The sequence below is a fragment of the Marmota flaviventris genome, chromosome 17 (assembly GCF_047511675.1).
Source record: "Marmota flaviventris isolate mMarFla1 chromosome 17, mMarFla1.hap1, whole genome shotgun sequence".
NCBI classification, from domain to species: Eukaryota; Metazoa; Chordata; class Mammalia; order Rodentia; family Sciuridae; genus Marmota; species Marmota flaviventris.
The window spans coordinates 62,881,244-62,995,092 of record NC_092514.1 but is presented as its reverse complement, the minus strand read 5'-3'; the positions used below and the strand labels follow the sequence as shown (position 1 = coordinate 62,995,092).

Genomic DNA, 113,849 nt, shown 5'->3' with positions numbered 1-113,849 from the left:
CGCTCCTCCCCAAGTGGGACGGAGCTGTGCATTCAGTAAACTGACTTTATTCTCCCGTCCTGTTTCATACTTATTTTCCTCCATGGATAAAGACTGAAGTTCTCTAGGGAGAAGGTGAAGGAGAGGGAGAGGGGAAGCACATCTCTCACCCCACCTGACTTTCACTTCTGCTTGCTGGCTGCCACCGTGGGGGATGACACATCCCGGGCCTCCTTGGGCTGGGGCAGGCTAGTGCACCCTTGGAAGCTGCTGGGTGGGTGGACTCCATGCTTCTCTCCTAATTGCATCTAGGGGCACAAAGACTAAGTCAAGAGGGGGTCAGTGAGGAAATTGTGTCTGTCTGTGTAAGAGAAAAGATAGGTCAAAAAAATATTTAAAATGGAGGAAACATAAGTATAACCCATACAAACATGTTATGCTAAGTGAAAGAAGCTAGGCACAAAGGACCACATCTTCTATGATTCCATTTACGTGCAATTTCTAGAAAAGTCTCTGGGGACTAGGAAAGAAAAAGGGATTGACAGTAGATGGGCCAGCCAGGACTTTGGGATGATAAAAGTGTCACAAAGCTGGTTTGTGGTGATGTTTACACAGCTGGACAAATTTGTTCAAGCTCATTGAACTGCACACGTACGATGGGAGGACTTGATGGCATAATTGTGTGTCTATAAATTTTCTGAAAAATAGAGGAAAAGCCAGAAAAGGAGTCCAGAGGGAGGAGGCTGAGATAGGAGGACTGCAAGTTCAAGACCAGCCTCCACAAATTAGTGAGATCCCATTTCAAAATAAAAAGGGAGGGTGATGTAGCTCTGTGGTTGAGTGTCCCTGGGTCAACCCCCAGTACTTTGGGAAAGAAAAGGGGTAGAGGAAAGACTACATGTTTAAAACTTAAGTTTTATAGCCAAGAGGGGGGGCAGGTTCCAGTAGTCCCAGTTACTCAGGAGACTGGTGAGAGAGGATCACTTCAGCCCAGGAGTTCAGGTCCAGCCAGGCAACATGAGGAGACCCCATCTCAAAAAACATATAGAATAAAGTTTTACAGAAAGCTATATGGAATCCCAAGTGGCTGTGTAAACATCCTGAACTGTCAGGATGTTTACACAGCTATTTGAAAACCTGATGAGGGTTTCATTAGAAAACCATTGCATTTTTGAAAACTGTACTCTTTCTACAGAAAACTTTGGGGGATTTACCCAAACCACTAGGACTGCCTCCGATGAGATTGAGGGTAGGAGAGAACATATCCCAGCCCCTTCCATCCACTCAGTGAGGCAGTGCTCCATGGTTGTGCCATGTGGAGCTTTTCACCATCTGGACAAAGGCCCATTGATCAAAAAGAAGTGCTGAGGGCTGGGGTTGTGGCTCAGTTGTGAACCGCTTTCCCAGCATGTGTGAGGCACTGGGTTTGATTCTCAGAACCACATCAATGAAAAGTCAGTTCATCAACAACTAAAAAATATTTTTAAAATGTGTTAAAATATTAAAAAAATGAGTTAAAATATTATTTTAAAAAATAGGGCTGGGGTTGTGGCTCAGCAGTAGAGCATTCACCTAGCTCGTGCAGGGTCCTATGTTCGATCCTCAGCACCACATAAAAACAAATAAAATAAAGACATTAAAAAAGAAGTGCTGAAAGGGTGTCCTTCCCAAAAATCTAGTGGGTTCTAGTGATTACTGCCCAAATCCACTAGAGGTTGAGGCATAGCAGGTGGATTACCGGGGTCTTTCCAAGCCTTGGCTCTTCAGGTATCCAGCATGGTGACCTTCCCATGTTTATCCACCATCAGATAAGTGTGTGTCACACTTAACAGAAAAAAAGCATGATGCTTACGACATGGAGCTCAGTCTCATGGGGACAGTGGAACATATACCAGAAAAGTCCCATCAAGGTATATGAGCCTTCAGATCCTACTATAGAGCCAGGCCCGGGGTAAGCACACAGCTGACACTTGCCTGGAATGGTCACAATAAACTGTGAGGCCCGTGTTGTTAACCCCATGTCACCTGGGAGCAAACCCAACCTCAGGGAGGTTAAGCAACGTACCCAGGTCCACAGAGTGAAAGTCGGCTTGTCAGCCACGTGCACACACCTGAAGCCTGTGTTCTGCTGCCCAAGACAGACAGCACCTTCTTAACCAGCCTCAAAGTCAGGGGAATAGGGGTCCCCAAAGTCAAGGGGTGCAGCAAATCACCTGCAGGAGAGAAAAGGGCCTTAAGGGATGGTGAAGCCCAGGGTCATGGAGAAGGGGGGGGCAGGAGGGTGTGCACACAGATGTGGGGTGTGAGGGTGCCGTTGGCCACCATACGGTCAATGGGCAGGTTGCTGGGAGGGCCCCAAGATCAGGCTAGGGATCTGAGAGTCCATACATAGGCAGCAGGGAGCTTTCAAACACGGCCACCCAGGCTGCCAATGGCAGGGGAGGCATCCTATGGCTTCAGAGCTTGGGGGTAAGCCAGCTCCTGGGGGGCTTTGGGTGTGTGCTTTCAGACCCGGGTGATTGTTGGTATAAACATCTAATTAGTCAACTCAGCCCCACCTCATTTCTGTGCACTGTGCCCCAGGGTCCCGGTGTCCCTCCTCCACTGCCTTAGGAAAGGAGGCCACGGAGAAACAAGAGGAAAGAGGTCACTCAGCCTTTAAATCTCAAAATAGGCTCTGGAACCCTCAGCAGGGATGATAGGTTGAGACAATGTTCTCGGTCTCCCAGCCTGACTGCCGGAGAGCAGGGCCTGGCTCCATCCTCACTGCAGGGCCCAGCAGTTTTATAACGCAGGGAGGGCAGCGGAGAGGGAGCATGGGAAGCTCATGTTCTTGTGCCTTGGTTTCCTAATCTGTAAAGGAGGACAAAAGCACCTACCTCATGGTGTGCTGGGAGTGAGCAGCTAGCCCGGGGCCCAGGCATGGTCAGTGCAGCTGGCCCCCTATCCTCAGGTTCTGCTCCCCCATTCCACCAACCACGGATCAAAAATATTGGAAAAAGGGCTGGGGATACAGCTCAGTTGGTAGAGAGCCTGCCTCGCATGCACAAGGCCCTGGGTTCAATCCTCAGTACCACAAAAAAAAAAAAAAAAAGAAAGAAAAAGAAAAAGAAAAAAAAGTGTGTCGTACTAAACAGATACAGGCTCTTGTCATTCCCTAAACAATGTAGTATAACTGTTTACATCCTACTTATGTTGGGTTAGGTATTATAAGTAACCTAGAGATCATTTAAAGTATGAGGAGGATGTGTACAGGTTATATGCACAAATACTACACCATTTATATAAATGACTTGGGCATCCTCAGATTTGGATATCTGTAGGGGAAAAAATCTACCTTGGATACTGAGGGGAACAAATCCTCCTCAGATATCAAAGGATAGCTATAACTTAATAAATATTTTATTATCATTATCATGGAGAATAATATGTCCGAGGCAATGCCCCAAGCCCTGCAGCCCCAGTGTAGGAAAAGACAACACTCAAGTCCCAGAGAGAGACGTGGAAGGGCGGCCCACCTCTGCATAAGCTGTTGGAATATACAGTGACAGAGGAGGACCAGGTAACTCCCCCACTGCGTACCCTAACACCCCCAAAGTCTTCAGAGCTCAGAATGCCTTGAAACAAAGGAGTAAATACTCTGGAAAAGCTGCCCTGGCTGAGATTTCCCTGAAAAGGCTAAAACGAAGGTTCTGCCATCAGCCCGTTTGCCCCTGCTAAATATGTGGCCTCCAATCTGGATGCCAGCCGCAAGGCCACCTGGAGCAGGAAAGGCTCTCTCCGGCACAGCATCCGATTTGCTTTCTGGACAAGAAAGGGTTGAAATCTACTCCTCAACTGGTGCTGGTTCTGGTGGGAGTGAAGATTTGAGCCTATTGGCAGCCCCCATCTCTGAGATACAGAAAGTCGGGCCCTGCTGGAACGTCTGAGACCTTCGATCTCATGTAGGTCCCCTCTCATGTCCTCCTCATTTCCTTGGTCTCCTTCCCCCTTTCCTCCCCTTTCCTGCTTGCCTTCTTGGGCTCCTCCCCCAAGATGCAATTCTTCACCTCGTTCCTGCAACCGACTCACGCCCTGGAGCTCCCGGGCATCTTGGCCAGGCTCAGGCAGTGCCGTTCCAGGAAAACCACATGGTGTGACTGGCCAGCTCCTTGCCTCTGCGGCCCCACAGTGCTGCCCACTGGGCCAGGCCAGCTCTGCCAGGACACCTGGGAGAAGGCCCTAGTTGACGTGACAGAAAGAGATTGGGAAAATGCTGTTCTCTGGAGAGCTGCCCTAATCTCCCATTCATGGATTCATTGAGCTGTCACTGAATGTCCAGGTGGCCCAGAGTTGGGCAGGTTTAGACCTGCAAGTGATGGCTGGGCTCAGTGCCTGGCAGACAGTGCCCTTTGCCCAGGCCCACTGAGATGGGCCTCAGGGCATCTGCCACCCAGCAAAGTGCCTGGCACATAGAGGCGGCGCTTCATTTTTACTGAATTGAAAGGAACAGGAAGAAAGAAGGCGCTGCTGTGTGTTCCAGCAGAACCAGTACTGTCCTGGTGCCAGAGGCAAATGGCCGGGCCTAGAGCCTTCCTCCCACCCCTTTAGAGACCTTAGCTGCCACAGGGCAGATGGGAGCCCCCAACAGGGGGCTTCCAACAAGGTCTCTGGGAACTCCCAGTGCCTGTGAAGCTCGCAGGCGGGTGCAGGGCTCTGGGGAGACTCCAGTCATCCAGAAAGGCAGAGAGAAGTCAAGACAGTAGACACCAAGTGCCGCCCCCAGTTGCAGTCCCCCAGCTGCTCCTATGGCCCCCGAGACCCCATGCTGGACTTCAGCCCTCTGCTTTCTTCTCTTCCCAGCAAGGGTCGGTAGGCATCCAAGGGGGCCTCTGCCCCAGATTGGCTCCCAGCAGCTGTCGAGTGATCCTTGAGTCGTGGACAATGACAGGGCACTTAATTCACAAAGGAAGCTGTTCTGGCCACAGGTTTGGAGAGCGAATCATTTCAGGGTGAAGTGGATTAGTTATTAAGGACCTCTGTTACATTTTGGATCTGAGTGTCCCTCAGAAGAGCTCATGTGACAGTGCAGGAATGTTCAGAAGTGAAATGACTATAGATTATGCAAGCTGCAAGTTAAACCGCGTGTTAATAATTTGAATGGGTTACTAAGTGGTAACTGTAGGCAGGTGGGGCATGACTGGAGGAAGTAGGTCACGCGGCCCTTGGAGATTATATTTTATCCCTGTCGCTTCACATGCACTTGCTCACTCTCTCTTTCTCCACCCCCACCCTCTCTTACCTGGCTAACATGAACTGACAGCTTTCCTCTGCCAAGTTCTTCCAGCATAATGTTCTTGCTCACCTCAAGTCCAGAGAAATGGAGTCGGCTGACCATGGCCTGAATGTCTGAAACCTTGAGCCCCAAATAAAGATTTCCTCCTCTAGGTTGTCCTTGTCAGGTATTTTAGTCGCAGTGATGAAAAACTGACTAACAACATCCCAGTGGATTGAGACTCCTTCCCCAAGTGACCAGGCCCCCGCCATGGGTCCTGTTGTTGCTGAGGCTGCAGAAAGGAGACAGCCACAGGAGGGTCTCATGCACTTGGCCACAGCTTTGGCCTCAGGAATGCAGCTCACAAGCCCTCCCTAGGGTCCCATCTTGGGTGATGCCTCTCCCTCACCCTGCAGTCTGAGTGCTTCAGGATGCCCTGCCTCTCCAGCAGCTTATCTAAACCCTAGCAAGTGCAAGGGCATCCATGACCCCTCAGGCAAATCCTGTGCTCCTGTGTGCTCTTGTTTTCTTAAAGAAACACTAGAAATAAATGCAGGAAACCAGCAGGGCAGGAGACTGTGGGCTGAATGGGGATGGGGTAGGAGGAAACTGCTTAATGTGTGTCTTTGTGGTTTTAGTTTTTTTGTTGTTTTTTTTTTGTACCAGGGATTGAACTCAGGGGCACTCAATCACTAAACTGCATCCCCAGCCCTATTTTGTATTTTATTTAGAGACAGGCTCTTACTGAGTTGCTTAGTGCCTCGCTTTTGCTAAGGCTGGCTTTAAACTCCTGACCCTCCTGTCTCAGCCTCCCAAACTGCTGCTAGAATTACAGGCATGTGCCACAGTGCCCGGCATCCTTTAGATTTTGAACCATGTGACCACTGCCTATTCAGAAGAACAGAAACATGTTTAAGGAGTCATGAACAGAGTGCTGTTGCTCTCTCTCTCTCTCTCTCTCTCACACACACACACACACACACACACACACTCTGCATTGGACCACTGTTATAGTCCTGAGCCAAACAAACCACCATCTCCATCTTCTGGTGCTTGGATTATTACAAGAACTTCCTCATGTCTTCCTGCTTTCACTACCCCCCACCACCACCCCATTTCCTATTCATTGTCTAGTTCCCACATCCTCTCCAGACAGATTAGCCATTTGCACTGATTTCCCACCATACTTAAGAATGTCCACACTCTGGACCCCACCGGCCCAAGCTCCCTTGGGCCTAGCTGTCCTGCTGGTCCTCTATGGCACCAGGGATCCCTGGCTCTGGGCCAGGCCACATGTTTGCCTTGCTCACTCCCCCACCTTGTTCAGGATCCTGAGTCTCACTCCCTCTGGGGGCTCCTCCTGCATACCAGGGCAAACCAGCTCCCCGCCCTTAGCTGCCTTTGCTGTTGCTCCTCACGGCTCTCCTTCTCTTGCTTCACTGCAGAATCTCCAGCTCATCCTCTGAATAAAAGCGTGGATGAGCGAAGGTCCTGCCAATCCACTCCCTGGCCTCCGGGTAGCTTTAGAGTCCAAAGTTCCTGAAGACAAAAAGGAAGTTTCTAGCAGCTAGAAGGCAGGTATAGTGGCTGCCCTGGAAGGATGATGATGTGGAGGCCCCACCCAGGGCTGACCTGGGCACCTTGAGTGCTCCTCTCAGAGCCTCAGTCCAAAAATAACAGCAGCAGCTAGCAGCTATGAAGCACTTACTGCATGTGCTCAAAGGCACTGCTCTGTTTGCAAGGATGATCTCACTTCATTCATAAGAATCCTTCCAACAGCCCTAGGAGGGCTCCCCTTACACAGGGGAAACTATAAGCTATGTCGCCTGAGCTCGTGTGCTACTGGGCAGGGGTGGCCTAAATTGTCACCCTCTCGTGCGCTGGAACAGAGAGGTTGAGCAGAAAGGTGATAGGAGTGAGTGTCCCCACGAGCCCAGAGACAAAAACAAAATGACAGGCTGCAGAAATGACACATGATTCAGGCTCCAAAAACTGACATTTATCTCTAAAGGGATGTGAGGAACCAGGCTCGGCATGGGACAAGGCAGGGACCCTTATCTCTCAGGCTCCTGGAAGGTGTTGTGTTTGCTTTTCTTTTTTTTTTCCTTTTTTAAAAACAATAATGGCACATTTAAAAAATCAAGGACTACAGAAAAGGGACCATGTCTTCAAGTCCACATTCACATTGTCCCTCACTGTGGCAGTGGACTGACTGCACATTCCATCCTGGCTGAATTCCAAACTCTCAAAAAACCGTGCAAGGTCACTCCAGGAGCCAGGGTGCTGTTCTCTTGGGGCCCACTAGAGGGAAGCACCTGGCATCGTCCCAGGTCTCCTGCTACTCCCAGGCCCCTAGGTCTCTAGCAATTCCCTCTTCTCTCTCCCAATCAGAGCCAGGAACAGGAGATGTTAGGGAACTTATTTTGGTCCCCACAGGGGACTCCTTCAGGGACCGAGCCCTCCCCCGACCGGCAGGAGATGACACCCCAACCTATCCCAGCTCCCCTTTGGGAGGATGGGGTGTCTCTCCCAGTCCTGTCTCCAGCCTCACAGACACCACACTGGTGCCCTGGTTCTCAGGCCCGACCTACCCAGGACCCTCCTGCCACACCACGTGGCCATTCCAGCAGACACAAGAGTGACAGATATGCAACCTCCTCAACTGACCCCCACCAAGAGCAAGTGGGCTCCCAAACTGGTCCCTGGCTCAGAAGGAGGAGCTGGGTGAGAAGAGGAGAGAGAGCAGGGCGAAGGGTAAGGATAGCTCCAGGTGGCCAGGTGGGAGGAGAGAAGCAACCGGGAGCTGCCTGAGGGGACAGGGCAGGCTCCCCAGGTCTGCAACAGGGAGGGGGGTCTGGGGTGTGGATCAGCAGGCCTGGGCTGGGGAGTGTGGGGAGAAAGGCAGAAAGAGGCTCCTGTTGGCCCTCCCATCCTGCCTCTGGCTACTGTGGGGGCACAGCCCAGGTGACAAGACCACAGGCCCCCCAGAGAGGAAAACAGCACTCTGCACTCAGCTGGGTCTCAGTCCGGTCTTCACAGGAGGGTAGGACCCCACCCCCTGCCCAGGTCTTGCCCAGTCCTGGCTCCCAACAGCAACTCCCAAGGGCCCCCTCCAGAGGCTAGCTGGACTGGTGACTAGTGGGGGCCTGCTGACCTGCGGCCCCAGGCTCCCCAGATCCAGCCTCTGGCCCTGCCCACGCCCTTGGCTCTAGTCTTGCTGCTCGTTCATTTCCATGTCAGACACCAGGATGTTCTTCTCTGTGGCCTCTCCTGGGCCCGAGCTGCTGCGGCTGTAGCGGGCACCCTCGAAGGACCCACGTTCAACGCTCTGTCGCCGTCGGTAGAGGATGAGGGCTGCGGTCAGCAGGGCCAGGAGCAGCAGCACTGCCATAAGCACCACCACCAGGGCCGCCGGGTTCTCGGGGAGCGCTGCTGGGGTGGCATGGACATCAGGCCGGCAGCCCCGCCCGTCCTGGCCGCACGGGCCAGGGGAAGAGCCCTGGGGAGGACGCGTCCCAGCACTGCTGTCCACTCACCTGATGGGGAGAAGCTGCGCTCCTCCGCTGTGGCAAGAGGGGGTCTGGTTAATGCCGTCATCGTGAGAGTTATAACAATAGTTTCAGCAAACATTTTTGTAGAGTGCTTCCTAAGAGCTACACACTTCACTAAGTCACTTCATCCTCGCCGGGACTGAAGTGAGGTAGGTACTGTTACCATTCTCATTCTATGTCTCAGGAAGTGGAGGCCACAGATCTCACTTCATTCAAAGAACTGGTCCCCCATCACAGAGCTGATAAGGGATGTGCCCTTAACCTCTACAAAGTGACAGGGGCTTGCTGTCTAATTTGGAACGTAAGTCCTACAGCTAGTCCTTCCTGCAGACTAATGTACTCCAAAGGAAGGTCCCAGCTGCCCCTGGTCTGTTCATGCCCTCCCACCCACAGTGTTCCCTGAAAACTCAGGAGGGGCCCCTGGCCCCACCCCAAGACCAGCTTCATAGGGTTGCAAGGGACAGAACATGAGCCTGCTAGGAAGCTCACTCACCTCGAGGGAGCTTGCAGACAACACCCATGGTGATGTTGGTGCAGGCGCCAGGGCGCCACAGCCCACTGCTGCTCTGAATCCAGTAGCAGCTATTGTGGCTCAGCATGCTGGGACCCAGGCCCGGGGACCCCCAGTTGGAGTAGTTCACAGCCGTGTTGTCCTGCCAGACCAGCATGCCACCTATGGGAAAGAGGGCACTGAGGGGATGCGGGGGCAGGGAGGTAGGTGGCAAGGAAGTCGTGCGTGGGAGATAGCAGGGGTGCTCCAACCACCCCTCCCCTCCCTCACCAGGGCTCTTGCAGAGCAGGGCCTCTCCCTACACACCTTGAGCCCTGGTCCTCCCCAGCCCACACACAGCCCACCCACCTTTGGGGTTGAAGTTCATGCCCAGCCAGGCACCCCGACTCTGGCCCTCGGAGCTCTGTAGGTGCTCCCAGACAAACACATTCTCCATCTCATCCAGAATGGACAGGACTGACCCGCCCGCTGTGCACAAGGGAGGCAAGCGTCAGAGCAGAAGGTCTCCCTAGGGTGGCAAAGTCCCCAGACCGGCTTCTCTGGCAGCCTGAGTAAGGATGGTGTGAATTCCAGACTTTCAGGCGTTTGTGTGTGTCTGTCTGTCTGTCTCTGCCTCAGGAGACCATACTGTACATATGAGGTCACACAAGGTCTCTGTGTGTTAGAACTTGAGGGGGACCCTGGGGTTTGTGCTGCCTACAGGTAGAGCGCAGCGAGGGGGCTCCACCGCAGAAGGTCTCTGCCGCTCGGCCCGCGGGCGCGGCTGCCGTCCCTACCTCTCTGGCAGCGCTGCAGCGCCTCCTTGTGGCCCAGCAGCAGCTCCATGTGGAAGGAGTAGCAGTGCTCCCTGAAGGGAATCCAGGCCGAGTCGGCCAGCCCCTGCGGGCAGCTGCCATGGTAGTTTATTCTTCGGGGCCGAGCGGGGCCTGCGGGGTGCAGGATTGAGGAAGTGGCCCAGCGTCCTCCCGGGGTCCTCCCATAACTTGCCCACGCACCTAGCCCAGCGGGTGGCACTCACCCCTGCTAACCCCACACACGGCCCCCTGCAGCTTGGTGTCGCAGTTGGTGGTGCGCCAGGCCCCATCCACATCCACGTAGGCGCAGCCGCCAGGCTGCTGGGGCTCCCCCTCCTGCCAGCCCACAAAGCTCAGAGGCTCCTCTGAGACCCAGGAGTACCTCCGGGAGCCCTGGGCACAGGCAGCCATGGGTGGAAAGAAGGGGACAGTCAGGATGGGGCAGACAGGGCGGGGTGAGCAGGGACGGGGAGGGGAGGTCCAGGCGGCCGGTAGGTGGGCGGCCAGGGCGGGAGCGAGCGCTGGGAGCCCACCTCCTCACTGGCCAGCCCGATCCAGAGTGGGGTGCGCAGCCCTCGGGCAGCCTGCGTGAGGAAGGCCTGCGTGTAGGGGTCAGGTACGCGGGCCAGGCTGGCGTTGCGGCTCTCACACAGCAGGAGGGCGTCATGCCAGCGCAGCGGCTTCTGCAGCAGCCGGAAGGTGCCATTGAGGTAGGAGAGCTCAGCGCCCGGGGCAGGGGGCGACGCTGCTGGGGATGGGCTCAGGGAGAGGTCTACAGGGAGGGGGGCAGTGCTCAGGCTGGGCCCTGCCTCCCAAACCCCATTCCCAGGCATGAGGCTGGTGTCACAGACGTCAGGCAAAGGCCATGTCTCTACCAAGCATGGGGCTTGGCACAGATTGACCCTAGTAGGTGTCAGCCACTGTTATTAGTAACACATGTTTTCTAACAAGTAGAGGAGAAAGCTAAGGTCTTCACCTCCCCCGATCAAGAAACCCATGGCAGAGGGAACCCATGCTGGGAGCTGGCAAGTTCTGGAACATAAGTCCCTGACACCAGGCATGCTGGCACATCACACAGCCTAGTGTCTGCCTGTCTCTAGTAGTCCTTCCATGCCCCCAAACCTTCCTCCTGAGTTCCCCAGCGCACCCCGCCTCTCTGCCCATCTGCCTCCCAAGCACATATATGACTCTGGGGTCCCCTCCTGAGGTAGGGGACCATGTTTCATTCCTCCTGCCATGGCCCAAAGCAGTCAGACCAGTCCTGGAGTTTCCTAGTTCTCTGGTGACACATACCTGTGCCCTTCTGGCAGATGAAGCCATGTGTCTCCTCCGTGCAGCTCCGATCATCCCAGCGGCCAGTGAAATGGGCTGACGGGCTGTGCAGGACTACCGCACAGCTGGTCTGGGGGAAAGGAGCTGCTCAGAGGAGTCCCAGCAGCTGCCCCGTCTAGTGCCACAGTCCCCAAAGGAATAGCAAAAGGCTGAGGAAGGTAGACCCCATGGCAAAGGCACCCCACGGATGAAGGCTGTGGGTACAAGAAGAGTGGAGGGGCCCCCTCACCGGTTTGTTGCCACTGGGAGCAGGACTGGGGCCAGAGGGCTCCCCTGGTGCCCAGTTGGCATACAGCAGGGGCTCCTGCTCCACCCATTGGAAGTCCCTCTGCGAGGCATGAAGGCCAATCCAAAGGTCAAAGTTCACTTCGGGCAGGCTGGCTGTGATGAATGCTACAGTCCCCAGAAGAGAGTTGTGAGTGACAGCGGCAGCTCCTGCTTGCTCCCTCTAGCCACTTGGGAGGACTGTATTTGAAGACACCAATGCCTCCCTGTGGGCTGGCCCTACCTTGCTCTAAGGGGTTTGCAATGGTGACCAGCTGGGCTTCTTGCTGTTCACAGGAGAACTGCGCCTCTGACCACTTCACCTGGTCCTGGGGGTCCTGGCCCTGGATTCGGAAACACTGTGGAGCAGAGCGGGGCTGTGATGTCCAGCTCCACCTTCCTGTACCCAAAACCCAGAAACCCCCACTGTGCACCCATCAGTAGCAGGTCCTGGGGAGCTTTAAAGCTGTGAGACAACAATGTCAGACCAGGACCTCTGGGTCTCCAGGAGCAAGGACCCCACGCTCCAACCTGGCAAAGGAGATTCACACATGTGTGCCCGTCCTTCGGGGGATTTTTTAAATGGGAGGACTTCTTTGGGCCACCAAGCGCTCTCCTGCCCTGATGTCAGAGAATGGGCCAAGCACCCGGAGACAAGATCCATCTTGCTTTCTGCTAAACAGCTTTCTGAATGCTGTCTGATATCCATTATCTTTCTCTTTGATCTTAAATGATCATCCCCAGAATATTTTCATCTGTGTTTTTGAATGGTCTTTGCTAAGTCTGTTGACTTTACATGTTTTTCCCACCTTTATTAGTTCCATAAGGTCAAAAGAACCCCCTATGGAAAATCTTTATATTGAGTGAAGAAATGGATGATTTTCAGTAATTTCCTGCTCTGAGATGGTGTGATGGGGGAAGAATGGGTATAAAGAAGCTTTGGAGAAACAAAGACAGGGATGGGGATGGGGTGAGAGGAGGTGAAAGTCAGAGGCCAGCTCTGACTTTACCTTTCTGGCTTCGATGTACTCTTCTGTATAGTAGGAATGAAAGTCCATCTTTTGGGGTCATCTGTAGGATTAACAATAGCTGAGCATGACAGAGTAGGCCAGTGAGTTCCCTCACCGATACCAATTAGCTCTAGCACCAACTTATTGATGTGGATGATGGATTTGGGATAGAAAATTGTGAAGCCCCCTGGGGATATAGGGCAGTGGTAGAGTGCTTGCTCCCAGCACTGAAAAAAGATTAGAAATTATACACCCAGAAATATTGCAAGAGGTTTGTTGTTGTTATTGTTTAGGTTTGTCACCAAGTTTGTGGATTTTTATTTCACAGAAGTAGTTTAGAGTTGTGCTCAGGCCCTACTTAAATTACAAGTAGAATTAATTATAATATTAGAAGCAGCAAGGTCACAACAGCATAAGCAAGAAGTAACAGGGCAGGGGCTGGGGCTGTAGCTCAGTGGCAGAGCACTTGCCTAGCATGTTTGAGGCCCTGGGTTCAATCCTCAGCACCACATAAAGATAAATAAATAAAATAAAGGTATTGTGTCCATCTACAACTAAAAAAGAAAAGAAAAGAAGTAACAGGGCAAGTATATTAATTAGGATATCAGTACATTAAATAGTAGAGTCCCATCCCAGCAGCCCTGCAGCCCTGCTCCCCAGGAGCTGAGAGCTAGTGGGAAAAGCAGACTCAAAAGGCTTTATATACCCAGATGCTAAGGAGATACAAAGGCACACAACTAGGAAGGAGCCTGGGGGTATAGTGAAGGAACCAATAAGCTTGCATACTTGGAAAGTTTCCTATGAGGTAGGAGAGTGACTGGCTTTAATATAATGATGCTGACAAATTAAGAAAGGGACTGATTACAAATATAAAATATATTCATTTTAATTATTAGGTGGAAGAAGCCATCGAGAATAAGTTTCCAGAAAAATCTAATGACGTTGAGAGAATGCCCAAAATATGATACTCAGAATTAAAAGTAAGATATGAAATTGCATTATTTACTATGATCTTAATTCCATGGGAAAAGACAAGAAGGAGAGTAATAAATACTGATAGTGGTGACCTCTGGAGAGCATGGGTGAGTTTGGTTTTATTTTTTCTGCATTTTCCAAAGTTTTAATAATACATGTCTTATTTTTTTTTTCTTTTTTTGTACAGATTAAATAGGGTTGGTAGTCTCTTAAATCTTCTAAGGAGGGTAAGGACTAAGGACACTAAGGCTGGCTGCATTCTAACGTGTAACAAGGATTTAGGGATTTTATTATCTAAAATTAGCTAATCTAATCCTCACAATAGGGCTAAGTGGTCTTAAAATGTCCTGCAAAGAAGCCATGGCCAGAAGTTAATTCTGATACAATGATGCCCACATACAACAAAGAGATGATGATGGTATAAACTCTTGCGTGGGAGGGGAATACTAGGGATTGAATCCAGAGACACTCTACCACTGAACTACATCCCCAGCCCTTTTTTATTTGTTATTTTGAGACAAGGTCTTACTAAGTTGCCCAGGATGACTTCAAACTTGAGATCTTCCTGCCTCAGCCTCCCAAGTCACTGGGATAAGAGGCATACACCACTGCACCCAGCTTCCTGGTATAAATATTTTGTCAATTAAAAAAAAATTGAAGATCAAATCAGGTCTAATAAATCAGCCCATGGATGCAAAAGGAACCACTTTGAGGAAGATACACCTTGGAGGGAGCATTTTGAAAATATGGTTAGAAACACACTCCTTTTGATTACTTTTATTGCCCCAAACTGTTGTAACTGCACACTCGAAACACTCAGGAAGAAGAAACTTCCAAAAATGTTATTTTTCAAAAAAATCTTCCGACATTTTTTAACCCTCTTGATCAGGTCTTCTGATTCATTTTTGAGGCAAATGGGAAGAGAAAAATTTAGTATGTAACTTTAAAACAAAACCTTTGTTTAGTGGGTAGACATCACAAAGGATCAAATCAAGATTCTTAAAAAATAATGAAATAACAGAAAGACAAGTACCACATGTTTTATTCACATGTGGAATGTAAAAAAGTTGTTCTCATAGAAATTAAGAGGAGGAAGGGGGTTACCAGAGGCTGAGGGAATAGGAAGGAGGGAGGGATGGGGAAAGGCTGCCCAGTGGGTAGTAGTTATAATTGAAAAGAAGCTACAAGTTCTGGGGTGCTATTGCACTGTAGGGTGACTGTAGCTATAATATGCTGCATATTCCAAAAAGCTAGAAGAAAGGATTTTGAATGTTCTCACCACAAAGAAATAATGTTTGAGGAGACAGATATGTTTACCCTGATTTAAACATTACATATTGTATAATGTACTAAAACATCACATGGTACCCCATAAATATGGATCATTTTTGTTCTTATATATCAGTTAAAAAGTAAAGTTAAATTTAAAAATTATGATATCGATTTTCTGTTGCAGAGAAAAAATAATGAAATATATGCAATCACATGGTTCTTATTAAAATACTTTTAACTATTTTAAAAAAATTTTTTTAGATGTAGATGGACACAATATCTTTTTTTTTTGTGGTGCTGAGAATTGAACCCAGCACCACATCACATGTGCTAGGCAAGTGCTCTACCATTGAGCTACAATCCCAGCCCCAGATTATTTAACTTAATAATTATTATATTTGACCATTTGTGTGAGTTCAATTCATACCATTAATCATTTTTAATTTTAAAATATTATTTTTAAAATTTTTAGCTGATGCTTCAAATTCTTTTGTTCTTTTACCACATATAACATTAGTCACATCGGTGTAGAAGTAAATACGTATTTTATGGACACCCATGCACCTATGCACAAATAAAATGTTTGGGTATGTATGTTCAATATTTTGTTTTACTAATAAAAGTGTTTATTATCAAAAAGTATGGCAATCACTGATCTAGAAAATTCACTGAAGACTTTGGACAACTTCAGTTCCTGGTAGAATGACTACACTATCATTTTCCAAGGAGGCTAGCCCTGGCACTGGGGACAAGTAAAAGACAAGAAGGTGGGTATAAGCAAACGCTATGATTCCCATGGGTGCCCTCTCCCCACCTCCTACCTTGTTGAGGAACTGGTTCCAGCCAGAGGGGCAGCCCCCCTGGGCTGCAGGGAGGAGGTCAGGGGGCTGTGTCTCTCTGGTGCTGTTGCTGCGCTTGCAGATGTAGGGCAAGGCTGTCAAGCACTTCTGGTCCCCCCAGTCCTCTGGGAAGGGGAGAAAAGGCAGTCACCCCCAGGGCAGGGCACATCATGGCTGGCAGTACTCTCTGCCTCATGCCATGAGAGGACTGATGCTGGGCTGGGGCTCAGGGGCTATGTCCAGCTCTGAACTCAAGTCCTCTGGCATGAGGGTCATGGAGATGGGACCAACCCTCTCTGGGTCTAGCCCTTCTTGGATTTGGGTACAAAGAGAATAAGAAGAGACTGATGGCCTCTGCTCACCTTACCACCCCCAACATTGACCCTCTCCACGCTGATGGCACCCTCTGTGTCCCCCACCCCCGTCACCCTCACCTCGGCTGGCTGTCATGTACACGCACTTCTTGTCCTTGCCAATGGGCCGAGGTTTGCCTGGTGCCCAGGAGATGAAGTTTATAATGGAGCCATCTATCCACCTGCAACAGCACAGAATGGAGTGACTCCAGCATTGACCAGGGCTCAACCTCCCTTGTGTGCAGCACATGGCAGTAAGAGAAAGGGGAGTGGGCTCAGAGCTACAGAGCTCGGTGCAGCCATGGATCCACCAGGTAAGGTCCAGCCCTCCCCAGCAATCCTTTCTCTAAGAAGCCTGAAAACCTGGGCATGGGGAATCCAAGAGCAAAGATGTGCTCAGATTCTCATGGACTCCCGGTCCTTCTGCTTCAAGCCACTGATGCATGGTGGGCACTGAATATACTGTCCCTTCTGAACCATCATATGTTCTGCCCACGTCCTAAGAGGCTTCGTTCATGATGAACAACCTCAGACATAATAGGAGCTGCCATTATTTAGACCCAATATGTGCTAACTGCTGTTACAATGACTTCCCTTTATTATTTCAAATTCTCACAAGAATCCTAGAAGGCAGGCCTCATTATTCCCCACTTGCAAGATGAGAGAAACAAGGCCGGAGAAAGGCCACACAGCCAGCAAGGAGCGCTGGATTCTAACGCAGGTCTGTTTCTGTGTGCGGGCAGCCTCCCAACCTCTAGCCTGGAGATGCGGCTGTTCATCCACGCATGCGCCCCTTCTCCCACCTGAAGCGCCCGTCGCCCTCGGAGGTGTGCAGGCCGATCCACCAGTGCTGCTCCTGGCCCCGGGAGAACTGGGGGAGCGGGAAGGGCGGGTGAGGGCTGGCCGCCTCCCTGCCCTCAATCCCCGACCTGCCTTCTCCCGGCCCACAGCCCGCGCACCCGCGGCCTCTCAAACCCACCTTCTGCAGGGTGTGTCCCAGGAAGTCCAGCTCAGCCTGGCTATGCACCGAGGTCAGCTCGGCCTGGAACCAAGTGCAGATGCGCTGCGCCTGCGCCCACGTGGAGTGATGCTCGAAGAACTTGTACTCGGCGTCCTGGAAGCGCAGCCATTCCCGCCGGCCTGCGGAGCAGCGCAGGGGGTGGAAGTCAGGCTATGACAGCCTCCCAAGCCCCGGATGTGCACCGCGGGGTGGGCAGAGCCAGGGCAGGCCGCCCCCCACCTCCCCAGGCACAGTGGCTGAGCACAATGGGCCCGGCTCCAGACCCTGCGCTTTCCTTCCCTCCCTCCCTTCCTTCTGAGGCTACAGGGCTGCGGCGTCCAACCCCAGTCAACTCAGTCCCCTTTCCACTGGAACCCTGCATCCCCTTGGTTTTGTTCCTGGTCGCGGTGGGCTGGGGTAGACTGGGGCCTCACCTTGAGGGCTGATGTCCGGATCTCGCACGTCCACGCCTACAGAACAAGGACAAAAAGGCTGCAGGGGAAGGAGACCCTCCCCAGCATCCCGGCCCCGCGCCCCTCCCTCTGTTCTGCGTCCCACAGTGCCACCCGACCCAACCTCTGGGGATCTTGCAGATCCAGTCGAGCTGTGTCTCGCACTGCATGGCCACCCACTGCAGGGAGGCCAGGTCCAGCACTGCACAGCCCCGGATGTCATCGTCGTCGTGCCGGCTCCGGTCGAAATTGTGGTAAGAAAACTGGAGGGAAGCAGGATGAGGGAAGAGGGATGTAAGGCAGGAGGCGCAGGCCGCCCCATCCCCAGGACAGGGGACACCTAAGGCCTGGCCTGAGTTAGGAACTCCCAACCTGGCCTGGGTGTCCCCTCTCAAACCATTTTTGTTGTTGTTGTTGTTGTTTGTTTGTTTTTGTTTCCTTTTTGTTTCCTGGGGATTGAACTGAGGGGCACTTACCCACTGAGCCACCTCCCCAGGCTTTTTTTTTTTTTTTTTTTAAACTAAATTGCTTAGGGCCTCGCTAAATTACAGAGGCTGGCTTTGAATTCACGATCCTCCTGCCTCAGCCTCCTGAGCCGCTGAGAGTAAAGGCGGATGCCACCCTATCCAGCTTGCTTCCCTTTTTACCTGACAGCTCTCAGCTCTCTGGAAGCTCTACTTCTAGGAGACCCCATCCATTCCAGGCTTGGCCCTGCCCCACCAGACTCCACCCACAAACCAGCCCCACCCACCTTCTGGTCCAGCGCCTCTGCCAGTCCACCTTACCCCTAGGCCATCGCTCCAGCGCCAACTCTGACCCCCTCCAGGGTCCCGACGGTTCAGGCCAATCCAGAACCAGTGCTGCTCATGGATCTCAGGCTCTGACTCACTTCAGCAGAACCCAGGGCGCGGCAGAAGAGAGGAGAGGTGAGGGAGGTGAGAGCTGCAGGCATCTCAACATAACACTTGACCACTCTCATCTGTGACCTGGGCAGTCCCCAATGCCTGATGCCTTTCCACCTGAACTTCACACTGGCCCACCAAAGCACTCTTTTGGAAGGGTCATGGGGGTGGGGGGGTGGGGGGGGAAAGGGGTGTTCTTGTTTTGTTTTAGAAAAGTCTCTCCTTGGAGATAAGGATAGCTGGACCAGGCTACCAGCTCAAGGCTCAGTGGCCTGGCTCCCCTTCCCTTGCTTTCCCTACTCATCGAAGTTCTGGGTGTTTTACTTTAGGCAGGTTAGGAAGCTGTCCCGCATGTAGCAGCAACCTGAGACTCTGGAACTAAATAAACCTGGACTCAAGTCCTAATTTACCCATGGACCAGCTCTGTGACCTTGGCAAATAACCTCACCTCTCTCCCAGGGTCAGTGGAAAACGTGAGCTATTAAAATTACTAGTCAAATTCTTGATGATTGATGAGAGAAAATATCCCTGGAATTAAGACTCATTGGGATTTTTCCTGATCTAAGGGATGACAAGTTCTATGTGACAGAATATAGTAGTTGGAGCCCACAGACCAGAGATGGAGTCCTGGAGGGATCCCCAAGGGCAGAGCTGCAGCCTCTCTTCTCCCACGGGGATGGTTTTGTGTTTTGTGTTTTGTTTTATTTTGACCAGGGATGCTTAACCAATGGGCCACATCCCCAGACCTTTTTTTAAACGTTTTTATTTTGAGATAGGGACTCACTAAGTTTCTTAGGGCCTCTCTTAAGTTGCTGAGGCTGGCTTCAAACTTGCAGTCTTCCTGCCTCAGCCTCCTGAGTTGCTGGGATTACAGGCGTGTGACACAGTGCCCCAGCTCAGGATGGTTTATCATGGAGTGGGTTATTAAGGGATGGTGTAAGGTAGAGGTGAAATGCTTAACTTGAGTCAGGTTGTAGGCTTATAATGGAAAGTCTGCATTTGAGAGGGTGTTGCTTGCTCCATGAGGTTTGTGAGCACATGGAGTCTCCTATGAATGAATGGATCACACCAGTGTGTTTGCCCAGGTCTCCAGGGGACCATGACTACTTCAGAGGGACAGGATGGTCCTGGCACTAGTGGAAGATACACAGTTATTCCAACCCCTCAGACAGGCTGGGGCCACCTTCACTCTGTCCATCCTGCCTCTTGCCCCACACAGCCTAGAGTCAGCAGCCATGGCTGCTCCCGTGCATATACAGGCAGCCCCCTGTCCCAGGCTCATTACCCAAAGATTTTGTTGAGCATGTTGGCTACAAAGTGCTCTTCCTCATAGCTGGCCAGGCTCAGCAGCTGGGCCCCCAACTCCTGGCAGGCCCCTTGGGCCTGGATCCAGCTCTTCTTGTCCTGCAGCCGCTCTGAGCTGAACACCTGCAAGAGCAGAGGCCAGCTGTCTAATGGGTCTCCACTGGCACCTCTCCAGGTGACAACTGCCACCCTCCACGTGGCAGCAAGAACGCAAAGTGCTGTGGCTTCGCTGGACCAACGACAATCCTGCCCATCAGAGAACAAGCCCCAGGGGAAGGTGTCCAGCTCAGTCAGCTCCTGGAGAGAGCAGCTGTGCCCTGTCCCCTGACCAGTGGGACAACCTGGGCTCTAATCCCAGCAGAGCCACAGCTTGCTGTAAGCAAGTCCCTTCCTCTCTCTGGACTTCAGTTTCTGCATGTAATAAAAGACTCCCAGACTTGGCATATTACCATGCCCCAGCCAGACCTACTCAATCCAAATCTCCATGGTGACAGCCTGGATTTTATTTTATTGTTTTGTAGTGCTAGGGCTCAAACTCAAGCCCACGCATGCGAGCTTAGATTTTTCTCAGGTTCTTCAGGTAATTCTGAAGTACATTCTGTCCCCACATGTGGGAACCTCTGACACTGATGATCTCTATGGTTCCTTCAATTCCTCAAATGTTTACTGTTCATCTACTATTTGCCAGGCCTCAGATTCCACTGGTGAGAGTTTCATCAGAAACTACTGCTATCTGCAGTGTGGTGGCTGCTCCCCCAGGCTCCCCACATAAGCTGCCCCTTTGCTTTTTTCTATACCCCACCATGCCAACAAGCTGCCCTACCTTATAGCAGTACCGGAGTTTGGGGTCCGAGGCCCAACCCTGGGGACAGGAGCCAGTAAGGCTGGGTGTGGGGTCTGGCCCTGGCAGCTCTGGTGTCACTGGTGTGCCCAGACTCTGTCGGCAGATGTAGCGAGCCCGGAACGTAGTGCAGTTCTTCACCTCCCATAGCCCCATGGCGCTGCCTGTGGCCAAGGCCACGCAACCCCCACGGCTGTACCCTGATGAAGGGAGAGAGGAGAACCACAGACTGAGGAGGACTCACTTTCTTGCAGGGTACCACTGCAGTCCCGACTGGGAGCACGCTTGGCCATCTCTGCAGAGACAAGCTCTGTAGAGTCCGAGCCCAGGTGGGAGGAAGGAATGAGGTAGAGTCCTAGTTCTTTGCTTATTTACTGTGAGATCTTAGGTATGTTGTTTAACCTTTCTGAGCCTCTCTCATTATCTACCTCATTAGGTTATGGAAAGGGTTCAAAAAGCTAATGTGAGCCATGTGCGGTGGCCCACGCCTGTAATCCCAGCAGCTCGGGAAGCTGAGACAGGAGGATCGAGAGTTCAGAACCAGCCTTCGCAATGGTGAGGCCCTAAGCAATTAGAGACCCTGTCTCTAATAAAATACAAAATTGGGCTGGGGATGTGGCTCAGTGGTTGAGTGTCCCTGAGTTCAGTCCCCAGTATGCGCCCCCCCCAAAAAAAAAATCTAATGTGCAATGGTAATGATACTAATGTCTATCCAGTGCACTGTATTGTGCTCACTATTCTGTGCACTTTACATATATCATCCCTTTCCATGTGTTAGCACTTTACATATATTTAAGGCTCATGCAGCCTCTTATGAGGAAGGCATCCCATTTGACAGGTGAGCACATTGGGACTCAGAGGATGCAAAACCAGTAAACAGATTGCCTCCAGGGCCTGCCTGACCAACAGGCCACACTGGACAAATGGTCATTACCCTGAGAAGCCCTTGAGCACAGACCTAGCAGGGCAAGTCCACCACGGCCTCCCAGCTCCCCCAAGGCCAGTCAAAGAAGGAGGCTGTCAGTACCATGGGGTGGGGCTCACCAGGCTGGTCCCTGTTCCAGTGGGTGTACATGACTTCATCCCCACTGAGCCAGCGGAAGGAGCCGGTGCTGTTGAGGTCCTGCAGGGCTGTCCAGAAGTACTCGCCCTCCCAGTTGTAGATGAGGCTGCTGACGAAGGCCTGCTCGAACCTTTGGGGGGCAGACTGGTCATGGTAAGGAGTCACTATCCCCACTCCCTGGCCACAGGCCAGTCACCCTGCTCTAGGAGCTCGGGGGATGTGCCTGGCCAGTAACTTGCTCAGGGAAGTGAGAAACCTGGGGGCTTGCGGAGTAACCCAGCTCCCTCTTCTACCATCCACACCCCTTGCCTTGCTGAGAAGGAAGGAGAGAAAATCAGACACAGCCAAGGTCTGTCTTCCTTGGGCATCCTGCCCATGCTTGTGCCTGCCCCTGCCCTGCCCACGCTGAGGTTGCCTAACAAATGACTCTTTCTTGTGATAAGATTTCAAAAAGAACTAGGAGCCTATTGAGTCTCAAAGGACTCCAAGTCCCTCTGGGCATGGTGGCAGGACACTACTCCGTTTGTGGGAGGGGCTACATTACACAGGACATGGGCAAGAGTGGGTCTTGACCCCTCCTGTACCTGTTAGTGATGGTGACCAGCTGAGAGCCATGGTCAGTGCACAGGCGCCGGGCCTCACTGTAGGTCACTTGGTCCTCTCCCAGCCAGTAGCAGGATGGGCTGTGCCATGTCCAACCCTGGCTCAAGAGAGAGGACAGAAGAGGGCCGTCTTTGGAGAGGATAATGTTCCATCTTTGCCAAAAAATCCTGGGGCAGGGGATGCCATCAGGGGCATTGCTGGATGTGCACAGGATAGAGGTGACAGATTTGACCCCCGTGCCTATGCTGTGTTTTGCACCTGGTCACTCTCCCCTCTCCCTTCTCCCACCGCTACTCACAACTGTCAGAACAGGCTAGAAGCAAGGTCCCAGTGTGGCTGTGGCTGATGGACCCGACCCACGGCCTGGCTCAGAGAGATGAGAGGCATCTAAACCAAGAGGCACGGGGTGGGGGTGGGGGGTGCAGGGGGGAAACTGCCGATTGGCTAGGAAACCAGAGAAGAAAAGCTGGGAGAGATGCCAGCTTGCAGAGAAAGTTGAGCAGTCGTCAGGGCCTACAGATGGGGAGGATGCGCCTGGCAGGAGGAGACCCTTAGAGACCAGCAGAGCCAAGGCAGAAGAGAAGCAGGTGTGGTGTGTCTAAGTGTCCATCAGAGGGGTTACAAAGACCCCTGGCCAGGCTGAGTGTTAATCACGGCCACTCAGCACCCTCCACACACATACCAGGCGGGCCTTGGTGCCAGGCGGTTAGCAATTCCTCACCATCCCCTACCTCCACTCCACCCAACCCAGGACAAAGCCCCTGTCCCCACGCTGAGCACACTGACCCCAGGCTCCTTGGCTGGCCCCTGTCTGCTCTCTCCTTTCTCCCCATCTGATCATGCCCACTGGCATTTCCTGCTCCTCTCCTGGGGGAGGGTCTGGATTGGGTAGGGGGGACTGTGGTAAGGGGCTTAACCCAAAGGAAAACAGGAGCCAGACCAGCAGGGAGGGGCTGCTGGGAGGAGCCAAAGGCCACAAAGTATCCTTTATAACCAACATCCCCTGCCAGGTTGGGGGGATAGGGGTGGGGGAGCTGGGAGGCCTGGAGGAGAGAAATGGGTGGTGACTCACTCTCCCTCTGTGGCCAGCTCACTGCTCTGTCCCTCACTCGCCTTTTATTCCTTAATCCTCTCCTTCCCTCTCTGAACTTCTGGAAGCCCAATAGGGCTGGGAGCACAGGAGGGAAAGGCACATCCCACTCCTCCAGAGGAGACAGAGAGGCACTCGCTGTGCCAGACAGAGGCCTGTGCCAGTGAGGCAGAGGGGGAGGAGGCCTGGGCCACTGAACCTCTCCCCACCACGACTGGGCCAGGCTTGGGGGGTCACCCACCCCCACTTCTTTGTTCTCTGCTGCCCTAGGAAGTGGCTTCCCCAAGGAGAGGGGCTGAGGGCTGGGGCTGGGGACTTCTGCTTCCTCCTCGCCGCCTCTCTACCCTGTCTCACCCCATCCGGCTCCTTCAGGAGGAGGCCCAGGAAAGGGACACCAAGGAGGCGGGGTGCTGGGTGAGGCTGCAGGACTCCCGCCACCCGGCCTCTCCTGGGAGCCCCTCTGGCTGGCCCCACCCAGGGCAACTCCAGAAACACCCTCACCTTCCGGCAGCCATGATCCTCCTCAGCAGCCCCCTGGCTCAGCTGACCTGCCTTCTTGCAGATGGATGGCAAGGACTGGTTACAGGGACTGTCGTTCCAGCGACCTTCCTGGGGACACACAGTGAGAGAGAGTCTCAGTCCCCTCCCCCTAAGTCTCCCTAAACCTTCTGGAAACCTGGTTTCTAGAAGTGGCCCTGCCTCTGACTTGCTGATTCTCAGCAGTTGGCCTGACTTCTCTTTGTCTGGCTAAGATTGTTAGAGCAACTAACAGCAAGGTAGACAGGACTCCCAAGGTATACAGTAGTCCCCCTTATCCCCAGGGATAAGCTCCAAGACCTTCCCAGTGGGTGCTATATATCCTCTGTTTTTATACCTATGATAAAGTTTAACCTACGAAATAGGCACAGAAAGAGACTATCAGCAACAACCAAGAGTGGAACAATTATAAAACACACTGTAATAAACGTTATTTAAAGTTCATGAAGTAGTTCTGAAATTTTCCACTTCTTTTTGGACTATGGATGACTTCAAGTCATGGAAATCCTGAAAAGTGACCCCGCTGCTGAGGGAGTGACTGCTGGAGAACCAGGCAGATCAGGGGCCATGTGTCCAGAACCAAGCCTCAGCTGAGGAAGCTGGAGAAGCCTCTACAAATGTCTGAGCCCTGCCCGGTTCCCACAGCCTCTCAGGCAGCAGCATGTCTGCTGTTAAGCCCCATCCCAAGGGCACAAGTGACTGTGTGTCCTAGCATCCAGATAATGCCCGGCACAAAGGAGACACTCAATAAATGTTTTTAAATTTTTTAAACAGCATCCCCCAAGGACAATGGCTCTGCTGTTGCAGTCCCTGGCACTGTTAGCAGTATCTGAAACAGAGTGTCCTGTCAGTCCCAGGGATGGGTAACCTGTCCCTGTGGCTTTGTTCCCTTTTAAAGGGTCTCTGCTTAATACTTTACATCAATTCCTTCACCTACGCACACCCTGCCTAATTCAAAACCACAGCAGACAGTCACAACCCCATAATTTCTTGAGAAGACAGGACCCTGGGCTGGGGTCAAGGGTTGGCAGATAGCAGCCCTGCTTGTGAAGCCTTCACATCATGTGGAACAGCTGGCAGGAGACCAAGAGTGGGCCAGGCAGCAGTGCCTAAGGCTACAGGAGAATTAACTCCTCTAATCCTCCAAATGACCAGTGAGTAACTTGCCCTAGGTGACATGACTAGCAGGGGATGGAGGTGAAATTCAAACCCTGGCAGTGTCTCATTTGGAAGGAGAGTAGGATGTCCTTCAGCTGGTGTGGGAGACCAACCTTACACGTGACTGAGTCACACTCCCAGGCTGGGTGCTGAGGCGCTCAGTTGCAGAAATGTGGCAGAGCTTCCCCACCCTTCTTGGGTGGGAGGGTCGGTGTCTCGTGCATGGGTGTGTCTTGCTACAGCCCCATGGGTGAAGCTATGCTCACCTGTTCCTTTTTTATTACAGGGGTTATATTACAAGGGGTTATATTTAACCCCTTGCCCTGTTTAGGATAGAATCTTCCATGGAAGTGCCTTGTGTGTGTCCCCTTCTCTTACTGTGCCCTTGGGTGTGGCCTACCCAGGTGTCAGTCAACCTGCTGACAGTGGACATCATGAAGATAGACTCAGCCCCCTGAAACCTGACCCCTTGCCTCATTTGAATAGCTTCTCCTCAATAAAAGGGGTCAGCGCATGTTCTCGCTCTCTCTCTCTTTCTGCGGACCCTTAAGGTCAGAGCCATCACAGCGACCCCAAAGAAAAAGGTATTTGTGTCTCTTGTGTGGTTATTTCGTGCAGCCCAGTTAGCCCAGTTTAACTGGAGTGACCCCTGAGCTTTTTAGTCGCGAGAACAGAAACCCAGCAAGCTGGGGTACCACTAGGGTGGATTCTGTGGCCCTGTGATGGGGAAGGAGGATCTCACCGGCCCCCAGATTGTGACACAGTCCTCCAGACTGTCCCGGAAGTTGTTGGGCTCAAAAGGGTGCCAGTGGGTGAAGCTCACAAGGCTCCCGTCGGACCACTCAAAATTCATCTGTAGTTTCAAATCGTTGAGGCCGATCCACAGCTCCTCCACCTCTGGGGGTGCAGCAGGAGAGGAGAGGAGAGGAGAGAGGACACTGAGAGACCAGCCTCAGCCACCATCAGAGACAGGACAGGATGGATAGCGCAGAGGCCCTGCCCTCTACCCTGGGCATGTGGCCGGGCAGCCCCTCACCTTGCTTGATCTGCTTGGTGATAAACTCGAGCTCAGCCATGCTGTGAATGCTGAGCAGGTCGCCGCCACCCCGCAGACATGCCTTCTTGGATTCCTGCCAGCTGCGCTTCTCAGCCTGCAGACGGTAGCAGTGGCCCTGGAAGGGCTGCCAGCTGGGCTCACATTCCACCTTCACATTGGCCCACCTGTCTGTGGAGACCCACAAGGCCACTGCTCAGAGACCCAGCCACCCAGTCTGGGTACCAACACCACTCGGTATCAACCCAGGCAGAGCCTCCAAGTGGCTTCCTTCTCAAACCTATCTTAGATCTGCTTTCCACGCCCAGAACAGTCTTGGAGATGCTGAAGCAAAACCCTCCACGGCTGCTGGATACCCAGGGTGGAGATCAAAGTGTTGGTGCAGACCCCACCCAGGACTGTATAGCGCCTCTGGCTGTGGCTCTCAGCAAGAGATGGGCATGCGGTCAAGACAAACCAGCCCCCTGAGCCTCAGTCCCTTCCTCTGTAAATGAGGTTTTCTGCTGAGTTGAATTTAGCTTGTGACCATTTTGCTTAATAAATGGAACTGCCATTATTCTCACAAATAACATTCACTGAGTGCAGCTCTGTGTTGGCCTAGGCAGTATTGGAGGAAGATGGTAGAGAAAGAGCCTTGAGTCAGTAGTGGTGTAAGGGGACAGATGAGACCGGTGGATATATGAGGTTAAGAGAATAATTCTATAAAATGGACCCACTGTGCTGACCCTCCCCTTCCAGATGCCTTGCCAAAAAGCAATCCACCTACAGCACACCTGGCCTAAGTGACAGGATATATCAGATTCCTCCACAAAATGAGGCAAGGGCAAATGTTGAGCAGTCAGAGTAGGTAAGAGAAAGGATGAGACTGATTATCAAAGAGAGAACAACGGGTTGTTAACCTCCCCAATCTTGCTCCTGGGCACTCTGGGTTGCTAACAATTAACCTCCATGGGAAAGAAGGAAAGACAATAATTAAAGAAAGGGGTTCTGGGGTCTATAAAAGAGCAAGACACAACCCTTACACAATTCTGAGGCCCCTTTTCTTTGGAGAAGTCTGACTCTGTTCCTTTATTAAATAAAACTTGCTTTCTACATTTTCCTTGACATTTCTCGGGTATTTACTCTTCAACACCCAGGAACAAGGACCCTTCCTGATCTCCAGATCAGCGGGACCCAGTCCTGCCCACCAGCAGTCCAAGGTCTGGTGGGTGAGTGCATAGTCACTGCAAATTGGCTGCATCTCCTGATCAGGATTCCTCTAGTCCCTCCCACACCCAGAACTCCTCTCCCTGTACCCCAGGACCCTTTTTTTGTCCCGACTTTGGTAGATTCCGAGTAGCCCTCTAGGGATTGGGGTCCCAGGGCAACTAAGGCCAACAAGCCCTCACTTGGGTCTTGGCAGAAGAAAAAGGAACTTCACCAAACCACCCACAATGTCAGGCTCAGGCAGGATTCGGCCTGGCCAGGCGGGAAGGCGTGTGCCCACTGGAACTATCGCCCTAGACTGGGATTCTGGGACTAGCTCCATCCCCGACGACCGCCCAGGCTCCAGCCATACCTTTTGCTGGAGTCTGGGCAAAGTGGGTGGGCCGAGAGCTGGAGCGGGCTCGCTCCTTGGCTCAGGAGCTGTCATTCATCTCTTGTTAGTCAATGAGTTAAGACCGGAGGCTGGCCCTAGACAGAACTGATTTTCAGTGACTGTTCAGACCAGAGGGAACCTCTGCAAGGCAGGAAGGGAACTCAGGAAAAGGGGTTGCTGGGGCAATGTGGACGCTTTCGGGGCACGGTGGCGCCTGCCTCTGAAATGGCACGTCTTACGTAATGAGACCCGGAAAGCAGAACCCACTCGAACAACTACTTAGAAGTATGCCTTGTTCAGAGAGCTGGGGTGAGGGGGGAAATCTGAGGCCACCGACATCTGCAGGCTGGAGGAGGACTTGCCTGAGGGGCCATGTAGGAAAGACCCAGGGGACAGAGCCTGCATCTGGGAAGACCTGGGGTTGGTGTCTGACCCAGGTTTCCTCCAGCAAGAGGTGGCACACCCAGGCTGGGGTTGTGGCTCAGTGGTAGAGTGCTTGCTTCACCTGTGTGAGGCACTGGGTTCAATCCTCAGCACCACATACAAACAAATGAATATAATAAAGGTCCTTAACTAAAAAAAAATATTAAGGAAAAAAAAAGAGGTGGGCACCCTAGATGCTGCTCCTCCTGACCTTTTGGGCAAGGCATGACTGATAGTCCTGAATTAATCTTTGAAAAGGTTTTCATGGTCCAGAGCAGAAGTTTGGCTTTTTATTTTCTATGGGTTTGTGAATTTCTTTCTTTTTTTCTAGTTTTGCTATGTTCCTTGTGAAAATCCCTCCCTTACCAACCCCACGGCTAGCTGGACAGGGGCAGGAGCCCCTTCAGCCTACATAATAAACCCACCACTACCTACAGAAATGCTCCTTGGTGTCTTATTCATGGGGGTGCATTCCTTCTGAATTTGCATGTGAGGACTCTGCCTCTCAGAGACAAGGCTGCTTGTCCAGGCCACACACTGCTAAGGGGCAGAGTCCCCAAAGCAGGCACTGCCTGTCACCCCAAACTCCCCCATCAGGCCCCTGGAGCTATCTCAATGAATCACAAATGTGAGCTAGAAGATTCTCCCTGGCTTAAAACCCTGCAAAAGCTGCCCACAGCCCACCTGGCCCCACCCAGACTTTGCCCAGCAGCAGCAGCCAAGCCCCTTCAAGGACTGGCTGCAACCTGCCTTTCTAAACTTCTCATTGTTGTGCCCATAAGCTACTGCTACCTAACCACACCCGCACATGAGTCACCTAGGGATCTTATTAAGTTCAGGTTCAGATTCAATTTTTTTGGGGGGGGCAGGTATTAGGATTGACCCCAAAGATGCTTTACACATTCACAGACCTTTTTATTTTTTATTTTAAGACAGATTCTCTCTAAGTTAGTTGCTGAGGGCCTTGCTAAGTTGCTTTGTGATCCTCCTGACTCAGCCTCCAGAGTGGTTGGGATTACAGGCATGAGCCACCATGCCTGCTTCTGATGCAGGTAACCAGGTGCAGGGCCTGCAGTCTGCATTTCTAAACAGCTCCCAGGTGATGCTTCACTGCTGGTCTGAGGACCACACTCTAAGAAAGGTCTACTTCCCCAATCAAACTGCATGACTCGCCATGCCCTAGATCCGCCAGGTGTGCGTCCAGGCTTCCATACCTTTGCACACGTGGTTCCCTCTGTCAGAAATGCCCTTCTCTCAACCTTGTTTGGCCTTTTAAACTTACATTCAAATGTCAAATGTCACTTCCACAAAACCTTAAATCTCAGAACCTTAATTAGCTTCTTCTCCAGCACTTCTTATACATCTTTCTATAAAAGCCCATAACTCAGAATATTGTAACAGTGTGTAAAGATGTCTGTCACCTTCAGCAGACTGTGGACTCCAACAGGGCACTCTGCTTTCAGCACTTAAGACAGTTCCCATCCAATGTTCCCCAAATGAATTCATGGCACATCCCAGTTTGTTCAGACTTTAGCTGAACAACTGAAGGACAACAGGGAGGAAGAGCAAGAGGAGAGGCGGGGCCAGCTGGGCCAAGGCCCTGTGGCTCACCTGGCAGGGAGGGCTCGGCCGTGGCGTTGGGCTTCTTCTTGCACACATAGGGCAACGCGATGCTGCAGTCGCGGTTCTGCCAGCCACCCGAGGACTCAGTGCGGATCACCCCACAGTTTTCCTCACTTGGGTTGTCCGGCTGATCTGTGGGGCGGGCAGGGCGCCAGCACCCCAGGAGGGAGAAGCTCACACTGTGGCCCCTGGAACCTTCCTTAGAGCTTTCTGCTTTTCTTCACTCCCTGGGAAGCCTGAGCCAGCTGGAGAAGTTCAGTCCCCGACTCTGGCTCCACAGGGTCCTCATGCCTTCTAACCTGGGCCCACATCATCCTGAACCCCCACCCAGCAAAGCATAACAGCCCCAGCCCTGGCATCTCTGGTTAGGCCACGGGTGCACTGGGCAGCCCTGCACTGCCCAAAGCTGTGAGTGAGGCCAAAATCTGATCCATCCACCAAGCCCTAGGACCTGGGGCAGAGCCGGACCATCTGAGGAAGAGGCATTCATTTCCTAATTCACACCAAGGCACGGCATGGAGCAGTGAGGCCTGGTCCAGGAGGGGGTAAAATCTGTGCTTCTTCTCCCCCCACTGCTTGCCTGGAATAGTATAAAAGGAAGCCAAGTGCCTGTGGTGTCCCTGTGCCCCCAACCCCACGCCTCACCACTCTCCCAGTTGAGGTACTTGAGGGGCGAGTTGTCCGACCACTGCCAGCCCCCGCTGGTGTCCAGATCATTAAGGCCAATCCACAGCGTGGAGCTATAACCAGTGAGGAGCCCTGGGAATAGGAGAGGCACTGAGAAAGGGGAACCCCACCTCCAGTCCTCCCCATCCCTCCACTTGCCCTGTCTCCACAAACAGCATCCTTACCCCCACACAAGCAGAAAGGGCACAGGGCCCTTCACGGGGGAGCAGGTCTCAGGCTGCTGGCACCCTCTCCCCATCTCTGGGTGAGTCAGACCCCAGCCCAGCCCCAGGGGGCTGCCCACGGCCTCACCATTAATGTAGGTCTGCTCGTGGATCTCTGTGATGCTCAGCAGATCTGCCCCCTGCTGCTCGCAGCTGGCCCAGGCTTCTCTCCAGGACAGAGTGGACTGGAAGTTGAACTGGTAGCAGCTGTCGGTCAGCTGGTCCTTGTCCCAGAAGGTCTCACAGTCATTACCTGCCACCAGCAGACGGGCAATGGTCCCTCCCAGCCCTCCCCTTCAGCCCCACAGGAAGTCCCCTGGGCACTGCAGGAACCTCACCACCACCACCATACAGGTGCTCTGCCTGGGAGGGAGCCCTACCTCACAGAAGTTCCAAGGCCCCTCATCACCAGCCTCCCTTCCAGCGCCTCCCCACCTAGCCCTGCTCTCACTCTTGATGGGGCAGAAGCCCCAGCGCTCGTCTTTGCCGTAGTCCTGGGTGGTTGCGCACCACAAGTGCCCATCCTCGCGGCCCGTACTGGTGCAGCTGTGGAACCACTGGTTGTCATATTTGAAGGGGATGGTGCACGGCTTCCCGTGGGAGTTCCCCTGGATGGTGTAGACCTCTGCAGGGGAGGAAAGCCAGGCCCTTGGCATCTAGACCCCACAGGCTGCCCCCCATCCCTGAGGGAAAGCCCTTTATAACTCCCAGAGCTGGGGGTGGACAGTGGTCAGCAGAGAGTGGGAGGGGACAACTGCACCAGACAGTGACTTTAAGGCTCCCTCTGCTGTTAAGTCAGCCCAGGAGCCTGGGAGAAGTCCACTGTGCATCCCATAGGGTGAGGCAGGAGCTTCCCCAGGCCCCCTAGTGCCTGTTCAAAAGCCAGCTGGGTGAGGGGCCTCTGAGTCATCCACAGAAGGCTGAGCCCAGTGGCATCTCTGCTTAGCTCTCCAGCCAAGGGAGTCCATGCTTCTCCTAAAAGCTCTGTCTTGGCACTCAGAGGAGTTTCCAGGAAAGAATCCCAAGGATAGAGCCACAAACCATAAGAGCCCCCCACCAGGTGACTCCAGTCCTGTTCACCACCTGCAAAACCTGTGCAGAGTGACTACAGGGTCTCCCCGAGAGTGGGCCAGGGAGAAAGGAATTTTCATTTAATTTTAGGCTCTTCATTTTTGTAGTGTTTGAAGTCTTTATAAGCACATAATAATTTTGAAATTTAAAAAAAAAGTAAATTAAAGGCTTTGAAGTTAATTTTCTTAATTATTCAAATACGCTTCCTATTATAATTAAAGATGTAACTGCCAAGGTCCACAGAAGCCAAAGACCTTCTTGCCTTGGAGTTGGCCCTTCCCTGGCTCCAGTCCCCCTGACTCTCTCTGCTGTTAAATCAGCCCAGGAGCCAGCCAGGGACCCACTGCCCCACCTGCAAGCAGCCCCTCACCATAGTAGGGCCGAGCACATAGATCCTCATCACTGCTGTAGATGCGCCACTGGCCACTGCGGGTCTGGTCGCCTCGTTCAAGAGTGCCAGGCTTGGATGCATTGCCAGTGCGGCCCCCCAGGAAGAGGGACAGCTGGTCACCCAGTGTACGACAGTGCCAGCGAAGACTCAGGGCCTCCCGGTCACACTCGTACATGCCCAGGGAGGTTGTGGTGTTGGTGCCTGGCCAGCCTGTGCCCAGGCACTGCATGGTGCCCAGGTTGAAGAGCCGGTTCCGAGAGACCCACTTCCAGCGCTGAGCAGGGAGACTGGCATTGCAGGCTGGGGTGACTCGGACCTGTGCACCCTGGGACTCCAGGCAGCCCTGCAGTCCATGGCTGAAGATGAGGAAGACATCAGACTCTAGAAGGGAAGGCAGGAAATGAAACCATCATGGGGTCACTCTTTGATGACTCCCACAGCCCACAGACACTGACATGTGCCTAGCCCTTCTTGTGTGTGTGAAATCACTCAGTCCTATCAACCCTTCCAGGTGGAGATAAGGGGCACTATTGTGCCCCTGTGCCCAGAGGAGGCAGGGCCCACCTCTTTCCTAGCTCCATGCTCAGTTGGAGGCAGGACAGTCCTTTGCCCCAACCCAAAAGCAAACCCAACTGTATACAGAAGGCCTGGTACTGTTGACAGTAGTCCTCCCTATCAGTAGTAGTAGTCACGGTTTCCCTTTCCTCAGTCTCAGTCACCCATAGATAACTGTGATCCTAAAATATTAAGAGGAAAACTCTAGAAATAAACAATTCATAAGTGTTTTGGTTTTGGGTACCAGGAATTAAACCCAGAGGCACTGTGCTACCAAGCTTCATTCACAGTCCTTTTTATTTGAGATGGGGTGTTGCTAAATTGCTTAGGGCCTCACTAAATTGCTGAGGGTGGCTTTGAACTTGTGGTCCTCCTGCCTCAGCCTCCTGAGTCGCTGGGATTACAGGTGTGCACCACTATACCTGGCTCATAAATTTTAAAGAAGTTTTATTACAGTATATTGTTATACCTGTTCCACCTTCTTACTAGTCATTGTTGATCTCTTACTGTATCTAATTTAACTTATCATAGATATGAACATATAGGGAAAAAACAGTATGTAAAGTTCAGTATTATCTGAGGTTTTAGGTTTGGAACCTGTCCCTGGGCAGAAAAAGGTCTACTATACTTTTCTGAAGATGTTATGAGGAGTGGTAGAGGAGTTTACATAACACACCACATTGTAGCCTTAGTCTCAGTCACCATTGCATATCATGGGTTTCCTCTGAGCACGGTGACATAAGCCTGTGATCCTAGCCACTTGAGAGCTGAAGCAGGAAGATCACAAGTTTGAGGACAGCCTTGGCAACTTAGTGAGACCATGTCTCAAAATAAAAAATGGAAATAAGGCTGTAGCTTGGTGGCAGAGCCCTTGCATAGCAGGTGTGAGACACTGGATTCGATCCTCAGTATCATATGAGAATAAACAAATAAAATAAAGGCATACTGTCCATCTACAACTACCAAAAAATTAAAATAAAAAGGGCTGGGGCTGGGGCTCAGTTGTAAAGCACCCCTGGGTTTGATTCCCAGTACCCCCCCGCCCCAAATCATGTTTTTTTCTGCCAAAGTTCTTCTTTAACCTAAGAGTACTTTGTCACATTCTTTCCCTTGTCCCTCAGCTTCACAGGTTCCATCCTTTCCTCTTTCTAGAATCTTCCCTAATCACTCATCCTCTGTGATCCCCAACCATCTCATGTCTGATTTTTAGACAGTGTGATCCAGCCCTCTGGCTTGCTCCGTTGGCATCTTCTCACCTGCCTCCTTGCTGAGCAGACCCTGGGGAAGGCCCTGGGGAGATCCAATCACCCGCAGTACCCCCGCTCTGTAGACTAAGAAATGAGGCTTGAGTGGATGGAGACAAGGAGCAGATCAGCAGTAGAGTCTGGGGCTGTGGTTTGAGGGACAGGAAAGGAAGGGGACTAAAGAATATGGTGTTTCTTTTGGGGGTGAAATGAGATTGTGATAGCTGTACAACTCAGTGGATGTACTAACACCCAATGAATCACACATTTTAAATGGGTGAATTTTATGCATAGATTATGTATCAGGAAAGAAGAAAGAGAAAGAGAGGGAGAAGAAGAGAGAGGTCAATCAGGACAGCTGAGGTTCAGGGACATGAAGTGACCTCTCACACGTGACCCAGCCAATGCGTAAACCCAGATATCTCTGAGGTCCACGTTTCACACCACCTTCCTCCTGTGACCAGGCTGCCACTTAAGGACATTGCCCACTCAGTCTCCACAGAATTTTTTCATACCCTAGTTACTAGTTCCTCAGGATATTTTTCACACTTTAAAAACATGAATCACGCCAGGCATGGTGGCCCACCTGTAATCCCACCGGCTCAGGGAGGCTGAGGCAGGAAGATCACCAGTTCAGAGTCAGCCTCAGCAATTTAGCAAGGCCCTAAAGTAACTCAGCAAGACCTGATCTCTAAGTAAAATATTAAAAAAGGGACTGGGGATGTGGCACAATGGTTAAGCACCCTGGGTTCAATCCCTGTAGCAAAAACAAAAAAGATTCATACTGCTAGTGTTCAAATGCGGCTCTGTCACTTAGTGGATGACTTGGGCAAGGGCTTAACCTCTGTGTGACTCAGTCTCCTCATCAAATGATGCTTATCGAGATAACTGAGATAAGAGATAACGCATGTAGAGTGTTTGGGACAGGATCTGGTACATAGTAAGAGCACTGTAAATGTTCATTTCTGTCATTATTTTTATCCTAAGTTATAGGTAAAGAAATTGACTAGGAGCACGGAAGCAATTCGATGAACCAAACACAAGACTGGTAAGGGATAGAGATGAAATTTGGCCCCAGTCTCCTGAGACCAAACCCCAAGTTCTTTCTGTTGCCCCATGATGTCCTTATCATCGCTCTGTGGTCCACTCTCCGTGAACAGCCAAAGTGATCTTTTAAAGATGTAAATCAGTTCTAGAAAAAAAATTAAATAATATTGGAGCACTGAAGGCCATAAAGAAAACACTGATGAATTCAATAGCATGAGAATTATTTCATGGCAGAGGCCAGGCATAGTGGTGCATGCCTATAATCCCAGCAGCTTGGGAGGCTGAGGCAGGAGGATTGCGAGTTCAAAGCCAGCCTCAGCAATGACAAGGTACTAAGCAACTCAGTGAGACCCTGTTTCTAAATAAAATACGAAATAGGGCTGGGGATGTGGCTCAGTGGTCAAGTGCTCCTGAGTTCAATCCCTGGTCCCCCCCGAAAAAAAAAAAAAAACAGAATTATTTCATGGTAAGATACATGCCACAAGCAAAGTCAAAGTTCAAAAGACAAAACTATAAGCAACTAATTAGAGGCCAAGAAATTTCCTTAATATAAAAAGAGCTTCTACCAAAATAAATTATGAGGTCAATATTAACAAAGCAATAGAAAATGAGTAGAAAGTTTAAAAAAATGCAACTGGTTCTTAAATATTTGAAATGAAAATGCGACTCATAGTAAAAGGAAAATAAACAGCATAAGAGGTAAGTCTCCCTCTTGCTTAAATTCTTTCAAATGTGATTCATCATCTTTCAGATAAAATTCAAGCTCCTTACTGTGAACCACAGTGTTGGATGGGTTCTGGTCCTGCCTACCCATCTGATCTCAGATCACACCACTCCTCCTTGCTCGAGCCACACTGACCTCTTTGTTCCTGCATGGCTCTTCCCTTCTCAAGGCCTCTGCACAAACTCCTCTATCTGGTATTTCACATTTCAGTAAAAGAAAGTCACGTCTTTAGAGAGTCCCTCCCTAATTTCCAATCTACAGTAACCACAGTTACTCACTGTCATATCACTTTATTATAATTCTCTTTGCAATGTTTATTTCTGATTGTTTTCAGCATCTGGGCTACCTGTGAGTCTGCCATCTATTGACTTTTTTTTTTCCTCTTGGTTATGGGTCATTTCCTGAGACCTATGTGTCTAGTAATTTTTTTATACTGGACATCATGGATATATATAAAAAATAGATGTTTTTATGCTGGAAACTGCAGATGATCTGTTACAGGGAATTTGAATGTGTTTTTTTTTTTCTATCTTCCTATAAAGAATGTTGAGTTTTGTTCTGGCAAGCAGTTAAATTACTGTTGGATGCCCTTGATCCTGTGGAGCCTTGCAAGGCTGGGTTTGTTTTGGTTGTGCCTTAAGTCTCAAGGTGTGGCTTTTAGCCTTGGATTTAATCACAAGGTGAGGTCCTTCTGGAGTTTCAAAAGAAAACTTAGATGATTGCCAGGCCCCTCTCCTCTAACTTGGTGGAACTTGAATTCTAAACTTTGTTCCTTAGCACCAAGCAGCAACTGAACCCTCTGCTCCCCAGCTGCTGGTTTTGCTGGGCTTAGAGTCTCACCCTGCATATGCACAATTTAGGGGTCACTACAGTTTGAGGGGAATTTGTAGGAAGAATCTCTATGGCTCTTTCTTTCTTTCTTTCTTTTTTAAGTTGTAGGTGGACACAATACATTTATTTTGTTTATTTAGTTTTTTTTTATGTGGTGCTGGGATCAAACCCAGTGCCTCACACATGCTAAGCAGGTGCTCGACCACTGAGCCACAGCCCAGCCCTCTAAGGCTCCTTTCTTTCCAGGATTTTTTCTCTCTAAATTTTTAGCCTTTCCAGTAGTCGTTAACTCTGGCCTCTGTTTTTTGTTTTGTTTTGTTTTGCCACTTTTGATGAGGTCCTCAAGCCGGGAAGCGGGACGAAGCGGGACGAAGCGGGACGCGTGCTCAGGGCACTAAGCTGGTTCCACAAGCCACTCACCTAGTTTGCATTCCTCTTGCAAGGATTTTTCACTCCCTACATCTGGTCCCTCCAGGGTCTCTCTCCCTCTCTACACTGTCGTTCTCCAGTGTCTTCAAACCACTACATTTTGTGCTTTCTCCTTCATCCCTAAGTATTCTTGGCCAGAGTGTTAGACTGCCACAAGCTCCCTGCCATCTCCAGGGCCAGAACTCACTGTCCAACACATTCTGTTGATTGTCCGTGTCTCCTCTCTTGTCCATAAGCTCCAGGGCTTTCTGTCATGCCCATCACTGTGTTACTAGCACCTGAAACCCAACCTATCACACTACGGTGCTTAATAAATAATGAATGAATAAATTCACACATGAATGAATGAAGCTCATGTCCAGATAGTGATCACAACCACTCATCTGTCTTTCTGCTCCTTGTCCCACCTGTCAGATTAATTTTCCTAAAAACACAATGCTCCAGCTTCTGTCACTAAGTGCCCAAAACAACCTGGTAGGAGGATCAGTGGGGCAAGGACCCTGTCCCTCTATCCACCCATGGGATAGCACCAGGATTGGGGGTAGGGGTAGCTTCTTGGAAAGACAGAGGTGAGCTTCCAGAAGGACGACCAGGTGGCTGCCACATCTGATCCTCTGTCTTGAGTCCTCTGTCGTTAACATGCTTTTTTCTTTCTGCTATGGTCTGAATGTTTCTGTTCCTCCCCAAATTCACAAGTTGAAATCTTAGCCCCCAAGGTGACGGTATTTGAGGGTAGGGTTTCTGGAAGGTGCTTAGGTCCTGGGGACAGACACCTCATAGGATTAATGCTCTTATCAGAGAGAGACCCTGGAGAGACCCTCATCCCTTCCACTATGTGAGGTTACAGTGTGAAGGTGGCCGTCTCTGAGGAGGTTGGCCTTCCCCAGACACTGAACCTGCTGCCTCTTTGTCTTGGCCTCTCAGCCTTATGAGAAATAAATTTCTATTGTTTATAATCCACCTGTCAATGGCATTTTGGTATAGCTCGTCAGACTAAGATGCCTTCCAACCACCTTCCAGAACTGATAAACTGGCCCCAGGACCTGACCCAGGCCTGCCCAAACTTTCCTTTAAGTCCAGATATTTGGTTCTCAGAAATTCCATTCTGGTGAGGACAGTCTGTGGTAACCATAACTGAAGTGGCTCTCGGCAGGGGATAAAGAAAGGGCCTGGGATCAGGAAAGGGAGAAAACATTGCTTGCTTTTGTAAATGATTCTCAGGGACAGGACTGGACAATGAGGCTCAAAACCTCACAGGAGCCCATAGCATCCCAAGGGGACAGTATCGTCTCCTCCTCCCGACAGAAAACCCACATGTGTGCCAACTCAGTCCCAGACTGACTGCAGTGGTTTTAACCAATGGCAAATGAAGGGTCTGAAAGAGGTCCGTGTTAATTGGCAGGGGCTACTCCCAGGGTCAGGCCAACTTCCCTCACTTGACAGACGAGGAAACAAGCCCAGAGAGGGGAAGTGGTCCTATCACTCTTCAATGGCTCAGATTCCTCCTCTGTCACATGTGGTGTGACTGTGAGCCCCCTCCCTCTGATCTCCTAGATTCTGGGTTCGAATTCACCTAACTTCACTTGCCAGGTACACAACACGTTCCAAGCAACACTAGAACCACTCATAAAACCTAAGGCTGTCCTTACCCTCTAAGGATTTGCAATCCAGTTAGTGAAGAACAGTGGCTTTGGAAAACATAGCGGGACATAAGTGCAAAAAGCCCTTAAAATCATAGGTGTTTACCAGGTATGGTGGTGCACTCCTGTAATCCCAGTGACTCAGGAGGCTGTGGCAGGAAGATCTCAAGTTCAAGGACAGCCTGGGCAAATTGGTGAGACTGTCTCAAAATAAAGAATAAAAATGGCTGGGGGTGTGGTTCAATTGGGATGGAGCACCCCTGGGTTCAATCCTTAGTATCAGAAAAACAAAATCCCAGGTATCCAGAGTGACAGAGGGATCTGTGTGCCTCCCAGGGGCTTGGAGGCTTTCTCAGAGGTGAGCTCTGAAAACTCTGAGGATCTGGAGGACATAGGGTGAAGGATGCTGGAAAAAAGGGCAAGGAACCAGGGAGATGCCCCCAGAAGAGCTCCTAAGCAAAGGAAAGGTTCGGGAGGTCGATCCTGGGGACTCTGAAAAGCTGGCCTGGAGCATTATCCACCCAAAGACAAGCAGTAAGCCTGGGCCATCACAGAAAGGAGACCATTTCTACAGGGCCCAATGGAGGAGGGGCCCATGATCAGCCTTGGCTGAGCTGACACTGCTAAGGAGAGAGCCTGACCCGCTCTGTGTTCTTTGTGGCTCTGCTTCCATCCAATATGAAGCAGGCAGCAGGAACTCCAGGGGCAGAGGCCAGATGCCCATCACCCTGAGAAGCCTCTCCCCATATCCAAGTCTTGCTCTTCATTCCTGGGAGCACTGGCTCTCACTGCCGAGAGAGAGGTTCTGGCCAGCTTAAAGGGTACAGAACCCTTTATGAGGATCTTGGGACTGCCCGCCTGAGGGACAAAGGTGACCTCTTGTGTTTTGTTGGCAATTATCTCATGCCTCGTACAGTGCTATGCATCAAGTTATGGTTCACTCCATACTTGAAGGAATAGATGAATAAAGCTAGCTCGGGAGCTGAGCACTGAGCACCAGGGATGATTCGTTCATTTATTCAACAAATATTCATTTCATAGATGCCAGGCATGGTGCTAGGCATGGAGGACATAGTGGCACAATCCCCACCCTTGTTGCAAAATGGTCTGGCCGTCCATTGGGCTCCACACGGAAGACTTGGAGGTGATTCCAGAATCCTCACTGCTGAGCTGCCCATCAGTTCATACCTTTTGTCTTCCCAGCCAACTTCTCTCCTTTTCCTCTTTTTTTTTTAACCCTGCAGTATTGGGGATTGAACCCAGGGGCTCTCTACCACTATGCTACACCCCCAGACCTTCCCACTATTTTTATTTTAAGACAGGATTTCACTAAGTTGCTGATGGTAGCTGTCAACTTGTGATCCTCCCACCTCAGCCTCACTGCACAGCTGGGATTACAGGGGATGATTTATAAAGAGAAACAGCTTAGTTGAGATGTGGAAGTGAGTCCTAGTGGTGTTAGACATTCGGTCTCTATCCCTGAGGGACTGTGGCTTCTTTTTTTTTTTTTTTTTTAGTGCCAGGGATCAAATTCAGGCTCTCACATATGCTGGGCAAATGTTCTACACGGAGCTACAGCCAGGATCTGGATCATGATTTTTTTTTTAACATCTTTATTTTATTTTTATGTGGTGCTGAGGCTCCAACCCAGTGCCTTCCACATGTGAGGCAAGCTCTCTACCATTGAGCTACAACCCCAGCCTGGATCAAGTTTTTTTTTTTTTTTTTTGGTTGAGTTTGATTGCATTTGGTTTCTGACCCTTGTGTCTAAAAGAATCCCGATAAATACACTGTCCTTCTCATAGTCCTGAATATCAACCCATTCTCTTTACTTCCAGGATGCTGTTGCTCCAGGACCCCTCTGCTATGATCTGTCAGACCACAGCAGCTCAGAGGAGACTGGACCCTCCAGCCCACTCTCCTGGGGTGAGGGGGTGCTTTCTCACCCCAAGCTGATGATAAATGGAAATATTAATTCCATCTATAGGTATGTACCACTGCACCCTGTTGCAATGGGGTTTTAAAGTCTTTGTCCTGCATTGAGGAACCCCCATCTCTTCCCTCAGTGACGGTCACTGAAACCTGTTCCTTCTGCCTTAAGGAACCTGCAAGGCCTTGCTGGACTCCAAAGGCTGAATGCAAAGGCTTGACTACAGCCTGTCTCTCTGAAACAAACCTCCCAGCTGTCCCTGTAGCTTTCCCAGACTTGACCCGGCAGAGGCAGCCAGAGGTCTGACCTCAGACAAGACGGCTGCTCTCCATTACAAGTTGAAGACATTACCACTGAAGGAAGCAGATGAGAAGTTCATTGTAGCACAGTGCCTGGCACGCAGCAGGCTCTCAACAAATATTTGTTGAATGAGAGGCATGTGGCGCAAAACCCTGAAAGGCACAAGCAGAGGCAAGGACAAAGACGGTGTTCCAAGTTGGGGAACCGCAAGAGCAAAGGCCAGAGGCAAGAATCTGTGCTTAGTAACCACCTGGCTTAGCTCCTACAAGAATTGGGTGCTGGGGGGACCTGATGTGCTCCCCAAAGCATGGCAAGGTGGCCTCCAGCCCCTGAGCCTGTCCCTCATTTGCCCTTTCCTGGGCCAGTCAGGGTCAGAGGCTAGGGGTCATTCCAGGGAGAGCCAGAGGCCGCCTGCAGGGCGGCCAGCCAAGAGGAGCAGCTGTTTTCAATGAGCAGCTTGGCCCTGAGGCCAAGCCTGGAAATGTCCCTGAGTCAGCAGAAGCTGCCAGCCCCGCCCTACTAAGGGGCCAACCCAGAGGAGGAAGCACCGCACCCTACTTCATCCCCACAAAAGACCGTGTTGGTGTACATGTAGGCATATTAACCCTGAGCTTATTGAGGCCCAGCTGTGCATTCCCTCACCAAGCCCGGAGCCCCGTGGGTTTCCTTCTACCTCCACCCTTTCTTTTCACACACCCTCCCTCCCGCTCAGCCTGCCCTCGGTTCTAGCCAGGCCAAACTACTTGCCGCCCACGGCCTCAAGTGCTTGAGCCTTGCACACAGCCCATCTCTGCTCTGTTGCTAAAACCCTCGTGTGCGCGCCGTCTCCAGGGTGGGCTTCCTTCACCAGTCATTTCTAGACACGCTCTTCCCTCTACTTAATGGGTGCTGCAGAATGTGATACGCTGTGTTCTAGGAAAATGGTAAAGCAAACTCTAGCGGAATGTGAAGAGGTGGGATTTTGGCTTCCACCCACTAAACGCAAGAGAAAGGGAGTGCACAGGATGGGGGTGGGGGCGGGAAAGGGAATCCGTGTAAATTCAGAAAGGCCACTTTCCCTTTGCCCGGTTCTGCCAAGCGTGTGGGCTGGCCCCCACAGTTCCCGGGGAATGCAAACCCTGCCATGCTGACCCTCTCCCCTGCAATTTAAGAGTCTTTGATCTCATCCCCTGCTGGGTTTTGTCTCCTCGGACCAAACATCACAGTGTTTTTCTGCCTGTTCCTTCCAGACACCGTCTTACCAGCGGGAAGACCCCAGAGCTCACAGTGGATCCCGATAGGATCCCCCGCGCCTGAACCCTGCAGGCAGAGCATCCCAGCGGCGGGCACACCTAGACCCCTTCCTCCCTCGCCTCTGTGCCCAGGATCCAGGGCTCCGCGACGCGCCTGCCCTCGGGTTCGGGTCCCCGCCGCCCCCGCCCTCCCAGGGGCCCCCAGCCTCTCGCGCCCGGCAGTCCCCGGCGCGCCACCTACGCGGAGCTCCGCCCGACTCGCCAGCCCTGCGCGGCAAACGCCGGGTCTCCGCGGCCGCAGCCCTTGGCGCCGTCTGCCAGCCTGCAGCCAAAATAAACAGCCCAAGAACCGCTTCCTTCCCCCTGGGGGCACTTTCACAATGATAGCTGGCCCAGTGGTGGCAGGAAGTGACTTTCGGGGCCAGCACAATCCAACCCCATTGACCGGGTCGCCAAGGGCAGAATGCAGGCACTGGACGCTGAGCGCGTGGGGTTGGTAACGTCGTCGCCCAGGCGAGCAGACACTTGTGCTCTTGCATTACACCAGCGACAACGATGGCCACAACTCATGCAAGAAGCTCTGCTAAGGCATGCTTTGGTTTCATATCTCTGGGAGGGAGTTGCAAGCTCATTACTTCATAAAAACCACCCACAGGAGCCGGGTGAGGTGGCGCACACCTGAATCCCAGTGACAACGGGAGGCTGAGGCAGGAGGATAGCAACTTCCAAGGACTTCCTCAGAAATTTAGCAAGGCCCTGTCTCAAAATATAAAAAGGGCTGGGGATGTGGCGCAATGCCTGAGCACCGCTGGCTGGGTTCAATCCTTGGTACCAATGGGAGGGAAAAAAAAATCACTGACAGGAGAGCCCTGCCAGGGACCCCAGCCTAGTCCAGGTTAGGCGCCCCACGTACCTGGCTGGTGGAGGATGAATTAATGAGTGAGTAAATTTATGACACCCACACAAATTTGGGGCAAGAAATTTTTTAAAAAATATTTAGTTTTGACAAAGTGACTGCAGAGGTATGGGGAGGATGTGGGGAGGAGTGACCTAGGATAAAATATTAGAAGTCCTCCTCCGTGCTCTCTTCCGTGGCAACAGAAATTAAGGAACTCTCCCTGGCCTTTCCAATGAGTTCCAGTTTTCCATAGTGAAAATTTCTATTAGTTTTCTAAACAAGAAAAAGAATTAGACGCACACATACAGAAAAGGAAATGTGTAGAGAATTACAGTGAAATCATTTGTTAGACATTGAAGTTTGAAATATTAACATTCTAGCTGGGGTTGTGACTCAGTGGTAGAGCACTTACCTCACACGCATGAGGCATTGGGTTCAATCCCCAGCACCATATTAAAAAAAAAAAAAACTAAATAAACAAAATAAAGGTATTGTAATATCCATTTACAACTAAAAATATTTTTTTTAAAAAAGAAGTATTAACATTCCTTAGTAATAGTCTTTCAAATAATACTTGAAGTCAAAGTTGAGTTTTCTCACAAACCTATACAAAAAGTTTTCATTGGGTGATCACCCCATGAGGGTTCAGGTTGTTCCTGGCCTCTCATGTCCTAGGTGTCTGCCTGGCACAGTTTGGGTTCAGGAAAAATGTTTGTCAAATGACAGAATGAATACACATTAAGGGATCTTAAAATTAATTTTGTCGTCCTTTAGCATGTGGAAATTCAAACAATGGTTAAATGACTTGTCCAAGACCCTCAAACAATTGGAACTTTGGCTTTTTTATTAGGTCTAAAACATGTTAAAGTTTTAAGCACCACAATGCCAATATTTGACCATATAATTTACTGTCTAATACTGAGAATGAAATGGGGAGTTGGCAATAATTATACTAGTACAACAAGCATGAATCAGGACTGTCCTATGCAAACTAAGACAAATGATCACCCTGCACTTAAGGAATGAGACATAAATAATAATAATACAAGTAAACATTCACCAGACACCTGCTAGGTTCTAGGGCCTTCTTGATCATCTTCATAGCAACCCTCAGAAGTAGGCTGAATTAATATTTCCATTTAACAGGTGAGGAAACTGAGACATTAAATAACTGAAAGATTAAACATCTCTATAATAGTAACGAAGGGGAAGAGCTAGGATGGATCCAGAGCTGAGCAAACAGCTCTTGCAGGTATTTTAAATTGATCACTCACAGCAAGTTGTGTTTAAGTAAGCCAACATTTTAAACATGAGAGATTTCACATAAAAACACAGATTTCTAGCTTTTCTCAGAAACATCAGGAGGCCTAGCAACACTGGTCAGTGTTCCTGCTGGGAGTCAGTCACAGGAACTGAGTGGAGCTGTCCACCTGGGAGGGGTGTGGGCACACCAGCTTACCAGAGTCTCCACCCACCCTTTTTGCAACACACACACACACACACACACACACACACTGAGGTGGGATGAGAGTGCCCATGTATTATCACACTTGCACAGACATTTTTCTAAGTGGGAAAGCATTCATTAGTATCTTAGTATTTATTAATAATGACCAGAGGGCTACAGCTATTTCAAAACACACACACATGCACACACAATACAGTGGGGTGGAGGGGTTCACTGCCCTGTACCCATGGTGTCCCTGTGACACGCTGCATTCCTTTCATGAGACATGTTTGAAAAGCACTACAATATGAATAAGAAAACATGACATGTCTCATAATGAGCTTTTTGCTTTACTCAACTGGCAAATTCCTTCTCTGACTTCAAGGACGATTTGTTTGGTTCCAAAAGCACAGCACGCTTTTGGAAAAAGCGTGGCACTGTTGAAAGTCATACGAATTTAGAATCTTTTTTGTTTAGGAGCCTTAAGTTTCTTCCTTACACCATCGCCAAAGATCAAACACTCGCTGACCTTTGCAAGTTTGGGGCGTCGGGGACGTTGCCCCTACCTTCTCTGTAAGGTACTTCAGTGGAGGTCTTGGGAGAGCAGCTCTGGAATTTGGACCTACCCAGGTTCAAATCCAGGCGTGGACCCTTGAGTTCTGGGACTGACTCACTTCTGCAAGCTTCTATGTGGGGCAGACACTAATAAGACCCGATTCCAGGGTTTCTGGGAGGATTAAGGGAGAAGCCCCCTGTACCTGGTGAACACTCAGTAAGAGCAGGCTGCCATTGCTCCTTGGTATTTAAGCAAGAGGATCTGTTTGTGTTTCACAGCAGAAAGCCTGGGAACCAGGCTTAGCAGACACTGCAATTTGGATAAAAGAAACGATAAGAGGAAATAAGGCCAAGGACTCAAGTGTTTAAATTGCTCTTCAGAAGAATTAAAAGAAAAATAAACCCATGTCCAGATGTGCAGTCCTCTCCCCCTATTCCCATGGGTGCCGAGTCCCTTGAAACTAGTACTTGTTTCTTTGAACTTTTAGACTTCTCCTCAGGTCTCCCTGGAAAGGGAGATATAAAGAGAAAAGGAGGGTGTGTGGGGAAAAGGGGGTGATTTCTGAGGGCCAGGCTCATTGGGCGTGCTCCCTCCCTGCCACATTCTGGTTATGAAGAAAGCAACTCCAAGGGCAGCCCTAAAAAGATGAGGTCACACAACAGGCAGCTGGAAGGGAGCATGTGGAAGGAGGTGGGGCAGCACCCACACCCCTCAGCTGGGCAGATGCAGGGACAGGAGTCTGCGTGGAACCTTCTCTGGGACTCAGGCAGCAAGGGGGCAGATCCGGCCTGGGAGCCCAGGTTCCAGGTCTTCCTTTTACAATTGAAATGACCTGAGGGGCTCACTGTTTTCTTATCTGTGAGCTGAATTATGAAGTGAATCCCACCCCCCCCATACATATACACATTGCCTCCGTTTGGGTTGCTGGGGAGATCTACAGGAATACTGAGAGATTCTTTTAGGGGTCTGTGTCTCCATCAGTTCCAGAGCTTTGTCTCCCCAGTGCTGAGCATACATCAGGTGCTCAGTATGTGCACACTGAACTGTGTAGGACTAGGGAAGGTGCGGAGGCTGCCCGTGTTCTATGTGTAGATTGCAAACTCCTTTAAAACCACATCTAGGGCTGGGATTGTGGCTCAGTGGTAGAGCGCTTGCCTAGCATGTGAGGGGCACTGGGTTTGATTCTCAGCACCACATAGAAATAAACGAATAAAATAAAGGTCCACCAACATCTAAAAAAATTAAAAAAAAAACACATCTACACATGGACAATGTGTGGGTGGGAATAAAGAAAACATGAAATTATCTGTTGTGCGAGGAAATTGGTATTTATGGGTAGCTTTTATATTATTATAATGTTACTTGAGTAAATAAAACTGAGGCAGGGGAATTGGAGAAAGGATTTTAAGATATTCAAAGGAACCAAATCTCACTGTATTTCCCACAGGACCCAACTAGGTGCTCAGTAAGTGGTAAGTTGAACATGCTTTGCCCTGGTCAGCCATAGAGGATCACTCAAAGGGCACCCGACCACCAACACCACCATTTTGACATCACCAGGACCTATAATAACATATCAGACTTGACCTACAAAGGAATGTAGTTGAGGGTTTCACCCAAGTTATTTCTCTTTCACCAGCTTTTCACTTCTTTTCCTGATTTTTTTTTCTCTATATCTTTTCAGGATCATATAAGACAAAGTTCCGCTCTTACAACCATCTCTTTTCCTCCTTTATGTTAATTAAAAATTAGCTGGGCATTTCAGCACACACCTATAATCCCACTGACCTGATAGCCTGAGGCAGGAGGATCACAGGTTCAAGGCCAGCCTGGGCAATTTAGTGAGACCTTGTTTCAAAATAAAAAATAAAAAGGGTTGGGGATGTAGCTCAGTGGTAGCGTGTTATGCCTAGCATGCATGACCCCTACGTTCAATTTCAGCACTGGAAAACAAACAAAAAAAGCAGGGGGTGGGGAGGAAAAAAAGAAAAAAGGATATAAAGAAAGAATTAAAAGGGCTTGGGAGGTAGCTCTGTGGGAGGGTGTCCCTGGGTTCCATCCCCAGCACCTAAAAAAACCCAACCAACCAACCAAGCAAACAAAAAAATCTACCAATGAAATTGTTAGACTCTGGATTTAAAGTCGGGTTTGAATTCCTGCTCTTGACCAAGTCATCTGACCCCTCCATCCCTCAGAGTCATTATTTCATCTGTGGAGAAAATGTTCCTCAAGTTTATCACACATAATAATTACTGAGCACTTTGCAGGTGCCAGGAGCTGGGCCTGGCACTACCCCTGGGGGTCTGGAGGACGGCTGAGATCATGGGCGGGAAGGCCACAGCGCACTGTTCCATGCAGAGTGAGCTCATGGGAGTAAGAGCCCAAGTAGGGTGGCTCTTTTGCAGGAGAATTTGGCAGCATTTATCAAAAGCTTTTAATAGCACAAACTCTTTGATCCCAGAATTCACTTCTTAGCAATTTAACTTAAGGAAATAATTAAGAATTTCTACCAAGATTTAACTATACAGCATGATTTTAATAGCAATGATTTGTGGGAAAACCAAAGTCCAACAATATAGGTCCACTGAGTACACTGAACTAGATCCCCAGTCCTGCATTCATGTTTTAAACTTGAGTGTCCAAAGCACCTGGGGAGCTTGTTTACAATGCCAGTACCCAAGTCCACCTCAGCCCTATCAAATTAGCATCTCAGGGAGAGCAGATGTCTGGATTATAAAGAAGAGTCCCCAGCAGTTCTGAGGCAAGCAAGAGTTACAGACCACTGTGCACCCCCAAGTGTTAACACTGGTAATCGCTGATTCGTGGGATAGCTGTGTGTTTTTATTTTCTGCAATTAATATTTTCTGTCATTAAAAAGAATCTATGCATGTGTCTAACTTTTGTTTCAAACTTCATCTATATGGGCTTTGCCCATCTGTGCAGAGTTCTACAACTAAGGGGAAAGAGGTAGGGGAGAAGTGAACCCAGAGGTTCTGAGGAAGACCTAAAGGTACATGAGATCAGTGACTCAATCCTGGCCAAGTCACTGTCAACAAAAAGCTAGGTGAGGGGCTGGGGCTGTAGCTCAGTGGTAAGTACATGCTTAGCATGCTTGAAGCCCTGAGTTCAATACCCAGCACCCAAAAGAGCTGGGGCAGTTCACAGGTATTGAGTCAGGTCAAACCACTTTCCCATCCTGCATTAGGATCCCTGCCAATCTTCAGGGCTTCAGCCTGCCAGGAAACATACAGGATGATTACAACCATGAGAATGAGACATAACCTAAAAGTCCAAAGGGCAAGTTATGTATGTCCAGACAACAGAATCCCACAGTCCAGAGAAACGTTGAATGGAAATACATGGATTACAAATCAACGAAAGAAACATGAAACCTCTATGTTAAGTTTTTTATAGGAAAAGAGAAAGGGAGGGAGAGGAGAGGCAATCTGGAAGGCTATTCTCCAAAATGTTTATAGTGATTGTTTCTTAGTGCTGAAATTTCATGCACAGGTTGAGTATCCCTTATTCAAAATACTTGGGACTGGAAGCATTTCAGATTTTTGGTTTTTCAGGATTTTGGAATATTTGCATATATTACATAATGAAATATCTTGGGGATGGGACCCAAGTCTAAATGCAAAATACATTTGTGTTTCATAAATTTTTGGCAGTATTTTTAGAGAGCCTCTGTTTTGACTGCGACCCCTCACATGAGGTTATGTGTGGAATTTTCCACAGTGGCATTATGTCAGTGCTCAAAAAATTTCAGATTTTGGAGCATTTCAGATTTCACATATATATATGTATATATGTGTATATATATATATATTTTAGTTTTCGGCGGACACAACATCTTTGTTTGTATGTGGTGCTGAGGATGGAACCCAGGCCGCACACATGCCAGGCGAGCGCGCCACCGCTTGAGCCACATCCCCAGCCCATATATTATTTTTTGGATTAGGAATGTTCACCTTGCATTTTTGTGGAGGGGTGGGTAACTTTCTTCTATTGTTTGAATTGTATGTTGTAAGTAGGTATCATTTTCATAATCATATAAATGTATTCTTCTCTTGAAAACATTTATATGTATATTTTCTAGGCTTTTAAATTTTATTTCTTTATTTTTATCTTTTCACAGCCTCCCTCCAGTCGACTAACTGCAGCTCCATGGATGTTAAGCTGGGGGAGGGGAGAAGCACTAGTTCAACAGAGAAAGTGGCTCCTTCAGGGGGTAATAATGGAAAGTACAAATCCAGTCTGGCGACCCCAGGTCGGGGTAAACCTGTCTTACCTCTTAGCGTTTTGCAAAACTTAACAAAAAGGCCAAAGTTGTGGAGAAAGATGGAGGATAAAAAAGATGCTTCCCAAATAAAATTTTAAAATGAATAACAAAGGGGAAAAGTACGTGCAGCAAATATGGCAAGAAGGTCACAAAAACCAATGAGAAAGACACAGAGACCATGATCATTCAAGATGTTAAGACCCTAAAAGACAAATGAGGAAGGTCATAATCAGACAGTTCAAGAGGAAGAACTAACTGTTCACAACAAACCTTTGGAGAATGTTTACAAGCAGTTTAGACACTGTAATTTTTGTCTGGATCAAACCATTGGCCACACACGTGTGTGTTCAGTTTGGGAAAATGTATAGAGCTGAACACTTGTGGTGTGTCTGTTTTTCAGTATTTGTATTATATACCACAAATTAAAATGTCATTATTTACTTATTTTGTGATGCTGGGGACCAAATTCAGGGCCTGGTGCATGCTAGACAAACACATTACCACTGAGCTACATCCTGAGTCCCTAAGAATTGAAAATTTAAAAGCAAGGATAAACACCCAACAGGAATGCATAGGTAGATAGAAGTATTGCAAAGTTCTGTCTTGGGTTAAGCAGTAAGTTCACAAATGTTTGTTGACATCAATAGTATATTATGTATAATGATTGTAAATAATTAATATTTTTGGAGGACCATGCAGGAAACTGCATGTCCATCCCTGGACTGCTGCCCCTGCTCTCTCACTACGTGATCCTCCCGGTTGAGACTCTCTGGCTGAAGCTCCTTTTCTGTGATTGAATGATCACACTAATTCCTTCTTTTCACAGATAAAGGAGCAAGAGGCTGTATTGGGTGGGCCGTTGGTGGAGAAGGGGGCAGGCGGCGGACTGCAGCCATACAGCCCCCTTTTGCTGGTGTGGGCCTTGAGTGCATCTTCGGGGAAACCCCTCTGAGGTGTTTAAGCCTGCAAAAGGCTTAAAAACAACTGAGGGACTGTAAAGAAGAGGGTCCCCTCCCAGAGTGGCTCTGAGGCGCTACATGGAGTCACGTGCTGCATACTTGGACCAATTCCAGGATGGTTTTAGGGGCAGGACGGAGGCGTGGCTGCGGTCACGTGACTGGAGAGCAAGGCATGACAGATCTCCTTTATGCAACGCATTAAATAAGGGACTTGGAGAAAGAAAGTAGAATTGGGGGACCTCATGCCAACCTGAAAGGAGACATCAGGTCAGGAGAACATCCTGTGACTTGCTACTCCCTGACGCTTTAACCACAGCAACTTCTGAGTTAAAGTACCCGTTTTTGTTCCTCACAGCCTCAACCACAGCAGCCCTTCCTTAGTTTTACCCTTACCCCTAGCAAAGGCTGGCGCCTCCAAAGCAGACCCCTACCCAAAGTGCTTCCTCTTTCCAATGGCCAAGTCAAAACTACCAGCTGAGAGCGGGGCGCTGTGGCTCATGCCTGTAATCCCAGTGGCTTGGGAGGCTGAGACAGGAGGATTGCGAGTTCAAAGCCTCAGCAATAGCGAGGCACTAAGCAACTCAGTGAGACCCTGTCTCTAAAATACAACATAGGGCTGGGGATGAGGCTTGGTGGTCGAGTGAGTTCAATCCCTGGTACCAAAAACAGACAAACAAAAACTATCAGGTGAGACCACTCCTCTTAAACAGGAAGTGAAATGATGCACTTGTGATTGGCTTATTACGTCCAAAGCTTAAAGAAAGAGCTTGATTGGTCCACATAAGCAGCCCTCATTAACACAGACCCTGCCAATCTGCTGAGCCAGTAGATAAAACAATAAGCAGTGAACCACAGCTCCCCACCAGTCCATCACTAAAGGAAACAAACCATAGTCAGAGTGTACTGTGAGGCTAAGCTATGATGTTTGGAGAGTTAGGTATATTAAATATATATATATTTTTAAATATATATATTTAAAACTGGGGATTGACCCAAGGGTGCTTAACCACTAAACTACATTCCAGCCCTTTTTAAAAATTTTTATGTTGGATAGGGTCTTACTTAGGTCCTTGCTAAATTGCTGAGACTGGTTTTGAACCTGTGATCCTCCTACCTCAGCCTCCCAAGCCACTGGGATTACAGGCGGTCTTTTTAAATACATTGTGACTTACATTTTCAATTTACAATGGATTTCTTAGAATAAAACCCCATCATAACTTGAAAAGCATCTATATCTTTACATCAATCTTGGAAATATTGTGAGAAGTAAAAAAATGGTAAATTGCTTTAGTTTTTTTTTTTTTCTTTTGTTTCAGTTTTTGATTGCTGGTGATTTAAAACATTTTGTGTAGGCTTATGGGACATTGTATTTGTTCTTCCTGAATTCTGTTCATAATCTTTATATTGTTACCTATTTGGATATAGGTGCCTAAAAATTACTGGAGGTTTCTCATTAGTTTATATGAGCTAGTTGCCATGTAAATTATAGATTTCTTTCCCCTGTTTGACGTCCTTTTAAAATTTTATTTGGACCCTCTTTGGTCACTAATGACAGTTCTCCTACTAAGGGTAACCAATCTTCTATGAATAACACAGATCAGTTTTGTTGGATTTATGGTATTTTATACAGATGGGGGTCATATACTATGAATTGGCATCTGGCTCAATGTATTTGGGAGCTTCATCCATTCTGTCATAGGTGTTTATAAATTATTCATTCTCATTGTTCTATGGTATGATATTCAATTGTGTGAAGATCCCATAATTCATCTGTTCTACTCTTGATGGCCATTTGAGTAGTTTTCAGTTTGGGGCTAAGTTTTAGTATTGCCTATTAAGAGTAATGCTGCGCACAACTCACAGTAGCTAAACTGTGGAACCAACCTAGATGCCCTTCAGTAATGAAGGGATAAAGAAAGTGTGATATACACACACAATGGATTATTACTCAGCATTAAAAGAGAATAAAATCATGGCATTTGCAGGTAAATGGAAGGAGTTGGAGAATATAATGCTAAGTGAAGTTAGTCAATCCCAAAAAACCATATGCTGAATGTTTTCTCTGATATAAGGAGGCTGTACTCAGATAGGGCAAAGGGGAGGGAGTGGGAGGGAGGGGGCAAGGGGATTAAAAAAAGATGGTGGAATGAGATGGACATCACTACCCTAAGTACATGTGTGAAGAAGACACGAATGGTGTGAATATACTTTGTATACAAGCAGGAGGATCACAAGGATGAGGCCAGTCTCAACAACTTAGTGAGGCCCTTAACAAAATAGGAAGAACTGGGGATGTGGCTTAGTGGTAAAGTACCTTTGGGTTCAATCCCCAGTGCCCCTATAAAAACAAAAAACAAAAAAGGAAAAAAAAGCCAAACTGTTTTTTGATTTTTTTTGGGGGGGGGGGGGGCGGTATACTGGGAATTGAACCCAGCAGTCCTTCCCCAGTCCTAATTTTAATTTTTTTTTAAATTTTGAGATAGGATCTCACTAAATTATTGAGGGTCTTACAAGTTACTGAGGCTGACTTTGAACTTTTCATCCTCCTATCCCAGCTGAGTTTGAGACCTTGTCTCAAAACAAACAATAAAAAGGGCTGGTAATGTAGCTCAGTGGTAAAGTGCCCCGTGCACAATCCCAGTACAAAAAGGAAAAAAAATATATATCCAAAATATCTCTTGGGTGTTTTATTTTTGCAAGGGGAGGCGAGATACTGGGGATTGAACCCAGGGGCACTTAACCTCTAAGCCACATCCTCAGCCCTTTTTAAATTTTATTTAGAGACAGGGTCTCGCCAAGTTGCTTAGGGCCTCACTAAATTACTGAGGCTGGCCTTGAACTTGCAATTCTCCTGCTTCAGCCTCCGGAGCTGCTGGGATTACAGGTGTGCGACACGACGCCTGGTTTGGGTGTGATTTTGGTATTAGGTTATGTAGGAGAATATTTTTAGCTGATACATGGTTAAATAGGTATGAAATGTCATGTGTACAACTAACTTTCAGAGTTTTATTAGATATCTACCCTTACACACACACACACACACACACACACACAAATATTAAGGTAAATGTGGCAAAATGTTAACAGTTGTGCTTCTGGGTGAAGACTATCCTGTTGCTTGGATTTTTTTTTTAACCTTTTACAACGAAAGAGTATTGTCTCATATATAATCCTCTGGGATTGTTTTCCTGGCCTGATGTCATATCTTTAAGAGTCGCTCAAGTTGGTGCATGCAGCTGAGGTTCACTCTTCGACTCCTGCATTGCATTTCATCAGGTGTCTATAATTTATGTGTCCGAATTTCTTTTGATGTACATTCTTCATTTTGGCTTTGTTCTGCTATTACAAACAGGGCTTCAAAGCTATTCCCAAACCACCAATGCTCCTCGAGTCCTTCAGAAATGAGGTTGAGCACCTCGGGTCATACCAACACTCGGTACTCAGGGACCAGAGTGACAGCAGAGCCGTTTCCTGTCAGGCGGTTCCTCCCGGCCAGGCTGGTCTGACTTGTTCTCTTTGCTGTCTGACAGATTCCTGTTTCCAGCTCTGAGATTTAGAGCCCACCTATGGCTTCTCTTTGAGGGAACTTAAAATCGCACCTAAAAATGAAATCGGTGAACATTTGACTCATTTCTTGTAGATTTTGGAGGATTGGCTCTCACAAGACAAGGTGCAGCAGGAGGGCAGGAACCGGGCCTGGCTAATTCACGTGGCACCCTCAGCACCAAACACCATGCCTGGCAGGTTGTCAGTGGTCAGGGAGAAAACAGGACCAAGGAAAAGAGTCCACTAACGGACGAGCACAGTGGCGCCAGGGCTGGGCATGTGCCTTGGTTGAACTGTGTGCATTTCATTTTATAAGATCGCCCTGTCGTCATGGGACCTTTCTTGGACTTATTTCATGCTCTGACATTAGTCATCTATTTGCCACTTAGGCTATCACTTAAATTCTCCATCGTGTAGTTTCCAGTTTGTTTTGCTGCTATGAATAGCACTTTTATGAACATATTTTTCCTCTTTCAGATTAATGCCTTATAAATTCTCTAAAGTGGAATTATGAATTCAAAGGATATAAAATCTCGCAAATCGGTTATATATTGCCCAAGAGATTGAATCTTGAAAACTGAACTAATTTACAGTGCCCTAGTTATATCTACTGATTTCCAAACAGTTCTGCTAAGATTAGTTTTTCTGTTTTTACTATTTTTTTTGGGGGGGGGGCGGGGGTGGTTACTGGGAATTGAACTTGGGTACTCAACCACTGAGCCACATCCTCAGCCCTATTTTGTATTTTATTTAGAGACAAAGTCTTACTGAGTTGCTTAGAGCCTTGCTTTTGCTGAGGCTGGCTTTAAACTCACAATCCTCTGCCCCAGCCTCCCGAGCCGCTGGGATTACAGGCATTCGCCACCGCACCCATCTGTTCTTACTAGTTTAAGTATTTAAGTATTTAATTTCTTGGGATCTTTGCACCTTCTATGCAACAATTTGACAGCTGAATTTCCTCAAGTGTGATCAGCTGTAACTTGAAATTAAATTTTCTTTTTTCGGTGCTGGGGATGAACCGAGAGCCTCACACAAACATTAAGTTCAAGTTGCAAAACTGAACCACACCACTCCTCAAGTTTTCTAATTGTAGACCAGTTGTCTCAATAATATTTAAAAGTAAAGATTTCTCTTTCCCTATATGTGTAATATGAATTGTAATGCATTCTGCTGTCATATAAAGATAAAAAATTAATTTAAAAAAAGAAAAAAAATATATTTCTTTTTCCATTAGACTGTTGTTTTAGTATATAGCACATTGAGTTTTTATATCAGTTTAAATCTACTTCTGGAATTTCTTCTAGTCCATTGGACTTTCTACTGTTTATTTTAACTCAATGCCATATGTTTTCCATGATTGGGACACCATCTAAAACTTGAAAGGTCAACTCTCCTCATTGCCTTTCTATTTAAAAACAACAACAAAAAAAAAAAACTAAAAAAACAAAACAAAACAAAAAAACTTATTTGGAACTCTTGTCTGCTTTATTTATTTATTTCATGCCAAGGGTACTGAACCTGTGGTGTAGGGATTAAAAGGTCCTGTCCTGCCCAGGGTCTGGGGATGTAGCTCAGGGGTGGAGCATAGTATGCCAGAGGCCCTGGGTTTGATCCCAGGCACTCCCCACCAAAAAAAAAAAAAAAAAAAAAAAAAGAACCCAAACCAAAGCCCCTGCTCAGGCAGTGTTTTTAATTCAGAAAGGGAGGAAGTGGCCTCACCAGGGAGGAGCTTGAGGAGCTCAGGAGAGAAAGGCTCCTTCCAGCTGAGGGCAACTGGGCATCCTCCAGTGTGACTGCTCAGGTGTGAGCCAGGTGAGGCCTCTGTAAGGGAAGGCCAGGGTGCAGAGACAGACCTGTGGGAAGCTGGTGTTTCTGGAAGGGGAAAAAATAGGCACAGAGGCTTCACTGGACAGCACATGGGGCACTGTGGGTAACTAACAGCAAGTAGCTCAGTTAAGACTCATGCAAGGGGTTGAAAAGAAAGGAAGGATCTGCCGGGCGTGGTGGTGCACACCTGTCATCCCAGCAGCTCAGGAGGCTGATGCAGGAGGATCGTGAGTTCAAAGCCAGCCTCAGCAAAGGTGAGGCACAAAGCAACTCAGTGAGACCCTGTCTCTAAATAAAATACAAAATAGGGCTGGGGGTGAGGCTTGGTGGTCAAGTGCCCCTGAATTCAATCCATGACAACCCCCCCCCCAAAAAAAAAGGAAAAAAAGGGCTGTGGATATGGCACAGTGGTTAAGCACTTGGTACAAAAAAAAAAAAAAAGGTGGGTTTGGGGGGCAGAAGCCTGGCTGAGAAAGGCTTTGAATTCATTCAACAAGTTTAAAACTTATAAAGCTGCCTTTTAGGATCATGAACTAGGCAGCAATGGCAGCTCTGGACTGAAGATGGAGAGGAAGCTGGAGGGAGAAACCATGGATGCAAACGGCATCACAAGAACTAGAGGACACAAAACCATCAGCTGGGTGCAGGGGCACACACCTGTTATCCAGCTACTTGGGAGGCTGAGGCAGGAGGATCTCAAGTTTGAGACCAGCCTTCACAACTTAGTGAGGCCCTAAGTAACTCAGTGAGACCCTGTCTCTAAATAAAATACAAAATAGGGCTGGGGATGTGGCTCAGTGGTTAAGCACCCCTGAATTCATTCCCCACTACCAAAAAATAAAAATAAATAAAAATAAAAAGGACTGGGGATGTAGATCAGTGGAAGAGCACCCCTGGGTCCAACACCCAGTACTGCCCCCCAAATTAGTTACTTAGGACTTTGTACATTGAGTACTGTGTTTGGTCGTATTTGAGTCCCTCTATATTTATAGTATCTCTTCTTAATAATAATAAAAATGGCAATAATTTAATATTATTTCCTAAGAAATGATTCTGTGCCTAGTATTGTACTGGCTACATCTTTCAGACATACTTATCTCATTTGTATGTAATTCTCACAGGAACCCTACAAGGGGAACATTATTATTCCCATAAGTGTCCTAAATGAAGACACTTGAGCCTCTACCTGAGGTCCCACAGCTGATGAGTGGCATTAATCTTGGTCCCTTGAATCCTGCCCCCATTTATGGAGGGGAACACGCCAGCCACACCCCCACTCCTGCCTCAATCTACAGGAAAGAGGACCCATCAGTGATAGCCACTTCACACTATCCTCCCAACACCTTGGGGACAACAGGGAAGCCTGGGGAACTCTGTTTCCTTTATTTCCCTGTAGAAGGACCCAGCCCTCCATAGATGCATTTCACCACTTCTTTTTGAGATGAGCCCCGAGAAAAGAGCCCTCAGTCCCATTCTGGGATTTGTCACTGTGGGTGATGTCTGTGTGTTTGTCTTCCTTCAATTCAGGGGAACACAAGAGGTAATGACCAGGACCCCTGAGTGTCCTCAGGATCCTAGAATCCTGAAGGAAAGGTCAGTGGTAGCCAGGGAGAAGGGAGAGGAGGGCCTGCAGGCCTGAGGGCAAAGGCCTGGTGGTGCAGGAGGAGGGCCAGGCAGGACAGGGCAGAGGGTGCCGAAGGGAGCAAAGGCACAGGGGCTGAGGTTTCAGCTTCTTCTGCAACAATGCAGGAGAACAGAATGCGCACTCAGAGGGCTACAGGGGGGAAGGGGCAGGGCTGGGGTGGGCAGAAAGTGTGGACCCAGCAGAACGAGTGGGAGGGTCTGTGCTAGAAGCATGCAGCGCCAAGGGCCTGGGAGAAGGGACAGAGTTCCCAGGAGAGGAGGAAGGGCAGGAATGAACCAGAGCTGGACCAACTCCATCTGTTTCCTAAGAGGCTGTGGCAGGCTGACCCCGGGATTGGCCTGGGCAGCAGATGCCACCTTACAGCCTTCTACTGGCCTGCTGTTTACTGACCCATCCCCTAGCTGATGAGCACCTAGGATTTGCAGTGCCCAGGTTGGGTTCCAAGAGCTGTGTCACCACTCCAGTGGCCCACCCCAACCAGACTTATAGGACCTAATCCTGGGAAAGGGGTCCTCCCATCCCATGCAGGACTAAACAGGAAGACACACTTCCTGTCAGCAATGCCTGGCCCTTCAAGTCCAGGGACCCCCACTGGAGCTGCAGGGGTTGGTAGGCTCAAAGGAGGCACCCATAGGCCTTGACCATCTGTCAGCACTGCGCAGTCTCAGTAAACACACTGAACGAATGAATGAGCTTGTGACCCTCTGACTTCAGGGAAGCTGGGGTGCCAGGCTAGGGAACCTTGAGTCCCTCACTCTGTACTTGTTTATTGACATCTCCTTGGAAGGGGCACTACAGTGACCCTGAGCATACTGAGGGGGGCAAGATCCCTGAGTCCTTGGCCCACTGAGACATGGGGGAGCAAAATGCCCAAACAGTTGCCCTGTAACTCAGGGCTGCTCACTCCACCCTCCTCCTCAGGATCCCTCTCAGAAGGACACAGGAGAGGGTGTCCTAGAGGACTTGGAGCTACAGAGAAAATTTCCAGCCTTCCTTAACATATGCCCCGGGGCTTCATCTGACCTGGTATTAAAGGGTTCAGCCTCTCTGGCCTCACCTGCATTGGAATCCCATTTTTCCCACTTTCTAATGGTGTGGTCATGAGCAAAGTCACTGCTCAACTCTTGACTCTCAGGGCATAAAGGGCAAGAGACGCTCATGGGGCTGTGAGAGGTGAGGAGCAGCTGCTGGAAAGCACTAGGCCCATCTGGGCCTCCACTGCTGTGGTCATACCTCCATTTTTTTTTTTTTTTTTTTTTTGGTATTGGGGATTGAACTCAGGGGTACTAGACCACTGAGTCATATCCCAGCCCTATTGTGTATTTTATTTAGAGACAGGGTCTTACTGAGTTGCTTAGTGTCTTGCCATTGCTGAGGCTGGCTTTGAACTTGAGATCCTCCTGTCTCAGCCTCCTGAGCTGCTGGGATTACAGGCGTGCGCCACTGTGCCTAACCCCAGCCCTTTTTTGTATTTCATTTAAAGAGAGGGTCTCACTGAGTTGCTTAGGGCCTAAGTTGCTGAGTCTGGCTTTGAACTTGTGATCCTCCTGCCTCTGCCTCCCGAGTCACTGGGACTACAGGCATGTGCTATGGTGCCCGGCCTCATCTCTCCTTTTTAATGCATAAATCAATGGTGGATTCAAATGAAGACTCTCCTGGGAAGTTCACAGCATTCTCATCTCATCTGACCAAGTCACGGGATCATGTGGGATCAGAGAGCCAAGACTTCTCTGGTCTGAGCAAATGGACACCCAAACCCAGGCTTCCTCCTCTCACACCTGTATCCAGGGGAGAGCAGGGATCCATTGCAAGCACAGTGGGATGGGGCACCCCAGGCCCTGGCAGCTCACCGAGGGCCAGCAGCTGCAGCAAGTAAAAGTGAGTTTTTCGGGGAAAGAAGAAGGCTCTGAACTCTGATTCCTGGGGGGAGCCAGCTGGAGGTGCGGGGAGCTTTTCTGGCTGGCTCTGGCGGCAGCTGCAAGTACCAGAGGCTTGCTACCCGATTACTCTTAGAAGTAACTTGCCCTCACTGTCCTTTGGACCAATGTCCTTCCTCATGGGAGGATTCCTCAAGGTCTTTTCATTTCACAACTAGGAGAGCAGATCCCCCTTTCCAATCCCTACCTCGTTCTTCTGCTCCAAAACTGCCAGCGCTTCCCCAGAGTTCCCACAGCCAGCCTGCAACTTGCTTCCCCATTTTGGCCTCCCAGGAACCTGGCCAGTTTCTTTCAGGAGCCCAGCAAGCTTCCACATTATCCCCAAGAGAGCCGGGGCCACCTTTCTGGTCTCCCCTCTGCTCCTCTCCCTGCTCTGCAAAGCCTGGCCCACCCAACTTCTCTCTAGAGATCCTCACTCCTTGAAGACAGCTCTTTCTCTCTCTGGCTCTAGCCATTAAGCACTCTTGCCCCAGCCTTTCACTTCCTAGTTGCATGACTCAAATAAACTATCAGATCCCTCTTAGCCTCCATTTCCTCCTCTGCAAAAAGGGTCTAACAATACCTATCTCCTTGGGTGTTTTCAGAATTAAATGAGAAATGGCACCCTGAGCCTTTTAGCATGGCTGTGAGCCATGAGCAGGCACCCACCAGTGGAATCCCACCTCCCCATCCTGATAAATGTTTTCCGTTTCATTCTCCCACAAGGGATGCATCTTACACTCTTCTCTCCCTCCCTCCCGAAGTCCCTGGCTCAGTGCTGAGCAAACTGAATGCTCCAAAAGTGCAGTAATACATCAATTAACTAAGAGGACACTTCCAGAAACAAGCTCTGTGGGGCACTCACAGGGGTGGAAAAGATGGCCCCTGTCATTGCACACCAAGAAGGCCCTGCAACCCCTTGGCCCCAAAAGGCTCCCTGTTGGTGGTCAGGAAACCGCCCACATAGCCCCTCCCTGGGGCGTTTTCACCACCACGCTGGACTGCCAAGCAAACCACCTCCCACAGCATTTCCTGGGGCTCCCAATGCTGGTGGATTTCTCCCAGGGCTCACCTGATTCATCAGGTGAGAGAGATGAGAGCTCTTCGGGAAGGAATTCAGCCAGGAAGCTCTGCACAGGCTTCCCAGAGGAGGGACAAATGGCAGTTGGCAGGGTGGGGTCAGAAGCACCCCAGGCAGAGGGGGGAGATGTGTACAGAGGCAACAAGAAAGTTAGGCCGCAACTTCATTCACTTCCTGCTCAACTGCTCCAGTGGGAATCCCCTCCCTCCCACCCATGTCCTCTCAGACCTGGGCTTCCTCTGGTGGAGTGATCCATGCAGCCCAACCTCTGAGGCTGTGGGTACTGTGGTCCAGGGGCACAGTTGTGGGGACAGCATGGAGGACCAGAAACCAGTCAGGAGGCAAGAGGACCCACTCCTGGCCTCCTTGTTCTCCCTGACTGGGCCCCTCAGCAGGCACCTCCAGCTCCCTCTGCCCAAAGCTCCCTGGGGGAAAAGGCCAAGTCAGCACTCTGGCCACCACTCTCCCAGGGCTTGGCTTTACCCAAGGGCTGGGGCTCTGGGAATGGCCATCCTCTTCCTCCTCCCTCCCACTGCTCCTTCACAGAGGAGTGAGGCTCAGGAAGGAGTGCAGGGAGGCCTGTGCTCTGTGTGCTTTGTGTTTGTCCAGCCTGCAACTCCAGGTTGGTCTGGAATTCAGGAGGGACTCTTCCTGGTGAGAATGTGGGTCGCCCTGGCCCACCTTTCCTTCTCCTGGGCAGATGTGAGTCTTGGATGCCCATGGCACACCAGGCCAGGCCAGAGGCTTCAGGCTTTCCAGGGGCTGTCTGGTCCTTGCACAGAACTGCATTCACTGCTCTGACTGTCCCCTTTCACTCACCCAACCCCGAATTAAATGGGAAGCAGGAGTTGGTCCCAGCACCCAGCGCCTTTCACTCCAGTCAGCCCCCAAGATGTGGATCTTTTCCTTTAACTCCCAGATTCTTGGCAATGGATCTGTCTATCCCCATATTTTGCTATCACCCTTGAAAAAGCAGCAGGAAGGCAAGGGTACCATTTGAGGGTTTGTTTGGTTGGTTTTCTGTTGGTCGAGTTTTGGCATCTTTAGCAGCTCTTTTGCCGTTCAAGATCTGTCCACTCTGGAGGGGCGCCTGCTTGGCCAGGGCCGCCCAAACAGCATCTCTCTCTCTCTCTCTCTCTCTCTCTCTCTCTCCCTCTCCCTCCCTCCCTCTCTCTCTCTCTCTCTCTCTCTCTCTCTCTCTCTCTCACACACACACACACACACACACTCACACACAGGCACCCAGTCTGTCGTTTCAACTTCATGGCATAAAACTGTCCCCACAGAGCTCGACCGGAGCGTGGGGATGCCGCATGCCACAAGCCGTCCTTGAAGACCAAGTGTGGACAAGAAAATATAAACAGCCCCCTCCCCGCCCGAGACGCGAGACGAGCAAAAGAACCCTTGAGCCCGGATGGTGCGGGACCCCAGTAGCGCACCAGTCCTGGGACAGAGCGAGGGACTCGCTGGGGACCGCTGGGCCGAGCCCCTGGTTCCCCGGGCGCGCAGGGCCGGCCGGGTGGTCCGGGAGGCCGGGCGGGGGTCCCGCAGCCCGCCTTCTCCCAGGCGGCGGCCCCGGCTCCCCTCCCCCGCCGCCCGCCACATCTGGTTCCACTCAGGTCCTCCCCCACCTCCAAGCGCGCTCCTCCTCCCCTCTCCTCCCCCGCTCGCAGAAGAGCCGAGACGATTTTTAAAAACCCAGTCACACACACAGGCACACGCACACACGCTTCTGGGGAAAAGAGGGGGGAAAGGAGGGAAAAGTCTGGAGAGGCCCGTTTCCCGCGCCCGGCCCCCAAAGTTGGCCAAGTTGGCAGCGCCTTACCCGGGAGGGCGGCGGCGGCGACGGCGGCGGCCCCGGGAGGGTTGAGGTGCAGGCCCCCCAGGAGCAGGACGCATCGCAGCAGGTGACGAGGCCAGCGTGCGGGGGGCTGAACGATGGGCCCCATCCCCGCGGCGCTCAGTGGACGCGGGACCGAGGGCGCAGGGGGCGGTGCGCGGTGGCAGCCCTGGCGATGGCTGAGGTGGCTGAGGGGCTCGCGTCCTCCTCCGGGTTGGGACGAAGTGATGCCTCCCCGGGAGGAGGAGGGAAGAGGCAGGCCGGGCGGAGGGAGGGCGGAGGGAGGAGCGCAGAACTCGGGAGGAGGGTTGGAGGGGCAGAGGGGAAGGGAAGCGGGCAGCGTGGGAGGGGAAGGGGAGGAGGCGTTGGGGCTGGGGACCAGGCTGCAGAGAAAGCGTCAGGAGGCAGAGAAGGGGGAGGAGGATCCGCGCGGTCAAGGAGGACCCTAGGCGTGCGTTCTTTTTCTCCCGGTTTCCTAATCTCTCCCCGCCGCGCCTTCCCTCTCTTTTCTGTCCCGGCCTGGAGCCCCAGACGCTGCGTCACAACTCCCCAACTGGCGCGGGCGGGGAAGCAACTGCAAAACTTTCCGCAAACTTCACCGCGTGGCAGGACCTGGGCTGCGAAGCCCGGCCAGCCGAGGGCGGGGGCGAGTGGCTGACCCAGGTGGCTAGACCAGGCCGCCAGCACCCACTCCATCCCGGCCACACCAAGCCGCCAGCACCCCCTCCATCCCGCCTCCTTCTGCCAAAATTTCTAGCAGCCAAGCATCCGCTGCTTCTTTGCCTAGGAGGACCCCTCCCCCGGTCTGGAGAAGGGGCGGAGCCCTGGGTCCCGCCACCGGGGTGAAGAATGGGGGAGGGGAAGTCAGGGCCCCAGTTAAGTCCGAAAGCCAACAGTTATTGCCCGTCCTGTTTTAGCATTTAGGTGACCCCTGTGTTATATAGAAATGTAGCGCCTTTGCTGGTTGGAGCCGCATCCAGAAACCTGGAGAAAATCTGTCCACTTGATGTCCCAAAAGACCGGCATCACTCCCACCAACTGGCCGGTAGCAAAGGACCAAATGGAAATTTCATAAACTGGGAAGACAATCCAGTTATTCAGTATTACGCAACAGGCCGCTGCAGCGCAGAGCACTGGATTGGGAGTCAGGGGCTGGAGGCCAGCCCCAGGTCTACTCATATTCCCTGAGCAACCCTAGAAAAATCGCCAGTGATCCCTGGGCTAAGAACAGGACTGAGACATTTGGATGGAGATCCTAAATGCAAAGGAGACTCACGTTCTCCCACTCCAAGTAATCAAATAAATACACTATGAAACTGTAATATAAATTTTATTGTTTTCCTGGGCTGTCCACCGTGGTACTTTTTTGGAACAAACAAGTTGGGCTTTTCTTTTTTTCTCCAGCCTCGGGTAATCTTCCCCATCACTTAGCTCCTCCCATCTGTGCCAGCTGATTTTCTTGGCAAATAATCAGTTCAGTGATTGCATGCCCCCAAAGCTGCACCCACCAAAGCCCCCTACGGTGTCTTGGAAAGGATCCACTAGCTACACTCTGGCCCTGAAAGACAGTGGGCAGGCACACCAAAAAACCCTTGTCATTCCATGGCTACACGGCTAGCTTGGGCAGCCCTGTCAAGGCCAGGTGGCCTTCTGGAAACTGCTTCTTCAATGCCCCTTGGGATGTGTCTTCTTGGTGTGGCATGTCCTGTGACCCCCAGGGCCCTGCACGCAAATGGCTGTGCTGGGGCTGCCTCCAAGATCCTCCTCTTGGTCTTTCCTCTACCAGCCCTGTATCTGCAAGAGATTTGAGGATTTGCCATCTTCAGCTGAGCCACCCTCTCCCTGTCTGAAGAGCGCAAACTCAGGATATTTCTGGAATGGGGCTGGATCCCCGCTTCTTGACCAGCCTGAATAGGTTTTGGCATTCGCCCACTGACAGGGCAGAAGCCAACTCCCTGACATCACCGGACTGTGATGTGGCTCCAGAGAATCCAAGACTTGCCAGCACACGGTCCACTATGTGTCCAGCAAGAGGTGGGCTTGTTCCTGTCCCCCACAGTCACTGAGCGTGTGCTGCTCCCCTGTGCCAGCTGCCGGGAGACACAGATGGGCAGGCACAGCCACAGCCCTATCAGCTCCATTTGGTAAGGAAAAGTAGATGAAATTTTTGCCATATTCCAGGCAGAGAAGATTCTGCTCAAGGGCTGAGAAGCATGAACGAACACTGCATGGGCCAGGACAGAGGTCAGTTCAAGCCACTGAGGCCCTGTTCCAGTCTCTGCGGAAGGGGGCACTTCCTGTTCCAGCGCACCAGCGTTCCTCACTGCTCATCATCTATCTGAGCACAGGACTCCTGCCACCATCTGCCTTTGATCTTGAGCTCGCAAGGCAGAGCAGGGCCACATCTGGGCAATTCTGTGGAGAATCCAGCCCAGTTCCCTACTTCTTAAAGCTCCTAGGAAGGCTTGGTTGTCAACAGAACATGGCCACAGTTTGCAGGAGCCTTGTGTGTTGTGAGAGCTGGGGATTTCGAGGAACCCAGCACCCAGACCCTTATCTGTTTTCAAGAAAGGCTAGAATCCTCTGTGCCCATGCCCCCCACCCCCACCCCTACTCCCATGAAAGCTCAGCTGAATGCTCTTTACTGAGGGCTTATGAGGTACCAGGCATCAGGCCAGATGCTTGGGTCTTAGTGAGGTTTCTGACTGGTTGCAGGGGATTTTTGCCAAGATGATACTTGCTATAGTGGAATCAATACTGAGAAATGGCTTTCCACAGGCCCTGGGGCGAGCGGGCAGGGTGGTGTGTCTGTGATTTCATTAAGTTTAGTAAAAGGAGTGCAGACTTGGAGTCAGACCCAAGTTAAGAATCTGAGTTCCATTTACCCACCTTGTGACAATTACTTTAGCTCTTTACTGTTAGCAAGTTACTTCAGCTCTTTCCAAGCTCATAATTCTTATTTGTAAATGGGCAACCTTGTTTTCTGCCTTCCTTTGCAATTTGGACATCAGGGCACTTCCCTTCAAATCCTGTCCCTTCATCTAGCCTGCCTCTCCCTGCCCCCTCCCCACTGCCTTTGAGATGTGCATGGGTCAGATTTATCAGGATTAGGACACTGGGTGTCCCAAGAACAATACAACCTCCCCTCACTGTCCCAACATCTCACGTGTTTAACTGTGGGCAAAAATGGTATCTTGAAGTGTAAATGAATCCAGGCAGAAGCATCTTCATGCTCACTGTGCCTTGCTAAACAAAACAAAACAAAAACCTCACATTCACAAACAGGTCAAGTTGGGGCAGTGAAGTCCAGACCACACTGAGTTCCTGTTCTGCCATTCACTTAGCCACACAGCCTTGAACAAGTCACTTCCCTTCTGAGCCTCAGGAACCTCTGAGGAATGCATTTGGGTATGGGTACTCACTGTGCTTAGTAGGTTCCTTGGCATGAGTGTCCTCTTTTCTGGTTCTGGGGCTTAGCAGCTTCTGCCACTGGAGGGCACCCGGGAGAGCAGAGCACCCTTCCAGGCCAGGCCTACAACACAAGCTGAGGAAAAGGGAGCACAAGTAGGGAGGAAGAAGGCAGCTGGGTGGTCAGGCAGGGTGGGAGGCTGTGAAGACAGACTTGGCAGCTCCTGCCTGAGGCAAGTAGAGAAAGGGGTATGACCCTTTCTACCAGCTCCCTGGCTATGGTATCACAAATGAAAGCCCATGGGGCTCTACTCAGGCAAGCCACGGGCTCCACCGGAAGGCGGCAGAGTCAGGATTCACATGGCCCCAAATATCCAAGTTTGGCTCTGCCTGCTCCAGGTTGTGCAGCCTTGGGAAAGTCTGTTTCCCCCACCTCCACATCACTGTGGAGTTTTGTGGTTGGTCTGTCTTCTCTTGACTGGACTACCCCATTATGGCCACAAATCGAACTTGAGAAGAAAACTCTGCCCACTCTCCTTAGATCCCACCCTTTTCCCTCTTATGGGTGACACCTAGAAGGGCTTCTCCATCTCAGGAGGGCCTCTGAATGTAGTCCACTCACTTTCAACACAAGGCCTGTATTTGAAGAACACACTTTTAAAGTGACTCCCAACTCTGGCTTTTTTCCCCCAGGGGCTGCAGATGCTTATCTCACAGTGCCTTCCAGGAAAAAGGGGGTCTAGGAGTCCAGACTCTGATTCCCAAGAACATGGGTCATGAAATCCCACTTAGAGGAGCCACAGGAATGTTGTCAGCTGTCAGCAGGGCCCTGGAGTTAAGCTCAGATCAAGAGGGCTCAAGGACTGGGAGCCCAGGCTTCAGCAGGGGCCACAAAACCAATGTCTCTTAGATAATCACTGGCTCTGGTTTCTGCTTGGGAGCAAGAGGGGCAAAGTTGGCCTGAGGCACTATAGCAAGGAACGGAGGGGACCACAGAGTTGAGCGAAGAATGAGCTACAGTAGAGTGGGATATAGTCCCAGAATTTTCTATTGCCCTATCCAGTGAGTGCGAGTGGAGGTGAAGGACACTATATCACTCTGCTCTGTAAGGGCCTCTCCAATCTGGAGCTGCAGTGCCTCTGGAGCCTGTTCCTGTGCTGGGGATGGGGCTGAGCCAGGAGTCTGGGCTTCCTTTGGCCACAGCTCTGGCTGGGCTGGTAACTTCTGTACCTCCTTCCTTCTTTCAGATGCTGTCCTTGCTGCTGCCTGTCCCCTGCCTCCATCTCTCCAGCTCAGGAAGGACGGATGGGATGGGATTTGCTCAAGACTCAGTACTTGTACCTCTGAAGCAAGACTGGGCCCAGCAACAGTGGCCCAGAGGATATAAAAGCAAAGGGTGGTTTTGCAGGAATAGAGCCAGACTTCCCTAGGCCTCTGGCAGAGTAGAGCCCTGGACCAAAAAAGGAGCCAGGTGGCTGCATCCAGCTGACCCACCATCCCCAACCCAGCCCAAGAGGCTGGCCAAACTTTTCCCAGCCCCCAGTGGAACAGCAAATAGTAGATGGGGCACCTTGGAAACTCTGCAATGTTTTCCAGCTTTCTAGAGGGTGGTGACCAGCATAAATGTCATAGTGCATTGCATGTGAGTGAAGTTCTATTCTGTGGAATATGTACTGGGTGGAGATGTAAAGTATATCATGGAGTTGCTGCCATTCAACAAATCTGAAGAACACTGCTATTGAGGACCAGCCACCTTTTCCCCCAGCTATTCCTGCTGAGTCCCTGTCCAAAGCACTGCATCTAACACACCACCCCATTTCCTTGTGTCACCTCCAGGGTCCCTCACTCACCCACAGAGGGCTCTACTTGCCCTTCACAGATACTTCAGCAGGCCATACTGCCTGGAGTCCTTCAGCCAGGCCCAAGGCTCACTGTAACCATAGGATGGCAGATGAGGCTTGGGCAACCTTGACCTATTCCTGCTTATCCAATCAGGACGCTTAGGAGCAGAAGATATATTTTCTACAGGCAGGGCAGGATTGTGCCTTCCTAACTATAGACTACAGAAGCAGATGATCTTGGGGAACTTTCAGCACTAACGTTCTATGAAGCCACACCCCCATTTTCTCATCTAAATTCACTTACAGCCTGCACTGCAGGGACAGGGATACTGTCCAGACTGGCTGGTCCTAAAAGTAGACTTCCAACGGCTCTAGCCAGGAGGGAGAGGAGAGACCAGTGACAGGATTAGGGCAAAATATGATTGGATTAGGATTGGCCTAATTAGGGCAGAACTAGAACTTTGCTGGCAATCCAAGAGCCACCTTCATTCACAGCCATCTCTCCCCAAAGATTGCACTCAAGAGAATCCACTTGACAAAATTTTCAACCTGCAGTCCCCTTCCCAGTCACTGCAGCTCTACCCACTGACTGTCACCAATCCCCCTGGGCCCGTTTCCTGGTTGTAAAATCAGTGAGATACTTCTACCTTGCCTATGCCTAGGCTAAGAAGCAACAGAGCTAAGAAATTTCTCTGCAAAGCAGAAGGCTGAATCCCTTTCCTTTGCCCCTCCTCAAGCTTAAGTTGCTTGAGTTGTACAGGAGGCCACCATTGCTGGCTTCTCCATGAGGCTAACAGGGCTGAGATTTGCAGAGTCCTCTGGCTGGACACTTCCCACCACACCCAGGAGGCCTGACCCAGGGCCAATGGGGTGGGGCCAAGTCAGCCAGCCAGCTGCCCTTGGACCCTCACACCATGGGGTCTCCTGCCCAGAGCCTCACTCACACACACATCCTTCACTGACTCTAGCCAGACTTGGGCCCCTGCTGGGCTCCTCCAGCACAATAGCACTCTTGTATTCCCTGCCCCCAAGAGGTCTCAGACCTGCTCCCAGGCAGGCCTGTTTTCCCAGCCTCTGGCAGGTTCCTCCAACCCACCCACAAAGCTCACTAGCAGCCACTTCCTCTTCATCTCTCCTATCCTCCCTGCAAGCTCTCCATTACTCTCTCCTCCCGACTCCTCCAAAGAACTTGGGCAGGCCAGCCCCAGGTTCTCCTTACACACAGGACACCCCCCCACCTCCAGGCTGCCGCTTAGGTTCAGAAGCAGTTAGATCCCAATACTGAGTTATTGTGTATTTTAAGAGAAGGCCCAGGGTAAGAATCTTTGCACAAAGGAGGGAATGGTTCTTGAGTGTATTGTCAGATGCCTGTATGAGAGGCTCTCAATGTTGGTCCCCACCATGACAGCCAATATCTGACAACAAAGGGTCTCATCTCTGACTTCCAAATGGGTGAGTTCAGAAGAGGCCTGAGGGCTGGGGGTGTAATTCAGTAGTAGAGCACTTGCCTAGCATGCTAAAGGGCATGGATTTGGTTAAAAAAGAATTTGGGGTCTGGTGACCCCACCTAGACCATCCCTAGATGTGTTCCCAAAAGTGAGCCTGCATTATCATCACTGGAGGTGACACCAGAAAGCTAAGCCCCATAACTAGCTGTCACAGTGTTTGCCTGTGAGTGAAGTTCTATTCTGTGGAATATGTACTGGGTGGAGATGTGAAGTGTGAGGCTGGCAGGGCCTCTAGTTTCTCATCAGTGGGTGGGGTGGGGGCCTGAGACTGCACTTCTAACAAGCTTCCTGGTAGAGCTGATGCTGCTGGTCATTCTGAGAACCACTTACCTAAAGGATACTTCTCCCAGACTCAGCCTGAAGCAGTCTTGGAGCTAGGTTAAGAGGAGACCCACTAACCTAGGAAGAGATTCATGTTGGATCTCAAGTTGGAGGAGCCATTTCTGGAAGTCTGAATTACCTATCCCAGGTCAAAGTATCATCTGACACACTGGTGGGTAGGAGGTTCTGAACCTCAAAAACCCATGAACCTGGGGGGTTCCAGGATTAACTAACTCTTGCACTTGGTCGTGTGTATGTGTGTACGTGTGTGTTTTAAATACGGGAGATTGAACCCAGAGGCACTTAACCACTGAGCAACATCCTGGCCTCTTCTAATATTTTATTTTAAGACAAGGTCTTACTAAGTTGCTGAGGCTGGGCTTGAACTTGCGATCCTCTTTAGATCACATTTTTCCCCCCCCTCTTATGTGCCAGGCTCTTTTACCTATCTTATCATTACTCCTTACTCTGCTCCAGAGTGAGGAGATATCCCTCAAGTTTGCAGAGGTGGGATCTGAACCCAAACAATAATTTTAAAGTTCAGACTCTTAACCTTTGAGTGATTCTATCTTAAGGAAGGAAAAGAGATGGCTTGGGCAATGTGAGTGATGAAGTAAGGGAGGGCAGGAAAGATGCTCAGAAAGAAAACACTAAGATGGGCCCAGCTAGTTGTAAACTTTGCCTTCTTGGAAGAAGTCAATGCTTGCTTCTAGCTCTAGGATTCTAAGAGATAACTATGTTTAAAGAGCGCTATTTTCTCAGTTAAGAAATGTAAGAGCTCCTTCATGGCTAATCTTAGCTGGAAGAAAGACTAGACAGCAGGAGGGGGACACACCTCCAAAAGACAGCTGGTATGCCAGGACAGCCACAGAAGTGGGGTGCATGCAGCTCTTCTGGGGATTCCCCTCTCAATGCTGTCCATCCCCCAATGGAAGGGCCCAAATTCCTCCCCTCGTTCTCCCACACTTCATCTCTTCCTGGGTAGGCCTGGGTGCCCACTCCTGGATCTGAGCCACTAGCTGGCCCATCCCTATCCTGTTCACTGCTGGATCCCACCATACAAGCCTAGTTCTTAGTACATTGGAGGCACAAAATGTGTCACATGAATCAATACATTCCCACTGTGCCTACAATGTCCAAGGGGCTCTGCTCTGCTGCCTGCCAGGAACCCCTCATCTAACACCCTTGATGGTAAGGGCTTTGTTTGGAAGTTGGAGAAATAGAGGAAAATCAAGAGGCTAGGAAATTTTCTCCTTAAAACTTTAATATCCTTCCTCTCCTTACCCCCAACTGGGAAAGGCCAAAACAGTCTAGTTGGGTTTAATTACAAATTAATAAACATTTTTGTATCACCGTGTAAAGTGAATCAACATTGTGGGAATAGGGGTTATCCTCAGAGAAGGTGAAACCCACTGCAACAAAGTCTGTCATGGAGAACCCCACTTAGTGATTTCACTGGCTCCTTCCAAGACCAGGAAAGGTAAGTGCTCTGTGTGCTCTTCGGGGCTGGCCCACACAGTGGAAAAGATGTCTTGCTCTGACTTGGCAAAGCCCAACTAGGCCCTACACCCAGTCAAAGCAAGGGGAGATGGTGCCTTCTTCAGAATGCTGAGCTTCACTGATCAGCCCATGAGATAAAAGGAGACAAGAAATTAGAGAAAAGGCATAAAGATGAACTTTTTATTTTAACTTTAAAAATTGAAAAACTAAATTGCAGCCAGGCACAGTGGTGCATACCTGTAATCCCAGAGGCTCAGGAGGATCGTGAGTTCAAGATCAGCCTTGGCAATTTCGTGAGGCCCTAAGCAACTCAGCAAGAACCTGTCTCTAAATAAAATACTAAAAAGGGCTGGAGATATGGCTCAGTGGTTAAGTGCCCCTGGTACCAAAAACAAACAAACAAACAAAAATAAAACTGCAAGATCACTATAAAGAGGAAAGGGGAAAAAGCACAGAACTAAACTGTTTTTAGTTGGTTTAATATGGTCTCAACTTCATTTGTCTCTTCATCTCTTCATATGTGAAGACCACTCTGTTCAATCAACCTGCTGCTCTCTGCTTAGCAGCTTGAAGGCAGTGGTTAAAAAAAAAAAAAAAAAAAAAAGGGCAGGGCTCAGTGGCACAAAAGAAAATCAAAGAGAAAAGCACACACACACACACACACAGGCATGTGTGTATAAATATCAACATTTTATTTCAATAAAATAGTTTTTAAAAAGCTGAGGGAACACCAAGGCCTCTGGGGATGACTTCTTTCCTTCTGCGTTCCATATAACACCTACCCATTCAGTTTGGAATGTTCCACCTTCTCTTAAGATGGCTTGATACTGAGGAAAGTGGGGCAGGTCCACAAAACAGACAACAGTCCTAGAAAACATGTCATCAGTGACATTTTTCACGTGTAAAAGAAACTCTAGAATCATGAGCAATTTGAGAGCTCTGCCCTTCCTGACTCCCTTCCTGCCCAGAAAACAAGCAGGCCTGAATGCTACGTCTTTAAATACTTCTGGCTGAGCCCTCTTGCCACATCTGTCAGTAACATTCCAAGCTGGCTACCACATGTTCAGGCTCTGGACTCCTTCCCTCTCCTGCCGAGGGCTCTTCTGTTTCAAGGGCACTGTGGGGCCACATGTCTCCCATTTCAGCTCCATCTTCAGTTAATCACATGTCTCAGAATCAACCAAATGTTTTTAAAAATTAGTTCCAAAAGAACATTCATAGTTGAAATACCTATTTTCCTTGAGCTGATTTTTTTAAAAAAATTTCACTTAATATATCTATTAAAGTGAGTTAGACAAAGTGTGTGTGTACATGCACACATAGACACACACACCAGCACACACCCACCAAATTTAGAATACTGGGAGAAGGTTGTTTCCTGCCAAAAGATCTAACAGAAGAAAGCTTATGTGCCGATCAAGTTTTAATAATGTGGTAACAAGAAATGTACACCATTTAGCAAGCACACAAAGACTGTGGGTAGGAACTACTAATCCCTTGAGTTTTTGGCTTTCCAGCCTGTTTTCTGCCTACCTTTGGAACAGTTTCGATAGTTACTACATTCAGAGAATCCAGGAGGACTGCATGGACAGATGAACCTTTATTTTAAAAATATAGCACTTCAAATAAATTAAAAGGGACAACCGTCAAGTGTTCAAATTGTGAAGAAATAGTTGAAAACCTAGAGACTCCAAGCTGCAGTCTTCTAACCTCATTCTTTGTCCAATGGCAAAAACCCGCGCATCTCAGTACTCCCACTCCCTTCTTTCCCAACTGAGACGAGAGAAGCAATTGCAAGCAGGAGACCAGACGGAAGAGAAAGCTGCATCTGACTGGAATGAACATTGCCACGTACTTGCTAATACGGGTTTCACTTTATGACCAAATGTATCCTTTCAAAAATAAAAAAGGGGGAGGGAAGCTGCATGTTTTTTAAAAATTGAAATTATTTAGGGATAAAACACTAACTCTAGTGCCTTTAACGGGCAATAGCAACTTTTTTCCTCCGAAGTCAAACACCATCCCCAGCTGAGCCTTTGTGCTACAAGCTTTTCAGGAGATGTTACCTAAACTTTATTAAAAGAAAAGAACAAGTTTAAATATAGACACTGGACTAGCCCAGTCTGTATTTTCAAGTCCACATTCTTCATCTGAAGCATTGCATCAGGGACCCCCCTGAGTCTGCATATTTTCAAGTTCACAGTACATGGAACCAGTTTTTCTTTTTAATTTTTTCCTCACTCAGAGCAGCCACACACAGTGGCCGTTGACGCCAGAACCTTGGGCGGGGCCTTTTCCTATGAGGCCTGGCCAGAGCTGCCCAAGGTTTCTCCTCAATGAGAATCGATGCTGTCATGCTCTATGGATGGGAAAAAAGCAAGAAAATAAAAGCACCTGGTACAGGTTTCATGAGATCCATTCGGATTCGCTAAGTTCCAAACCCGCTGCTGAATGCTGTTTGTCCACTCTGTGTGTTAACAGTTTGTGGCATTGGAGTCGGTCTCAATTTGAAGAACTGTTATTGGACGCCCCAGAGGTTGATGCAATAGCAGCTCCAGCAGGGCTACTTGTGGAGACCGACTTTCGGATATGAGGCAGCAAGTAGGGGTCACAGGCCAGCTGCTGAACATCGATGCGGTCCTCCTTTCGGTAGGCCAAGCATCGCCGGATAAAAGCCTGCAAAGGAAAGTTTCTTGTAGAAGGTTGTAGCAGACAATCCCAGCACCCCGGAGGGAACTAGAGGCTCTGGAACTACTGCCAGGGCCCGAAGCAGATATCTCATAAAGAGAAGGGGCTTAAGGCCTTTCCTGGAAGCCATCAGGCAGACCCAGGGAAGATAAGGAAAGGGCACCCCTCTGTTGCAATATTCTCCACTCCCTCCTGCTACAGAAGGGCCTCTATAAGTACTCCTGCCTGTAAAGCACTAGACCAACCAAAAAGTGTTGGTTTGGATGGGAAAAGTCTAACTTCACAGTCTTGCATCAACAAACCACAGTCTCATGTGAATTTCCAAGGAAGTGGAAATTCTAAGCTTATACTACCACCAATGCAGTGAAAAGAGATTGACAATGATTGACAACACAATATGTGCATGTGCGGCTGGAGTGTACTGGGCACTGAACCTAGGGGTGTTCTACTACCGAGCAACATGCCCAGTGGCTCTGAAATGCTTTCCCGACATACCCTATCTTCCCGTGAAAGGTCATTAAGCAAATGATGAGGCACTATCTAAGCATTATAGGGAAAACTGAATAGGACTATATCTCCAAAGGTACTACAGACACAAAAACAGTGAGGGAGTTTGACAAGGAATTCGAATTTATTACCAACATGGCGGTTTTCTTTCTACTAGGTATGAAAGGCTATGTAGTCTTACTTCTATAATTCTTATCATTGACCTATATACCATTATTTTCCTCTTGCTTTCTTCCTATTATTCAACTAGACAGTTCTATTTACTCAGTTTTATAATGCAACTATTTTAAATAAATGAATCATTTTGAAAAGTCTAAAGCATCATTATCACCAAAAGCCTATACTTTACAGTAGGGTGAAAATGATGTGCCAATGTAGGGTCACCAATAATAACAAATGTACTACTCTGATGTCTGATGTTGATATGGGAGGTTCTAGGGGAGGGGCAGGTAGTATATGTGTACTATGTATTTTCTGCTCAATTCTGCTGGGAACCTAACACTGCCCAAAAAACCTAAGTTTATTTACAACAAAATGTGTAATGCAAAATAAATGATTTTCTATTTTTTCCAAGTTTAATTAACAAAAGTACAATGCCACCAGGTGCAGTGGTGCAGACCTGTAATTGTAGCAACCCAGAGGCTGAGGCAGGAGGATCAAAAGTTGGAGGCCAGCCTTAGTGACTTAGCAAGACCCTGTCTCAAAAAAAAAGAAACATAGAGGGCAGCCTGGGGATGTAGTGCAATGGTAAAGCATCCCTGGGTTCTATCCACAGTACCAACCCGCCCCCCAAAAAAACCCAAGAAAAACAAAAATCACACAATGCCAAATTTGGGCTTTCAAAAAATCAAAGATACTTACTTACTTGATTGAAGATTTGGAAGATAAAAACAAATTCACAGAAATGAATATAACAACACTTGGTCTTTTAAAGAGAACCTTTCTGCTGGATGCAGTAGCACACAGTTATAATCCCAGTTTACGTGGGAAGCTGAGGCAAGAAGAGAAGACCACAAATTCCAGGCTAGCCTCAGCAATTTAATGAGACCCTGATTCAAAATGAAAAGGGCTGGGCATGTTGCTTAGTAGTAGAGAACCCCTGGGTTCAGTGCCCAGTACACACTCCTGCCACACATACACACATGCAAAAAGTTTAACAGGGTTGGGTCAGACACTGGCAAAATAAACAACAACTACTACTACTACTACTACTAGTACTACTTTTTAAAATAAATGTTATTTATTTATTTATTTATGGGACTGAACTCAGAGGCACTCATCCTGAGTTCAACAACTGAGCCACACCACATCCCCAGCCCTACTTCTTCTATCTTTAATTTTCTTTCTACATAGCTGCCAGTGTATGCTCTTAAAACTGCAACTGGATCACACAGTTGTCCTAATTACACCCCTCGCCTCCTTCCACCATGTTTCACAATGGCCCAGAGCCTTTCTACCATTCTCTCCTCTGTTCTGCATAAGTGGTGGACCTGTGAGCTCATTCTCATACGTGAGCTGTGCTTGCTTCTCTCAAGAATGCTTCCCCCACAGATCTACACATGGCTCCCATCTTCACATCAATGGCTCAAGACACTGCCTGAAATGTCCATTCATCATCGAGGCCATCCCCATCCATGCCATCAAAAAAGGGGTTCCCACCTCCCTAGCGAACCCTCTCCCCTACCGATTACTCTAATTTATTTTCTTTATAACATTTATAACCATCTAATATGCATCCAATTACGTTTTATTGTCTCTCCTATTGGAATATAAATTTCTTAAGGACAGGAAACTCATCTGTATAGTTTATTGCCACATTTTCACAATTCCATCTCCACTACCTACAACACTGTCCAATGACTAATAGGCACTCAATAAATATTTGCTGTGGGAGGAGAGGGAGAAAAGAGGGTAGGGGTTGGAGAAATACTTATGTAGAAGGAGGAAGAGGCCAGATAGGAGGCAATTAGCGGAAAAACTCAGATATTTCCGTATTCTTTATAGCAGGTCCATTCAATTTACTCTAAAGTCAAGAACATTTGTTCATCTATTTATTGAATGAATACTAAAATTTGACAAAATGGTCAAAATGAAGAAATGGGTCTTCAGAGATCTGACAGATGAAAATTAAACATCTTTTAGGCAACCTGTTCCTCAGTGTTACCCTAGATAGCAGATGGGGCATGGTCATTAACTAAGAGCAACTGCAGAAGGTACTGAATGGCAAGTGATTCAGTCCTTTTGAACCTCACAATTACCTGAAAGCATTTCTGTTTCATGGGTAAAGCAAAACAACTCAGAAAGTTTAAGTAAACTAGCCCAAAGTCATATAGCTGTTGAGTCCAGTGCTGACATCAAAATTAGGGCAGGCTTCACCACTGAAGGTCTCTCTAGTCCTCTCCCAGGAGTTAGAAACCCTGCATGTGCCTTAGCAATGTTACGGAACTCCTTCCTTGCAGATTTTTTTTTTTTTGGGGGGGGGGTTGGTGGGGGAGGGAAGGGAGCACACTGGGGATCGACTCCAGAGGCACTTTACCAATGAGCTACATCCCCAGTTTTTAAATTTTTTTTTTTCCTATCCTTCTGCCTCAGCCTCCAGAGCCACTGGGATTACAGGTGTACATCACTACACACAGCACTCCCTTGCAGATTTAATTTACTGGTTATGGAGTGTTTAAGCCCAAATGATGGGGGCAAGAAGTCATCCTGTCAGGAATTATAAACAACTGCTAAAGATATTCCCTCTTTCCATGTAATACATGGAAAAGCTGATATAATACATCAGCTAGAACACTTAGAAAAGAGACTCCTTTCTAATCTACTTCACATAGGTGTGCCATGAGGAAACAGCAAGACAAACATTCGTACAAAAGAATTAGACTTATACTATTTGCTTTGACTTTAAAGTTCTGAATGACCATGGCATCCAACAGAGCTGACCACCACTGACCTTAAGTAGCTTTGGATAATACATAAGAAGAGATCAAGTATATGAACAGCTAATGAAATCTTGGTTTGCAAGACTGATTATTTTAATTTTCTTTCACCACCTCCATTCCATGTTTCCTTGGCCACCGTGAAGGTTTAGATACACGTTCACCAACTGGTATAGACTTTACTGTTTACTACTCACTGCTGTTTAACCCCAATGCCTTAGTACTCATATCATTTTTCCCACATGGGACTTAACTCCCAAAATTGATAGTCCTTAAATAGGAATGAGGCTGGGAATCCTTTCTATTGCCCTCAAAGCCTGGTACATCACCATCGAATTGCTCTCCTTTCTCTGCCCTGACTCTAGGGAGCCTTTGTGGATTAAAAACCCACCTACCAACATTCCTTTCACTGGACTTAGAGATGAGATGGGCAGAGTATAAGCAATATTCTTCTCTTATTTTTAGGAATATTTAACTCATGCCTTTCCTAATGTTTTTAATAACTGATTTTCAAATCAAATAATTACATATCCACTACTACCCAAAGAAATAAAAGAAAGCAAAGCAGTCACTTCTGTTAGCTGATGGATTAAACTTACCTTTGCTTCAGGTGTTACTACTGGCTTTGGTGGGAACTGCACTTCAGTAGCTTTAAGAATAGTATTCTCCTGTAGAATGTCTTGCTGGGACTGGTTATGGCCAAAGGGCTGTCATATGAAAAACAACACAAACAAGCAAATAAGGGTAGGTCTCTGATTAAAATTAAAGAGAATACAATTCAGTACCACAGGGAAGAGAGAGGGGAAGACATTTCCCCTACCATGGCTGGAAGGGATTCTGGAGATGATTTTTTCCATTTTGCTCCTTTCACAGATAAGAGGAAAGGGCTCACAGCTTAAGGATTGGGTCAAACAAGGCAGAGCAGGAACCAGCAGCAGCATTTCCTATCTCAAGCTTTGTTCACAATAAAAAAGGGGAAGATACAGAGCAGGAACCAGCAACCTGTTGTACTCTGAATGACACCTGTGGGCCTAAGCACTGCACACATGTGCCTACCACTGGCTAACCTAAGATGCAGAGAAAAAAGTATAAAAAAGGAAGTAAAAGAGTAGAAGTGCTAAGGAGAGAGTGGGAACAAAAAAGGACTGGGGCCACTTAGTGCTGGTATCTGTCCCCAAATTGACATTTCCTGATAAACTCTTTAAATAAGTTCAAGCTTACTGTCATCTCTACCATCTTTCTACCAAAAGACCTTAAACGATTCTTTCTAGATGACCTATACCACTACCATCAACAGCCAATTCAACATTATCAGAGAGTATAAATAATAATTAAACCCTACTAGTTTCCCTGAATAGTCTCCATGATTCGGAGAGGTAAGAGAAAGACCAAGGAAAAGTTAAATGGGAAGGAGTCATCTGATTAAGAGCTTGGTATGGGGAGTCTAATCAAAATGTTAAGATTTTACAGGTATTTCAGGGCTCCCATCTGGCTTACACCCATAGCCTAATGGAATCACTGAGACACACAAAACTGAAGATTAAAATAGGAATATATATACATAACTGGATCCCTTTATAAGTTAAACTTACAAGGGAAAAACAAATGTGAAAATTCATTAGATGTAGTTTACTATCTGGGTTATTATTTGTTTAAATAACATTACCTCAATCAGAGACAAGAGGCAAGGGATACTTTCTGACACCACCTCCCTAGTGTAAAATGTAAAGCACACTTTCATTAACATTAAAAATAAAGTCTAGGGATTTTCTGAATCTTAGTTCTTAGGCCCCTTGAGAATGATCTTGACTATTCACTATAAACTACTTCATGTTAAACCCCTTCACATATTATGAGAATCAAAACATGTTCTGGATCTAATTGAGAACAGCAAAACTGCATGTTTTCAATGGCCCAGCAGAATTCATTAGATACCCTGTACTTGAGAATTTGTGCTTATGCATAAAGCTTTTATTAGTAAGTCTGTATTTTCTTTGAACCGTTATTTTGAGATTCCATTTAGTATAACCCAATGATTAACTCCAAGAGCAAATCCACACCAAGGTACAATGTATATATGCCACCCAGGAAGCAAGTCAAGCTGCTATCTCACCCTTCTTCCTTACCTTTCTTCCATATAGACACTGGTAGAAGATCACACCCACTGACCAGACATCAACTTTATTTGAAATCTTTGGTGGTTCCTTCCCAACCACAAAACACTCTGGCGGTAAATACCTGGGAGAAAAGAGAAATAAAAATTCTTAGAAAATAAATATATAAATCTAAGACAACTATAAAAAGGCAAAATAAAAGGTCTTATTGATAATTGCAATATCTGGATTTAAAATCAACTTAGAAAAGTATGAGAGTCAATGAAAAGATTTAGGAAGGTGGCAATGCCCATATAGGCATTAAAATACATTTCTCTTTTTACAGAAAGAGGAAAATATTCTCCCTAGTCTGCAGTCTCCTTTCCTGGAGCTATGGCTAATCCAAGTGTCATTCAACATCCTTTTTTTTTTTTGTTGTTGTTGTTTTTGTGGTACTAGGGAGTGAACCCAGGGTCTTGCCCATGCTAGGCAAGCACTCCACCACTGGGCTACATAAACCTTTATTTAATCCTCACAGGTTTTTTTTTTTTTTTAAGTTGTTGATAGACTTTTATTTTATTTATTTATATGTGGTGCTAAGAATCAAACCCACTGCCTCTCACATGCTAGACAAGCTCTACACCACTGAGCTTCAACCCCAGCCCCAACAGATTTTTTAATGGGGTGGGGACAAAAGAAAAGACTTTCCTTTTACAATCACTTTATCAACAAACATTAAAATATAACTAGAAATGGTTTTCTTTCATTGACTAAAGATGTCTCTAACATCAATAAATGGTTTTTGCTTTTTTTTTTTTTTAATACTGGGGATTAAAACCATGGCTTCCACTAAGATTACTGCCAGTCCTTAAAAATTAGTGCGGGTTTTTTGTTTTTTTTTGTACTGGGGACTGAACCCAGGGGTGCTTTACCACTGAGCTATATCCCCAGCTTATTTTTTAATTTTGAAATAGGGTCACACTTAGTTGATGAGGATCTCACTCAGTTGTCCAGACTGGCCTTGAACTTATGGTCTTCCAGTTTCAGTTTCCCAAATTGCTGGGACTAACAAGTGTCCACATGGTGTGCCACCATGCCCTGAAAAATTAACAGATGGTTTTAAAAGTCAAGTTAATTCAGGTCTCATTATAGAGCTCTGTGGGGTATGGAGCGGGTAGTCTGTCCTTTTTTTTTTTTTTTTTGGTGGAACCAGAGATTGAACCCTGGGGTGCTTAGCCACTAAGCCACATTTCCAGCCCTTTTTACTTTTTATTTAAAGACAGAGTCTCACTGATTTGTTTAGGGCCTCACTTAGTTGCTGAGGATGGCTTTGAACTTATGATCCTCCTGCCTCAGCCTCCGAAGTCACTGGGATTACAGGCATGTGCCACTGCACCTGGCTCTATTCTGCCTTCTTAAGGTAGCCTTTTTGTGAAATGTTGACTAGAATTAACTCTAACATAAAAAATCAAGGGTAAGTTGGTGTGAAGGCGCATGCCACCTCCTTGGGAGGTTGAGGCAGGAGAATCACAATTTCGAGGCCAGATGGGGCAACTTAGCAAGACCCTGTCTCAAAATATAATAAAAAAGGGCTAGACCACTGCTCCTATTTACAGCTCTTGCATTGTATGAATAAGGTCCTAGGTTCAATCCATTATACTACCAGCAGTTTCAAAACAAAAGCAAAAATAGAGCTGGGGTTGTAGCTCAGTGGTGGAGCACTTGCCTAGCATGTGTGAGGCACTGGATTTGATTCTCAGCACTGCAAATAAATAAATGTCCATTAACAACAAAATAAATAAATAAATCAAAAGATATTAAAGTTCAAATTATCAAAAGATTTTATATTTCCTACTTTAAGGAGGATTGGGGTTTACTGGCAAATAGTGCAGCAAAAGCCAAACAAACTTGTTAGCACAACCTGTTTCTCACCTAAATTCCTTCCCTCCCCACCAATGGTCTCTAAAGAAACAGAGGACAGCTGACTACACCAAATTGTAAGGTATGGAAAGTTAAGTGCTTCTGGGCATTCAGGAAACCAAACAAATACACCTGGAGTCTTAGCTTTGGCACAACTAGAAGGTAAAATTCTGAAGAAAACAGATCAATTTCTGTTGATTTTGTGCTGGCAAAACCCATTCTATGAAAAACTCTTATTTTGGACCCTCACTGTACACCTGGGATAAAAATCTAAACTTAGAGCTTAAGGGGACCATAAAAGGCGAGAGGCAGATGTTCCTTCTCCTATTTTCCATCTTTGTTAAGTTTAGTTCAAATGAAAGGCTTTCTCTCTTTTCTTTTTTGTCTGTCTGTTCATTTGTTTTGTGAGGTAGTTCAACTTGTACTTGAACTACTGGTATCAAGCAATTCTCCTGCCTCAACCTCGTGAGCAGCTGGGAATATAGACTTGTGCTGCTGTACACAGCATTTTTTTTTCTTTAAAAGAAGTTTGTTCACTTATCTTATTTTTCTTAACAAAATATTTTTGAACGATTAGGGCCTTTGACTAGATGATATTTCACAATGAAAACTTTTAGCCAAAATGTGCTGAGGCCTGGGGGTGTAGCCCAGTAATAGAGTGCATGCTTAGCATACAGGAGGCCCTGGGGCACCACAAAAAACAAAACCAAATAAATAACCAGCTGGGCACAATGAGGTGCTTCTGTAGTTCCAGGCTTTTTTTTTTGGGGGGGGGGGTGGTTAGGGGGTTGGGGAGCTGAGGCAGGAGGATGGTTTGAGCTTGGGAATTTGAGACCAGCCTGGGCAACACAGACATGCATCACAACAAAACAGAAACAGTTTCCAATTTATGGCATTAATAACATACCTATGAAGTAAAGTCCCCTCCCAAAAAAACACCAAAACCCACACTGAAAAATGAAATATTGATCCATCCAGAACTTAAAGAAGAAAAAAAAAATCAAAGAAATAAAAAATACAGGGAAAAAAAATTTAAAAACCCAGGTCTTCCAACTGTCACAAAAAACTCCCCAGATCCAAGCTTTCACAGTCTTGATTCTTTAATATACAAAACTTAAATATGATCTTGGATAAAGGAAAAACATAAGCTTGATTCTAAAATGATCAATTTAATGTGTTTTTAACTTTTGGTAGAGGTGGTAGGGAAGATCAGGGGTTGGTAAGCTTATCCAAAGACAGCACAATAATTTGGCTAGATTTTCAGAATATAAATGACACTCGTACTTGACAGTACAAGTCTGGTAAATCATTTTTTAGGTCTCAGTTTCTCCATCTATAAATGAAGAAACAAACTAGTTCTTTACCCAAATAATACTGAAAATAAAGATTCTCATTTCCTGTCAAGGAGTTTGGGAGGAAAACTAAAGACCGTTCTATAATGCTACACTAAACTGTGTTAAAATACACACATACAGCTGTATTTCTATCACAATAAAAATTCTCTTACAGAGAAATGATGTTCACGGCATAGTCTATGATTCACTATTTTAAAGAAGTAGTCAATGTAGAAGAATTCTGGAACAACTAAAAACTGCAAATAGTCACTCAGAATATTATATCCTTCCAGTATATTTGTAGCTCTCTGGGTCATGTTAAGAGGATGACATGGAGGGATGGTGATTATGATAATATTTTCACTAACACAGAGACTCAAACCTTCAGAAAAATCTATAAAATTTAATTTTTTCAGAAGCCCCCTTTCTTATATGCATTATGAAAATCTTCAAACATAATCTAAAGTAAAAAGAACAGTAGGGCTGGGGTTGTGGCTCAATGATACAGTGCTCGCCTAACACGTGTGAGGCCCTGGGTTCGATCCTCAGCACCACATAAAAGTAAATAAATAAAACAGAAGTATTAAAAAAAAAAAAAAAAAAAGAACAGTAAAATAAACCTCAAAATAACCATTCTCCAGCTTTAATAAGCATCACCATGTGGCCAATCTTTGTTCATACACACCCTTTCCCATGAACCCCCATATAACAGATAACTTTGAAGCAAAACTTTTCTTTTTTTGGGGGGTGGTATTGGGGACTGAACCCAGGGCCTCATGCATGTGATGTTAAACCCTCTGCCACTGAGCTACATCCCCTGGCCTTCATATGATATTTATTTAAATTCCAATTGCTAAATTTTTTTTTATAACTAAGTAAATAGAGCATTATGTAGGAATAAGATCACTATTTTAAACACGAAAAAAAAATGCACCTTTTAAAAAGAATGAGCTGTCAAACATAAAGCCCAAATCTAAGTTCCAGCAAATTTATATACTTGAAGTATAAAACTCTTTCCGGAATTTCCAACAATAGATATTTTTGCATCCCCAGTTAGTGACAGGGACACTAACCCCCAATAATTATCATATTGAATAAACATTGTAAGTGCAGCCTCTATTTTAAACCTCAAATTTCAGAGTTTTAATTTAGAGACTGACTCTTTACTATAAGCACCATTTCCACAAGCACAAGGAGCAATGGAGAGTACTGTGTGGTGCACTGGGTATTAACAGCCTCACTCTGTGCATAGCGAATGGCATGGCCCTCATCCCTGTCTGCTTCCTTGTCAAGCCTTTCACTCCTAGTCAGTATTCTGCTAAGGCCTACTGCCTCTACTCCCAAATATAAGTGACCCCTGACGAAGGGATACAAGAGCATGTTACGCCTTCCTTAGTGCTAAGGGGCCCTTCCAGGTTCAAAATCACAGATGCCAATATATGGCTTTGTATAACCACCTTGAAGGGAAAGGAAAGGTTTGTTAACATACTTTTACAATTACAAAGTTAAATGCCTCGGCCACAGGTAATAGCAAGGGGAAAAAGTAATAGTAGGCAGGAATAGAAGAGGTTATAGCAAAACTAGCTGAAGTAGGGTAATTGGGGAAAGACAGGTGACAGTAAATGGTGAGAAGAAATGTGTCTCACAACTTTGTAGAACATGGTTAACAGATATGGATAAACTTCTGGTAAACTGTGTTCACTTGTTCCTGTATAGATTTCATGGGATGCTGTGGTTTTTTTCCATCCTGATCTTCACAACTCCTTAATTCTTGATAGTCCATCATCCTCAGGTAACTCTAGAAACAAATCCCTCATCCCATTAACCCATGAAGAGAGAGACCTCCATTTGTACCGAAAATAATTTGGACCCATTCTTTTTATATACCACATGAACAACCTCACTCTCTACTGACTTGTAAGGTCAGCCCTGTGGAGAAAACATACATCTCTAAGACCTGGCCACACATAAGCTCTCAAGGGTTTTCAAGAGAGGAAAGAAAAAGTAAGACAATTAATATAAAAGGTCAAACTGCTGAAAAGACAGTTACATTATTTCTGCCTTAGTACACAGTATATGAAAATTGTTAATTACCAAGGCTTCTGTATGGCAGAGACACATTTCCACCAGCCAACTTGCCAGGCCTCCTGAATACCTACCAATAAGTACCAGCACCTTGTGACGTTAGCTCCATGCCATCCACTGAATTGTAGCTATCGTCATCCATGATCTTGGAAAGACCAAAATCTGTAATTTTTATCTCTCCACATGCTGTACCATTTACTAAAAGAATATTACCTAAAAAGATAAAAATCTTCATGAATAAGCAGAGACTTAAGAGAAAAATCCAAAGTAATAACAGACAAAAAGAGAAGAACTGGACTCAAATTCTTGCAACCATATAAATCTTCAGAATAAAGCTATCTAACTCTCGATGCTACAGGAGAATCCTTGATGTCTACTGAAAAGTTCTGTTTCCCAAGAATTATCTGCTTAATGTGCCAAAATTACTACTATGAGCACTGGAAACAGAAATAAGTTGCCAAAGTAAAATATCACTTGTACAGTTGGTCATAATGATGGGAAAACTTCATTTGAACTTTAGTGAAATCTCTACCCTGTTTAGAATGGGTGTGTGCCTGTGTTAAAAAAATATATACATAGGAATGGTAGCTAACATCACAGCACCACCTACAGGTCATACGGCAGTAAAGTGCACTGAATTCATAGATGGAAAACCTAGTCACAGAGTAGCCGTTGTTTTTAAAAATCATTTTATTATAATTAATTTTTAAGTCACCTGACTCTTTTTAGCACATTAAAAAAATAGTAAATAGTGAGATTTAATGTGTACCTATCAGAAGAGTAAAACAATATTAATCATTTTTCCACACTGGGAGGTAAATGGGAACCATCTTCTTAATGCTCCCAACTGAATTGGTTAGAGCTGTCTACATGGAACACATGTAGATTCTTAAGAAATAGCTGAAGATAACAAAAAAAAAATAGAGATAAAGCTGGGTGCAGTGCTGCACTCATACAACCCCAGCAGCTCAGAAGGTTAAGATAGGCAGATTCAAAGTTCAAAGCCAGCCTCAGCAACTTAGCAAGGCCTTAAGCAACTTAGTGAGACCCTGTCTCAAAATAAAATATAAAAACAACTGGGTATAGTGGTGCACACCTGTAATCTCAGCGGCTTAAGAGGATCGCAAGTTCAAAGCCAGCCTCAGCAATTTAGCGAGGCGCTAAGCAACTAATTCAGTGAGACCCTGTCTCTAAATAAAATACAAAAATAGGGCTGGGGATGCAGTTCAGCGGTGGAGTGCCCCTGAGTTCAATCCCTGGCACACAATAAACAAACAAACAAATAAACAAACGAATAAATAAATAAATGGTGAAAAGGGCTGGGAAAATGTGGCTCAATGGTTAAGCAACCCTTAGATTTAATCCCAGTACAAAAAAAGAGAGAGTTAAGAAGCCTATGTGTCCTATATTCTTTGTTGATGACTATCAAAATTATGTGATAATCTACGAAAAGGTGAAAAATTCTCAAAATTTAATGAAATGGAAGGCACATGTGCAAAATAAGTCATTTTGGAGGCACTTATCAAAATAAGACTTGGAGCAGAGGAACCACTACGTAGTGTGAGTGACGAGAGAAAAAGCAAAACTAACTTGTCAGAACAGTTCTTTCTCAAATCTTGCTTATCCGCAACTAAAAAAATATTTTAAAAAAAGTAAAGGTCAATTGGAAGACTGAAAAGTCACCAATACTGTCTCCTAAAAGTTAGACATACCTGGTTTGAGGTCATAGTGTATGATAGGAGGTTTTATTTCATTTAGGTACTTTAAAGCATTCACAATTTGCATGATAATGGATCGGGCCTCTTTCTCCGACATTAATTTGTGCTGTTTCAGGTAGAAGTCCAGATCATTTCCCTCACAGTACTCTAACACTGTACAAAACCTAAAGACAAATAAACCAACATTTAGCCATGGAATAAGAACAAGCCAATTAAGATGATCTAAACCAGTCCCAGAGAAAACTTTAGGTCATTAGCTTCTCTTCTCCTTTTTCTGTTTCTTAAAACACTCTTCTATTCTTTACTCAGTATCTGCTACCGGAGCAGTTCATGGAAGAAAAGTACTCGCTCTCTTGGAGAAGAGCCTCATGCCCTCCCTGTTGGCATTAACTGTACTGAGAGTCACAATGGAACAGTTCTTTTGGATCCCAGACTTGAAAAACACTGAGAAGAACTATAAGATATGTGAGCTGGACATCTTGTGAGGGTCTCCTTCACATACTCATCATGTACACATTTCTAAACAGCCATGCTGTGATCAAGTACACAATTCTCACTGCAAACATTTTATATAACCCTGAGTGCTAACTATGAGGAAGAATCTAGAATTTGCCCAGGTCCCAAAAATTGGGCACATATTATGTATCCTAGTAGTTTGGCATAATGCTACATAAATGTGTTATTACATGGTATCGGGTCTATTTTTTCTTGTTTTATGTCAACACATCTGTACACATTTAAGACCCACATTTAAGACTACATATCATTAGTGGCATTGTAAGTCAGGTATCTATCTTCCCAGGTGTTATAAGCTGAAGTAAGGTTTTTGAACTATTTGAATATCTCTGAGAGATGAGTACCTTTTGAACTATTCTAACTTGTTACAATGTTGGATCTATTAGTCAGTGTCTAGCCAGGAAACAAAAAACACTTTAGTACAGGCTGGGGATGTAGCTCAGTGGCAGAGTGTTTTATCTATCAAGTACAAGGCCCTGGGTTTGATCCCCAATACTGCAAACAAACAAACACCCCACACTTAAGGAGAAAAAAACTGATCACAAAGGCGATGGAAGAGTTAAGCGAACACACTGACCAGTGAGGAGCCCCAGAGATCAACTACAGCAGAGAGCCATTAGTACACTAAGGCGAAAGGGTCAGAGGGAGGAGATGGTTCATTCAGAACCCAGGATCATCAGGGGAAACTGGAACTGTGGAGTGAGGTTTTGGGGAAGAGACACATCCCCTGCATCTCTGCCTCCCTATCTGCTGGACATCAACTAATGTATGAGCTTGGTAAGCACAGCCTACAAAAAAGAGGCAACCCCCCTAGATGCAGAGCAGGGAAGGGTGAGGAACAGAAGTAAAAGCACACAGGCTCAGGAATGTGAGACTTTCAAAAAGCACTGCAACTGACTGCAAACACTCATGGCCTTATGGAATCTAAAACCTGAGCAATAGCTTATAGCTTATACGTCTTATGAAACATAGCAGGGCATGCTATCACTCTTTTGAAAATAAATATATGATTTATATAGATGCTAAAATCTGAAACAGATTTTCATGCTCAGTGAACTGATTCTTTGACACAAATGTAAGCTAGAAATAAAATTTCTCTTTTAGTACCTAAACAATTCTCAGGAGACATTCTAAAACAATGGTCTTTTTTTTTTTTTGGAGAAATTTCATCATACACAACAGGAAGAAAGAAAAAAACAACTCGAGAATAGTATGGAATCAACTTATCACATTAAAAGTGAACATATAATTCAGAACAGCAGGTAATCCAAGCCATTATATTTATTTTTGAAATAGTCTTACTACTTACATTTTAGAAAGGGGGAGGGGGCTCTACCTGTTATTCAAGGAATCTACTCAAAGCAAAACAGTCATGCCATCCTGTGGAGCCAGGTTTCCCACTCCTGCCCTTTTAACCAGGTTATTTTTCTGAATCCTACTCCATTCAAAACAAACGGCTATGCCTGGTGCAAAGGGCCTCCTCAGTGAAAAGGGAATGATACCCTGAGCAGATGGAAGAGAGGCCATGTTTCCAAAGAGAATATGGCCTTTTGTGGACATTTCTAAATGTCAGACAATTATCTGTGTAGCAATTTAAGATAGCTGTTGGCTGAATAGACCAAATTCCTAGGATCACCTTAGGAGGCTGAGGGAACACCTAAAGGCCAGAGTTAAGGTATGTTCTTACTCAGGCCTGACTCTGTAATTACAGAGAAAACATTTTCCAAGTGCTGAACTATTTCTTGACTCCTTGATAAGCCCAGAAGTTCTAGAACTTACTTATCCATACCAGGCTTGGATAATCTTATATGTTGTTACCTGGTATAAGACATATCATTTCTCTGGTTCTCAAAAGATACCTATACAATAAGAAGACTGGAGTCTGAGATACATTTCAATTTTAATATCCCATACCCCTATGAACTACATTTCAACTTGAAGCATTAGGCTCTAGACTTGTGTCACATCCATAATCTTGTTCCAGGGTAACATCATCTTGTTGATACCCTTTCAAAGCCTGCAGGGTTCATGAGAATCTCTAAGATGTGGTATAGATTTTTGACTAACCTACCCTCTCTGGGCCATGTCAGTGGCATGCTGGCATTAATTTGTGCCAATTACCAAGAGATGGCTACTAAGTTTTCTGGAATTTTGTGAGCCAGTTACTAAATAATTTGTAGGACAAATGGATAAGCAAAATGTGGCAAATCCATATAACAGATTTTTATTTGGCCATAAAAATGAATGAAACACTACATACTACAATTTGATTCCACTCATGTAAAGTAGCAGTTGCTTAGGGCTGGGGGAGAAAGATGGGAGATGTGTGTTTTGAAATAGAGGAATGATAGTGAAGGTATAGGCTTCTTCTAGGGTGATGAATATGTTCTAAAAACAGCTCTGGTGATGGCTGCATGAGTCTGAATATATACTAAAAAAATCACTGAACTGTGTCCTTTTTAAATGGATGAGTCTTATGGTATATGAATTATAAATAAAGTCATTTTGTTGTTTTTTAAATTGGTGGCTAAAAACTGAAGATGGTGGAAGTATTTATACTACAGAAATTGGCAAACACTACAAATAAGCCTGTCTCTATCCCCATTAAGCTGACTGTTAAACATTTATTATCACACAATGTCCATAACTTTCGTCCTAGAGATATCCATCTGACCCAAATCTGAATTTATATATGATAATTTTCCCATAAATTAATAAATTTGTTTCCATCAGAGGGTATTTCCTGGGTCCAGATTTAACCTCTATTCATGAATACTCAAGACTTTGAAAAAAATAATATTAACTGCTACAAGAAAAGGGCACAGCACTTACGAGTCAGTATCCAGTGAAAAGTAATCATACAGCTTAACTATTCTGGGATGATCCAGTTCTTTGTGAATCCGGTATTCCCTACATGCATGCCTGTAAACAAAATGGAATATTAACAAGAAGGCACTTCAGTCTGCATTTTAGAACTCTTTAAAGATACTTATAAACATTCTCTCATTAATCTACCATTTCCACATATTTATTCCATTCAGATCCATCTGGTCCCTCAACTAATTTGTTTGTGTCCTTATTCTATTTCTCTATTGATATCTACACCAAGTCAAATACAACAGTCACTAGTATGGCAGTATGTATAAATGTGGATGTATAATCATGTGATCCTGTAATCTGTACATGTGGTAAAAATAAGAATTCATACCCCATTTGAATCAAATGTATGATATATGATATGTCAAGATCATTGTAATGTTTTGAGCAACCAATAAAAAAAAAAGTCAACTTTTTATCCTTTTCAAGTTCCTTCTATTACAACCACACCTCTTATATTTATATCCAAATAGCAAAGATTTAATAATTAAAAAGATAACTTTTCTCCCTCTCCTTTAAAACTGTAAATATAAATATTTATATCCTTGGGTTTATTTCACACATACACACACACAATCAAACTTAGTTTATAAACTACTTGGATTAACAGATTATCTAACACATAAATGAACTGGCAATGCTTTTATCTTTTATTTTGAAATCGTACTCCTTACAAATAAAACTTCAAGTGTTATTAGCTTCAATTTGCCCTAAGAAAATATAAATTGATAAAAAAATGTAAAATTATAAAAATATAAATTGATAAAAAATGTAAAATTATAAAAATTCATGCACAGCGGTCCCTCCATATCCATGGATTCAACTAATAGTAGGTCAAAATTTTCAGGAAAAACAACAGCATCTGTACTGAACATGCACAGGATTTTCAACTATTTATACAGTATCTCAGTGTAGTAGGTATTGCAAGTAATCTAGAGACAATTCAAATTATATGGGAGAATGTCCATGGGTTACAAGCAAATATTATGTCATTCTATATAAGAGACTTGCTTAGCTGCAGATTTTTGGTACAGGTGAGTGTCCTGGAATGAATTCCACAAGGATACCAAGGGATGACTGGATTATTATCATTCTTAAGTACTTTTCTAAAGTCAAAATAATTTAATAAGACTAGGAACAAAAATGCATTATATAATCTAACGTATTCACATATGAAATTTTAAAAGAACAACAGAGTTTGTTTGTACAACAAGATTAATCTTTTAACGTATTTAGTTCTTCTCTACACAGAATAACTGGAAACTATTTTACATAATCTAGCACCATTTAATTTGGAATGTTTTGTTATAAGGTAAGAGTTAGGAGGGAGACATTTTTCCATAGTATAAACAAAATAAAACTTAAAAAATAAAAAAAGGGTAATGTTTTCTGAAATTTGTATATTCCACTTTGTTTTAAAAAATACATAAAAAATACTCAACAACAAAGAAAGCTTAAGTCCGTGTGGTGGTACATCCTATAATCCTAGGAGCTCAGCAGGCCAAAGCAGGAGGATTGCAAGTCCAAGGCAAGCTTCAACAACTTAGTGAGACCCTGTCTCAAAATTAAAAAATTAAAAAGGACTGGGATGTGATGTGGCTCAGTGGTTAAGTGCCCCCTGGGTTCAATCCCTGGTACTGAAGGAAAAAAAAACAAAATTTAAGAAAAATTTTTTGGAAGCAGGGAGAAGGAGAAATCTAAAAGTAATTAATTAAATATGTTTTCCCCCAATGGACATTTTGTTTTGTTTGGACTTATTTTTCAAGTTGCCACTTCTGACCAACTTTGCTTCTTCTCAAGCTTCATTCCCCCCAGACCGCCCCCCCCCCCCCGTTTCTTTATTTTTTCTCAGTTCTTGGGACCGAACCCAGTGGTACTCTATTACTGCGTTACATCCCTAGCCTATATATACATATACAGGGGGAAAAAATAAGGAAGAAAGAAAATAAAACAAAACAACCACTTTTAATTTTTTTGAGGTTTTCTTTCTGTATTTACTCAAATAAATGATTTGATTCCAAATGAGATGAGGAAATCATCCCCCAAAATGGGTAAGCAATGAAAAGGTAGGGTAAGAGCATTTTCATATTGCTTGAAACCAGGGCCTTGTAAATATAATTTTTGTACCATTGAGCTACATCTCCAGACTTTTAAATTTTGATGATGATGATGACAACAACAATTATATTTTTTGAGATACTGAGGCTTGAAACCCAGGAATACTCTACCACTGAACTACACCCCTATCTCTTTTTATTTTGTGAGAGGATTTCACTACATTGTCCAAGCTGGCCTTGAACCTGTGATATTCAAGTCTCCCTAGCAGCTAGGATTACAGATGGACAGCACCATGCCTAATGAATTTTTAAAGCACTCTTCAAAATCTTGTGTTTGATTTAAGCCTTCTTTAAATTCAAAGGTGTTAAATGACACTTGGCATTTCCTGCAGCTTGAAATTCATAGAATGGCTTCATATCATTTAGAAAGCAAATATTTCAAGGAAAAAGTGGAAATATTGAAGAATATCCTCCAAGAAAGAATGGAAGTCCCAAGAACTTGATACACTTCCTCCCAATTGTGTCTGACAAATGGAAAGTGGTCCCTGGCCACAGGTGACATCGATGGTGCTCAAGCACCATGATTCTGCCCTCCCCCCCGCACCCCCCCTTCCCCTGCCATGAGGAAACACACAGTAGAAAGGTATCACTGCCAGCCAGAGCTGGAATGGCAAGGAGCTTATACAAATGACAATCCCCTTCCCTTGCTCTCTCACTCTGTTAGAGTAATGTGAGAATACACCCAATCCGTACCCACCGGGACTCAATCTACTTACTGTGTCAAAGACAAAGGCCTGGCTTCAAATCCTTACTGTTTTTAAAGGCTAGAAGAGCAGGCTGCCCTCCTGCAATTACTGTGGTATGCAACTCCACAGTTCTCCTAAGGTCTCTTAAGGTCAACCTAAAAGCTGGATTTTGAGACTATTCAAGCTCCAGCACAGGGACTATTTTCAAGATTGACCATGGCTAGTCCCTAGTACAGTCAACTGTTTTATGCAGTGAGTACATAGGAAAGCTAGAACAGGCTCCAAGGATAACTAGAGGACACTTGCATTGCTCCAACAACCTCAGCCACTCTTAAGAGTCTTGATACAATAGGGACAATTCTCACTTATAACTGGTCAGAACAACACATGGTTTTCTTTCTTTGAAGTGCTCCTGGCATCCACCGCTATATATCATTCATCCCAATACATAAAGCCACTGAAACATATAATAATGTATCTGCTCCTCAGGAATATCTGCACTGAAGCTGCCTGTCACATAAGATATACCACAGGCCAGCCAAGTGTAAAGTACACATCACCTTTTTTCCTATCTGCTAAGCCCCACTTCTCTTAGTGCCACAGGAACATGCTCTCATCACTAGCATCATAGGAATCTGTGTGGAACAGAAAGAATTTCCAGGTCCCCAATCAATAGCAGGTATAAAAGTAAGAATTGCCTTGGTCTGGGTCTCAAGAACTGTTTATTGATGAAAAAAAATGCTTGATTTTCCTCTTGAGATTTAGAAGGCCACTAAAAAGGCTTCTTTTCAGTCCACTGTTTTTTCCCCTCCAAAGTATTATTTATGAGAAAAAACACAAAGCTGCCTCTAGAATCAGGAGATGGCTGTTTGTACCAAAGGGGGCTTATCTCCTTTCAGGGGCGGGAACTATCTCATTCAATACTTGTACCTTCAAGGTAACAAAACTCAGCCCAGCAGGAATCCTAATAGCAACTTAAGTCTAGGGCTTCCAAACCAAATGAACCATGAATTCAGTGTTTGGAAACTTAAAGAGAGTGATACAGGAAAAACATGACATTAATAGAACCAAGAAATATAGCATATGTGGGGCTGAGGTTGTGGCTCAGGGGTAGAGCGCTTGCCTAGCAAGTGTGAGGCCCTTGGTTTGATACTCAGCACCACATAAAAATAAATTCAAAAAAATAAAATAAAAATAAAGATACTGAAAAACAAAACAAAAAAGCAAGCATACCAAGAGCACCCCCCTCTCCAGAAAGTAATAACTGGAGTAGCAAAGAGCCCCACTCAGAGCTCCCCAGGGTCCCTAGACCACTAAAGAACACTCTCACTTGGTTTCTACAGACAAGCAGCAATGTTTTCCAAGGCTTTGTTTATTGGGGCTATTTTTAGTCACAATGGAAGGGGAATTATGAGTAGAGGTTTTGGATTAAGGGAAATCTGTATTTAAATACCAGCTCAGCCACTTCTTAAATGCTACTCAAATTCAGTAAATATCAGTTTTCTCATCAGTAAGATCAGAGTATATTTGCTCTCCTAGGGCAGTTAGGAGGATTAAATGAAACAAAACCAACATCAATTCATCTAAACCTCTTAGCACAGTGCTCAAACTCTAGCTACTACTACTAAATTTTGAAAAATCAGAAACTTAAGATCACTCACTTGTGGTAATTCTCCTTTTTTTCACCTCTCCAGTTTTTATTTAACTGGTGAATTTTCACAGCTACGTATCTTTGCTCTGTTAGATCAAATGCCTATGAAAGAAAAGGAATAAATTATATTCTAGATAAATGCTACAAGAATTACAGGGAACTGACTTGAAGCTTCTACTTAAAAGATCAACACAAAGTCTAAAATACATTATTAAATTAAAACTGCAGCAAATGACAACACATCACATACTTGCTTTGGTGTTACAACCATCTTCTTGAAACTTGTGATTAGATAATTTAGAAGTCTCCAGACACACTGGCACCAAGGGGTTTAGAAAACAAACCCAAGCATATACCACAAACAATCAGCCCATGCCTTCACAGCCTTTTCCCAAAAATGCTCTTTCTGGAAGTCATCTCTCCTCATTTGAGACCTTCCTCCCTTAGGTTGTCTCTTGTCCCTCAGTGATTCTGGGACTTCACACTCTTCAACAGTAAGTCTTACCACTTTTAAAAATCCTGGAACACATACTGCTTGCTTCCTGGAGGGAAAGACCCTTCAGAATACAATTCTTAGGAATGATTACAAAATCACCTTGTAATTTGGTATATTGTTTATTAAATAAAAACAGGGGGAAAATGCCTAAATGCTGGATGAATTGAGTTTTTAATCGCAATAGTTGTCAAAATCACACTAAGTCACTTTTACAACACTGTCCAGAAAAGAGGACAGGCCTTCCCACAGAGACCACCACTGCTAGTAATCCTGAATCAGCCAGGTGGTAGGTACTATGTCATGGGGTAAAAAAAATTAACAGATGAGTTGTTGAGAAGTTGGGTATAAATCACAAACTGATAAACTACTATTTTAAGACAACAGTACATTTCTTCCACATATAAGAGTTTAGTGAGGAACTCATCCGAATGAACAGTTCTTCTTAGTTTTAAAGGTTCATCCTAAAAGCTTACTACTTCAGTTCCTACACCGTTACCACCCACTTGCTACCTTCCATGATGTACAAACAGATGAAGTCAACAGGTGAAAGACACACTGTCTGGAACAGAGGTGATCACTTATCACATATCTCTTACAGTGTAAGCCCCACTAGTGAAGCACAGCATGCAATAGGGGGCTGCTTATAAAACGGGGCAACTTCTCATTTGTCAAAACAAGGATGGTTTAAATTAAAAGCACCATTCAATTCAGACATCATCTTATTTCACAGAAATAAAACTTTTGAAGAACTATTTTTCTTACAGTTTGAAGTCCACCTACAAGCATGTACGTTATCAAGACTTCATTATAGAAAACCATTTCAGGTCACTGAAAACCAGGTTAAATAGCTCCTAGTCTGTAACAGCACTAATACCACTGCAAGTGTCATTTTTTTTTCCGACTACCACAACTTATCTTGAATCCCAGTCATTTATCACTTATATGAGAAGGACTTTAGGAGAGTGGAGGACAGCAAAAGAATAACTACATGAAATGTACATATCGCTGTAAGAAGCATACAGATTGCAGAAAAATCAAAATGTCTGAAGAAACGCACTAGGAAAAAATGATCATGAAGTCACTCAAAATACCTGAGAAGTATTAAGAACAAATTTTGATAATGATAATTGTAACAATGAAGGAAAAATTCATTTTCTGAGTCTTGAAATAATATTTGCACACTTAAGTTCACAGCAACATTATTCACAATAGTCAAGAGGTAAGAGTAACCCAAGGAACCAACAAAGGAGAAATGGATAAATGAAATGGGGTACATACATACAATGGACGATGACAATTATTATTATCACTATTTGAAGACAGGTTCTCACTAAATTACTAAGGCTGGCCTTGAACTTGTAACCTTCCTTCCTCAGCCTCCTGAGTAGCTAGGATTACAGGCATCCACCACCAAACCTGGCTGGAATATTATTCAATATTAAGAAAGGAAGGTATTCCGTTACATGCTATAGTATGGATGAGTCTTAAAGACATTATGTTAAGTGAAATAAGCCAGTCATTAAAATAGACAAACATACATTTTATGATGCTATACATATGATGTATCTAAAAGTAGTCAAGTTCATAGAAACAAAGTTATAAAATGGATACCAAGGGCTGGAGGAAAAGGGAGTTGGTAATTAGCCAAAGTTTCTGAAAAGCTCTGGAGACCTGTTTCACAATGTTATGAGTGTACTTAATGCTACTGAACTGCATACTTAATAATGGTTAAGCTGGTAAAGTCAGTGTTATATTCTTTTTCCAACAATAAAAAAAACTTACAAGCAATTTGTAAGCAAGAATGAAAATAAGCCAGGGGTAAAGAAGCACACCTGTAATCTCAGTGACTCAGAAGGCTGAGACAGAAGGATAACAATTTTGAGGCTAGCCTCAGCTGCTTAGTGAGATCCTCTCCAAAAAAAATAGAAGAAGGAAAAAAAAGGAAGGGGAGGGAAATTTAAAAAAAGTAAAAGGAAGGAATGAAAACAAAAGTTAATATAATAGAATACCCTAATAGCAGACCCTAACAGTAGATTTCCTCAACAAAATAAAAAGTTGATTCTTAGAAAAACTACTAACACTGAGTAATCTCTAGTTTATCAGTCAAGAAATACAAAATAAATATAAGAGAAAAAGAAGTATTGATGTATGGATTTTTAAAAAATCTAGATGAAATAGAAGATTCTTAAAAAATTAAATTGACTTAAGGAGAATAAGAAAATCTGAAAAGATCTGTATCTATAGAAGGAACTGGGAAAAAAAAGGGCAAATGTTTCCTTCCAAAATGACACTCACATAGGTGATTTTAAGGAGTCAGCTCTAACAAACTCAAGAAACCAACAACTCCCGAGTAGCGCAAAATTTCACAACTCGTGCTAGGAAGCTAGAATAACTATAACATCAAAGTTCGCCAAAGCTGCTTGCAAACAAAAAGATGACTATGGGCCTCCAGTCAGACTTATGAGCACATATTAAGAATATGAGGGCTGGGGCTATAGCTCAGTAGCAGAGTGCTTGCCTCACATGTGTGAGGCACTGGGTTCAATCCTCAGCACCACATAAAAATAAGTAAAATAAAGGCATGTTGATTATCTACAACTGAAAAAAAAAAAAAAAACAAAAAACCTGCATGTTTTGGAAATAATGACAACTGTGCAACACTGTCAATTTACTTAATGCCACTGATTTTACACTTAAAAATGGTTACAAAAGAAAGTTTTATTTACACACACACACACACACGTATGTGTGTGTGTGTGTGTGTGTGTATAAAATCATATTGGGGCTGGGGATGTGGCTCAAGTGGTAGCGTGCTCACCTGGCATGCATGCGGCCTGGGTTCGATCCTCAGCACTACATACAAACAAAGATGTTGTGTCCGCCGAAAACTGAAAAATAAATATTTAAAAAAAAATTCTCTCTCTCTTTAAAAAAAAAAATCATATTGAAAATTAACGTTTAAAAAAGAAAAATGGTAGAACTAGTTTTTACCTGAAACAAAACAATTTATTTTACTTAAGAGATTTCTCACACGTAAATCCATATGGGCACAACATAAATCATAACAGAGAATGATGTGTCTCAGGAAAGAAGGAAAGGTGTGCAGTGAAGACCATTTGCATTCTATAACCAAGTGCCAGAAACATGTAGATAAATTACTGGTGAACACAATATAGATCTGGAGCTGTCTGAACCCCCACTTGGTGCAAATCAATCTGGACGTTCTGGAGTTGGCACTTTGCTGGCCCCACTGAATCACTCTATGTGAGGATACTCCTGAATGCAGTGCTGCTAAATACTCTTAGACAAGAGCTTTATTAAAACAAAAAGCTGGTTTTCTTTTTTTTTTTTTTTTTAAAGAGAGACAGAGACAGAGAGAATTTTAATATTTATTTATTTTTTTTAGATCTTGGCAGACACAACATCTTTGTTTGTATGTGGTGCTGAGGATCGAACCCGGGCCGCACGCATGCCAGGCGAGCGCGCTACCGCTTGAGCCCAAAAAGCTGGTTTTCACATAAGAAATAACTGACACATCTATTTTGTTTAAAAAAAATTATGAGAATAAAGGTAACACATACTCACTTCTAGCAAATTCAGATGAGGCAGAAAATAAAGAACCAGACTAAAGATCACCGTAAGTCCCACCACCCAGAAATGAGTCTGGTATATAGTTGCTTATTTTTCAAGCTTAAAAACAGAGAAATATTAAATCCTACATGGTCACTTAAATTTACTAAAATCAGGCTTCTCAAAGATACAGGTTCTTAAAGCTTCTGGATTTCAACCAGTATACATCAACTCACAGTTATCACTATTCTAATATGTTCTCCAAATTGGTAATAACCAAAAATCTAATCCTACATCTTCGCACCCAGTTGTTCATACTCACCTTGTAAACTTCACTGAAACCTCCTCTACCCAAAAGATGTAACAACAAATATCTGTCATTTAGCGTTGGATGATCTTTAAATCTGTGGAAAGAGGGAATGTATAACCATCCTGAGGTCAAGGACTATAGCATTCCATATTCACAAAGTTCCTAGACTATCTAACATATCACACACATGATTTTAGCTGATGATGATAGTCTGACATTATTACAGTGAACTTTAAGCTAAAAGTTACATAGAACACAGTATATTTATAATAAATAGTCATAGTGGTGCTAGTCTCAGTGTGGCCACAATTAGACCTTTCTTGATCTCACTCCCTTTCTGCCCTGCTACAAAGTAAGGGGAAATACTAGTTCCTTAGAACTAGTTAGAGGGATTTTTCAAATAATGCTATCTGGTGCCTCCAAAATTTGTTGAGTCATATGTTCTCTTCATCATTTCAAAACTCTACACACTAAAATTCCAAAATATTTTATATGGCCTTAAAAATGGGTAATTATTAAGTAAGTTATATGTTCCATGTGCATTCATTTTTCTCTAAGATAAAAAGTCTATGATATAACTATGTTCCCCATTAAAAAATTCCATTTTATGTCATTTACTAACAATACAACAAAGAAATAAATTTGTTTAATTTTGCCAGATCGTGGCAAAAATAAATTTTAGGAGTATTTTTATTTGGTTCCAATCTTGGCCTATTAATCCTGAAATTATTTCTATTTTTAAAAAAGTAGCATGCCTGTGGGGAGATGACATTACTTCATAATTGTTTAGATTAGAAAGACTCAAATTTGGAGCTGAGGTTGTAGCTCAGTGACTCTCTTACTCAGTTATTGTCTCCTGGTCAAATAAACTTATTTTCTCTAAACTTGTTTCCTGATCAATGTATTGAAGATGATGGTGTTATTGTGAGCATTAAATATTAGATTATCAGAGCGCTTAGTGCTGTGCCTAATACACAGTAAATTCTCAGATATTGGTAACTGCTGGTGCCTGCCATTTGGCAGAGGAACAGTCCATGGCTCATGTTGGCTTAGTGACAATATATAAGCTGTGGACATGAAAAAATGTTTCAGAGTCAGAAATGTGGGAAAGAACAGATTAGTGATAGAAGTCCTTTCTCACTTAAAGTCCACTTTTCCTATATTCCATACTTTCAATGATTTATAAAAAAAAGTTGTTACACTGAATGAAACCAGGTTTCATCTCAACCTAATATTCTTCCCACAGTACCACACTGTGGCCCATGCTTCCCTTTCTCAAGGATCCACAGGTAAATGTGAATATGTAATATAGTCCTCCCTATTTACAGTTGCAAAGCTGTATCATTTTATTGACTTCTACTCATGTAAAAAATCCTATTATATTTGGATCTCGAATGTTCCCTAAAGACTCATATGTTAAAGGGTTGGTTTCTAATTGTTGGCATATTGGGAAGTGGCAGAAACTTTAGGAAGTAAGGCCTACTTGGACTTTCCCTTGAAGGATATAATGGGAGCCTGGCACTCACACTCACACTCTTACTATTCTCTCTGCTTTCTGATTGCCATGAGCCATGAACAGCTCTATTCCATCATGTTCATCCTGCCAAGATGTTCTACTTGCCAAGGCCCTAAGTGATAGGGTCAAATGACAGTGGACTAAAAACTTTAAAAGTGTGAGCCAAAATCTTTCCACCTTTTAAATTGTTTATGTAAGGTATTCTCTAATGGCTACAGATAGCTAACACAAATATTATATGCACACATATATATTTAATATATAAGCTTAGTATTATAATACTAGTATTATTATCATATATAATACTAGTATTAGATATACTAAGCTTACATATTAAATATGACATATATCTATATTTAAAGCAAAGCAGATCATAATTTTGCTAATGAAACTGTATTATATTCTATGAAAGAACTAAATACACTGTGGAGTCACTTATCCCCACCCCCCACCTTTTTTTTGGTGGTGCTGGGGATGAACCCAGGGCCTTGATGGGGATGAAACCAAGGCAAGTGTTCTACTACTGAGCTACATCCCCCAACCCATTTTTCAAATGCATACTCAGCAAAAACATTGCTCTAGACCACTCAATTCATGTCAGAAAGTGCTCAGCAATCTCCAACCCAATACACCCCAAGTTACTTACTGTGAATTATCTTCATTATGTATCCTTTTTAGTTCCCTGATATGTAGATTTCTAACCCTTTCTAGCCTTTCCAGCTCTGCCTGGATCTCTGCTTCCTCCTGAAATAAAAAGGGAAAAAACAGCTCAGGGTACAGGGTACCTTTTCAGAGTCTTGTTTCAAAAATTGTTAGGTACGCCTATTATTTATTTATTTAAGGAATTGAACCCAAAGCCTCACACATACTAGGCAAATGCTCCAGCATTAAGCTATACCCTCAGCCTAACAATAGGCTTTGCTCTTGTGAAAAGCTAATGGAAGATGTTTTACACTGAGAAAAATATTTTAAAAACTAGAAACTTAATCATACAAATAAGCCTCTAGCAAATAATAGATAAAATCTAAACTACAGAGTTCAGTAGGAAAAGCAAAAGTCACCTTCTTCTTCTTGACCACTCCCTGTAACCACTGTTTCTATGTAAGTTTGTAAAAATATTTTATGTATAAACATAAAGTCATGCAAATACTTTTTACAAAAATCAGGTTCACCATCTGCTTCTCTTCTTCAGGTATGGATTATACTTGGTACCTAAATTCCACCAACTTAAAAAGATTTGAGAACCCAATAGAAAAAAGATATGAAGCTGGGCACAGTGGCACATGCCTGTAATCCCAGAGGATTGGGAAGCTGACAAGTTCAAAGTCTCAGCAACTTAGCAAGGCCCTAAGCAACTCAGCCTGTCTCAAAATAAACAAATTAACAGGGCTGAGGATGTAGCTCAGTGGTTAAGCATCCCTAGGTTCCATCCCAGGGAGGAAGGAAGAAAGGGAGGGAGGGAAGGAGAAAGACCAATTTGTGGATAAAAAACAAATACACAACAACAGCAGTTTATTAAAAGCTTATTGACCACCATCACTATAAATAACATCTACCAATAATGTATGAGCTATTGAATTTAAGATGTGACAAGATATATCTAAAATATCTCAATGAACAGAATCAATTACAAATTCTGTTAGGTGCCTCTGTGTTAGAATATGGTTGGTCCAACACCTTCCCTTTAGCTAGGTTAGTCAAGAAAATAAGAGACACTGAGTGATTTAAAATATTCCAAGAGTCTTAATATCTATTTCAGAACCATCTGCTCCTGTATGTTTTATTCAATGCATAACCACTTGGGAAGCCTTACAATGTATATACACAGACTTATCCACTAATAGGTCACACTGAAGGAATAAATACTGTCATTGGGTGACTAGAATTGACTTGAAAATCAAAAGATGAGTCCCATCATTATACAAGACATGACAATGAGATTATCTATTCAAGACTTCTGCAGTATGTGAAACTACTTATTTGCTTAAATAACCAAATAACTTCCATACCAAACAAAAATTAGAAATCACACTTCTCCAGGCAGATTTCCTCAATATAGTTACCTTTTTAAGATGGCCTAATCTGAGTTTAAAGATTTCTTCTTGTTCATGGTATTCTGCTAATGTTAACCTGAAAAGTAATGGTAGAAATTTCAGTAAATTTTAAATAATAATGACTTTTTAAATAGAAATATTCAAGTATGCTACAAGGTAAATTTGGACTCACAGATAAAATGACTAAAAACCAATTTATTTTGCATCCTCTGATAAGAGAAAACTTTTGTGATTTATTAGATGTATTATGAAGAAATGCTTCCAAAGTCAAATGCTTAATTCATAAAAATGAAAAAAATAACTGAGCTATAGTTTATATTATTTTGTGAAAATGAGTTTTGTTTCATATATTGCTCAGATGAAAACCTATTGAAGAGACAGATCAAATAATAAGTCTAAAAATCTTCAAAGGGAAAAGCAATAAGCCAATGAATTTATTATTCATGATAACTTATATCTTGACAGTATAATAACAAGGAGAAAAAACAGGGTTAAAAGAGTCCAAGATTTGGATGCTGGCCATGTGACCTTTGGCAACTAACGTCAACTTCTTCAACTCAGTTTCCTGAAAATTAGGCAAGTAATAACACCTATCCAACAAAGTGCTGTGACTTTAATGAGAATGCAGAAAGAAGAATATAAAAAATGCTATTTAAACCAATGCTCAAAGGGTAAACTTGATGGGGTAATTTCTCAGTTCATGTTTCACCAAGTCTAATCATATCCTCCTATTTTAAGAATGAAGAAGTAATCAGTGTTCTAAATCTCAAGGTTTAGAATATTCTAAATAGCAAAAGTGGAAACAAGTTATCCTATCCAGCAGAAAGGGCTACCAAAACAAAAACAAAACTCTTAAGGCCTAACTCAAAGAAAATAGAATGATTAAAAAGTAGTACATCCCCCAGAGCTGTTAAATTTATCCTCTCAGCAGCAGAAATATCTCCATCTATTAGTCTACTTCATACCAGTAAAAAAGGGAAAAAATGAAAAATCATAGTTAAGAATTCACTCTGAAACAGATTCAGTACCAGGAGAGGATAAAGTGATTCACTTAAGAGGCCTGTCTTTGGCTTTTGGTCAAGGGTCAAGTCACAAACATTCTAACTAAAAAAGTGAACTAAAGGCCTCCTAGCTTGGATTTTACACAGGACTCCAGATGGCAACTACTCACTGACATACTATTGGCCTAGACTGAATTCTAATTATGGTTCAATGGCAAAAACAAAAACAAAAAACCCCTATCTTGTTTTTATTATTCCTACGCCTATGGTTTTGTGTGTTAGCACAAAATAATTTCCAAGCAATGCTAGAGTGAGAGTCCCTTCACAAAATAAACACAGGACTCAGAAAACAATGACCAGATTAAATCTGTCTGAAGACTCTTTCAAATCTGGGCCTTTTTGAAAGGAAATAATTTTTAATTGGACTTTAAGTTTTAAAACATTCAGTTATAAGGTGAAATATTTTCCAAACTTAGTTTACTCTGCATACTTTATTTTTTATTTTTATTTTATTGTGTTGGACAGAATACATTTTTTTTTTATTTTTAAAAAACACCAAATGGTATATTGCTGAGAATCGAACCCAGTCACACATGCTAGGCGAGTGTTCTACTGCTGAGCCACAACCCCAGCACCCCAATCCCGCCCCGTACTGTACATACTTTTTAATCACTATTCTCTATACAATTACTAGTAAGTTTACTCATCTCTCCTAAATAAACTGTGAACTCCTAAAACTAGGGTTGTATCCTTCAACTCTATATTCCCACAACACGGCCTAACCTAAAATAAGCATTTAATGTAGACTTACTAAATGATGTCAAAGAAAAGACTTCCCAACACATCAGGTATGTATGGGTGAGGATTGGTGTTAAGCCATCTTTCTCACTGGAATAAGGAATATGCATGTCTGGGATGTCATGGACCTTTAACAATGCTGTAATACAAGTAGTATACTTGAAGTGGATAATGGGTTACAATGTTTTTGTGAACTGATACAAAAACATAAAAAAGACAAAAGGCATATTAGTCAATAAGCTATATAATATACCTTTTATTTGTGGCTATCTTAGAACAGAAAATTTACTTTCAAATAAAGAGAAAAGGAGAAAGGAATAGAAAAGAAAGACATTTGTGCTCAGGATTTTCAACCCCTCCTATACACGAAAGCTATGTAATAATTATTGACTGGCAGAGCAAAAGATGACTATGCTTCAATTTAAGATACTTGTATTTTCCCTAGGTTTTCAAAACTGGAAAAGACCCTAGTAAAGTATGAGTTACTGGTAAAGTGTTCTTTCCTAAAACAACAGTTTTTTTTTTTCTTGGCTTACTCCTAAATTTACAACTGTTAACTAAGTGCTCTTTTGACCAGTAAAGGAGCATTCTTTAGTTTGAAATAGTAGCCATGTAATCACCACAAGACAACACCAATTTACCAGAACTTAGAGTCACACATAAGCAATCATATTTGTGATGGTTAGACAAAAATCATGCTGTCAAGAAGTGACATTATTTCTCCCTCTCATTCAAAATTCTAAGTGTAGGACTAAGAAAGTCAGTTAATTTTATATGGTTTTTATGAGTTGGGCAAATCCATTAATGTGATGGGAAAGATCTCAAACACTAGGGACCTCTGTAATTTATATCTGTCCCCAGTGCCATTCAATAAGACATTTGTTCACATCAATAAAGAACATACGTTTCATTTTCAGCTCCGTTGGTCTTGCTCTTCCGTTGTTTCTGCTCATTGGTTGCTGGAGGGGCTTGACCCATGGCAGGAGGTTTCCGCTTTGCTAACATTTTCCGTTGTCTTTCTATCTCTTCCCTCTGTGAATTTATCCTTTCCTGTTGCCTAAAGACATAAAATATGTGGACAGAAGAAGAAAGTAAAACAAGTTCTTACTGCTAAGGAACAAACACAATTTGTCACCTGGATATTTGATAAACTTCAGAAAAACATAAGCTCCTTAAATTAAGTAGAGATTTGCATTTAACCTTCAGATAGTAAGAAACCAAATAACTAGTGAGAGATTATTTGGAAAGAAGCTGAACTTTAAGACAATAGTTACGTCTTAAAAGGAAAGGGAAACTTAACAAGAAAAAAAAATACCAAATTTCTAATATGAACTTACTTTGTGACTCCAAAGAAAAATTTTCTGATTCCTTTTTAGCAGTTATGAAAACAACTCTAGTATGAATCCATGAAAAGAGTTGTTTTTAAGAAAAGACGATACAGACTGTCCCAAGTGCCCTTTTATTTTTTGTTTGGATTAAAGCTTCCTCAAATTTAATTTACAAAGAGATCAAGCTTGCAGAATGCTAGACAAAGTAAACAAGACTTTCTTTTTAGGAATATCACTACTCTAGTCTAAGTGAACCTCTAGCATCCCCCAAATCATCTCCACTCACTGAGCAGGGTGACACACCTAATCTAAACTTTAAAAAAGCATATTCAGAGAAAGCCAATGAAGTATTACTAGCTGTGAAGTTATTAATGAAGTAACTCCTTAGGGAATGGTATATAAAGTGAAATAGTATAAAATGTATTTTATAAATCTTCAGATAATTTAATACTATTACTATTGGAGTACTTACTAATAAGATGTCTTATTTTCCTTTAAAAAAAGAAATCTACTCGTAGAACATCCCTATAAAGGTTTTGAGTTTCAGAGATTTTCAGATTTTGGATTAAGAATGTTTTGACCTGTACAGTCTATGCAAATATTCTGAAATCCAAAAAACTATGAAATCTGAAATACTCCTAGTCCCACGCATTTCAGATAAGGGATATTCAACTTATAGTTTAAAAATTAGGAACCAATAAAAATTCTATTATAAGAAAAAACACTTTTGTCTCATGTATTCCATCACCAAACAAATACTAAGGCTTACAGGCTTAAATATAAAAGTATACCAACATTTCAGATTAACCATTTAACAGGCTAACATCTTTAAATCACCTATTACAGTTGATAGTCAAAATTCCCTTTGCCTTCTCTCTCTCTTTCTACAAGTCTTTTTTTCCCATATTCTTTTCTGGAACCAACGATCAATCTTGCAGAATAATGAAATCTATTTTTTTTAATACCTCTTCCTTGAACAATGCAGTTCCATATTCTTATAGAATAGCAACCAAAACAAAACAATATTCCTCTAGGTTTGATGCCATAATATATATAATTTATGCTACCATATGTAGAAGGGTAATAGTACAAGCAAGGTTAAAATAAGCAGAGTATTACAAACAAACATCTCCTTGATTCTACATGAGCTAGAGATCACTGATAAGACATCAATTTAACAGTAAACTGAATGTTTTCATTCAAGAGTTTTGTTTCCCTGAAAAATCTGTATACTATTAGATATGCTTTTTCCTACTCACCCCTCTCCCCAATATATAAAATTTGTGACTTGAAAGAATTCTGGGTTGAGAGAGAATCCTTAGCTAAAATTGTAATGTTCCTTCTGCATCAATGAATGTCCTTGAGGAAAACCTTTACCTTATCTGAACATAAGTTTCCCAATTTAAAAAAAGGGAAAAACATTTTTAGCTCATATCTCCACCTTTTTAGGAGGCACCAAGTGCAAAGCACTCTGAACTCCCTGGAAATAGTTACACATTATGAAGTTTTAACTATAAACTATAGTGGCCTAGGAAAATACCACAACATTATGCCTCAGAGGACTACCTGTGCTTTGTAAGCTTCAGATTTCAGAAATCAACTTTATTATTTTCAGGGAGAATCCACACATTTATCTTTTCATGTTCAACAAGAAGGTAGCCCCACAGCCATCATATAGATGAGTCATATGCATAGAATACAAAGATTCCAAAACACCTTTAAGGAACACTTAAGCTATTCTGAGAAAGAATGAAAGTTGATTCACTAAAGATCAGTGTTATACAGATTTCTATTCTGACTTAGCCCATTTTATTTTTTGAGACAGGGTCACTAACATTGCTGGGCTCCACCTTCTGATCCTCTTGCCTCAATCTCCTGAGTAGCTGTGATTACAGATGTGTGCCACAGTGCCCAGCTCTCTACAACAATTCTTGATATTCCTAAAACTGTTTAGTTATTTATACAGAAGAACAAAAGTCATCTAATGAGAATCTTCATTTAGGCTTATCTGAGGAGTACAAAGTCCACACTATCTTGATAAACTGTTAACTTCTCTTAAAATAGGAATCATGTCTTTCCAACTCTTATATCCTCTAGCACATAAAACAGTACCTTTCATGGAGCTGATGCTTAAATATTTCATGTGTAGTATCAGTTTTAGAGAGTACTTGTCCTACAACAAGCATGAAAAGAGTATTTCTTCTATCTTCTATAGAAATTTTGAATACCCAATAAATTCATCTCACTGAAATCTAAATAATTCTATTAAAGTCCTAGTCCCGGTACCTCAGAATATGACCTCACTTCATTGAAGTAATTAGTTAAGCCAGGCACAGTGGCACATACCTGAAATCTCAGTGGCTCAGGAGACTGAGGCAGGAAGATCACAAGTTCAAATCCAGCCTCAGCAACTTAGTAAGGCCCTAAGCAAATAACTTAGTGAGACTTTACCTCAAAATAAAACATAAAAAGAGCTGGGGATGTAGCTCAGTAGTTAAGTGCCCCTTGGTTAAATCCCCAATGCTAAATAAATAAATAAAAGGGGGAGGAGGAGATCGTGCTGCCATAGGGTAAGCCCTTAGTACAAAATGCAATATGCCTGGTGTCCTTAAAAGAGAAGGAGCAAGCTGGGCATGGTGATGCAGCCTGTAATCCCAGAGGCTCAGGAGGCTGAGGCAGGAGGATCATGCATTCAAAGCCAGCCTCAGAAACTCAGTGAGGCCTTAAGCAACTAAGCAAGATCCTATCTCTAAATAAAATATTTTAAAAGGGGGGGCGGGGCTGGAGATGTGGCTCAGTGGTTAAGTGCCCCTGGGTTCAATCCCTGAACCCCTCATCTCCCCCCACCCCACCACAAAAAGAGAGAAGGAACAGAAATACATAAGGAGAACCCCATATGAAGATGAAGATAAAGACTGAAGTTATGCAGCCACAAGCCAGGATCTCTGGAAGAGGCCAAAAAGGATCTTCCCCATATGCTTGCCACTCTTTTACTTTTGACTTTCTGGTCTTGGGAACTGTAAAAAGAATAAATTCCTCCGTAGGGGTGAGGTGGTGGTGGTTGGGGGCTGGGGAGTGGGGTCTGGGGTTGTGACTCAGTGGTAGAGCCCTCACCTCGCATGTGAGGCCCTGGGTTTGATCCTCAGCACAACATTAAAATAAAGGTATTGTGTTCAACTACAACTAAAAAATAAATATTAAAAAAAGAAAAATGAAGAAATTCTTATATTTTTGTTGTTGTTGTTTTGTGATACTCAGGATAGAACTCAGGGCCTCAGGAAAGCTAGCCAAGCACTCTATAAATGAGCTACATTCCCAATTCTTTTATAAAATCTCTTTTGAGACAGGATCTTGCTAAATTCCCCAGGCTGACCCAATGATGCAATCCTCCTGCCTCAGTCTCCCAAAAGGCTGGGATTATAGGCAATTTCTGTTATTTTAAACCACAAGTTCATGGTATTTTGTTACAGCATCTCAAGGAAATGAAAGGGAATCTTCTATAGCAAAAGTGTATTTCAGATCCAACCACACTAGCAATAACTAGCAGAAGAATGAAAATAAAAACAAAAAACAAATGCACAAATTTTCAGACATTATTGAAGGAGGAAAAAGTCTTTTTTGTTTTTTTTTAAAGAAGACCTGTATGAACGACACACGAACATCTCAGAAGAGAATTTTTTAAAAATCCCCAGGCTATATTTTGTATATATTGGGAACTGTGAAATGGTATGGCTTATTCAAGCAAGATCTGACAAGAAAATCAACAAAATGAATGGTCTCATTATGGATCATATGACTAAGAATCAGATGGTTCACCAGAAACTGCTTTAAAATGGATAAGCCCCATACACATCAGAATACCAGGATTAGCACTGCAAAGCTATAAAGTTTAATTTATTCCCTCTGATATTCCACACTTAAATGATCAAAATTTTGTAGGGATGTCAGATTCTTTAATGTTGTTTATTTCAATATAAACAAAATCTTAGTCAAGAATTTTTACTGCTTTACCACTGAGACATTTGAATTTTTTTAAAAGATGTATTGAGCTGTAGTGGTGTATGCCTGTAATCCCAGTGGCTTGGGAGGCTGAGGCTGGAGGATCGGGAGTTCAAAAAGCCTGCCTCAGCAAAAGCCAGGCACTTAGCAACCCTGTCTCTAAATAAAATACAAATAGGGCTGGGGATCAAGTGCTCAATCAAGTTCAATCCCCGGTACCAAAAAGAAAAAGTATTGAAAAACACTAGTATACAAGACCACTTTTAAAAAATAAATAAATAAATAATACACACGCTCACACACATTTTTAGTTGTAGTCGAACACAATATCTTTATTTATTTTTATGTGGTGCTGAGGATCAAACCCAGCCCCTTGCAGATGCTAATCGAGGGCTCTACAGCTGAGCTAGAACCCCAGAACACCACTTTTGAAGAATAAAACTATTTTCAACTGGTTCAAACATACTTTGAAAGCAAAAATTACTAATATGGCCAGAAATGTACAAATCTGGTATCATGTGCCTATTGGAAAACTTTTTGTTTTAGAAAACTAAAGAGCATTCAAAGGAACAAAGTAAGAACCAAAGAACTGTGCTAAGGCTCCTGATGAGGCTGTCTGATTATCTGATCCATTTTTTAAAAATATCTTGAAGTTTGCTAGACACAGCAGTGCATACATATAATCCCCAGCTACTTGGAAGGCTGACACAGGATGATCACAAGTTAAAGGCCAGCCTGGGCAACTTAGCTAGACCTTGTCTGAAAACAAAAAATTAAAAATGCTGGGGGTACATCCCAGAGGAAAAGCACCCTGGGTTCAATCTCTAGTACTACATCCCCTCTGCCCCTAGTCTTGAAGTTTGTCTCTTCACATAAAACCTAGCACTGCTGTCTGTTGTTCAGCTACTTCACCTACTAAACTTCTTTACATGTCATGAAATTTCTTATGCACAGAATTGTTGCTTGTGAAATTATCATATATAGTGCCTTTTACAACTAAAGAATTTCAATTTGGGGGGCTGGGGTTGTAGCTCAGTGCTGGAGCGCGTGCCTAGTGTATGTGAGGCACTGGGGTCAATGGTCAATCCTGACACCCATAAAAATAGATAGATAGATAGATAGATAGACAGACAGAAAGAAAAAACAAAGGTGTCCATTTGTAACTAAGAAAAAATTGGATTTTTACTTTGAAAGTGAGAAAGATAATTTATTGAAGCAAAACATTAAGAAATAAGAGATTTATAATTAAGAGACATCAGCTGAAAATAGCTTTCCAAGGGAAGAGATACATATCCTACCATTTAGTTTTAGACCTATGAAAAACATTCTACCAACCCACAGGAAACAATTCTGGTCAGGTATCCCATTGACATGGTCTTAATTTGCTCTTATAATACAATTATCATTTTGTATTCTGATTAGTATAAGATTTCTAGATCCTTCTGGGTATTATATTGTTTATAGAGCAATAAGATAAAATACTGCTACTTCCAGCAAAACCCTAATCACTTCTTAAAACTAATTACATTTTATATCTATAAAAACCCACCACCTTTTTTGAGTCAATGTCTAAAATGACATTTAACAAGGCAGTCACTGTAGAAAGGTGGTAGGAGCAATCAGGACACAGTCTGAGCTTTGCATGACTTTGGCTACTAATAAAAATATAGAGGTTTGTTGTTGTTTATTTGTTTGTTTTGTGGTGCTGGGGACTGAACCTAGGCCCCTGTGCACTCAAGGCAAGCACTCTATCAACTGAGCTATATCCCTAGTCTGAAAATATAGGTTTTAAACATTTTCTGCTACTGTCCTCACAACTCTGGAAACTGGACAATTTTCTCATCTCAGTCAGGGTGCCATGAAATGGGTGTCATACCTTACTTTGGAGTGACTGCCCTGGTGCACCTCAGCTACTACCAGGCTCCAGTGCTTATAGTTCAGAGCAGACGCTGCTCCAAACCTCTGATATCTACCCTAAATGAAGTCTACTTTCCTTTCAGGGTATTTTCTGACTTAATAACCTCCTCTTATACCAAAATTTGAGGCATATTTGTGAAGTGAAAACGCGTTTCAACTAAGTTGGAGGTTAAGTTTCCATATACAAAATAATGACTACTAATGTGTAATTCAGAGGTTACTTATAACAGATTATTAAAAATAGCATCAATATTTCTTCTTTCTAGGGCTGGGGGTATAGCTCAGTGGCAGAGCACTTTCCTAGCATGTGTGAGGCACTGGGTTTGATCCTTAGAACCACATAAAAATAAACAAATAAGATAAAGGCATTCTCTCCATCTACAACTACAAAATAAAAATAATAAAAAAATACATAAATAAATAAAGGTATTGTGTCCATCTACAACTAAAAAAAAATTTTTTTAAATTTCTATTTAAAAAAAAATTCTATTTTCTTTCAGGCATAAACTGTATTTACATCTCATTATTGCTCAAAAGTAACCCCACACTAATTTGTATTCAACAAGCTAATCAATCTCTGGAACCTTCCAACTCACTGTGATCTGGAGAGAAAAGTTGGAGAGCCCATGATTAAAAATATAATGTTTCCACTTGCCCTCAAGTTTCAGGTGGAAATAACCTAATAAATCAAAATAAGTAAGATATGCTAAAAGGTACTACAACTAGAAGATATATAATTTTTACAGTTCTGAGCTAATTACAGCTATTCACAGAGTCAGAATTTTAGGATTTTAAATATTATTTCCCTCTTTGGAATAAATTCCTGAATGTTTGACCCAAAAGTTATGATAAAGAGTTCAAGTTGCAAGACTCTACCACTCTACCACTGAGCTACAACCCCCAGATAAAAGCTTGAAAAGACTTGATATCCAAATTAGAATCAATTAGAAACAAACTTATTAATTCTCAATGTAGGTCTCAGGCTAAGAACACCTCTGAAGCAATGCCTGGCCTGGAATCCCTTCTTTTCACCCTCTCAAGGAAGCCTTCCAAACCAGGCATCAATACCATCATCCTGGCTACCTTTGTGATCACTCGTTTTTTGTTTTTTTAACAGTAGATCAAATTATACTTGGCTTTATGCGTCATTTGAGCATACCAGTGTGTGTTTCATCTCTCCTACCCTGCCTCCAATTCCCACCAGATGACTAATGACCTCTCTAGAACAGGGGCTGTGTCTCTACCATCAGACTAGAAACTCCCTGAAGGTGGAGGTTCTAACTTCCCAGTAGGACTGCGGATTCAGATGCTACCTTTCCCCACATCAGACTAGGAACTGAACAATCTAGAATCATCTCCCCATGCCTCATGGAGACTCCTCATATGGAGTCTGAACTACTACTCTGGAGAGATGGAGAATGGGAAGGAGGGTTCATTCTAACCTTCAGGGGAAAACTGATCAAGGGCCCATAAGCTTAGTTCAGGATCACAGTCTGTTATTTTAAAAGCTCTGTTATTTTAAAAGCTCTTGGAACCTGCCTCCTCTGGAGTAGCAACATAAACAGAAACCCTCTCATATGGCCAGAATTCTGCCCTACAAACTCGTTTTTCTTGTTCTTGGTTACTGTCCTTTGACTAATGAATCCCTTTATTGGGAAGCTTGTTAAATTTGAGTAGACACACATGGAGGGGGCGGCCAGCCATGTGTTCACTGTAGCACGGCTCCCGTTGGCTGGGAGTAGCCTGCGTAGCTGACAGGCCAGTGGGAGAGGATGCCACCATTCTGCCCTCCTCAACACTCTGCCCTGGCTGTGGGTCTCCTGCCCCTGTTCAAAAATTAAAACCTTTTTTTTTTTTTAGAGAGAGAGAGAATGAGAATTTCAATTTCAATATTTATTTTTCAGTTTTCGGCAGACACAACATCTTTGTTTGTATGTGGTGCTGAGGATCGAACTCGGGCCGCACGCATGCCAGGCCAGCGCACTACCGCTTGAGCCACATCCCTAGCCCCCCCCCCAAAAAAAAAAAATTAAAACCTTTTTAACAACAGCTACACCTTGAGCACTCATAGAGAAACGATGCTAACGTAGGGTTTTGAAGAAGGAGACATATCCCCAAAACAGTCAAGGAAAGTCCCATAGGAAGGATGAAATAGTCTGTGTGGAGGCAGCAGGTGTGAGGAGGCCAGGCTGCCCACCCAGAGCAGAGTTGGGGCCACAGAGTGCACAGAACAAAGGTGAGGCTGGTTTGCTTGTGGGAGAAGAGGGAACTGATGGAAGGCTTTGAACGCAGGTTTAATCTGTATTTGGTGGAAAAATCAATGGGGAGACCGGCCAGATCTTGGACAGGAGGGAGACAAGATAAAAATAGTGCTAATGATCCAGACATCTGCACGTGGGAGGATGAGCACCCAGGGAGAAGGAGGCGAGGCGCTCACCCAGGATGCTGAGACAGGGATCAGCGTGCACGGTATGATTTTGCAAGTGGGAGGAATTGGTATTGATTGAGCAACTCCTCAACTCTAGACAAGGCTCCTTCTCTTAAAGAAAGGCAGCTGGAGCTCTGGCTTAGAAATCCCACCCCAAGAGGCTGAGGGCTCCAGGAGTCCAGCTGCTGCTTTGGGATCCGTTGCTGCCACATGTCATCACACATAACCCTTGGTGAGCAGGGTCCTCAGCTGTCCAGGACTTTCTTTCCATTGGCAGTGACCAACCAGGGGGCCTTGGAGCAGAAGAGAGTGGAGAACAGTCTGCCGAGAGGCTTTGTCTCAGGTTAGCCAAGTTGAAAGACAAGGAAGAGAAGTGGAGAATCTTTAGTCTCCACATTTTCTGGGCATACAGATCCCAGACCAAATAAGGAGAAAGATGGGATGCATTTGCACAATAACTCAAGACAGGATCTCCATAGCAACAATTACCCAAAAATCCACTCCCGACAGTCACAACAGCAGGAGCTAGCAAAGAAGACTGGGGGTGGGAGACGTCCGTGGGGGCTCAGAGAATAGCTTCCTTTTATTCTTGAACTGAAGGAAGTGCTGATGGCAGGAACCAAGGCATCCCAGAGCCTTCTAAGCCAAGAGCCTTCAGCAGCAGAATCTGAAGAGAGCCTT

The 113,849-nt window shown here is 45.4% G+C and overlaps 2 protein-coding genes across 3 annotated transcripts; both read right to left on the bottom strand.

The window, feature by feature from the left end:
• Positions 1-7,210: 7,210 nt before the first annotated feature.
• Mrc2 (mannose receptor C-type 2) lies at positions 7,211-62,255 on the bottom strand. Of its 2 annotated transcripts, none has more exons than XM_071603286.1 (30): positions 62,031-62,255; positions 32,096-32,497; positions 31,106-31,279; positions 30,743-30,907; positions 30,410-30,523; positions 29,753-29,896; positions 26,122-26,310; positions 25,828-25,982; positions 23,892-23,999; positions 22,282-22,397; positions 21,679-21,827; positions 20,617-20,834; positions 19,774-19,916; positions 18,372-18,474; positions 17,711-17,849; positions 17,569-17,604; positions 17,114-17,274; positions 16,938-17,005; positions 16,216-16,316; positions 15,764-15,906; positions 11,930-12,044; positions 11,651-11,814; positions 11,383-11,491; positions 10,623-10,861; positions 10,314-10,482; positions 10,072-10,221; positions 9,644-9,763; positions 9,278-9,457; positions 8,770-8,796; positions 7,211-8,665 (listed from the first exon to the last, which is right to left on the bottom strand). In XM_071603286.1, the coding sequence occupies exons 1-30, from the start codon at positions 62,152-62,154 to the stop codon at positions 8,442-8,444; spliced, it is 4,449 nt and encodes a 1,482-aa protein (XP_071459387.1). In that variant the 5' UTR covers positions 62,155-62,255; the 3' UTR covers positions 7,211-8,441. The 2 variants fall into 2 exon arrangements, with proteins under 2 accessions (XP_071459387.1, XP_071459388.1); XM_071603287.1 differs by having other exon boundaries at positions 7,211-8,662.
• Positions 62,256-70,775: 8,520 nt separating this feature from the next.
• LOC139702290 (serine/threonine-protein kinase tousled-like 2) lies at positions 70,776-104,547 on the bottom strand. Its single transcript, XM_071603042.1, has 11 exons — positions 104,401-104,547; positions 101,707-101,773; positions 100,290-100,387; positions 98,140-98,221; positions 93,762-93,853; positions 89,253-89,342; positions 85,899-86,068; positions 84,261-84,399; positions 78,881-78,992; positions 77,354-77,461; positions 70,776-73,299 (listed from the first exon to the last, which is right to left on the bottom strand). Exons 1-11 carry the CDS (start codon positions 104,499-104,501, stop codon positions 73,126-73,128), a joined length of 1,233 nt encoding a protein of 410 aa, XP_071459143.1. The 5' UTR covers positions 104,502-104,547; the 3' UTR covers positions 70,776-73,125.
• Positions 104,548-113,849: the final 9,302 nt, after the last annotated feature.

What these genes read in the sequence shown, in the direction of transcription:
- Mrc2 (XM_071603286.1), bottom strand. Translation starts at nt 62,154, where the DNA reads ATGGGGCCCATCGTTCAGCCCCCCGCACGCTGGCCTCGTCACCTGCTG. An exon ending in GGAACCAGTTCCTCAACAAG is followed by an intron (nt 12,045 to 15,763) that starts GTAGGAGGTGGG and finishes TCTGCTCCACAG; the next exon opens with TGTTTCCGAATCCAGGGCCA. An exon ending in CTCCCAGTGGCAACAAACCG is followed by an intron (nt 11,492 to 11,650) that starts GTGAGGGGGCCC and finishes CCTTTCCCCCAG; the next exon opens with ACCAGCTGTGCGGTAGTCCT.
- LOC139702290 (XM_071603042.1), bottom strand. Translation starts at nt 104,501, where the DNA reads ATGTTAGCAAAGCGGAAACCTCCTGCCATGGGTCAAGCCCCTCCAGCA. An exon ending in CATAATGAAGATAATTCACA is followed by an intron (nt 98,222 to 100,289) that starts GTAAGTAACTTG and finishes CTCTTTCCACAG; the next exon opens with ATTTAAAGATCATCCAACGC. An exon ending in CAAGGTGCTGGTACTTATTG is followed by an intron (nt 78,993 to 84,260) that starts GTAGGTATTCAG and finishes CTTTTCTCCCAG; the next exon opens with GTATTTACCGCCAGAGTGTT.